Source organism: Misgurnus anguillicaudatus, chromosome 25 (genome assembly GCF_027580225.2).
Source record: "Misgurnus anguillicaudatus chromosome 25, ASM2758022v2, whole genome shotgun sequence".
NCBI lineage: Eukaryota > Metazoa > Chordata > Actinopteri > Cypriniformes > Cobitidae > Misgurnus > Misgurnus anguillicaudatus.
In genome coordinates, this window is record NC_073361.2 from 1,338,642 (window position 1) to 1,482,820 (window position 144,179).

Sequence of the window (144,179 nt, forward strand, 5' to 3'; positions counted from 1 at the left end):
TCTAGTACACTTTTTTGAAATACATTTAAAAGCTATTTAACATATTTTTAATACACTTTAAATAAGCACGTTGGGAATACAAATGTATTAAAAACATTAAATACTACTTTCTTTCACCTGGCATCTCATATGCTGTTTAGAAGTGAACATACCTCATCATAAAACAGAGTATTTTAGCTAAGATGATAGCCAATAATTAGAGAAAAAAACTTTCAACAAAGTAGAGGACATCTTTGATGTCACTTTCAGCCCTCTGCTGTACATCTACAAATTTTGCGTGTTTGATCAGTAGCTCTTCCAGTGGCAGCTTCTTAAGTGCATAATCCACAGCACTTGTCAGGAAACACAACACAGCTTCATGGAATGAATCCACCTGTTGTGGTGTGATGCAATCTGTTAAGTTTAGCCCTGGTTGTGAACCCAATGTTCAACTTTCTTCCTGTCACAGATACAGCATATCGGTATAAGGTAAAATGCTAAATATCACGTATCACAGTGTTTGATCATAATAATAGTCAAACACTAACCTGATAAATGGTTTTCCTTTTCTTTAAAGGCAATTTCACAAGGCTCCTCGTGGCACTGCAGAGCTGCTGGAACTATAAACTTGGAGCATAGCTTGCGTACAAATTATACCATCTATACAGACTTTACAAAAATAGTAGGTGAAACCTGTTTTAGAGGATCCTGCAGATATCAGCAAGAAACACAGAATGGAAATACAGCAAAATCCAATCCCACCTCATCATGTGACAAAAATATTGATGACTGCCCTCTCTGAAGTTGAAAGAAGTGAAAGTTGGTATGGTGGCTTGGAAGAACAGCAGGTACACTTCTGTCATGGGGTTGTTAGGGATGACAGATCACAGAAATCCCAGCGCAGAGGTTTTATTTCATGAAATATGTATAAGAGACAAACTCTCGATGGCTTCAGGAGGATGGAGAAAACACTAATGACAGTCAGTATGTATAAAAGAAAAACACTCTGTGTCCGTGTGTGAAAGGTGCGATAAAATAGAAAACTCTGGAGAGGCGGGCCACAGCGATATCCTCTCGGTAGATCTCTAATGTTGGAAACACAGCAGGGCTGTAGGACATCCACAAAACCGTAGACACTGAGGTGAAATCCTGGCGGGGGACAGAGAGAGAGATAAGAGTGGATGGTGCTTTAGCAGGTAGAGACACTGGACAGCGCTCTGATTTGGACAGCGCTCTGAGAGACCCTTTAACTGGTGACACGCCTTCTCGACTGTTGCCACTCCAGCCGAGCGAGAGTAGAGATACTAGAGAATCCAGCTGATGGTGGGCGATGACTGGTAATAACTCCTCGGGAAATAGTTCAATGAACAGGGGATCTGGATAACAAAGGCAGCAGAGAGCAGAGACTATGATTAGTAAATAACAAGACACGACAAGACAAGACTTGAACTAGACAACGCTAGAGCGGCATTAACATACAAAGACGAACTTGCACAGAACAAAGGAAACGAGGGGAATTTAAACCAAACCGGATTAGGCAATAATAAGGATCAGGTGTGGGACGCCGGTGAGAAGAGTCAGAGATAATGAGATCACCAGGTGGAAGACACGCACGCCTGGAGCTGTCAAAACAAAGACAAAGCAGCCAATAAGACCGAAATCATGACAGAGGTCAGTGAATGTCTGCAAAAGTCTCTTGAACCTGGCCTGATTTTCATCTTGAATCAAGCAATAAATAACACAAAACAAGAGGTTGTCATTAATGCAAGTATGTGACTAACCATCCATGTAGTTGCTGTATAATGAAATTGAAAATTGATGACCATACTAGCAGATTTGAAGTTGCTGGCCAGAGGTTCATACAGCCTCAGGATCCTGGTCACACAACGTTCAAGGCTTAGCCAACGGACTGAGATATGCAGGAGGACCTCGATTTACTCCGCTTCATGGAGCTCACAAAACTCTGTTTTAGCCATTAAATCCATATCATTTATTTTCTACAGCTCAGCATTTCAGTATTACACTTCATAGTATCAAACATGCATACCTGTCAGGTATCCATTACGATTTGTGCTACCCTTGAACCAGTAACCGATGACCACTACAATATCCTCCAAATCAAAACCGGACACCTGCAATGCATAAATCAATCATAACACATTCAGTCAATGCACATAATTAGGATACAAATAAAAAGTTACATATAAAGATAAATCAGTACTTAACTTACTTTAAAAAATTCCCAATCCTGTAGCTTTGGCTGGTTTATGTGCCACATGACAACCATGAATATAGGTGTTGGGATGCTTCTGGAGCACCCTAGAGGCAATGGACTTATGTGGTCCAACGTTCACAGCTGCATTGTCAATTGAGAGACCAATGCAGTTCTCCCAAGGGATGCCATTCTTCTCTATGGTGGAGTTAATTTTGGTGAAGATTCCACTTGCTGTCCCACATCTCGTCCCACTTGTTGTGCACATATTTAAAAACTGGTGGACAACTTTGCTGCCCATGAAGACACGGACAGTAAGTGGGTTCATCTTTTCCACTCCTATAATGACAAGTTAGAATCATACAGATGTTCATGTTGTTAGATGTTTAAAAATACACAAAGCACATGTTTTGCAGAGGAGAAAAATCTCAAATAGTTTGTGAAATATCAGTGTCAATCGACCCATCTGTAACAAGGGTATACGGGGCTTTTTTCATCTCCTTCACAAGCTCCTGTGTGAAATATGGTACAAGTGCTTCATTGGTAATGCAGGATGACTTATTCCTGGCACACCTGTACTTCTGCACTATCTTCGAATCTCCAAAACATTCTTTTAGGAGAGGCCCCAGGTGGTCCGCAAAGGCTAGGGGGACAATGTGAACTACCAACCCAGCTGTCATTTTGATCTCAGCCCTTCTTGTCTGTAAGAAATTAAAAATGATTAATCCTCCCAAAAGACCATAGTGTATTTCAAATAGACGCCTGCAACAATGTGGTACAGGTAAAAAACACATTCAGCAACTAAGATTTCAAATTAAGAAAACTGGACTGTAATACATTAAAATACAAACCACAAATTAGTCAAAGCTATCAGCCATGACTTTACTGTGATCTAGAATTATCAATACAGCAGACTGCACACCAGTAGTGCATGTTGAGGCTCCCTCTGGTAATAAAAGGCCATGAAGAGGTCCACTCATTTTTGAAAATGGATCTATATGTTGCTGCTCCAGCCAGCACGACACTTCTGGCCCTGCTGTTGGATTGGGGGGGGTCTCTTCTGTCTGTCCCTCTGTTTCTTCTTCCATCTGCCCTGTTGGTTGTCCTATCTGTGGCTCCTCTGCTTGTTTGTCAGTCTGTCCTGTCTCCTGCTCTCTCTGTCCTTTGTGTTGCTCCTGTATCTGCTGTCCTGTCATTTTATCAATCATTCTGGCTGGTCTGTCAGTGTGTTTGTCTGTCTTTTCTCACTTGGCTGATTCTTTAAATAAAATAAAGGTTTCGCTTTTGTCCTGGCAAAGGTCTCTTATGGGACATCTTTTGAAACCTTAAACAATTAAAATGGTCATGTCGGTTTAATAGACCTTTTGCGAGTCGACGTCACAGTTACATCACACGCGCATGTGGTGGCAGAAAAACAGTGGAAATGAATGAGTCACGAGTGAAACGAACAATATAACTCACTAGAAAATGTTTTGTTGTGCTGTTGAGTGTCAGAATAGGAATGCCAAAATAGATGACCTTAATTTTTATAGTATACCGTCGTCGCAGACACCATTTGAAGATAAATGTAGGTGTTTATAGTTGCAATAAAAGCCCTCAACTGGACAGACTGGAGTGATGAAATCATCTGGAAATCTTTTAATAATTTGAATAGAAAATAATTAGAAGTACTTCAGCGATTTAAACTGTAAAAAGAATTGATTTACCAATAAAGAACAATACATATACATTACATACATGCACACAATTAGTAGCCAAGACATTTAAACTTTTAATTTATTTAAAAAATAAACGTAACTTGGTGAAAACGTTATAAGAAACATTACACTTAGGAGAAATATAGGGGAAACAGACTTCTACAGAACACCGGATCCTTAAAAATCACAGTTTAATGCTAAAACACTTCACACAGCTATTGAGAAGCATTCACTTTCTGCCACCAGTTGGGCTCCGTCCACAAAAAACATCATCTCTGTTTGCAAACACGCAAAAGGTCTATAACTCTACTCTCAGTTACAAAAAGATACCTACTGCTATTGCACACATTTCTTGTATTATGTTAAATTTTTTGTAATACATCTTACCTGTTCGAAATGCTGTTTGGTCCTACATAAAAACTATTTAAGTGAGTCATTTACTGTGGCCTGTTAATAAAAAGATAAATGCCATGTGAGTAAATAAACAATGTTATGAGCTGATGTTTTAAGTGGGGATTTGGCAAAAACTGAACCCCGTCAAAAGGCCCAACATTCGCCCGAATCCTGGATTCAGTGCATCCCTAGCTAGTTTTAAAGACACACTATGCAGTTATTTTACCTTAATATAACAGCTTCAGAGTTATTTTGATGGTAAACAAAGTCATAGTAGGACGAATCATTCTCGTGTTGAAGCCCGGGGAGGACTCCGCTAGAAAAAAACAGTAATGCAAGCTTGAGAGGAGCGCCCCTGACAAATCTCGCGAGAATCACGACTTGCTTTACGGCAACGACGTCACACACGTTAGGCTTGTTCAACTTCGTACGGCGCTCCAAGAACCGACTGCCGGATGACGTCAAAGTACCACGAGAATGATTCGATATGGCACTTTGACGTCATCCGGCTGTCGGTTCTTGCAGCACCGCATGAAGTCAATCAAGCAACTGCACGCACGAATTTGAGACGTGATGCTAAACGATTTAAAAGTTAAGAAAGCACGTTCGGAAGAGAGTAGGAAAAGGAAAAGAGAATCTGACCGCTTTAGGAACCGGAGAAGAGTCCCACTCGGTCAGGCTTTTACTCGTTGACGTGAGCTTAAAGACAACACTAGATGCAACAGGGATGCTGATATGGCGATCTTGTTGATGGACTAGTAAGTAAATCTCTTATTTGTAAACTTGTTTGTGGTCTATGTTGTATGTTGTTGCGCTTGCTAGTAGTATGTCATGCGATTATCATGAAAACAGTTGCCAATATCTCACATAATAATCAGGACATAAATAAGCCTAGAGGTTGTAAAGAGGGTAAACATGCACAATTTTAGAGGTTGACCGATTTATCGGCCGGCCGATTAATTGGCCGATTTTTGGCATATTTAAAAAAAGCAGCTTTGGCCGATTTGCTGCAAAATTAGGCCGATTAATAGGCAGGCACATCTGCGGGCACGAGTGATGCGTGGGTCGGCGTTTTTCCAACCCGCGGGTCCCGCTTTTATGAAATATTTGGCCCGCCTCGCAACACTATCTATTTTTACAAACCGCCCCGCGCCCGCGACCACTAAAATAGACATACAAGGCATTTGTTATGTAAATAAAAAGAGGCTTTATTTCAGCCTAAAAGTGCTTGGAAACAAACAGCCATTTGATTACATCGCCCCGTAAACTGGCAACAACATACACGAATGAGCCATAGAAACCAGCATGGTCATATTAATATAGAGATAGGATAATGATAAACCAGGGGTGTCCAATACGTCGATCGCAAAGGCAATGCCGGTGGATCGCACATAAGTTAGCTGTGTATTCTCATGCTGCTCCATGCCTCCACAAGAAAATTGGCATTATGAGTAATTGTGAAACACTTAAGTCTTTTTGAGTTGCTGTGCCTTTCTTCTCATATGTGTTTTTATAAATCTTATGCCTGCCCGCTGCAGCTCAGTCGTGTAAACTTCCGAAATTTACAAGGATACAATCGCATTCTTGCCTTCATGCACGCGGGAGAGAGAGCGAGCGAACGAGAGGAGAGAGAGGCAGCGTTGTGCTGATATATGCTTCTGATACTATTGTAATTTTCTTTCTAGTTTGTTTCACTAAATCTCCGCTATTTTAAACAGTACTCGACATGTGCTCAAGGATTTTTTTTAACTCCTCAAGAAAATAGAGTAATGGTGACAGCCCTAAATCCAATGTAGATATATGCAGTATAGTCCACGCATTTAAAGTGTTTTTAGCATGTAGAACTTGTCGGCTTTATCATTTTAAAAGTAGATCACAACACCAAAAAAGCAGCATATTTGTATTAACTATTCATAAATTCCCTACCTTAATCTCTCCTGCAGATCGTCTTTCATCTTTAAATTCTCCGTTTGTTTTGTTGTTGTGGCTGGAAGCGGGAGCAACTTGGCGCTTCCGTGACATGACGCCAAAGGTTTGGGGATATCAAGTTACGTTGCGGAAGTTACGTTGCCACATAGGCCTACGTAATTTAAAGTGTCCATATTATGAAAAACTCACTTTTTCTGGGTTTTGGGGTTTTATTTTGTGTCTCTGATGCTCCCACACGCATACAAACTTGGAAAAAAATCCATCCATGCTGTTTTGAGTGAGATACACGTTTCTGAATGTCCTCTGCCTTGAGTCTCAGATTGCGCGAGTTCAAACTTAGCTCCGTTGTGACGTCACAAAACATTTCGTCACATTCAGTTTGAACTTTTAAAAACACAGTTTTAACGCGTGGTTATTGGAACCCGGAGTAATCTTATATACAGTGTGTTACGACGCAAATAGTCCTCAGATTGTAGGCGATAAGACCTTCATGCGAAATCTGATGTAAACAACAGACTATGTAGCTCCCACGGATTATACGCATTTGTGGACAAAAATGGTCATTGGATGTATTTTTTATTTGTATTGTATTTTATTGGACTTTCATGGATCATTCACCCATCTGAAACAGACTGGATTCGATTCGCAATCTTTGTATCAAACACAAAAGGTAAGAAGTCACGTTATATTTTGCATGTTGTCATCTTCTGTCACAAAATACTACATTTATGATGCTAGAGCTAAAAGTTTTTTGCCAAACTAACCGAGACCGGGCCTTACGCCCCGGCTTTTCTGATGAGGCTAAGTTAACCCCCGAGCCTCTAATAACTGTACGGTCCGGAGCTCCCGCTAGCTTCTAGCAATTAGCACGCGGTCCACAAGCAGTATACATCCCCCGCCGGGTCTTAATTTCTGTAATTTGCGAAAATAATGCGTTTGAAAATGTTTTATAACGGGAATATGTTAGCATTGTCCAGGGAAAACGAGTTTATTGTTGTGACTACTAACGTTACATCGCAATTGACTCTGGAATCATTGTGTGTCATGAGTTTCTTCTCCTGTAGTGTACTTATTAGTGAAACTTTTCTGCATGATTTGTCTGTTGGCAACATAAACCGTTAATAATAATAATATATAAAATAATAACACAGTATGGTCTGTACTCACTGAGCACGCGCAAGGACACATGACGTTAGTAGTGGGGCGTGATCAAAGGAGCAGCAGCTCATAAATATGTAATGACTAGCTTAAAACGGCACAATCTGAACTGCCCTGAAACAGAGGCTCCTAGAGATGGGTAACAATCTTTTCCTACATGCTATTTCGAGCAAACAACTTTTGAAACATGCTTTATGGAACTCATACACCTATATAACTTGTGGAAAAGCAGTCATAAGATGGGCACTTTAATCTTATCAAAGAACATAATAAAATGTAAAAATATATATTCCCAAATATTTAATATATATGCTACAGGGAATTAGACGCAACATATCTTTTTTAATTTTGTTTTTAATGACCCGCCCCAACAGGCCCTGCATTAAAGTTACAATTTCTTTACCCGCCCCGACCCGCGGGTTACCCGCGGAGCCCGCGGGTTAAGAGACAACCCGCGCATCACTAGCGGGCACCTAAGCGCTGTTGTAGAACTCGTGACGCTGCCTCTTGCTGCAAGCAGATCGCTCCCGTGTGTGTGCACTGCAGCCGTGCCTTGTTCACAAACAGCTTTAGTAAACGATGGCGGGATTGTGCGAATTAAGCAGCCAGTAAAACAGCGTGATGGGCTTATGTCTCGCGGTGCACTGTCCGTGCAAAATTAGGCTCATTTCATGTGATTAATGAGTGATGATGATTTTTGTTTGCGTGACAGAGAGAGCTGCACGCGCACGCTTTCTGTCTTTAAACTGTCTCCCTGCTTTTATTACTCAAAACAAAACTGATTCGATGGCGAAAGGTCAGAAGACCAAATCATATCCACCGAGGAAATGTTTTTCGTGTTGTTACAGTAACACTTTGTTTACAGTTTTGCGCTGCTCAGCCTGGATCAGAACACAACGCCTCCGATTCGTGAATTGACTCCTTTGAACGGATTCGTTTGAATGAACGGTTGAAACAACAGATCTGTCCCAACACTAAACTCACAAGACGTCACTGTCAACACAATCAGTCACTTATAGCGCCTCAGAAATGAGAATGTAAATGTGTTTAGAAAGATTTGCCCTAAATAACAGTCTCAACTAAAAAACGTAGACATTTACTATGTTAACTTTATGATGAATAAATAATTTATCAGGTCTACCAAATAAGGATTTTATCCTACAAAGCAATAAAAGCCATGGTAAAAAACTGATCAAAGATGATGACAGCAGAGTGTCAGGTAATATGTGACCCGTCACGGAAACCAGGGACACAAGTCGGCAGCACAAGTTTCGAGAAAATGAGAAACAAAGTTTTTTTTTCCAAAATTTGTGATTTTCGTTTTATTGCAGAATCTGTTAGTTGAGATCACGAAGAAGCCTCTCCATGTTTGAGATAGCAGGTTTTGTATATTTAAAAGCGTACATTTTGCGGTTAAAATAGGCTTGTTTTTCCGGAGTTTCTAGCGTGCAGCTGGGGGCATCATTGTCTGTGTATATTTACATACTGTATAAGCTTGTATTTTCGCCTCCGCCCCCAAAGGGAACAGCGTGACTACTAAATAAGGATAGTTCGCCCAAAAATGAAAATAATGTAATTAATGACTTACCCTTATGTCGTTCTAAACTCGGAAGACCTCCATTCATCTTCGGAACACAGTTTAAGATGTTTTATCGTTAGATTTAGTCCGAGAGCTTTTGTCCCAACCATTGAAAATCCATGTATGGTTTCCATGTTCAGAAAGGTAATAAAAACATCATCAAAGTAGTCCATGTGACATCAGTGGGTCAGTTAGATTGTGTTGAAGCATCGGAAATACAGTTTGGTCCAAAAATAGCAGAATCACGAGTTTATTTAGCATTGTCTTCTCTTCCGGCTCGAGCGTGAAGTCACGTGACTGTAGTGACGCGCGGCTGCCATGTTCCTCAGACATGTTTGCTAAGTTTTTTTTTTTCAAACTTATAGCGTGCATCTCCCCAGACTGTAAAGCTCTGGCGCACAAAACAAAAGAAAAATAAAAGAAGCTGGGGCGGAACAAATAACAGTCAGCCGCATCGTACGTCAGCCGCGTCACTGACTTTATGCGGCGCCGCAGTCGGATGACGTCAAAGTACCGCGAGAGCTCTTCAAGAAATCTTACGCACTAGTTTAATTTCGACTCGCTCTCGCGGTACTTTGACGTCATCTCTATGTCAGTTCTTGCAGCATGAGTCCAAACACAGAAGTTACACAGAGATCGTTGTAGTCTTTATATAATTGGCTACATGCTTTGTCTATCTTTGGTACACTTCCATGCCAGAGGCACTTCACAGGATAAAAATGACAAATTAAACAACTCAGCCAATGGAGAAGATAAACGTCTGAAGAAAGTTGGATAAAATTATCCTCAATGCCGTCAATACCAGGTCTATTGCTAGAAGATAGCTTGCTAATGGCCAACTGGACATCAGCTGATGTAACCTGTCTAAATGTGAAAGAGCCATCAACTCTGGGCAAATAGATGATAACTCTACCTGTGGTGTTTGGTGAAAATGCATAAGAGATTATTACTGGATCATTAACAATTTCATTATTAATTGTCATATTACTCGTAGTACTTTTAGATTTGCCAAGTTAGTCAGTCAACTTTTTCCAGAATTGTCTAGGATTACTGAAGTCATCAGCCAAACTATTTCTATAATAATTGGCTTTTGAATTTCTTGTTTGGGTGGTGCACTTAATTCTTAGCCATTTGTATTCCTCCCAATCACTAGTAAGTTTTGTATATTTGTATTTATTCCATGCCCTATCCCTCTGCTTAAACAAGTTGATAAGATCTCCATTTATCCAAGGTAATCAATAACTCGCATAAACTCTGTGGAATAAAGTCCATGCAGTTTTCACAACCGGAATAAGTCTATTCCAATTTAACCTTCTCACATCATTTATAAATAGATCACCATCAAATGATTTCCTATCAAAAATCCTAATAAATTTAGGGGAAAGATAAGGAGTTGAGATTTTCCAAATACAATATATGATAGAGTGGTCACTGAAACAATCTGAAAGAACACCTGATTTGAATATTCTGTTGGGGTATGTGACTTATATTCAGTCCAAAAGAGATTTACAACTTGGACTGATCCTTGTGGACTCTTTAATAGTTTGTGTAAAATTTGAACAATTGAACATATTACATTCTGTGAGAGCACAAGAAACCCAAAAGCACAAGTTCCAATGAGTCACCAAACTATGAAACAGAAGCCATGTTTCCATCCACACGTTTTTATTCGAATAAAGTGATATCGAATAAAAAATGCCTTATGGAAACAGTAAAATTCGATTGAATTTCATGAATATCGACTCAAAAGAAATACGTTCGATCTCATCGGATTTTATCTTCATCGATATATGGCTTATGCGATAAACGCTGATGGAAACGTTATTTGCTGAATAAATAATGATTTGCGGTTAAGTTTTTGGTCATTTTATGGTTGCAACCCACACACAAAACAAAGAAGAAAAAGTTTTAGGTCCGCTCTGGTAGCACACATGGCGTGTGTCAACAAAGTCAGATGTAAGTGGACAAACGACGAGACGAGATTCATTTTAAATTTAATTTACCAGAGAAAAAACGGCTATTTTAGAGCTGAAGATCCGCCTTTGCACGGTAAATGAGCGGTCAAGTTCAATGCTGCTGGATGCCCTATCAGTAAGTGCAGGACCACACTGAAGCCATTTACAGTGGATTTAATAATTTCCTCAACAAAAATGTAGCCTAATCTTGGTGAGTAAAGGTTTCTAATGTATAACTAAATATTACTAAGTCTTAAATACATAATTTAGACAGAGGATATAGACTAATGTTGGCATTAATGTAAAGAAAGTGCCGAAGCAAATCCCACGGAACCTTTATCTTAATTCCGTTATTCCAAAATAACCATCTTATTCAGAATGTATATCTTAATTTAATTAGTTAAGAAATAATTGTTTTTATTGGCATCTTGGCCTATTTATAATGTATTGAGAACAAGATGTTACGATGTTACAGAATACAGATGACTTTTTTTTTCAAATTTGATTAAATGTAAGTGGCAACTCCGGACTATCATTTTTACGTTAATGCCTCCGCTGTCGTCATTTACATGTATCTGCATCATCATAGCAAATGTTAACGTCATTTTCTTATTATTATAGCTTAATATGTCGCTATCAGCTCAGCTGGCACAATCCATTTTGTCTAGCAAAACTTTGTTCGCAAATGTTTGCTTTAATATTGTGCGATTCAGTGCGAAAATGAATGGAAACACCTTCAAATGTCTCAAATCAATGCAACATTAACAGCTCAGGTAAGATATTTTTTCGTTCTCATTTACGTTAAACATTGATCCGGACTATCATTTTTACGTTAATGCCTCCGTTGTCGTCATTTACATGCATCTGCATCATCATAGCAAATGTTACCGTCATTTTCTTATTATTATAGCTTGATATGTCGCTATGAGCTCAGCTGGCACAATCCATTTTGTCTAGCAAAACTTTGTTCGCAAATGTTTGCTTTAATATTGTGCGATTCAGTGCGAAAATGAATGGAAACACCTTCAAATGTCTTAAATCAATTCAATATACCAATTTGATCGCAAACCAGCATGTGACGTCATTACATACAGGTTTTTATTCGCTTTAAAGCCGTTAGATGGAAACACACTTTCACCAGCTTTATTCGCATAAGCTTTTTTACCGAACTTCAGATAATTCGATTGACAACTGGATGGAAACTTAGCTAGTGGCTAGGATATTCTTGATAGACTCAATCTTAGGAGATGTTGGTGGGCAATATATATTACCGATTATTCATTGTTTATTTGTATGAAGAATAATATTTACAAAGATGCCTTTAAAAAGATCAGGTTTTACTTTAGGAATAATTAACTGAGATTTCAAATTTGATGAAATGTAAGTGGCAACTCCACCTCCCTTGGTTCCTCTATCCAACCTATATAAGATGTAATTGTCCAATTTAACATTAGAGTCTGCTATATACAGTGATGGGAATAACGGTGTTATAAGTAATCGGCGTTAGTAACTGCGTTATAATGAGTCAGTAATGAGTAATCAAACAAATAACTGTTTCCCCCGTTACAACGCCGTTATCGTTACTGACATTAAAATGCTGCGCGTTACTAAAATTGATCACACTGTAGTGATTTTCACCCGCGTATACTCGCTCTCTCTTTTTCTCTTGTGTGTGTGTTGGGAGAAACATAACTGATGATGATTGGTGTGTGTGTGTGTGTGTGTGTGTGTGTGTGTGTGTGTGTGTGTTAGAGGGAGTGGGCGAACCACATAGCTGATGATGATTGGCTTAATTTCCATTGTTAGCCAACCAGAGGCAGAGTTCACAAACAGACACGCACACTCGCACAGTCCGAGCGTGCAGTGTAAAAAAATCTGAGTATCTTGGTCACTTTGTCGCTAGATTTAGCAACTTTCTATCACTTTAACGACTTTATAGGACAAATCTAGCTATCTTTTCTGGCGTGGTTGGAGACTTTTGTAGACTGACATGAAAAATACGCGTCATTTTCTCTTCTCAACGGTGCTGCTGCTGTGCCCCATCTCAAAGCACTGACATGCAGCCCGGTCATCGCGCATCAATCTGTAGCAAATTGCTCGGATTCAGATCGAGGCCATTTGGCATCTGGATCGTAACAGCCCTAAAATTGTGATAATTAGATAATTCTGTCTCCTTTTGTGACAATCGTCGAGATCTCTATCACCTATCAAGGTTGTAAAATGGGCGACAATTAAAACAAATGCAGTCGTAAAAGGAGGTTCAAAGGAATTCCACCAGAGAAACCTGAGAGCCGATCAAACAACAATCGCCAGAGACACAGCAGGGGACGCAGATTATAGGTCTCTGGTGAAACCACGTTTAAAAATCACAATGAGCTGTTTAAATGTATATATATTTTATATCCCTTTACTGCATGATCGTGTATGTGTGATGTAACTGTGTGTTAACACTTTAGTTAGATTTTGCTCACTGTAGCATGGTTCATATCTTAGGTATGAAATTATTATTCAACGTGATCTTAAACCCATGTCTTGTCTAGTATCAAATTAACCTACTCTTTATTTCCTAATCATTTCTATGTATCATATTACCATAAGCTGCATCAATGTCATTTAATATCGATTCGAAGAGTTATGGAAACAAACTTTTATCATTATGCAATTACGCAAATGTGATGTCTGAAAGAACAAAGGCTTGTTTCCCCACGCGATCGAACACTTTGCACATTGGTCATTCACCTAAAATGGGCTGGGCGCGTGAAAGGTCAAAACGGCCTATCGCCCAAGCCATCCTCGCTCAGTAGCTTAGTTCACTCAGGAGCGCTCAGTCGCTCGGTTACTCAGGTAACCCGTCAGCACAGTTTGGAAACTCGCTGAGACTCACCCAGAGTCCCTCGGATTCATCATCCTTTCTCTGAGCCCTGTCCTACTCTTCGGGACAGTCTTTCCTGGCTTTGCGCTAGAGTTCGGAAAACCACGCGGACCATTCCGCCCTACGAAACAACTTAACGGACTCCTTCATCTTACACGAACACACCTGGATTCTCTCTCTCTCCTTGCTCGCACCGCGCGCATCAGAAACTTCGCACCACATCACAAAGAGCCAAACGCAAGTATAAACTTGTTTTACTCGCTGATGTTCAAGCTTTACCCCTTATGAAAATTAAGGCGATCCTTAGAGATTTTCTTATAGTTAATAAACCAGTTTTGCATTTTCACAATTTAATTGTTTGTGTTCAATGCTCATGAAATTAAAGTCACTATTTCTGCCTTTTGATCCAGCTACACGCTGCGAGTAGCACTGTATATCAGTGAGAAAGTTAATTTTAAAGGCCATGAAATTAACATTTCTTAGACGTTAATATACGATTATGGATATATGTCTTCGGTGGACGAACATATTAATTAATTGTTATTATTAATTCTGCTACGCCAGGTAAAACCTGATAAACTTGTATAGTTAATTACAGTTAATTATACATAACATTCCCTTTTGAGCTAAAATCTAAGGTTCCCTTGGGAATCCCCGTAGTGTTTCGGTCAGAGGTTCATAGTGTTTCAAATAACGTTATTCCCCTCCTCCTGCTAAATTCGCTACAATCACTCAGAAAACACCGGCGACAGGGCGATGGCAAGTACAACAAGCTCAAAGGCAGTGGTCGCAAACACGAAGTATAAAGCACTACTTTTCCATTGTTGTGGTGAAAGGCAAGAATGTTTGTGTAATGTGCAGCTTATGCCCATGAAGAAAAAGTCTCTCCACGTCTATGGCGAGTAATTCTGATCTAATAAAGCACCTCACATCTTCACATGCTGCCACAAAATTTGTGATTTCTCTTTAGTATCCATTTTAGTCATTTAACATATTTAATTTTGTAAGGGGCATTCAAGTTATTTGAAATATTAGAATTTTTTTAAGTAACGCAGTAATTACTTTTCCTGGTAATTAATTAGTTTTATAATATTGTAAGGCAGTTACTAACAGTTACTGTTTGTGAGAAGTAGTTAGTAACTATAACTAATTACTTTTTTAAAGTAACGTTCCCAACACTGGCTATATTTTCATTTAACCAGGTTTCAGATAATGTTATGATATTGGGATTATTATGAACAAGCCATGCCCTTAGTTGATCTATTTTAGTAACTAAACTATGAATATTTAGGTGAAGATGTGTTTCGCATTCTGACACGGTTGGGTCCATAGCCCGTCTTTTCCAAAACTTTCTCAGGTAGGCTACTGCTGGTGCCTACCGATAGCTGGGCCGGTATGTGTTAGGGAGGATGGATGGGAGGAAAAGGCCAGGAGGGGCTGAAAAAGGCATTGGAGGAGGATGCTGCAGCTTACAGATTCATTTTTAAGAGGACAAACACAAGTGATAACAGGTAAAGAGAGATAGACCTATGATTAGTAGGGATGTCACCAGAACCGATACTTCGGTACCAAACCGATACCAGCATTTTTTTTAAACATGACGGTACTTGTTTACATGCGGTAACATAGGTATCAAGGTTGCACAATTCTTCCAGTACTGATGTATGTGTAGAAGAAGAGCGCCTATGAGCGCACGTGAAAACCTTTGTAAAATGGCAGCTCAGCTCTGCCTCGACTTGTGGAAAAAAGGTGCTAAGAGTCAAATTTGGAAGTTCTTCGCGTTCGAGGTGGATGAAAATTATCATATAATTGATCCGTTGAAGCAGATGTGTAAACGATGCAACCGTGCGTTTCAAACAAAGGGAGGAAATACCTCACATCTGGCAAAGCACCTTAAGGACAGACATCCCGACCTCTTTGAGAAATTCAAGGTGAGTGACAAACTGTAAATCTTCTAATTTTACCCTAAAACATAGGTCAGGCCCTATATTATGTTTGTTTGAGCCAGCTAACGTTGGCATTGTTGCACTTAAAACCAGCTATCGTTATGCTCCATGTAACGTTAATTTATGCATTAGCCAGTTATTTGTTAAGGACGCCAATGGATTGCAACATTATAAACTACCTACTAATGTCAGCTAAGTTAACGTTACCATGCTTCGTCATTCAGTCTGTGTCTTGTCAGCAAAATGTAGCCGAATGTCCCTGGATTAAATAACGATTGAAATGTTAAAGGTTAATAATATTTTCGTCCTGCCACAATGTGAATGAATTTATAACTAATGTTAATGCTTGCATTCAGACAAATTAAATTGCATTGCATTTAAAAGAGTGTGTGTGTGTGTGTGTTCCGTTTATTCAAGCAAATTAGCACCTGTAGCCTTTACTGATTTATTAGTCCTTGCCAGACAGTATGTTTGAAAACTAAAATATCTGTCTCTCGTTTTGCCAGTATCACCCAGAGCAAGATATACACCAGGAGAGTCTGGAGACAACAAGTCAGCAAAATTTAACACAACCAACACTAACAGAAGCTCTGCAGAGGCACAGAAAACATGACAAAAACTCACACAAAGCTAAGAAACTAAATAGGGCAGTTGGTGAATTCATATGCATGAATCAAGTTCCTGTCTACACTGTAGAAAAGCATGGATTTCAGCAAATGCTTCAACAGTTCAACCCCAGAGACCAGTTACCAAGCAGAAATTTCTTCATGTATACAGAGATCCCCAAACTATACACCGAAACCAGAGACCTCATTTTAGATCATCTCAAAGAGAAACCATTTTATGCCTGCACAACACATCATTCATGTGCATTACCATGCAGTACATAACCAAATCCTGGGAGATGCACTCCTGGTGCTTGGGCTGTAGTGACCTGAACACTGAGCACACAGGGAAGGAGTTTGAAGGAGGCCTTTGATGAAAAAATACAGGAAGAATGGAAATTTCCAAAATAGCAGGTATTACCACAGACAATGCATCAAATAACCAAAAGGCCTTCAAAGATGATTACACATGGATCCCATGTTTCGGTCAGAATTTACACCTCGCAGTAAATAAAGCAGTTAACATTGACAGGGTATCTTCAACATTTCCAAGGCTATGCGAAACAGTGGCTGCATTTTCTAGATCACCAAGGCTCTCACGTCAACTCAATAAAAAACAGTCCGACCTCTCACTCCCAGATCATAAACTCATACATGACTAACAGCAAGTCAATGGCTTTCCACAAGTGACCATTTAAAAGCGCTCTAAGCGAATTGACGCGTTTTAGACCATAAAACATTTTTTGTTACATACAGCAAACATCTCCTCACTATCTGTTTGCTGCCTGTCCGCTGATCAAACTGTAAAAAAAACGTGATCTCTGTAGACAGCCCCGGCTCTACAAACGGCAATATCAACATCGTGGCCAACCCTACCACAACAAAACATAACAAAGTGTTCCAGCCAATAAACGACACGAAGGATTTGGGGGTGGGGGTTGGGCGCGTTCATGAAAGCACGGACGGGAGAGGGAGGGGGAGGCGTTAGCTACGCTCCGTTTGTTTGAAAAAGTGACGTCGCACATTATTCGCTTAGAGAGCCTTTAAATGGAGAGTTTCTGGTATATAGCAAAATGCCAGAACTCTGTGCTGAAGAGGATCCACTCACCTGGTGAAAAACCAATGGGAGCACATTACCCCTGTTGTCAGAGTTTGCCAGAAGGTATCTCTGCATTGCGGCATCCAGCTGTGGTTCTGAGAGGGTATTTAGTACTTCAGGGAATATTGTCAGTCCACTGCGTTCAAGACTGACCCAAGATAACATTGATATGTTGGTGTTCATTTCCAGAAACCTTAAAGTGGTCAAGAAAAAGTTCAATAAGCCATAAAGTGTCATGCTATTTTTTGTTTGATTTTGGCATTATAGTGCTAAAGCTGTGACTTAAAGTTACATTTTTGTTGAAACTGAAAGGTGATCTTTTTTGTAATTATTTGTGATTTTGTAATTTATCAACTTTTTAATAGTTTCATTTTATTTATTATTTGATGGCCTACATGTCACTGTTTTCATTTCATTTTATTTTATTTTATTGTTGTTTAAGTTATTTATTCAACCCATTCTCACTCCCAGGGAGTCAAAAACTGAAGCATGTTCAAATGCCTTCAGCTTCAATACAAGGACGCAAACAGTGCCCCTAGGCGTCACTATATAGACGAAATGGGAACTCCATTGGTTTCAATTGCTCGCTTTATGCGTCTGTTCAAGACGCTTATGGAAATAAGCATGTTAGGCAACGTCATCTCAATTTGGCGAGATTAAATATTAAATAATTTTTTTTTCTGTAAAAACTTCACATATCTGGATACCCCTGATATCTCCACTCTAAAACGTTCATCAAAAATAATTGTATACTTATGTAACATATCATGTGTCCGCGGCTTTTTTTAATAAGACAATTGTGTACTGTGCCTGTTCTATTCTAGTAAACAGAATGCAAATATTATATTGCATACATTTATTTGTCTTAAAGTGTTGACCGATCAAAACTCAACGAACCTCTACACAAAATCAGACTATTTTACAGGGTAAGTTTATATAACTTCTTTATATGTAAACACGTATTTGTGGGTTGTTTTAAATTTTGAGAAAAAACGCTATACCAAAAACCAATTAGCAGATACTAATGGTAACGTTACCTGGTCTGCAGACCAAATCATGTCAAGATAAAGTGTTAGCATGTTAGTTAATAATTTATAGATTGGGGTATAGATAATTTGTAGTTTGAGCTTTGAACCAAACATGGCAGAATTTGAAGTAACTTAGTTAAGGCACATTGAACTAACATAAACAATTTCATTGACAATAACTAACAATAACAAACATAAAACAGTCTGTAAAACTATATTGTTTATTGTTAGTTCATGCAAACTAATGTAAATAAATACCATCTTACTGTGGTGTACCCAATCCTACCTGTACACCAGGAGATCTACTGTCCTGAGGACAATTTGAGGAGTCTTAAATTTGAGGAAATACAGGTTTTTTATTTTATTTTGGGTAAATTTATTTATATAGTCATACCAGCAAATGTACAGTCCATACATCTTATTGTGCATACAAAAAAAAACCCATCTCCCCCCTTAACAGTGATCCAAGTCTCCCAGACATATTAAATAACTTTTATGCAAGATTTGAAAAACCTACCTTGCCAGTCATTTTTTCAGACCCCATTTTAACACCACACTTCTGCATCCAGGAGGATGAGGTGAGAACTACATTTAAGAGGCTTAAGATCAGGAAAGCAGCAGGGCCAGATGGGATCAGTCCTGCTTTGCTTAGACATTGTCCAGCTCAATTGGTAGGGCCCTATAATATCCGTTTTATTTTTTCCCAAATTCCGTTTTATTTTTTCCCAAATTCCGTTTTCTCCGTTTTAATTTTTGCAAATTCCGTTTTATCCGTTTTAATTTTTGGCAATTATATTTTTTACCCTTTACTTTTATTTTAGTCATAAAGAGTGTGCCTTTTAATGTTAATGATTAAAATGTAAATGATTTGGGGGAAAAACTGGATAACAGAATTACTTAATGACTATAAAAGATGCATTTACACACGCACATACACACGCGCGCGCGCACACACACACAACTCAATTCAATGCATTGTTTTTTTTAGTGTTGTTGCAGGAGGCTACAACAAGGTGTCAACGCAGTGGTGCCTTCAGAAGTGCCTTAAACACATTAATCCAGCAGAACGCGATCCATATTTTATACACAATCGCTTGAAATGCATATAACTTTACAAACATACACAGGATAGTGATCTGACTTAGGACAGCATGAGCACGCAGCTCTTTGCACGTGCGAGCGAAAGAGAGACAGAGAACGGCGCCATGATGCAGATGATTATATTTTAAATGCGAGGGATAGTTAGTTTGCCTCAGCTCGCTTGAAATGCATAAAACTGAACAAATACATGAGGATTTGTGTTCGCACTTCGGACAGATGCATGAGCGCGTGCACATGAGAGAGGTACAGTGAGACAGACATGGATGAGAGAGTGCATGTATCTTTGCGCTCACCGTGAACAGAGTGTTGACTAAACTTCCAAACTAACAGTTCTCCGGTCACATAAAAGTCATGTGAGACCTGCTCGGAACTAAGTGCTTAGCGTCGAATTTCTTAATTTTTTCGCTGACGAAAGCAGAGTCGTGGAGAGCTGCTTCGCCATGGTTTCAGTGTTTTGGAGGAGGTCTGAAACGACGGGAGGGGGCGTGTCGCCCAGATTTACTTCCCGCGGTCTGCATTTCCCCCAGACATACGTTCGTCTCCCACACAAAAACATAATTTTATTCAAAATATGTAAAATTCCGCGAAATTCCGCGTTTATACTAGATTCCGTGTTAATTAGCCAATTCCGCGATTCCGTCCGCAATTCCGTGATCGCGGAAATTATAGGGCCCTAAATTGGCGCCTGTTTTTTCCACCATTTTTAACATCTCATTAAGCCAATGTACAGTACCACAATGCTTTAAACGTTCCATCATTATTCCTGTGCCAAAGTCCTCAAAGATCACCTGCCTCAATGACTTCAGACCAGTTGGCCTAACATCTGTGGTTATGAAAGCATTTGAACAGGTTATTCTGGCATACTTGAAATCCTGCACTTCCTTGAAGATGGACTCATATCAATTTGCCTACCAAGCCTACCAGTCCATTGAGGATGCAATCAGCATAGTACTCCACCATACCTTGCAACATCTGGAATCACCAAACACCTATACACGTATCCTGTTCATAGACTTTAGTTCTGCTTTTAACACTATTACCCCATTTAAACTCTTTACCACACTCCTGGATATGAACATTGACCCAGCCATATGGTACTAGATAAGAAGCTTCCTGTGGAATAGATCACAGAGGATGAAAGTTAATAACATAACCTCAGACCCTCTCACCCTCAGCACAGGAGCTCCTCAGGGCTGTGTTCTTTCCCCTTGGCTCTTTTCCCTTTATACATCAGATTTTAGATCCATGGACACTTCAGTGAAAATAATAAAGTATGCGGACGACAACCATTGTAGGCCTCATCTCAGACAATGATGAAACACAGTACCGCATGGTGGTGGACCAAGCTGTAAATTGGTGTTCGAACAATGAACTCCAGCTCAACACAGCCAAAACCCATGAACTCATTGTTTATTTTAGAAGTGGGCCATTTCCTAAAACACCAGTACAAATAAATGGCAATTCAATCACCATCACTGACTCTTTTAAATTCTTAGGAACACACATTAGCAATAACCTGAAGTGGACAACTAACACTAATCAAATCATTGCAAAGGCTCAACAACAGGGTGTCTGCTGGGTTTTAAAAAGTATTAAAAGGTGATAAATCAAAATTGTCAAAATTAAGGCCATTAAAAGTGTTAAATGTGGTCTCAGAGGTATTATTTTTTTCAAATTAGGTATTATTTTTTCAGACTATCAGGTGTCCTATTCTGATTAAAATTCTATCTGCGTTCGCGGTAGTTCGTTTAAATATGGGCTTTAGCATATCCGGGCACATAATCAAAGATCTTTCGTCTCTGGGATGTGATCAAAGCCTGGAGTGGAGCCAAATCACGTTCCTCTCTCCACTGTAAGCGTTCTGCAATCACTACGCACCGGATCCACTCCAGGTTTTCTGACTGTATCACGTTAAGCTGAGTTAAAACTTTATTTCAGCTAGCATGGTCAAACTTATAATGCAGGAAGGCTCCGATGTTTTGAAGATCAATAAAGCTGTAAAAGACCAATGGAGATTGACTTGGCTTTGCGAAATGATGAAGATTGGCAAGCCTTTCAGTTTGGGCTAAGAAAATAGCCAGGTAACTTGCGTGTCTTTGCACAGTATGACTAACATTAGGGGTCCTGTATTTTGGGGGTAAATGATTTCTCTCGTACGTGATCATCCGCGTCACGTTTTTTAATGCTATGCTGATCTAGCCAATGGCTGATACAACGGGTTTGTTAAACTCGTGGGTAAACTTCATGTGGCGCCACAAGAACCAAGAGGCAGATCACATCCAAATCCTGTGAAAGCGATTGACGAGGAATCATAAGAGGAGACTGCTTCCGAAATGCTCTCGCGGGACTTTGATGTCATCCACATCAAGTCAAGTCAAGTATGCTTTATTGTCAATTTTCCACATATACAGTACATACATGCAGAGAATCGAAATTGCGTTACTCTCAGACCCCGGTGTTTACAGATAACATTTAAATTAAAGCCTAAAAATCTAGAACAAATATAAATTGTAGAAACAACTATACAATAAGGGAATATAAAAAAAAAGAAGAAAACAAAGGCATATAATAAAATTAAAAATATAGTTAAATAAAGCAGTGCAAGGAAAATGACACATATAGTGCAAATCAGTGAAGTGAACAACTGTACAGGTAAAATAAATTAGTGCAAAACAGATCCGTTAAAAAATTGGATTAAAAGTGACAAAGGGCTCAGAGCAGTTATTTTATTTAACTGACTGATGAGGTAGTGGAATGACATCAGTTCCATGCTGAAATGAGGTAGTGAGCAGACCAATGCTGCACAAAGTGAACTAGTGCATGCCATCATATAATTTGTGTAGGGGAGGGGTTCATAGTTCGTAGTTCAGTGGTGCCTGGGGCAGAAGAGGGGAGGGGGTGGCAAGTACGGGAGGGAGTTCAGCTTCCTGACAGCCTGGTGTATGAAGCTGTCCTTCAGTCTGCTGGTCCTGGCCTGGAGACTCCGCAGTCTCCTCCCTGATGGTAGCAGACTGAAGAAGCTGTGTGATGGGTGAGTGGGATCACCTGTGATGCAGAGGGCTTTGCGGGTGAGACGTGTTTCATAAATGTCATGTAGGGAGGGGAGAGAGACACCAATGATCTTCTCAGCTGCTCTCACTATGCGTTGCAGAGTCTTTCGTCAGGATGCGTTGCAGGCGCCATACCACACAGTGATGCAGCTCGTCATGATGCTCTCGATGGTGCCTCTGTAGAAAGTGTACATGATGGGGGCCGGGCCTCTGGCTCTCCTCAGTTTGCGGAGGAAGTAGAGACGCTGTTGTGATTTCTTGGCCAGTGCTGTGGTGTTTTCAGTCCAGGAGAGGTCCTCTGTGATGTGCACACCCAGGAACTTGGTGCTGCTCACTCTCTCCACAGTCGCACCATTGATGGTCAGAGGAACGTGCTGAGTGTGTGCTCTCCTGAAGTCTACAACAATCTCCTTTGTCTTCTCCACGTTCAGAGAGAGATTGTTGTCACCGCACCACTTGGCCAGGCGACTCACCTCACTCCTGTAGTTTGTCTCATCTTTGTTGCTAATGAGACCCACCACAGTGGTGTCATCTGCAAACTTAATAAAGAGGTTGGAGTTGTGTGATGGTGTGCAGTCATGGGTCAGCAGAGTGAAGAGGAGGGGGCTCAGTACACATCCTTGGGGGGCCCCAGTGTTCAGTGTGATGGTGCTGGATGTGTTGCTGCCAACCCGTACTGCCTGAGGTCTTCCAGTCAGAAAGTCCAACAGCCAGTTGCACAGCGAAGTGTTGATCCCCAGCTGGATCAGTTTGTAAATTAGCTGTTGAGGGAACCGTCGGTTCTTGCAGTTGCATTTGCGTGTCGTCACAAAAACGTAACATTTGTACATATATTTAAGCACCGCAGTTTAAAAACAAGTGATTTTAAGCCATTCAAACACAAACAACAGTGGTAAATGCGTCTGCTGTTTCTGTGTCAGAGGAGCACGCAAGCCGTGCATTCGTTTCTCATTGAGCTTGTGTTCTGAGTCTTTTTGCCGCTTTATTGGCCTTAAATAACACATATGCCTCAAAAATCCTGTCTTGGCAAGTATCCTCATATAAACATGACCATTTAGGTCTTAGGAGAAAGTAAACAGCAGAAACATTGCACATAAAATAGCAAATCAGCGCTGCCTCTATTGTAACATAATATTTTGTTGATAAAGGTACAGTCATTCAACTTACAATTGTCTCTTTACAACAATGGTTACAGACATCCTGTGCGAATTGTACACTACTTTAACTCGAGTTGCTCATTCAGGGTTTATATTCATACATAACGTTACTGTATTGGAGCTGTGACTGTAAGCTGTTGTGTGAACAGAACAGACCCTGGATTATTCGTTTATATGTACTGTATAATATGATATGAAAAAATTGTATTTGTTCACATTAGTAAATGCATTATATAACATGAACAAACAATGAAAAATATAGAGTATATAAGCATTAATTAATTCTTGTTTATGTCACTACAGTAATTGATGGTAGTTCATGGTGCATTCACTAATGTTAAAAGTTTCAACTTTGATTAAAAAAATTATTAGTAAATGCTAAAATAAATAAATTATATGATATTGATATAAATGTGGTGATATTCATGTTTTCTTTTTATATAGTGAGTTATTTAGCGGTTTTGCCTTAATCTGAAATGCCCTGCAAACTACAGCTGCCTATATGCCACAGAAGACCTCAATATGGAATTTATGGCAAAAAAATCTCCCCTTAAAATGCTATTGGTCTCGCCTACATAAAGTGTTAGGTAAAGGAATATGACTTGGCCTGAAAAAACATTTCAGTCAGAAGAATTTTTTTCACTTTAATCCATGTCTATTATTTTTGGCATGCTATATATTTCAAAATCTGTGTAAATAATAGAAAGGTCGCTGATTAACAGTTGCAATTCAGTGTCGGGATGGTTTTAAAAAATGTTCTAAAGGTAGTAAAAAAGGTATTAAAAAGTAGTACATTTAACTTAAGGATTACTGTATATACCCTGAACAAAGACTTTACTTTCTCAGACAGCTTAAAAAATACCGGATCAGACATCAGCTCCTTGTTTTGTTCTATTCCGCAATCATTGAGTCCATCATTACATCATCAATAGCAGTATGGCATGGTATGGTAGTACAGACAGCCAAACAAAGAAAAAACTACAGTAGACTGTCAACAAGGCATCCAAGATCATAGGGAAACCGCTGCCTTCAGTCGATTCCCTCTATACATATCGGACTGTAAAGCGGGCAAAGAAAATCATCAATGACCCCTCACATCCAGCGAACCACCTTTTTCAGCTCCTTCCCTAAGGGAGGTGCTACAGGTCACTCTCTACCAAGACCAAACGCTTCACAAACAGCTTTTTCCCCATAGCCATCAGGACTCTGAACTAATCTCTTTAGTTTAGTTTTTCCTCTCATACAATATGCATGGTCATGTACCCACTGTATCTTGTATTGTTATATGTTGTGAAGGGTACTGTCTAATGTTGTTTGTAATGTATGATGATGTAGAGCTTAAACACACTGTACCGAAAACAAATTCCACCAGCATTGTCGTGTGGCTAAATAAACATAAATCTATCTAATCTATCTATTATTAAGTCTATTGCCCACTACACACTATTCACAAATTCATTGTCCAGTCGTTGTTTTGTTTACATTAGGGCTTTTCACACTGGAAAAAGTTAACCCTGGGTTATTCTAAACTCCGGGTTAACAAAATCCTGGGTTATCCGTTTCATATTTTACACGGTTCACACTTAACCTAGGTCAGGTGTCTCCAACCCTGCTACTAAACACATGTGAACTGTAATTATCAAGCAACCTTGAACACAGGGGCGTAGGCAGAAATTGTATTTTGGGCGGGCCGGGGCAAAAGTGAGTGGGCCAATAGTTTATCCTAGAATAAAATGACTTAAATAATAATTAAACCTAAGAGTAGAAAAAAGAATAGACAATCTGCAAAAACAGTGACATCTTTCCTTTGCAATTTTCGGCGAAGGCAATAATAAAACACTGTCTAAACATGTTCAACCAACACATAGCTCAATAAAGGCTGGACAAACCAGGCCAGGCAGTCTTATTTAGGCTAGTCAGTAGTGCAAAAACAGTTTACCTGAAATAAAGTAGGCTAAAAGTAACAGGAAATTGAAATAATGAAAACTCTCAGCAGAGCACGGTTTGAAATAAATAACAACACACTGCCTAATTTATATTAAATCAACCATATACAGTGCAATCCGCCTGGTGGAAATTAAGCTTTTGTGCCAAAAAATAGCAACTCGTTTAAATTAAACAATGTAACTTAACCTATAAGGCATACATCTATACACAACACACCACTTAGTTAAATCACTTCCCGAGCAAAAATTAAGGAAATTAGTTAAACAACAGGCTTACCTTTGTTGTTTTCTTTCTACAAAACAAGACGCAAACGCCTGGGTTTAATGTTGAAAACAGAAATGATCTCATTATACTCCAAAGAGTCACAGAGTTATTTTTCAAAAAACAAAAGGCACAGGTTTTTGAGACGAGTAGTACTCGTGGATTCAAATTGGGTTGTGCGTGGTTCATCAATTGCCGTTAGATCGGCGGGTCAACCTGTGTCAGTCTGACCGGGAGAGCGCCCTGGAACTGCCGCCAGGGAGCAAGCGGCAACCGGCACCACCGGCGCGCCTGACTAGCCGCCTTGTGGGTTGATGAGTATGAAGAACTGGGCTGGTAGGACTCGGCAGATGGAGGCAGTGGCGTATCGTCTTCCTCAACTCTTGCTTTTTAAAATAACACATTAAAGAAACTTTAGCCATTATTGTGGCAATTTTAATATTAGCTAAAAAAGCAGTTAGCAACGTTAGCTGGCTGGCTGCCAGAGCCCGTCGCTCCCCACAGAGTCTACCTGTCAGAACCCCTAGCAACCAATTACGTTCCGGAGGCTTACTACAACTTGCTTTAACAACTCCATTTTATTTAGAAAGCAAATTATACACACAACAATAAATCAGGATTATATTAATATATTTTCTTAAATACATTTGAATAATAAAAATAAACAAAAAATGTATTTTGATTAAACTTGCCTGGGCGGGCCAGGGAGTTATGTGGGCGGGCCAGTGCCGCCCTGGCCCATTACTGGCTACGCCCCTGCTTGAACACCTTGATGAGCTGCTTCAGCTGTGTTTCATTGGAGTCATAACATAACACCACTTCGTTTCACACTGCATGCGTTTGGCTCTGCAATGCAGGGTTAACCCCACAAAAGCAGGGCTAACTCTGCTTCCGAGCAGGTTTCATAACCCTGGGTTAATTTCAAGGATAACGCTGTTTCTAAATTACAAGTGTGAAAAGCTTAGGGTTAAAAGCGGGGTTTTAGAATGAAGATAACCCAGGGTTAAGCACAGTGTGAAAAGACCTATTGTGTTTGAAAAGTAAATTTAATTAAAAGTTGTACTAAATATGGTTTTGTCTTCTTTTCAGAGAATGACAAAACCAAAAGAAAAGCCTTGTCCTCACTGCCAATCGCAGAACAACGCCAGCTGCAAAACCTGCAAAAAATGTTTTGCTAATTTAAGCCTCAAAAAAAAATTTAAGGCAAAAGAAAAAAACATTGAAGAGAGCACATGGAGGTCCACCACCAAAAAACACCGTAATGGTGCTCGTGTGGTTGATTCTACCCGCATTGCTGTAAGTCTTGATTTGATAATGTAGTATTAGTATACTTATATAATATTAAATCATATTCTGTTTAGTGTATAGTGCATATCCAGTTATTTGTTTATTTATAATTCACAGGATAATATGAACATACAATTTATACTTGTTAATAAATAAATTGTAAACTGTTACTTCAAAATGTCCCCATGTGGTGTAAATCAAGTTTTTGTTGTTTATATGTCTTTGTGGTGTTTTTAATATGCTTTAAATTTGACAAACTATCAGAGACTTTTCAAATAACATTTTCAGTTTTCTTTAAAGTCTCATTCACACAGTTTGAAATCGCCTCGGTTTCCTACGTAACAAATGTAACCAACCACAATCACAGTTGAACGAGTGGATCAGTAGTTTGAGTCCTATATGTTATATAGGACTGGGCTATATATCAGATGAGATTGTAATGCGTATCTCATCAGTAAAGCCGGTTCCATGATTGGTAGTAAATCACCATTCATCTGCTTTCAGATGGAGCAGCATTTACTACACAGAGCCGTAGTTCACTGACAAGCTGGGCCATATCGCATGAATTATCGCAGGCGATACGTCCTCGATAATTAATGCGAAATTGCCCCGATTGTCAGAACTGGCTTTACTGATGAAACACGCATGAAAAACCATCCATATATATCGCCCAGTCCTAATCATAGTCCAGGCAAACATGCAGTTTTCGTATGCATTGTGTGAAACTGGACTTGCAGTAGCTAGCTGTTATGTGTCTGAAACTGCCAAATATAACATCTATTTACTTAACTATGATATTTATGCTATTATATTTCTGTGTCTGATCTACAGGTTAAGAAATTGGAGGTACTAGGCTACACAGTAAAAACAGAAGTGTTAATTTAGCTCCTAAAGAGTTGAATTTGACTCTGTTTCAGATAACATTTGGTCTCACTCGAAATCAGTGTAAAATGTACTCTTTGGTGAGTGTCAAGTTTTTAGAGTTAATTCTACTCAATATTGTGTAAAAAATGAAAATGAAATGTGTCAAAGTATTTAACACTGTAGTTTAATCACAATGTTAAGAGTAATATAATTACACAGTATAGAGTTAATTTATCTACAAATTTACTTAAAAAAAAATGACACTTTAAGTGTAATATTCACTTTCCATTTCTCTATAGTGTTTTTAAATATATATATATAAATAATAAGATCCAGTTTTAATGAATTATTAATAATGAATTGTTAATAGAACTATCAACTATACAAATAAAAACAAGCACAATAACACAAGATCACATAACTCACAATTGATTGTAAAGCATTTCAATGTCATTGAATTTACATTGCAAACATTGCCTTGTCTCTGACAGAAACATAAAACTCATAAAATGTTTACCAGAGGAAGCAATATGGCACGACAAGGAGAGTTGTGTCATTCCCTCCATATGACATTTGTATGTCAAAAGGCCTAGGGTAATGCAGGTTATCAACGTGAAAAAAAACAAAATCCTGCTTTGTTCTGATCACCTCATATGCATGGAAATGTTCTTGAAAAGTTACTGTACCTAAAGGCACTGTGAGTATCAACAGTTTTTCACACATTATCAGAACTGACTCAATCTGATAAAACACGGGCACCTCAGATTCAACTTTGCCACAGATAACCAACTTTGGGCGATAAATAAACCCATTATGTTTAGCCCAATTAACCTTCATAACCTGAATGCTACTGGGCACTTGCATTACCAAAGCAATTTCAGAACCTCCTTTTACCATATTTAAAGACACCATTTTTCCTGGACCAATGTCTAACCGACTAAAAGTTGTTGAACTTCGCCAACTATATGCCATATAATTCTGATGCTTTCTTGCCAGCGTTTTGGTAATATTTTTAAACGATTTTAGCTGTTTTTTGAAAAAATTATGCTTGCCTTCATACCTCATACACCAACTATGAAGAACAGGCCCAATTTTTTGGATGCAGCGGGGATAGTGGATAAGAAAATGGTGCTTTGGTAAAAGGTTTTTCTGAGGATACAACTTCTTAAACAGTGTGTGGTGATCCACAATTAAATGTTTTAAAAATACACATAAACCTTGAGATAACATGGGCGAGAATATAATGTTTATTATTTGAAGTAGTAAAAGAAGCAGGCCCCAGTGTTGGTCAGTAGAAGTAACCAAATCTCCAAAGATAAGAGGAACATTTCGAAGTAAGCACCAGGACTGAACTGCATTCAGTCCCAGATCATTAGATCCTTCACCTAAATTAACAGCTACAGGCCTGTTGTTTCTCTCCATGAAACCATAATCAAAACTTTGTATTCTTGAATTTATTTCTGCTGATGTAACATGTTTTTCCTTCAAATACAGAAATAATAACTTTAATTCATACTGGCCCACCCCTTCTAACACATCATGCATCACATCAACTGAGAAGTTCTCTGTTGTGTGAAAATACTCCAATGAATTTAATATGCATGACCTTTTCACACCAAAAACGTATGGAAGGCATGGATTACAAACCATTTCTTGACAGTGAGCAGTGTGTATATCTTTGGTGCGCAAAACTACTTTGGAAGAATCTTCAGAAAATTCTGTCTGAAAGTCCTCCTTTTCTGCTAAACAGAACCTACAACAGTACCTTGCACTGAAAGACTCCACCAGACCAAACAAACTATGTAAACCCAAATTATCACCCGTAACCTGCACTAAAGTGCCACGAACATAACCATTGTAAAATGGAATATCAATACCATCACTCTCTAATACTTTAATGTCTCGAACAATGGGAGCAAAAATTTAATTGGGGGCTACTATGGCGCCTGACTATGCCAATTTATATCTTGGCTTCTTGGAGGACAAATATGTTTTCAATAATAACCCTTTTTCTGATAATATTATCTTGTTTAAGAGGTACATTGATGATTGCTTTGTCATTTACAAAGGTTCTACAAGTGATTTTGAAACATTTGTTCTATACATGAATTGTTTAAGACCATCGATCAAATTCACTTATGAGGTTGGAACTACAAATGTTAGTTTTTTGGATACTTCCATATCAATTGTTGACAAACAAATAGTTTCCTCTCTTTATAGAAAAGACACAGCCAAGAATAGTCTTCTCCATGCTAACAGTGCTCATCCTACTCCTTTAAAACGTGGGTTACCCTATAGTCAATTTCTAAGACTTCATCGTATCTGCTCTAGGAGAGGATTTTGATGCTAAAGCCCAGAATTTATACGCTGATTTTAAATCACGTGGTTATCCCAATAAATGGCTTGATACTGCACTTGAGAAAGTTTGTAGTTTACAGGAACGGGAAGAAAGCAATTTGACTGTAAACAAAAGTAAGAAAAGCTATTCTTGTGTTTTTAAATCTACATTCAGTCCATTGAGTAATGATATCAGGAAGATTATTTATAGTCACTGGCACATTATTCAAAGTGATCCCCAGTTAATGAATCCATTTCATGATCTACCACTTTTTGTTTCTTCTAGGAGTTCTAGTCTGAGGGATAAGCTTGTTCATGCAGACACTCATGTCTCTTCTCCAACTACTCTAACTGATGCCCAGGGTAATTTTCCATGCTACAGATGTACTTCTTCCACGAAATATGTCAAATGCCAATCATTTATACATCCTCGTACACAAAAAAGATATAAGATCAAACAATTGATAACTTGCAAGAGTACATATGTGATTTATATCATTATTTGTCCATGTTCTCTGTTATATGTAGGCAAAACCACATGTGCTTTACGTACCAGAATGATTGAACATACCAGTGCAATTCGCAGATGTGATGATACATCTCCCATCTATCGTCATTTTAATCTTGCTAAACACTCTTTGTCTGATATGAAGTTCCTGGGCATCGAGAGGATTTTACCTCATAGAAGAGGTGGAGACAGAGACAAGAAACTGTTACAAAGGGAGGCCTTTTGGATTTTTGAACTTAAATCTTTATTTCCTGAGGGTATGAATGAAGAATTTGAACTTTCTTGTTTTCTGTGATTTATTTATTTTTTGCAACATTTTTTGTAACATTATTTCTGTATGGATGTTTATGTTAGATTTCTCTGTGTTCATTGATTGCCATTTGTCTTAATTGATAATTGTGATAATTGGACTCAGCTGATGGCCTCTAAGTGTCTGTCTTGTAAGAGGGTGCGTGTTTGTTGTACATTGAGCACTGAGGATAGCAAGCTGCTGAAACGTTTGCTCAGGTTTCGCTGTTTTTAAGTCACATTTTTGCACTATGCACTTTAATAAATAAATTTTGTACTTTCTAGACCTTTTGAGTCTTCCTGGATTCAGTGTGCGGTCAGCCATCTTTCTAACTCATTCTACATACCCTTTTTGGCTCTACGCACCTGAAGAGAAATATATAGTTAATTGCGAGCGCAACAATTTTTTCCTATAGCAAAAATTTCATTAAAACCATACCGTTTAACATCTTGAGTATGAAATAAGGCGCACAGGTGTATGTTAGCCAAGAGAGAATTCCATTTTGGAGAGAAGTTTCTTAAAGTAAAATAAACTCCACCCAATTTATGAATACCTCGCTTAGGACCCAGAGGGTTGGCGACCTCAAAGTCATCATAGAACATCTGGATCTGTATTGTCTGCTTCTCAGTTGAGAACAGGGGGTGACTTTTAAAAAAAGATCCATCACAAATATCTCTCAGTCTAGAGTCACTGGTAGCTGAGCTTTGCAACATTTCTGCAACATACTGACTTTTAAATATTGACTGCAGTGTAGATAAAATTGGAATATACATGAATTTATCTTGAACTACGACCTGATCATATGTTCCAGTCTTTTTATTTCGTCTTGTGTCAAATCTTGAACCAATCACACATTCAACTGGTTCTACCATTTCCCACTTGTCAGTCATAAATTTTGATCGCTTGTATTCCGAATTTAGAACTGTGAAAGGATTCTCTAACCCCTCAAAACACGCCTCAACTTTCTTGCACATTTCAGTTTCTCTTTCATTACTAAATACCTGCTTTATCACTGTCTCTTTAGCATGCTGATGGATATCTTGAACAATCTCTTCCATGGAAATCACTAAAGAATTTATTGAACTTTGACCAACACCTGCCGCCTTTAGATCAGAAATTACAGCTGAACAACTATTGACAATGTATGGCGAAGATAACTGTGACTCAGCCTCTAAATATTCAGGCGACTCTTCAACATGAGAAACATTACTTGTATTGATGGAACTTTGAGGATATGAAAGATCACATTCTACAGAATCAACTAAACTGCTTCCATGGCACTTATTAAGATGCTTTCTTAACCCAGAAAAACTACCAAAAGAACGTGAGCATCCTTCTTGACCACACTTCAGAAAAAGAGTCCTGCCTGTACACAGCCCATGAACGTGAGCATCCTTCTTGACCACACTTCAGAAAAAGAGTCCTGCCTGTACATAGCCCAAGAACGTGAGCATCCTTCTTGACCACACTTCAGAAAAAGAGTCCTGCCTGTACACAGCCCATGAATTACCTTAAAGTGCTTAACAAGGTTGTTTGAACTTCCCTGGTCACTTTTGCAAAGAAAACACTTCATAGTTTTATCTTAACTAACGCACCATTCTTGCCCGCAACTCGGCAACTCTAGGAGTCTCCTTTGTTTCCCCCATGTCGATGTTATAGATGGTTGTTTGCACAAAAGTGAAAAAGCTGCTCAGGGAAGAACTGTATGACGTACCAAAGACGTAATGGGCTTTAAAGAGTTCATCAAAAGCTCCAACTGAACCTGTTGCCTTGCATGGAAGTGCATGCTTGTCAACCACAATGAAGTAGGAGTGAATGGTGCTCTGTGTGGATCCCTGGGCGAGAAGGTAGGGCTGACTGCTTTGGGTGATGTTGTCTAGATGCTGCTGAACACTGGTTCCAACCTACAACAAAACACATTCAACAGAATTGTTTTGGTGACTAACTTCTGACAATAGATCAGATCACCTACAAACTCTGCACTAGATTGAGATGATGGAAGATATATTTTAAACAAGATCAGATCACCTACAAACTCTGCACTAGATTGAGATGATGGAAGATATATTTTAAACAACTTTTAAAGAATTAGTTCACTTTGAAAAATGTTTTTGCTGATAATTTACTCACCCCAGTGTCATCCAAGATTCATGTCGTAAATAATTTTTTTTTTAGGATAAAGTTCCAGGATTTTTCTCCATATAATTAACTTTCATGGTGACCAACGGTTTGAGGATTCAAAAGAAGGGTCAAAATGTTGTCTTAATGTAGCTTCAAAGACTCGACAATCCCCGCAGAGAAATAAGGGTCTTATATAGAAAAACTATCATCTTGAGATTCTACAACTGGGCTATTCAAATCTTATCCTGGAGGGCCGGAGCACTACAGAGTTTAGGTCCAACCCTAATCAAACTTACCCACCTGTGATTGTCTAGTGATCATGAGGACCTTGATTAGCTTGCTCATGTGTGTTTGATCAGGGTTGGAGCTAAACTCTGCAGTGCTCTGGCCCTCCAGGGTAAGATTTGAATAGCCCTGTTCTACAACATGTGCAATTGTGTGTGTGGTTTTTTTTAAATGACCAATCGTTTTGTTAGATAAGAACCTTATTTCTCTGCTGGGAGACTTATCGAGACTTTGAAGCTATATTGAGACAGACTTTAAACCCTCAAACCGTTGGTCACCATTGAAGTCCAGGAGAAAAATCCTGGAATGTTTTCCTCAAAAACAATAATTTATTTTCAACTGAAGAAAGAAAGACATGGATCTCTTGGATGACATTGGGGTTAGTAAATAATCAGCAAAAAAAATAAAAGTGAAATAACCCTTTAAGCATACCTTTTGAAATCTCATGAGCTGATCTACAGCTTGATACGCAGAAAGCTTTCCCGGCCTCTTTCTACCTTGTGCAGACGGTGGTAGCAGATGTAGCAGCAGCAAGATGGCAGACATGTCACTGTCCCAGCTTACAAATAAGTAAATAAAAACCTAGTTAACATAATGCCATAGCATAGCACTCGACTTGCACCATTAAGAAAATGTACACTACATACCTACATAACCCACAATAACAAGTAAAACAGATCCTTTCATACTATTCTCAACTTCAGCAGCTGACTCAGCATTGCGCATCAAATCCAACAGTTCTGTGGTGGGTACAAGTCCATGGCTTTCCTTTATTACTTTTGCTTTAAAAGTGGTTGGCCACTTCTCCAAGAATTTGTTGGCCGTGGCCTCACCAAATAGAAATCTGAAATCTTGTTCTATCTGCAATGTAATACAAAGAAGTGATGAGTGATACCTACTGTAACTACATTGGATATTTTGGTGATGCGGTGAATTAAGATGTCATACCAGTCCTGGTGTGTCCAGAAATCGTGGGAAGACCAATTCAATTCAATTTTATTTATATAGCGCTTTTCACAATTGGTGATTGTTTCAAAGCAGCTTTACATTAATAGAAGCAGTGGAAAGCACAGAGAAACGACAGATAGCACAACATAATACACGATAGCACAAGCAGCTAAATTTGCTGCGGCTATGAATCAACATTATAAGCGTGCGTATTGCTAATGTAACGTAAAGAAGAGGGTGCTAAGTTAAGCCCAAGAAGGCTGCCTCCCCGGGTTGAAAAACCCCCTAGGAGAAAAAAACCCCAGGCTCAGCCGGGGAAGTAAAAAAAAGTCCTAGGAGGGAAAAACCCTTGGGATATATATTTATATATACATTGAAACAATTAAGGAGATTAGGCGGAGGTTAAGCGGGTTCTGCCGGTGGTCGTTGGTCATGCATCAGCTGGGCATCACGTTGAAGGTCTGCCGGTGGGTCAGAGGTGTGCCGACTTTCACATTTACTGGAACTGGGTGTGTTTGTCTCATTGTCCTCGGAGACAAGGACGAGACATGAAGAAAGAAAAACAAAACCCAATTAGCTTAGGGGCCATTCATATGTTTACACATGTACATATACACAAACATATATATATATATATATATATATATATATATACACACACACATGTACATATACGTATTGAAGATACAACGTCATCCCAGTGACAGACTCTGCACAGTTTAGTTTAGGGAGAACGAGAAAAATGCACGGGACGGCGAATGTTTTTGGAAATGGATGCAGTAACACCCTTTTAAGGACTGAAGTCCCGCCCCCGACTAGTGGGCTTAACACCACAAATCTATACCCACCGAGCTTTATTGAAATCCGGACGAGCAAGGGAGTAAAGGGGAGACGGGGACGTGACTGCGCCAGCCATCTCCCTGATGCCTGTCTGCGCTTCACAGTACTCCCCTACTCGACTCAGAAACCTCAGGAGGGCCGAGCAAGTGATGACATAATGCCATACATAACTTTCAAATCACTCCTCTGCGCTTGGCAATTAATGGCCCGATTCTGAGTTTTATTGGTCTAGTTTTGAAGTTTTGGCCTTGTATTGTGGTTTGTATGTGCACAGAGTAGCGTTTCTTTTCCTTATATGTAGCCTTTTCTATTTTATACGTGACATTTGTTTTTGAAAGTTTATGCCCGGCTCATGGTTTGCTGCACATATGTAAACGAGTAAGGAGAGATTAAAACTTTTTCTTAAGAATATTAATAGCAATTCTGAGTTTTATTGGTCTAGTTTTGAAGTTTTGGCCTTGTATTGTGGTTTGTATGTGCACAGAGTAGCGTTTCTTTTCCTTATATGTAGCCTTTTCTATTTTATACGTGACATTTGTTTTTGAAAGTTTATGCCCGGCTCATGGTTTGCTGCACATATGTAAACGAGTAAGGAGAGATTAAAACTTTTTCTTAAGAATATTAATAGCATTTACCATGCTTTGAAGTGTTGACGAAAATGAGGATTTAGTTTATTTATTTATTAGGTTGTACAAGCTATCTATTGTGAGATGAGTGATCACCTACAAAGAAGACATCTGATGATTTGGCTTCATCGTTGACCATTGCTTGCCGATATATGAAGGTCATTTTCATCTTCTCACGGACAGTCTTTTCATCAGCAGAGTGTCTCAAAACAGCAATAGCTGCTTCCACATCCTCATCAAATGGCTCTCTGTCAACGTTGAAAGGCTGACGAACACGACCTGGCCCACCAACTTAAGACAAAATAAAATGTTAAAAACAAATTTCTGTAAAATTCACAGGTCACCAATATAATCACATGTCACTGATCAGTTAACATACTTTTAGGAGATTTGCTGACTGAGGCACCTCTTTCCTCTGCTGTTTTTCTTTGTATGGTCTTCAATCGCCATGCAAGGTATCCTGAACCACTCTCTGGATCGTAGTAATGTTCCTAATGATAAATAAATTATAAAGGAGTACTATTAACATTGAATATGTGCATAATGTTGCAATAACCCATTTACTTGCATATCCATGTTGTGAGTATGGGTCTTCTAGATAGGGAAACAAAGCTACTATCCCCTGTGCATACATCACTCTGACACTTTTGGGGGGGGATGTCCTAGCATAAGAATTCAAAGTTAACATCACACTCAAATGACATTGCACAACACAATTTACATAATTAATATTTGTAAAATAATAACTAGAGATCGACCGATACTCTTTTTTTTACCGATATGCTGATCCGATTTTTATTTACTGTTATACTTCTGTTTTTGACATAATTACTACAACACTACTGAACTGAACAAACCCTTATAAGAATAATAATCATCCCAATCAGTCCCTCTTTGCATACAAAGTCATAAATAGAGGGGCCTGAAAGAGTGAAGAATAATATTAATTTAATGAATAATGTAGAAACTATATCCCCAATACATGGACCATTCCAAACACCCCTATCATTTCGTCAGTAATGGGGTTGCCAGGTAACGGAGCGGGAGAGAGAACAGTATAGCGGAGTTGGCTTCATGTTGTACATAGTTTATAGAGTAAAACAGCTGGATTAAGTGCCTTTTTTGGGATATAATATCAGCAACCTGTAGCCTTAAGCAATCCAAATAGTTAGCAAAGAGATTTTACAAGTAATATCACTGACTGTAATACTACATTCAGGAAAGTAACAAACAAAACGGCTTATATATCATTGAATTTCTTAACTGGTAACGTTATTTGATGTCAGAATAATTCATATTTTGTTGTTATAGCTTATGAAATGGCTGTTGACAGCGCTGTTTATCTATGCATTTACTGTATCACGCATTAACTGTATTAAACTGTGACCGCTTGCGGAGGTAATAAATAATTAATTTGGTGCACAGGAACAATCCTTCCTTAAACCCTCATTTACAAAGACGTGAAACCCACCGAGCGGTCGGGGTGCCCACTAACATGCCCACACAAAAATCGCTGCAAAAGATGCATTCCAACAGGTTGTATCATAGTTTTTGCCAACTCCATTGACTTGTATTAGATGTGCTGTGAGGTACGGTATTACTCCACACCGGGAACCTTGTTTGTATTCTTGCAATTGGCAAAGGCGGATTATCGCCCCCAACTTTGCTGGAGTGTCTATTATTCAAGCTCTCAGCGGAAGAATATACGGGTGTGAGGCGTTTGGGAAAATAGGTCCACAAGTTAACAACGAACGCTAAAACACTTGTTGGAAAGCAACATTTGCAGCGATTTTTGTGTGAGCATATCAGTGAACACCCTTGACCACTCTGTGAGTTTCACGTCTTTGTAAACGAAAGTCTAATGTATTTTAGGAAGGACTGTTTCAGTGCACCTATACAGCCATTATAGAGGTGGGAGATGAAACCGCAAACACCTGAAAATTCTCGGGGCAGCCGCATATGTCGAAATTTCAGTCAAAATCGTTCTATTTCATCATAAACAAATCTGAAAACAGGGCTTTAAGTGTAAAATACCCAACTTGTCCTTTAATGCTTACCCATGTGTTTCTGTCATCTCAGCAGCAAGTATGTTTATCATCTGCCTTCTGGTGGCATCGGTCAGGGATTTGGTTTTACCATACTCTTGCTTAATGCGTTCACCACCAGGCTTTGTTGTTAAGATTTTTTCAATCAACTAAAGGTGAAATAAAATGTGCTTTCTGTTATTGTAAAACCATATGTAATAATTATGGAAAAACTGTTATCTTAAAGAACACTTCCATGGGGAAACAACATTCAGATTGGACTTAACAATTTAAGCAACTTGGACTTAACAGTTCCCACCACTTACCGCTTTTGCCTCATAGTTTATGTGGCATGGCCTTTTAGGCTGGCTTCCTTCAGTAGCGACGGCTTCTTCAACAGGGTCACACATTGTGAAATTCAAGATGATAGTGTCATCAGATGCACCTGAGCATGATGGTGACTGAGAGGCACCTGTTCATGAAATTGGTACAAAATATAAAACATATTACAAGAAAAAGTTACCAGTATTTTAAGACAATAAATATTCTTATTCCAGCCTTTAAACTATAACTAATTTGTGAATTGTCTGAATGAATACCAAGTCCTCCATTGCCCAGCATGATTCTCAGATTTCCAGGTGACTCCTGTACTATTTCTTCAAAAACCTCTGTGTCAACTTCTGTGTCTGACTGGTCATACACTTTAATGTCTGGCTGCCTGCTTTCTGGTATGCTGAATTTTAGACAAGCTGTTTAAAAAAAATGTATAAAAAACCATGCATTCCCTTCTCACAAGAATCAAGGTTCATATTTAAGTCTACCTCACCCTGCTGGAAAAAACAGCTAATACCAGCTTAAGCTGGTTTAAGCTGGTCCAAGCTGGTCATTAGCTGGTCCAAGCTGGTCATCAGCTGGTCCAAGCTGGACATTAGCTGGTCCAAGCTGGTCATTAGCTGGTCCACTAGCTCAGCCAAGCTGGTCCACCAGCTCGAACAGGTCCCCACCAGCTCAGCAAGCTGGTCCACCAGCTCGACCAGGTCCCCACCAGCTCAGCAAGCTGGTCCACCAGCTCGACCAGGTCCCCACCAGCTAAGCAAGCTGGTCCACCAGCTCGACCTGGCCTCACCAGCTCAGCAAGCTGGCCCACCAGCTCGACCTGGTCCCCACCAGCTTGACCAGGTCCCCGCCAGCACACCCAAGCTGGTCCATGTCCCCACCATATATAATATATGTATATATAGCCATAGGTCAAAACATAAAACATGCAGAATAAACAGGCAACTTTTAATATGTTACAATACAGTAAAATACAGTATAATAATATAGATAACACAAGCCTTCATGCTAGTTCATATTTAAGCAGAACGTTCTAAATGTTATACATGTGTAAGAACAGAATTACCTTTGTTTGTGTGCATCGTCACACTTTTTTATAATAAACAAACTCACAAGTTATACATCTATCAAAGCAAAATACCATATTACACCCTTTAATAGTTTTAAACATGTAAGATCAGAAAACAATATCATATTTGTGTAATACCCTTACACTCCTCTATAGTTAAAGAAACAGTATGTAAGAAATTTATATCAATTTTTCATAAAATGGCCCTGATATGTCACTAGACATTAAGAAATCATTTTCATTTCAAATACTTATATCACTGACAACAGTGGTATGGCCAGGATATTGTCATTTAAAAAGTGGAGTTGCAGCCGTCAACTGATGTTTATGTTGTCATTTTGTGTATTGGCCACCAGTTGTGTGATTGCAGTACCAGTTTTAGCCACACGTTTTGTGATTGCAATACCAGTTTTGGCCACAGTCCTACATACTGTTCCTTTAAGGATTGTCTTAAAACTGACATTTTCAATTAAATTAAATATCCCTTTCAATTATGTTTGGAAACATGCAGATGTAGCTTTCATTTGTGAAGTTTATGTGCAAGCATTTTTTTTTACTATTTCAGTTGGCAGAATTGCTTGTGTGTGACTGCAATCAGAGGAGCACACCAAAATGTGGGGAAGAAAAACCCTTGATCTCCCATTCTGCAAAAGGGGCACATCAACAGGACAGATTTCCTTTAACAACACTGCATTTCTCTGAATCATCAGTACACAAAGTTAAGATCTTGCTCACAATGCCAAATGTTCAATTTTTCAGGCACACCAGTGTCATTTGACCTGGCTGGTCGTAAGTAATCAATTGAGTGAATGACTTGAGAGTTGACAATGAGGCGGCTATAGATGTTACACTCTACACCAGTAGATACATTTGGAATAATTTGCCACAAAGCATTCTCCTCCTCAGGACTGAGTGAAGCAATTACAACAGATCCAAGTAAGCAAGTATCACCAACTGTATGAGAATACCTTAGTCTGTCCATTTCTGTCAAATCTCTGCAAAACTGGCTTGTGCTCTCACTGATTGTTTCTGTGCTGGCTAATATTGGAAGAGTTTTACTCATAGTAAACTTGTTAACAATTTGCAGTGGTGCTCCCTTTGCACTTTTAACAAGTTTTACAAGCTTCCCATTTCCATTTTCAAAGTTAAAGGCTGAGTGTGCCCACAGAGGTCCCCAATTTTTTACACTTACTGACAAATGATTTAGTAAGTGGACATTAAATGCCATAGCCTTTTCTCCGTACAACATCTGGAAGCGAAAAACAAACTCAAGTAGTAGTAGGTCGGCTGCATTGACATCCTCTGTAGAAATGCTGTCACCCAAAAGTATGTAAACAGCTTGTACTAGTAGCGAAAAATGGCAAAGATATTTTGATGGCAGAACATTTTTCAAGCAAGGTATTGCATAAAAAAGAAGCCAAGCTCTCCACTCAGCAGCTTTCCAATACTTTCTTTCACTGAGATCCCTTGGAAGTCTGGAAATATATTGAGGGGGCTTTATTTTAGACAACCGTGCAGTCACTACACGCTGATTGTCTGGGGAGCCAATGTAAAATTCACTGCCATATTCTTCCAGCCACATTTTTGACAGTTGTTTAGTCACACCAAGTAGAACACAATGCATATAATCTGGCACAAATCCAGAAACCACATCAAAATAAGGTAAATTGACTAAAGGTGATAGGCCTTTAACCCCTCGGACAGATTGTCCACCTCTAACAGCCTCCTCCATGTCATGGATCATTTCTGCTGCATTTCTGTCAGCATGTTGCTCTTCACTTACAGGGTATCTGATTGCTCCAGAAATGTATGCTCCTGGATGGTAACAAAACCCACAACCATGATACCCATTAAACTGGGTGGTGTTTTGCATCAGAGGTCTAGCAACAGAATCAACACAACAACACATCCCTACAATCCTACTTTTCATCCACGATTTTGCGACCTTGTTCCACCACATTACACCATCAGTGACCAGTTTCTTGGCTTGCTCAACAAATTTGTGTAGGAAAATATCCATCCTTGGCTCTCCTTTCCCGTGCCACAGACCAGCAAGTATCATGTGTTTTCTACGATCAACGGGGGGGATTTCGTTTATAGCCAGTTGTATTGGCCAAATTGATGTGCCTGAGGCTTTGTATAAGGGACTTCCATCAGAATTAAACACATATGAAAGGTTATCATTTCTTTCCAGAATCCCACCTGGGCGTGACAGCTCTCTGTACATGTCCCCATCGTAATTGTCTTTTAGTACATTCTCCGATGTTGCTCTTGTAAATCTGAAATTGAGTGAATCTTTAAATTTCTCATTTTCAAGTAGTGACTGAACCTGTGAGTCAACTGGTAAAGTTACAAAGTAACTTGGACTCTTTAGATGTTGGGTACGGTTTGATCTTTGACAGTTTGAACAAACAAAGTGTTTCCTCTGACTGTCTTTTTTGTGACTGCCTAGATAAGACTGACAGAATTAACAGAGGAAATGAAGCTCTGTTTTTTTACTGAAATGTTTGAATATCTTACTAAGCATATGATTACTGGCTGGTAGCACAGTGTTGGAGAAAACAAAGTTGATCAGATTCAACAGGTCAAGCAGTGCTGTAAATGCTAAATTGTGCTTTAGTATGAATGTTATGAGTAGCAGTAGGAGTTCAGCCTTTGTCAGTGTAAGAAATCTGCATATTGGAACATTTAGGTCTACATCAAATTTTGGACCAGTATCATCTGCACATGGCTGTCTTTCTTCATCTTCATCATCATGTTCTCCATAATCACTGTCTATCTCAGTTTCATCCACTTCACTACATACACCATCACTTTCTGTTTCACTGTCTCCCTCATGCCCTTCAATATCTTTTACACTATTTCCTTGGTCTAGTTCCATTCTTTCTACATTACTGTTTGTCTCACCTTCTTTTTCACTAAGTTCTTCAGTAACATTAACTAGGTTTCCTTACTGTACATCACCCATATAACATATGCCATTTGTCTCACTTTCTTCACAGTTTCTTACACTGCCATACAGCACGTTTCTTTCCTTTAGTTCAGGATGCTGATTGAAAAGGTCAGTATCTGAGGGCTCAAGTGTGTTGCTGGGACTCTCTGATGGCTCAGGTGCATTGTTGTGACTGTCTGATGGCTCAGGTGCATTGTTGTGACTGTCTGATGGCCCAGGTGCATTGTTGTGACTGTCTGATGGCTCAGGTGCATTGTTGTGACTGTCTGATGGCTCAGGTGCATTGTTGTGACTGTCTGATGGCCCAGGTGCATTGTTATGACTGTCTGATGGCCCAGGTGTGTTGCTGTGAGTGTAGGGATGATTTGATCTAAATCTGGTTGTCCTTGGCAAGAGGTAATTGGCATTTGGCTCCAGGTACCGTTTATAACTCTTCATTTTCTTCATTCTTCCTTTCTTCAAAACAAAAATTTATTCTCCATAATCACTGTCTATCTCAGTTTCATCCACTTCACTACATACACCATCACTTTCTGTTTCACTGTCTCCCTCATGCCCTTCAATATCTTTTACACTATTTCCTTGGTCTAGTTCCATTCTTTCTACATTCCTGTTTGTCTCACCTTCTTTTTCACTAAGTTCTTCAGTAACATTAACCAGGTTTCCTTCCTGTACATCACCCAGGTTTCCTACCTGTACATCACCCATATAACATATGCCATTTGTCTCACTTTCTTCACAGTTTCTTACACTGCCATATAGCACGTTTCTTTCCTCTAGTTCAGGATGTTGATTGAAAAGGTCAGTATCTGAGGGCTCAAGTGTGTTGCTGGGACTCTCTGATGGCTCAGGTGCATTGTTGTGACTGTCTGATGGCTCAGGTGCATTGTTGTGACTGTCTCATGGCCCAGGTGCATTGTTGTGACTGTCTGATGGCTCAGGTGCATTGTTGTGACTGTCTGATGGCTCAGGTGCATTGTTGTGACTGTCTGATGGCCCAGGTGCATTGTTGTGACTGTCTGATGGCTCAGGTGCATTGTTGTGACTGTCTGATGGCTCAGGTGCATTGTTGTGACTGTCTGATGGCCCAGGTGCATTGTTATGACTGTCTGATGGCCCAGGTGCATTGTTGTGACTGTCTGATGGCTCAGGTGCATTGTTGTGACTGTCTGATGGCTCAGGTGCATTGTTGTGACTGTCTGATGGCTCAGGTGCATTGTTGTGACTGTCTGATGGCTCAGGTGCATTGTTGTGACTGTCTGATGGCTCAGGTGCATTGTTGTGACTGTCTGATGGCTCAGGTGCATTGTTGTGACTGTCTGATGGCTCAGGTGCATTGTTGTGACTGTCTCATGGCCCAGGTGCATTGTTGTGACTGTCTGATGGCTCAGGTGCATTGTTGTGACTGTCTGATGGCCCAGGTGCATTGTTGTGACTGTCTGATGGCCCAGGTGCATTGTTGTGACTGTCTGATGGCCCAGGTGCATTGTTGTGACTGTCTGATGGCCCAGGTGCATTGTTGTGACTGTCTGATGGCTCAGGTGCATTGTTGTGACTGTCTGATGGCTCAGGTGCATTGTTGTGACTGTCTGATGGCTCAGGTGCATTGTTGTGACTGTCTGATGGCCCAGGTGCATTGTTGTGACTGTCTGATGGCTCAGGTGCATTGTTGTGACTGTCTGATGGCCCAGGTGCATTGTTGTGACTGTCTGATGGCCCAGGTGCATTGTTGTGACTGTCTGATGGCCCAGGTGCATTGTTGTGACTGTCTGATGGCTCAGGTGCATTGTTGTGACTGTCTGATGGCTCAGGTGCATTGTTGTGACTGTCTGATGGCTCAGGTGCATTGTTGTGACTGTCTGATGGCCCAGGTGCATTGTTGTGACTGTCTGATGGCTCAGGTGCATTGTTGTGACTGTCTGATGGCTCAGGTGCATTGTTGTGACTGTCTGATGGCTCAGGTGCATTGTTGTGACTGTCTGATGGCTCAGGTGCATTGTTGTGACTGTCTGATGGCAAATCCAGGTGCATTGTTGTGACTGTCTGATAGCCCCAGGTGCATTGTTGTGACTGTCTGATGGCCCAGGTGCATTGTTGTGACTGTCTGATGGCTCAGGTGCATTGTTGTGACTGTCTGATGGCTCAGGTGCATTGTTGTGACTGTCTGATGGCCCAGGTGTGTTGCTGTGAGTGTAGGGATGATTTGATCTGAATCTGGTTGTCCTTGGCAAGAGGTAATTGGCATTTGGCTCCAGGTACCGTTTATAACTCTTCATTTTCTTCATTCTTCCTTTCTTCAAAACAAAAACAATGTGAAATTGTTTTGGATCAATGAACACTGGCCTATACCCTGCAAGCAAGCCTTCAATGGCCATATGGCCATAGCCTTAGGGCCCCCAGCAGGTTTGGTCATTGGCAAAACGTTGGCCCCTTAGCGCTGGCCCTGCACGGGCAGCCCTCAGTTAGCCCACAGGAAGCCCTCACACAGCAAAATCTACAGAGTTAAATAAACACTGATGGATGTATATATTGTCCCAATCTTACAGAGTGTTAAGAAGTAACACCGAAGCAGAATTAAAAGCTCTGTTATCCTCTTTCTCGCCATCTCTGTTTCAGACCTAAATTGCATTTTACATCTTACTTGTAGAGTCATTTTCTTAACTTAAGTTTAGATGTTGGCTGTTTCATGCGAAATCACCATTATTGTGATCAGTGTTTGTTTTGGTTAAACTTGACTCTTGACTCCTACTGTTCAGTTTTTTAAAAAATGCTATTACTTTGTCTGTATAAGACATGTTTGTTATGACCAAGAAAAGACAACAATGCAATTCTTTGGTGATGGTTACTACATAAAGCCTAAACATCATCATCCAGAAAATGTATTTATAAATGGTATGCTTATCTAAAGTATCCTTTTCTGTTAGTAATGTGATACTATAAGATCCAGCACTCTCATGTCAGTTTGCCATTCTAAAGAATTTTGATACACTGGCACTTAAAAATTAAGCACTGTAAAATGTAGACACACAAACATCATGAATGTATGAATCGCAACAATGGTGACAATAAAATGAAGTCTTTATGCTGCAATGCATGCCGGGTATCAACAAATTACAAATCTCATCCAGGACTCCCAAAATGCACAACGGCATGAGTAATTAATGACAATTTTTACTATTTTCTTTGTCACCATTTTTGAGATTCATAATCTGATTCTTCATTATATTTTATTATTAACAAAAAAATATTTCAGATGAGCGAGCAAAAACTAAATTAATAAATCTTTTCTAAAAGTTTTATTTATGATGATTGATATTATGTACAAACCACCACAATCGAAAGTGTTGTACTATTGTCTTTTCTTTGCCATAACAAAATGTTTTAAACACAGAAAGTTATAGCAGTCAAAAAACGAAGTCGGTAAAAGTCAAGAGTCAAGTTCAACCAAAACAAACACTGATCACAATGATAGTGACTTTAAGTCAAACAGTCAACATCTAAACCTAAGTTAAGAAAATGAGTGTAAGTAAGATGTAAAATGCAATTTTAGGTTTCAGACAGAGCTTTTAATTCTGCTTCAGTGTTACTTTTTACACTTTGTAAGATTGGGACAATATATAGCCTACATCCAGCAGTGTTCATTTAACTCTGGGGATTTTGCTGTGTGATGGCTTCCTGTGCAGGGCAAGCGCTAAAGGGCCAATCAGCAAAACCTGTTGGAGGCCCTAAGGTTAGCCCATAAAGGGCCTCTCTCTCTCTCTCTCTGTTGAACGTTTACTCACCACTATTCTCCCTTTATGTTCTACTATGCGTTAATCATAGCCTGTGTGGACCTGTGTCCTGTGTAAAAAGAAAGTTTTAAAACACATATAAGAAAAAAATTATGTTTAGAAATATATTGGTGTAAAATGTGCAGAGACAGCTTTATCTTCATTTTTTACCATTCTCCCTTTGTAGAAGCTGCATGCTGCTTCCTCAAGGAAAAACTCTTCAGTCTTACGCTAGTAGACTAAAATGTTATATAAAATATTTAATTTATATACTATTAAAAGAAGCAAATAGGAAAATATAAGAGAAAGTTTTGGGATATTACATTTCGAAGGAACATTGTAACGTCTCGAATCCACACAGCATACAGATGTGATGCGCAGACGTGTAAGTATCGCGAGAGAGATTCAAAACCTGTTGTTTCCGGTTGGTCTCGCGATACTTTAATCACAACCCCTGTGCCGCACGCGCCTCAGCACAGGTGTTTAAATATAACGTTATTCATTTTAATAACAGAAATGTCGACAACAGCAGTATACATTTGATAAAGTGTTAGACAAGATATCGCGTAAAAGTCATTGAGGCCAGGTTAACGTTAATTGACATTAATATAAAGTTAGAAGTTAACGTTACTTAGCAACTGCAGTTTGTTATAAAGGTGCTAACATTATTTACTTAACTTAGACTATTTAACAACGTTTGAGACGGTCTGACGTTTACTCCAAAAACAATAGGAAATTATCGCAAAAAATGCATTTGTACTGGCTTTTAAGCAGGGTTTGACTAAATTACCCCCTCAGGTAAGTTAATGTAACGTTAATGTTCACATTTACTGTACTTACGACTTACAGTATATTACAAGGTAATGCAATTTTTATCAGGATGTTCCCTAGATTCGAACCCTTGACCATTTACCCTGCTAACACAATGCTCTCCCGCTGAGCATTCAGGAGCACGTCACCTCATACTAAAACATTGCTTCATGTGAAAACAATACATTAAATAAGTAAAAGGGCCACCTAATATACTGTAAAAAAGCCTGTTGTAATAGAAAAATACCTAAATCTTTCCTTGATAATCATCTTTTTTTAGACACTGAAGAAGAAATTGAAAACGTGTTGGCAAGGGGAAAAAGGGTTTGAGTGCCAAAGCTGCTGGATAAAGATCCACCGGAGAACCAATCATCAGAGAGAAAGGAAGCTTAAGATAAAGCTGTAGGTAAAATTAAAACATACTGCAGAATGAACTCTATTTATCTGACTTTGCTTATTATTTGCTTTTTTTCAGTCAGCCCAGAAGGCAAGCATTGAGGAAGGGAGACAGGCATTTTTGATGAATATTTTTAAGAAGAGACAAGCCTTGAAAAGGAACCAACCCATATATCCTACTCATTCGACACCAAAAAGACGAAAATGTAATGTGGATGATGAAATATCAAGTGAGAGTGATGATGAACTAATTCCACAGTCAAAATTTAAGGAACTTGAGATGAAATATCAAAAAGACGTGGGGCGCATGCGCAAGTGCTGACCCAGACGCTGGCGTGTTCGTGTCTGTATGTTTGTAGTTTTAAACTCTGTTTTTGATGTTGTTTTACTCATAAATTTAAAATACATAGCTCCAAAATGTTTAATCGATATGGATTTGGATCTGGAGCTTGAAATATGCTGCCGATAGTGCGTTTGCACCCGAAGCCGACACGGAGTTGGGAAGTCTGAGAAACAGCGAGCTGATTATCTACAGCCGGGAGGATTTATTGAGTCTTCGCTATAATGCGAGAGTCCCGCCGAAACCTCCTTGTAATATTCCTCATGAAATCATATATGCTCCACAAACAATCTGCAAGAGAAGGAAAAGGCGAAGGAGAGGTACCAGAGGGGGAATTAGAAATAGACTGAAACGACGCGGCAGCCGGTTTCCCCTGCCCACAATAACTCTAACGAATGCTCGATCACTTAAGAACAAAATGACTGAACTTGAGGCATTAATTAAATATAATCGAGACTATAAAAATATAAATCTGCTTTGCATCACTGAAACTTGGCTAACGGAGGAGAGTGATGATGTAAATCTTGAGGGATATACTCTAATCCGACTGGACCGTGATAGCCAGAAATCATCAAAAACCATTGGAGGAGGATTGTGTATGTTTGTCAACAACAGCTGGGCAACAAACATCACGGTACGTGGAACTTATTGCTCAACCCATTACGAACTTTTATCGGTGTTTTTCTGGCCCTTCTATCTGCCCCGAGAGTTTGGACAAATAACTGTTATTTTAGTTTATGTACCTGGGCCAAATTTTGCACTTGCAGCCGAGGGCATTGCTGACAGTTATAACATTGCACTACGTAACTCATCGGATGATCCGGTGTTCCTTTTGGGAGAGGTAGGGGAGGTTATCAAAGTGCTCCGTAGAATCAAGCCAAATAAGGCTACTGGTCCAGATGGCATTAGGGGTATTGTTCTAAAAGAGTGTGCAGTACAACTTGGGTATGTATGTACTAGGCTGTTTCAGATCTTTTTAGATGATGGCTTTGTGCCGGTAGCATGGAAAAATACTACCATTATTCCAGTACCCAAAACCACCTATGCAAAAGATCCTAAGGACTTTCGGCCAATTGCCCTCACATCAGTCCTGTGCAAGTGCATGGAGCGCATATTGAGCAAGGAACTCTTAGCACAAATTAATGGTTCTGTCGACCCATTACAATTTGCTTATAAGCCTAATCGGAGTACCACTGATGCCTCCCTGACCTTACTTCATAAAGCTCAGCATCATTTATATAAAACTGATGCTTGTGTCAGAATGTTTTTTATGGATTTTACATCAGCATTTAATACTGTACAGCCACAAATTTTAAAAGGAAGGTTACAAGATTTAGGTGTACATAGCTGGTTAATTTTATGGATTGAGAATTTTTTAAGCAATAGGCCCCAAAGAGTTTGTGTTAATGGAGTCTCATCTGACTGTATAGTCTTACATTCTGGGTTACCACAGGGATGTGTATTATCCCCTTTGCTCTTCTCTGTTTATACAAATGAGCTCCAGTGTAACAGGGATGATCTCGCTCTGATTAAATATGCAGATGATCTGGTTTTAATTTCTTGCCAAACAGACCGGAACTGTCCCACCTATTTTGAGTATATTGAAAGTCTTGTACAATGGTTTGACAACAGTCATCTACGGTTGAACATTGGAAAGACAAAGGAAATATGTTGTAAGTTACCATAAAAGGTGTAAAGATAGAGCAAGTCCAAAATTTTAAATATTTAGGCACAATCATCGATGACAAACTCTCGTTCCAGGATAATGTGGACTATGTACATAAGAAAACTAGACAACGTTTAAGTCTACTTAGAAAGTTGCGAAACCTCGACATTGAAAGGAACATTTTAATTACTGTATATAGATCAATGATTGAAAGCATTTTAACTTACAACATCGTCTCATGGTATGGAAATTTAACAATGAAACACAAGAATAAATTAACACGAGTAATTAATGAAGCAAATACGATTATCGGCCATAAACAGAGTACATTGCAAGAATTATTCGCAAACTTTCTGGAGAAAAGGGCGTTAGCGATTTACTCAGACCAGACTCATCCCTTGCACTACTGCTTTGAGGTCCTCCCTTCCGGGCGTAGGCTACGCGCACCATATGCCAAAAAGAACATTTTTAAAAGATAATTTATTCCATTGGCAGTGACTGTTTTAAACCAAACTTTTAACTTTTAACTAGGGCCATTATTGTGAATGTTGTATTAATTTAATTAGATCATGTATTGTGTGATTTATAATGTGTTTTTATTATTGTGGTATGTAATGTTATTATGGAATGTTTGTCGAAGCCAGTGTCAAAGATGAATTTCTGTCCAGTAAATCTGAACAGACAATAAAGTCAAATCAAATCAAATCAAATCAATACAAATCACTCTCCGGTAAATATCAAGATACTGTTGCTGAGGTGAAGGAACTGAGGAAATTAAACATTGAACTTCAGTCGTGCTTGGTTTCCAAAATTCGTTCTGGTAAATAGCAATATTATTATTTGTAGTAACTGTAGGCTAGCTGTAATAGCAGCGGAAGTTTAAAGGAAAACACCATTTTTCAATATTTTACTATGTTCTTACCTCAACTTGGACAAATTAATACATCCCTACCTTTTTTTAAATGCGTGCTCTTTTAGTCTTTGTATAGCGCCTTGTGAATGTGTTAGCATTTAGACTAGCCCCATTCATTCCTTAGGATCCAAACATGAATGAATTTAGAAACCACCAAACAATTCCATGTTTTCCCTATTTAAAGACTGTTACAGAAGTAGTTAAACGAGTAAGTATGGTGGCACAAATTAAAACATTGGTTTGGATCTTAAGGAATGAATGGGGCTTGGCTAAATCCTAACACATTCGCAAGGCACTGTACAAAGATTGGAAGTGTACGCATTGAATAATGATAGGTATGTATTAATTTGTGTAAGTTGAGGTAAGACCATAGTAAAATATTGAAAAACTGGTGTTTTCCTTTTAATGCAATTAATGCCAATAACTGTCTCATATATATACACGTTTCAGAAAACAACACTTCAGGCTCTCCGAAATCTCCAGTCTTCATCCAACCTGCTCCAATGACAACTGGTAAGATTTAGTTTGCACTGTAACTACAAGAATGCCAATAACAGTAGTTTGAAACTTCAGAAGACCATTTCTTTATTTTCTCGCTTTAAACTTTAATGCAGTAATAATTTTCCAGAAATGTTTGTAACAAAACCATATGTGGACCCCATCCACCTCCACGGTAGGAATAAAGAATACCATGGAAGCAAATGGAGTCTATGAATGGTTTGATTACAAACATTTCTCAAAGTATATTACTTTGTGTTCATCAGAACAAAGAAATTAATACAGGGTTGTAACAACATGAGAGTGAGTAAATGATGACAATTTTCATTTTACGGTGACCCATCCCTTTAAGTGGATTTAGTGAAAGTGATGAACATGTAACACGCAAAGAGAGCATTCGGTTAACATCATTATCTAATCTTTGACGGAGCTGCTGTTTAGCGGGTTTTGCATCTGCATTTAAAACCCAGACATTACTGTCAGAAACCATTATAAATATTTAATTGCATGATAATTTCTGTGAATGTTTTGATTGATTGTATTTATAAGAAAGGCATGTGCTACATTTAGAAATCTACCTGAATGTAAATAAAGAAAAATGTATACATCCCTTTTTATCAATACTCTTTGGCATGCAATGATACATTTTATGTTCCAGAACGTAATGCCTTCACAACCAGAAAACAACTTTGCCAATTAAATCTGTTAAGACTTTATTCTAGTTTATGATTTAATAATACATTATTATCATAACACAAAGAAAGGTCCTGTCCTTTTGATTACCATATGGAATAGGTGAATAGTCAGAATACTGTCTTTCTTGCATTTTCTGCTTTCAACAGGGTTTAGATGCTTTTTTAAATTCATATTTATTCATATACTTCCTAAATTGTTTTGTGTTTGAGGTATCATGAAACATTTGAGTAGTTCAGATGCAAAACCCTCTAAAGGCACATGTTTTCTTGTAAATTACTTATAAACCTTATAATATATATCCGTTTCGTATTGATTTTTTGGGTCACGATTTTAGAAAAAAAAGGGTCACCACCTAGAAATGGGGCTGTGGGGAAATTTGTGGGTGGATAGGATAAAAGATTAAAGGAACAGTATTTAGGATTGTGGCCAAAACTGATATTGCAATCACAAAACCTGTGGCTAAAACTGGTACTGCAATCACACAACTGGTGGCCAATACACAAAAGGACAACATAAACATCAGTTGAGGGCTGCAACTCCACTTTTTAAATGACAATATCCTGACCAGACCACTGTTGTGAGTGATATAAGTATTTTTAAATGAAAATGATTTCTTAATGTCTAGTAGGGCTGTGTATCGCCAACAAGCAGTGTTGCCAACTATTTTCAATGGAAAGTAGCTAAAGCTTGCTTGGAAAGTCGCTAAATATCGCTAGATTACGTCTGCGTCATTAGCATAATAGTGACATCATCACGTCATATTTGCATTCTTTCTAAATTGGCTTTTTCAAGTTTCTCTTTCTCTATGACCGGTCACAAATGTTATTTTAATACACACGAATAAATAAAAATGTTTTCTCATTCATTTTCTCATGAAACGAAATATGTTCATGTTTATATGACCAAATAGTCCAGTTTTAAAACATTTGAAGATAAACTGATAAATGATGGGAAACGTTGTTTAAATTGCAGGTAACGTATATAGCTAATTAACGTGTCAACTCTCTGTTCTGAATGTGCTGCTGCTCAGCTCATTCAAATACATTTATTTTTGTACAGTGATTTATTTTATTGAAAGACCATTTATTTACATCCCGCCATAAATGTAAGCCATCGCGGGATCGGGCAACTCCGGGTTCCTGCATACACGATTATGCCGTCTATGCTGAGAGATGGACATCTCCTGCCCTGACTGCAGCTGGGAGAGACTCTGCTTTGCTGCGCGAGGACTAGATCACCTCTGAATGCTTTGGGATGGGGGTGGAGCCCACGGAAGCAGCGGTAGCTGCTCGTTGAGAAGAGTGAATGATATGTGCTTTCAAGTCAAAAAGTCTCCAACAAAGCCAGAAAAGTCGCTAGATTTGTCGCTAGTCGCTTTTTGGAAAATAAGTAGTTAAAGGGGTCTGAAAAGTCGCCAAGTTGGCAACACTGCCAACAAGTTCCCGATACGATACATATCCCGATACAATGCGCATCACGATACAAGACTATTTTGAATTACTTTTTTTAGTAACATTATTATTATAATTATCTGTTTATTGTACATTGAATAAGCAGTGTTGTAACAGTTGTGTTTTTCCCATTCATTTATTAGCTTTTGGAGTAACTCATAGAAATACTTAAAATCTCAGAGTTAGTACTTAACTTATGTTTTTTTTAAGCAGTTTTACAAAGATAGTGCCTTAGGCATTATATTTGTCTCTCATTATTCTATATCTATGAATATATGTATAAACATGCAGTCAGCCTTAATACTATTTAATAGAAATCAGATTATTAATGTGACAGCTATAGTTTGAAGTAGCTCTGTATATCTTCTGTAGACATACATTTTTCACATGCAAATCTTTGTCGTGTTTCTTCTCAAATGCGTAAGTACTGTGTTATAAGAGCGTGGCTAATAAAGCCCTTTGCAGTAGTAGGCCTATAGGCTAAGATATCTGCGCTTTCATACTGAACTCATTGATTTTAAATACGTGCGCACGCGAGAGAGAGAGCGCGAGTACGCGGCTCACTATGAAGACACGTGCGCCAGCGAGACAGACACACAAAGTGAAAGTATAACCCGCTACCTTTAACTCTATGTACTCCGCGGGACACATGCGTCCTTTTCATATGGATCACGGATCAACAGCGATTCGTCACTTTACTATCAAAAGTGCATCAGAATCGATACGGAAGGTGCTGTATCGATGCGCGGATGGTCAGGCGTCCATGACGATGCGATGTATCGTCGTATCGATATTTTGAACACAGCACTAATGTCTAGTGACATATCAGGGCCATTTTATGATTAATTAATATACATTTCTTACAAACTGTTCCTTTAATGATCATTACTTTTTTGTGTTATGAATAAACCTTTTTTTTTTTCATTTAAAAGCAGCAAACATTCAGCATCTCCTTTAGCATCACTAAATCTATTTCATTCCATGCCTTAGGGAGCAGCACCTCCTTGGACACCATCAAAACCCCCCAAACATCTGGTAAGACTAAATGTAATTGTGTGGTCAGTAAATGGATTATAAAATCAATGATATTAATAGTTTTATTATATTGTTAACTTTAAAGATACATAAAAGACAGTGAACAGGCTTAATAGCAGTGCCTAATTGAGAAAAACCTCGGCACATACCAAGGGGCTACCTTACTCTATAACTATGGGCCAATCCCATTTCTCTGTCTTACCCCTTTCCCTTACCCCTACCCCTTAGTTTTGCACATTCACGTGAGAGTAAGGGCTATCCCAATTCTCGTTTTGATCAAGGGGTAGGGCTAAGGGCAAGTGGTAGATACCCCTTAAAACCAAGAATTTCCGCGAGCTTACTTGAAACCAAGGGGTACCCAGAATACACTGCGCAACCGGCAAAAATGGCGGCTAGAGCGTCCAGAGAGTCCCATAAATGTAAGTATTTTCGGCTTAATAATTAATTTAAAAATTACTAACGTCTTGTTTTGTGCTCTACACAGTCCTGTTCATATATATTTGAATTATGTTCTTAATTTAAATGTTTTAAAATTTCGCTAGTTTGCTACGCTAACGTTACGTTGCTGATTTGCACAACATTCCCGTATTTGCTGATTTGCACAACATTCCGGTATTTCTCTAACTAGCCATGAATGGACTGCGTGCTTGTCTACAGTTTTAACTAAATTCCATTAACGTTAGCAGCGAATTTCGTTTGATATCAGTGCATAACACTACTTGCTTTGGAGACATCGGTACGTGCTTTACGTATACCGTCCCGTATCACACAGGGACGCCAGAAGAAACTCGGCGGCTGATTCACTGATGACGTAACCGTAAATATTAAGCGGTGTCTCATTTCATAGGGGTATGTTTTCACCCCTAGCGCTTAACACTTGGTTTTGAGGGACAAGGGCTAGGGGTAAGACGAAGTGGTAGGGGAAGGGGAAGGGGTAAGACAGAGAAATGGGATTGGCCCTATACTTGTTTAAGTATAAATTTTATTCATATGTATTTATGCACTTTCCTGAATTGTGTTGTTTTTGAGGTATCATGATACATTTGTTATTTCATCTCATGCCTTAGGGAGCAGCACCTGTTTGGACACCATCAAAACCCCCCAAACACCTGGTAAGACGGTTTTAGTTATTTGGTCATTGAATGGATTATAAAAGCAATTATATTTTTATTATATTTTATGATAATATTTTATAAGTCTTTTTCTTTAAAGGTCCTGTTCTTCCTGTGAAGCTTTAATTGTGTTTACAGTGGGTTCATGTTTCACGTGTAAGAAAGGCGGTATTTTTCACACAATTTACTTATTTGTATAGCGCTGTTTTCACTGTCCTGAAAACGGGCTGATGTCTTCCTTGTTCTCTGAAGTCCCTCCTTCAGAAATACGTATAGAGTTGTGATTGTGTAGTTTGTTTGGTGTTGTGATTCGACGAGCATCTTAGCTGAGCCTGAACTTTGAGCTTTATCATTTTACAGGTATTATGCTCTTACAGCAACATTACACACTAAGTAGTTTGAAAAATGGGATCAGGAAAAACGGGAACTTTAAAGATACAAAAGACAGCGAAAAATCTTAAAGGATTACTACACTTTTCTCAAAAAAGTCCTGACAATTTACTCACCTCCATGTCATCCACAATGTTTGTGTTTCTTTGTTCAGTGGAGAAAAAATAGGTACTTGAGGAAAACATTGCAGGATTTAATAGACATTATTGGACTTCAACAGTTCAGTTGCAATGCAGTATAAAATTGCAGTTTCGGTGCAGCTTCAAAGGGCTCCAAATGATCCCAAATGAGGCAGAAGGGTCATATCTAGCAAAGCAATTTTCATTTTCGGCTAGAAAAATAAAAAATAAGCACTTTTAAACCACAACTTCGTGTGTTGCACCAGCTGTGTAATGCTCTAGTGCAGTGTTTCCCAATCCTGGTCATCTAGTACAGTGTTTCCCAATCCTGGTCCTCGGGCACCCCCTCCCAGAAAGCCCCAGACGCCTCCCCATTCAAAACACCTGAATCGACTCATCAGCCTCCTTCCAAAATGGTACACATATCTCCCTAACAAGCTGATGAGTTAAATCCGGTGTGTTAAATAAGGAGACATCTAAATCTTTCTGGGAGGGGGTGCCCGAGGACCAGGGTTGGGAAACACTGCTCTAGTACCCCCTTCCAGAAAGTTTTAGATGTCTCCTCATTTAAAACGCCTGAATTAACTAATCAGTCCCCTTCCAGAATGGATAACATGTCTCCCTAACAAGCTGTTGAGTAAAATCAGGTGTGTTATAAAGACAGCTATAACTTTCTGGAAGGGGGTATTGAAGGATCAGGATTGGGAAACACTGCTCTAGTGTGATCTGACGTAATGCGTAAGCACGCACATTGCGGATAATTTTCAACCAAAAACTGGCCCAAAGGCATTAAAGGCGCAAAAGAGGATGTTTCCGCCGAGTGAGAATCCAAAAACTGTTACTGAGTTGAGCGCATGCGTAAAAACAGCCCCCTCCTTCACAGCTCATTTCTAGGGAACGCCTTCCAAAACTCGTGCACTAGTGGAACACGAGTGTTTGTTTACCACCGGCATATGCTGTGTCACGTCAGTGGATTCATTATGTGAAATGATATGATAATAAACACATAAGACGTTACGTCTTACACCTCTCTGTTCCTTCATTGCTCTTCAGCGTTGAAATGTTTCTCCAATAACAACTCTGGTTACATTATGTTCTTCTGACAATGTTGTCCTCTTGTTAGCGACTTAAAAAAAGTCTTTCTTCTGCGTTCTCCTTCTTTTATTCTCTTCCATGGTGCAAATTCGAAGAGGAAAGCAGGAGCGACAATGAAAACAAACCGTAAGTAAAGACAGAGTTTCATGCAATATGCGCATGCATTGCCTGTGTAAAGTTACTTGAGCGTGCACGTCTCTTACAAGGATCGTAATGGCAGTGATTGACAAGCCAGAGGGCCAATCATTGATGCGATGACCGCATTGGCTGATGTTTTTAAGGCACTACCTTGTATACAGATGACGTATATTAATATTATTACTTTCAGTGCACCTAATAAATAGTCTTTTATTATCAGTTAGTAAAGACAGTTTCAAGTAATACTGCAAAAATGTATAAAGCAAACATCCTCTATTGCATCTTTAATTTGTATCATTCCACGTAAAACAATATTCGAATGGTCCTCTTATTCCACACTTGTAAACAGTGGGGTGGTAGTTTTGCATACGTCTTGCGTGACCTTTCGGCGTGCTTATGTATTACATAAGGTCACACTGGCGAGTCACAGGGATAGTGCAAGACCATAAGTTGTGGTTTAAAAGTACATATTTTTTATCTTACTGAAATCTACAATAATTTTGATAAATAGCACACTGATGCCTTGTTTGAGATGCCGTTCAGGTCCAATAAAGTCTATTAAATTGAGAAAAATTTTGGAATGTTTTTCTTAAAAATCTTAATTTCTTCTTGACTGAAGAAAGAAAGACTTCAACATTTTTGATTACATGAAGGTAAGTAAATTACCATTTTTTTTTTGTAATAACAGTGTCATATTGGGCCAAACAATCGGCACATACCCATGGGCTACCCAACTTTATAACTTTCCTTAGTTAAATATAAATGCTTTTTATTCATGCACTTTCTGCAGTATGTTGTGTTTGAGGTATCATGATACATTTGTTACTTCCTTCCATCCCTTAGGGAGCAGCACGTCTTTGGACACCATCAAAACCCCAGACATGCCTGGTAAGACTGGATTTAATTGTGTGATCAGTGAATGGATTTTGTATCTAGAGTATAAAAGAAAACAAAAAGGCTTCATAACAGTGCTAAATTGAAAAGCAACTCAGCACATATCCAGGGGCTACCTAAATTGTTTTGTGTTTTGTTTGAGGTGTCATGATACATTTGTTATTTCATTCCATGCTTTAGGGAGCAGCACCTGTTTGGACACCATCAAAACCCCCCAAACACCTGGTAAGACGGGTTTAGTTATTTGGTCATTGAATGGATTATAAAAGCAATTATATTTATATTTTTATTATATTTTATGATAATATTTTATAAGTCTTTTTCTTTAATCTTTCTTTTCATCTTACATGTCCTCATCTACAGTACCACATCTTACACACTCATCTACCACATCTTACATGTCCTCATCTAACACAGCTTACATGTCCTCCTCTACCACATCTTACATGTCCTCCTCAACCACATCTTACATGTCCTCAACTACCACATCAGCCCATCAATAATATGGCCATTAGAGATTGAAAAGCCCATCATGAATATGGCCATTTGAGATTGAAAAGCCGATCGTTTATATGGTCATTTTAGATTTAAAAAGAACATAATTAATATGGTCATTACTCATCAATATGGCCATTTGAGTATGAAAAGATTTTAAAACTGTAGTTGGAAAAGATCATGTGCATCTCAAACAGCTAGCTGTAGTCAAATGAACCAGATAAGTACTTTGTGGGAACTTCATCCACTTAAACTTTATTTTAGGAATTTTTTATACTTTATAAAGTGTGTTTATACTTTAGTTGCTTTCATTAGTTAACTAACAGAAATTTGAGAGTCGAGAACAATCATGTGGGTGAAACATGTTAGGTTTTCCCGTTTCAGCTCTGGATCAGCATGTATTGAACTTTATACTAGTATATCCAAACGTAATTTCATGCTTACCACACAACAGGAGATGTCTTCATCATCTTGCATTGACTCTGAATCGCTGGAGTCCAGAAAAAGATGAATGCTTTGGTCATCTGCTGTTTCGTCTGAAAAACAACAAGATACCGTTATGCATTAAAACGCGATATTCCTATTTAATTATAAATTACTATTACAATAACAACAAAGGTGAAAATCAGCCACAATTAACGAGGGGTCTCCAACCTTTTTGTTAGCAAGTGCTACCACAATGGATAAAACATGCTGGAGGGCTACTTTTTGATATAGTATATTCAAAACTTATTTTACTTGTTGATATGTTTTAGTACCGTTTAAAATATGTTAACATATATGTAAACCAAGCAGAGCTAATATATAAAAATATGTAATTATGCTCACCGTTGTCTGAACTGATATTCGCTGGGTGCATTTCTTCAATTTCTTCAATCACTTCCTTTTCTTGGTCCGCGGAGTGCATTTCACTTTCACCAATCTCTCTAACTCCAGTAAAGTTATCGTCCGGGTCTTTACACATTGACGGGTCATCACTCACAGCGGGTTCATGACTGGACAGCAGCAGGATCTGTACGTTATCTGGCGTAGCCCGTTTGGATTTTTTCTCCCAAACTCCATTTTTGAAAAAGCGCTTTCTGTGGTCAAAATACTGTGTGTGACACAGTTCAGTGTTGCAATGTTCACAGAAGCGGCGAGGTCGTTTCTTCAGTCTTGGGACTTCCATCTTTCAACTGACAGCACACCGTGTTGATATCACAACAGAGCTTCAGACACCCCGCGCCGCGCTTGTTTATATCATATACGCATGCGCGCACGTCTCGCGAGTTCTTCCTTATAACAATAACCTCGCATGTGATTGGAGGAGCCAGACGAGATTGTCGCCTTCGTCCAATCACGTGCGAGGTCACCGCCTATGACTCATACAGCGGTACAAGACGAGCATATAACAGATGTTTGGTGTTTGTTCTCAAACATTTTTCTACATTTCCTGTGTTATTGCTACTTTGCGCTTTCGTGAGATCTACAATGGCAGGACGGCGTCTAGCCTTCAGCTCTCCTTCCACTCCGCTGCATGGACGCGACCAACCCGTTTCATCCAGTCCGCTGACCGATGAGAAGAAACTGCTGAATGCTTTGAGTGGACTGTCTCGTCAGATTACTCTGCTTACTTCCAATGTGAATGAGCAGTTTGCCGCAGTAAACTCCAGGTTGCTGTCCATAGAGGATAGGTTGGCTGCTTTGGAGTTGAAAAACTGTAACGTTACTGTGGAAGAAAATAACTGCAAGAAGAAAAGACGGGTGCACAATCCCAAGATTGCGGTAAGAATAACTTTATGTATAAGCATATTTTTAAGTAGCCAAAGCTAAAAGTAACGTTAGCAGACCCAGTGTTTGTTTGATAACTTAGGTTTTTTTTTAATTGTAATTTTCAGGAGGCTGTACGGCGTCTTCATAATTCTGAGACAAACTGCAGGCGCTATGAACCAGAGCAAGGGTAACGTAACGTTATGACTTAAATAATGTTTTTATTCTTGTATAAGGAAATAGATACGTTGATAGATCCGAGCTTAAACCCGCACATTTTGTTTCCACAGACTAACGTCGCCTCACAACGAGGCCGTGACCTCCTATTTGCTTGGGGCTATTTCAGCAAGTCCCGATTTAACTTTACATGTCCTCATCTACCACATCTTACATGTCCTCATCTACCACATCTTACATGTCCTCATCTACCACATCTTACATGTCCTCATCTACCACATCTTACATGTCCTCATCTACCACATCTTACATGTCCTCCTCTACCACATCTTACATGTCCTCCTCTACCACATCTTACATGTCCTCCTCTACCACATCTTACATGTCCTCCTCTACCACATCTTACATGTCCTCATCTACCACATCTTACATGTCCTCATCTACCACATCTTACATGTCCTCCTCTACCACATCTTACATGTCCTCCTCTACCACATCTTACATGTCCTCCTCTACCACATCTTACATGTCCTCATCTACCACATCTTACACACTCATCTACCACATCTTACACACTCATCTACCACATCTTACATGTCCTCCTCTACCACATCTTACATGTCCTCATCTACCACATCTTACACACTCATCTACCACATTTTACATGTCCTCATCTACCACAGCTTACATGTCCTCCTCTACCACATCTTACATGTCCTCCTCAACCACATCTTACATGTCCTCATCTACCACATCTTACATGTCCTCATCTACCACATCTTACATGTCCTCATCTACCACATCTTACATGTCCACATCTTACATGTCCTCATCAACCACATCTTACATGTCCTCCTCTACCACATCTTACATGTCCTCCTCTACCACATCTTAAATGTCCTCATCTACCACATCTTACTCAACCACATCTTACATGTCCTCATCTACCACATCTTACATGTCCTCATCTACCACATCTTACATGTCCACATCTTACATGTCCTCATCAACCACATCTTACATGTCCTCCTCTACCACATCTTACATGTCCTCATCTACCACATCTTACATGTCCTCATCTACCACATCTTACATGTCCTCATCTACCACATCTTACATGTCCTCATCTACCACATCTTACATGTCCTCCTCTACCACATCTTACATGTCCTCCTCTACCACATCTTACATGTCCTCCTCTACCACATCTTACATGTCCTCCTCTACCACATCTTACATGTCCTCATCTACCACATCTTACATGTCCTCATCTACCACATCTTACATGTCCTCCTCTACCACATCTTACATGTCCTCCTCTACCACATCTTACATGTCCTCCTCTACCACATCTTACATGTCCTCATCTACCACATCTTACACACTCATCTACCACATCTTACACACTCATCTACCACATCTTACATGTCCTCCTCTACCACATCTTACATGTCCTCATCTACCACATCTTACACACTCATCTACCACATTTTACATGTCCTCATCTACCACAGCTTACATGTCCTCCTCTACCACATCTTACATGTCCTCCTCAACCACATCTTACATGTCCTCATCTACCACATCTTACATGTCCTCATCTACCACATCTTACATGTCCTCATCTACCACATCTTACATGTCCACATCTTACATGTCCTCATCAACCACATCTTACATGTCCTCCTCTACCACATCTTACATGTCCTCCTCTACCACATCTTAAATGTCCTCATCTACCACATCTTACTCAACCACATCTTACATGTCCTCATCTACCACATCTTACATGTCCTCATCTACCACATCTTACATGTCCACATCTTACATGTCCTCATCAACCACATCTTACATGTCCTCCTCTACCACATCTTACATGTCCTCCTCTACCACATCTTACATGTCCTCATCTACCACATCTTACATGTCCTCATCTACCACATCTTACATGTCCTCCTCTACCACATCTTACATGTCCTCCTCTACCACATCTTACATGTCCTCCTCTACCACATCTTACACCAGACCTGCAAACTCCTCAGAGAAAAAAAGGTGACAGTGTCACGCGCGGGGGGGGGGGGTTGTTCTTTTGGGGCGGTTACCCCAGCTCTATTTTTAGTGTGATTTTAATATGATTCTGGACGTGACTTAACAAAAATCACCATACTTTAATCAAAAATCAATGTTAAAACATCCTTGAAGCTTACGGAGAATGACACATTTAATATTTTACAAATGTTTTTATTTACAACTCACGGAACGCCTGGAAGGGTTGTGAAGCATGACACTGAAATAAAAAATAACAAGAGACAGACAGAAATAAAAAAAATATATATATATTTTGCCGATGTTGGTGCGACAGAGCCACTTTGTCCTCAGCCGGCATCTGTGCAAGGATGACGATGACGGGCCATTGTGAATGGCAGTGAGTGCTCCACCAAAGTGCCCAGAACCATTGCCTGAAAGTAAATTAAAATCATTAAAATGTAACCTTGCAAACTATCATACATAGGACTAATATGATAAAACAACGTGTCTCCATACTTTATGGCTGATATGCAGTGAATATCAACATACATTTCTGTTCAATAATTATAATAATAATAATAATAATGAATTTTATATGTAGGGCTCCTTACATTGAATAAACAATCTCAAAGTGCTAGTGTTCATAATGTAGATTCAACTTACAACACAATGTAAAGATTTCATTGACAGACTTTGATGCAAAATGTAGCCCTTTATTATACAGATATTTGCTGTTGGTGTAGTAGCCTACGACAACACACTCGCCAGATTGTTTTGTCTAAACAGCCCTGTTGTTAAAAATGACTGTTTACCAGGTATACAGCCACCAGGAATGAATGGGGCTAGGCTAAATCACATTCACAACGCGATGTACAAAGATTAAGTGCATGCATTTAAAAAAAGATAGGTATGTATTAATTAGTTTAAGTTGAGGTAAGAACATAGTAAAATATTGAAAAACGGTGGTTTTCCTTTAACATTACTCTCGCATCAGCTATTGTGTAAACATTTACCCACATCACGAATGGTGACTGCCTGGCCTGCGCAAGCGCGCACCACAGCCACCGTAATGAAGTTACTCAGGGTAACGTTAGCTCAGAATTCGAGTAACTTAGTAGCCGTATATCTCGGAACTCAGGGCAGAGCACCCGGGTAACGATAAGCATAGCTAACAATCGTCCTGCTAAGAGCTAACATTAGTCATTTTGCTCGAAGCATAGGCAAACTTTATGCAAGGTCTACGTTTGTGCATTACTCGGCGTAGACTCGCTCCTAAAAATACAATATAAGCGGTAGCTAACGCTAATTTAAATCAAGCAAACAAATAGTTGTTGTTTTTGGTCTTACCTTGAATAAGATGGTTCCTTCACGTTAAAAGTGTCCATCAGACTCGCGTGGTAGCCAGGTGTGTCTCTCATCCAAAGGACCGCGCTCGCGCGCTGTCTTCAAGATTCTGAAGGAAGTGCTAAGATTCCGATTGGCCCAGAGAAAAGCAAATGCCAAGATTCCGATTGGCCCAGAGAAGTGTCAATTATAAGAATTATCCAATAATGTTTGGCAATTCTAGCCCGCATGGCATTCAGATAAAGGGCAGCCTCCCGACCCCCCCCCACCACCACCTCAAAAAAAAAACTCTCCGGTTCTACGCGATTTACGTGAATGACCCAATTGACCAAGAAAACGGCGATTGTCGCCGAAAAGCGACAAGTTTGCAGGTCTGTTACACACTCATCTACCACATCTTACACACTCATCTACCACATCTTACATGTCCTCCTCTACCACATCTTACATGTCCTCATCTACCACATCTTACATGTCCTCATCTACCACATCTTACATGTCCTCATCTACCACATCTTACATGTCCTCATCTACCACATCTTACATGTCCTCATCTACCACATCTTACATGTCCTCATCTACCACATCTTACATGTCCTCATCTACCACATCTTACATGTCCTCATCTACCACATCTTACATGTCCTCATCTACCACATCTTACATGTCCTCATCTACCACATCTTACATGTCCTCATCTACCACATCTTATACATACTCATCTATATTATGTTCCCTTTACGTCGGTCACTACGACGTCACGTTGTGACCGACGAATTGGGAACTCGCTTAGAGAGACCAATCTGCTTTGAATACTACTAAAACGCCAATGAACTTGGCATTGAGATATTTGCATAATGCTGGCGCCGCCCTGCCAGGTGCGTATATAAGAAGCACGTGCAAATAGGGAAATCAGCTTTTTATCGCTTTGAAAGCCGGCAGTATCTGCTACTGAGAAGCTACTTTACTCTGTTGGGATCGATTGCTGAAGTTGGTTGGACTAGCAGTATCACAGCGGACGCTTCGCAGTATTCCACGGCTCTGCATCTTTTTTGTTTTGAGTTTAGTGTGTGCGTTGCCTTTCCCTGTGCGCATCATCAACTGAGCATCTGAGTGAATTTCCCTAAAAGAGTGATACGGAGAGCTTTGTGCCTTGTTAAAGGCAGCCACTCTCTCGTATATCCGGAGATCAGCGTCCTTTTCAGGATGGCTTTTCGTCCGTGCGATCTTGGGTGCGGAAAGTATATGGGTCCGAAGGACGGTCACGAGTGTTGTCTTTCGTGCTTGGGCATCGAGCACGCGGAGGCAGCGTTTGCTGGGGGTAAGTGTTCTCACTGCGAGAACATGTCCCTTGTGGATTTGCGGAGACGGTTGTCTTTCCATCGGGAAAAACGCAACCCGCGTCCGACGAGTTCCGAATGCCACCACGGAGCGGCCGTGAGGCTCTCGAAGGATGATCTCCGCATCACTGTGCTGAGCCGGTCGGGGGATTCGTCCTCCGGCTCTCAGCCTCCTCACCCACAGCTGGTTGATGTGCCGATGGAGACTTCAGCGTCGTGTTCCTCCCTCCGGTCGGGTCGTGACGCCGGAGTTCGATCAAGAGATGGTGGCTGTGCTCACGCGAGCAGCGGAGACCGTAGGGTTAGAGTGGGTTCACCCCCCTCAGCCCGAACCGTCACGCCTGGATGATTGGTTCTTTGGAGCTGCCCGGGTTTCACAACCCTCTCCGCCCGTGCCATTCTTCCCCGAGGTGCACGAGGAGCTGACTAGAACCTGGAAGTCACCGTTTTCTACCAGATTACAGCCGTTTCAGCCCTCCCCCCCTCACCTCCCTCACCGATGGAGCCGCTAAGGGTTATTCGGGGATCCCCCCCCGTGGAGCGTGCGGTCGCGATGCAGTTGTGTCCGGCCACCGCTCCCTCCTGGAAGGACCGCCCAACCCTCCCCTCCCGTGCTTGTAGACAGTCCTCCGGTTTAACTGGTGCTGCCCACCAGGCATGTGGAGAGGCGGCTTCAGCCCTGCACGCAATGGCGTTGCTGCAGGTTCATCAAGCTAAGGCCTTGAGGGATCTGCACGAGGGAGGACACGACTCGCCTGTTTTATCGGAGCTCCGGGCCGCTACGGATCTGGCTCTCCGCGCTACCAAGGTTACAGCGCAGGCGATTGGTCGTGCTATGTCCACGATGGTGGTCCAGAAACGCCACTTATGGCTATGTCTGGCGGACATGTCGGATGCGGAGAAGAACAAGTTCTTGGACGCTCCAGTGTCCCAGGCTGGCCTCTTCGGTGAGTCGGGGGAGTCCTTTGCCCAGCAGTTCTCCGCCGCCCAGAAGCAGACGGAGGCGATCGCTCAGATCATGCCCTGGCGCAAGCGACCTGCATCTCGCCCTCCAGTGCCGGCTGCCCCCGTCTGCTCCTCGCCGAGGGCGCCCTCCGGCGGCTGCCTCCGCCCCCCCCACTAGAACATCTTCCAGGCCACGGAGGGGGAACAGCCGTCGGCAGCCCGCCCCACCCGCTTCCCGTGGCAAACGGAAATCGAAGCGGCCCTGAGACGGGCGACCTGGATTCGGATGAGATCACTCAGCGGGAGACGGCGATGGCACCGCTCCTTCCACCGGTAGAGGGCCGGGTGGAAAATCTTTGGTTTCGTTTTGTTTCTGTTCCGCCGGCTTCTCAGCCGGCACCCACAAAACCACAAAAAGAGTGCATTCCTCTTCCTTCTCCAGGTCTCCAGAGGATCGAGAGAGATGTGAGCCTCTCCTCTATCGGCAGCGGGTATTCTGAGGAGTTCGAGCTCTCCACTACGGAGACCGGACCACCAGCAAACCCTTCGGAGTCTGCGTCCTCCGCTGAGGAGACCAGACGACCGTCTCCCTCAGCGGGCTCAGGTCAGTGTCACACACACACATACTGTAGATGCTTATGCTGTCACAGCAGACGCACCGGCAGTCCCACCTGTCTCGCTTCGCTGCCCCACCGCGGGTACACCGGTAGTGCCGTTAATTCCTCTTGTGCGGTCCCTGGGGGCTTGTCTATAGCTTCCCAGTCCGTCTCGTTGGGTTTTACGCACGATCCGCCTCGGTTACGAAATTCAATTCAACCGGCACACACCCAAATTCTCGGGCGTACGTTTCACCACGGTGAAAGCGTCCGATGCACATGTACTGTGTGCAGAGGTCGAAGTCCTATTGGCGAAGGACGCGATTGAGCCGGTCCCTCTTACTGAGATGAGATCGGGTTTTTCCAGCCCGTATTTCATAGAACCCAAGAAAAGCGGCGGGTTACGACCAATTTTGGATTTGCGTGTCCTGAACAAATCTCTTCAGAAGAGGTCTTTCAGGATGATTACACCGAAGCAAATATTCAGTTCAATACACCCCCAAGATTGGTTTACAGCAATAGACCTGAAAGACGCGTACTTTCATGTGTCCATTCTCCCTCGTCACAGACCGTTTCTCCGGTTTGCGTTCGAAGGTCGGGCATATCAGTACAACCGTTCGGGCTGTCTCTCTCTCCCCGTGTCTTCACAAAAGTAGTGGAGGCGGCGTTAAAGCCCCTCAGAGAGAGCGGTGTTCGCATTTTGGCTTACCTCGACGATTGGCTTATAGTAGCGCATTCTCGGCGGACGCTGTGCGAGCACAGAGATCTAACGCTTCGGCATCTCGCCCGTTTGGGTCTTCGGGTCAACTGGGAAAAGAGCAAACTCTGCGCCACGCAGAGGATCTCTTTTCTCGGTATGGAACTGGACTCGATCGATTTATCGGCGCGTTTGACAGAAGAGCGCGTCCAGTCAATTCTGACTTGCCTCGGTTCATTCCAAGGGAAGAATGCGGTCCCGTTGAAACGGCAGATCAGTTGGCCAGCATGATTTGGTTATTAGATTCCTGAGAGGCGCTCGTAGGCTAAACCCCTCGCGCCCTCCTTCTATTCCTCCCTGGGACTTGTCCATGGTGCTGAAAGCACTCCAAGGACCGCCATTCGAGCCTTTGCAGTCTGCGAGTCTGAAGCTTTTATCAATGAAAGCTCTGACCCTGCTAGCATTGGCCTCAGTGAAAAGAATTGGGGATTTACATGCATTCTCTGTTGACGATTCGTGCCTTCAGTTTGGTCCTGCTGTCTCGAGTGTAACATTGAGACCCAGACCAGGCTACGTGCCTAAAGTTCCCACCACTCCCTTCAGAGATCAGGTGGTGAGTTTGCAAGCGCTGCCCTTGGAGGACGCAGACCCAACCATGGCTTTGTTGTGCCCCGTACGCGCACTGCGATTCTACGTGGACCGCACGCAAAGCCTCAGGACCTCAGACCAGCTCTTTGTTTGTTATGGTGGCCAGCAGAAAGGGAAAGCTGTCACTAAGCAGATGATGTCTCATTGGGTAGTTGATACTATCGCCCTGGCATATAATCTTCAGGGTATTCCTTGCCCCTTTAATTTGAGAGCGCACTCTACACGGAGTGTTGCCTCATCTTGGGCTCTCGCTCGTGGTTCCTCGCTAACAGACATCTGTAGAGCTGCTGGTTGGGCGACACCTAATACGTTCATTAGATTTTACAGTGTTTGTATTGAGCCTGTATCCTCTCGTGTCCTTTCCTCTCCAGGGAGGGCACGGAGAGCAGACTCGCAAGTCGGCTTGCAGCCTCCGACTGAGGCTCCAAATTGGGTTTTTGAGTGTGGAAGGCCATCAGAGCAAAAATGTGTAATGGTTTGAATTGCTCTTCCTCCACTGCCTTGGCAGCCTTTGTTGCGGAGCTTTGGCTGTCAGCCTTTCACTAGCTGTATTCTTACGAACCTACGTGTTTGGCCAGGGCCCCACATTGTGTCCCATCGGGTTCCTTTGTGAGTATTAGTCCGTGGGGTTAATCCTACCAGCCCACGTTTCCCTTAGCAGAGCACTGCTTTGCTTACACAGCCACGGCTGTCCTTATTACTGTTTATTTAGTCCACCATCAGCCCTTAAGAGGGGCGGTGGCTTCCGCAGCGTTCCTATCCCGCTCTGGTAAGGCGCTTCCCAGTCGCTGGCTGTTCTGACCTCTCTGAAGTAGTTTGATTTATTTAACATTATTGTGTTTGCAACCCTGCCCTCTTTTGGTTAACCTGCAGCAGTACCTCTGGCTTAAGTTTCACTTTCAGTTAGTTGAGTGTGCCTCAGAGCAGAGTGCTGGTGTTGTTTTCTCTTGCTGCAATTTCTTCCTTTTACATTGTTGCCTTGGATATTATTTGTCCATAAGTACTGTATTTATCACTAAAAAAAAAGGTTAAGAGTAATTGTACTTGGCTAATATTTGGGTTTATTGGAGATTTCTTATGTCAAAAGGCTTAATTGATGGTTAGGCTAATTGTTAGCATGGCTATTAGTAATGACTCAGCATTTTACTCAGCATGACTCAGCATTTTTGTTGCTATAAGTTGTATTCATTATGTATCTGTATTGTTTTGATCACATTTCTGTTTGTATTTTGTCTTTTGATACAGTTTTACAGTACAATAAGAAAAGTAAAGTTTCTTCGTGGAACTCAAGAAAAGTTATGCCTTGTGTTTTTTTCTGGAGAACTTTATACTGTTAACTAATTGTCAAGCTTTGAAGAAGCAACTCATTGCAAGGACAGTATACTGGCACTACTGTGGGGTTAAAGGAACATCTAGTGCCCAGCCTTTCTGCCTTATTCTATTTCTCCATTCCCTTAAGGGGATTTGGAGGGCTTTTTTGCAGACACTGGAAGAGGTCAGCCCCTAGTGGCGTTTTGATAGGGATTCCCAATTCGTCGGTCACGACGTGACGTCGTAGTGACCGACTGAAAGGGAACGTCTCGGTTGCGGATGTAACCCTCGTTCCCTGAAGGAGGGAACGGAGACGTCACGTCCCGTCCCCACAGGTGCTGCCACCTGCTGTTAAGGCCGGTCACCTTTCCGGCTTTCTCAGCGAACAGAAGCTGATTTCCCTATTTGCACGTGCTCCTTATATACGCACCTGGCGGGGGGGCGCCAGCATTATGCAAATATCTCAATGCCAAGTTCATTGGCGTTTTAGTAGTATTCGAAGCAGATTGGTCTCTCTAAGCGAGTTCCCAATTCGTCGGTCACGACGTGACGTCTCCGTTCCCTCCTTCAGGGAACGAGGGTTACATCCGTAACCGAGACGTTTTCCCGTAAATAACAGAACTGTGTGTGCACAAAACAGAATTAAGCATTACTGTAAAGTGTTTTAAAGGACAAGTTCGGTATTTTACACTTAAAGCCCTGTTTTCAGATTATTTATGATGAAATAGAACGGTTTTGACTGAAATGTCGACATATGCGGCTGCCCCGAGAATTTTCTGGTGTCTGTGTTTCACCTCCCACCTTTACAATGGGTTTAATGGTGCACTGGAACAATCCTTCCTAAAATGCATTAAACTTTCGTTTACAAAGACGTGAAACTCACCGAGTGGTCAGGGGTGTTCACTGGTATGCTCACACAAAAATCGCTGCAAAATACGCATTCCAACTTGTGTTTCGAGTTTGCCAAAAGAAATGCACAAGTTTTCGAAACTACCCAAAGTATTCTAATGTTTTGGCCAAAGAATGATTAATTTGACAAATAAGTAAAGGCCATCTGGAATTTGGTTCAGAGAATGGCCTTTAGTGTTGTAGCAAATTAGGAAAAACTATAAGACTAAGAGCTACAAGAAGAGTTCACAGCACACAACATTTTAACAGCTTATTATTTTGTATGTTCCATTTACACTTTACTCCCCTTCCCACAGATTTCAAATCTGCAGCTGTGGCTTATCAAACCTCTGGAGAAATTTCAGAAAACCAAGAGGTAAGAAAATATAAGAAAAGCATATTATTATAATATTTACTCCACTACATTTCATTATTTCAAGTTTTTGGTTCATATTTAATATTTAAATACATTACACATCTAGTATTTTTTTTTTTAATTTTACTTAAGTACAAAGTACTTTTACTCAAGAAAAGTAAAAGTACACAATTTTTAGGTAATTAGGTATTAAATCAATTTTAATATGCAATGTAAAAGGAATACACGGTATGACTCTATTCTTTAAAATGTAGTGAACATTTTTAGTAAAGTAGATTTTTCCCAAGACAAACACTCTGATAAAGCAAAGATGCTTGGAAAATTTAACTGAAATATTTTAGTATACACCTGAATTAAACCTTATAAATGAGCATAATATTAAAAAATTTCTGAATTGCTAAAACAATTTTTTCTAAACCATCACTCATTTTCTCAAAAACCTTAAACACAAATCCAAATGGACAAACTAAATTCACAGAACCCCTGACTCTTTGTAAATTGTACAATTCCTTCAAAACCATTTCACCTGTACTCAAAAACAAACTAAGCTTTCAAATCATACACATATAAGTCTATAATATAAAACACAAGAGAGCATCCATAACTATGCTTAAAAAATTGAAAACACAACTTCTGCAAGTAACGCAATTACTGCAATAGTCAGTTTTCAATATTACTGTAAGCAGCACTTATTTTGAAAGATGTCAGCAATCCAATTGCCAATTTGGCCAATTGCATCGTCTCTGGTGTCCTGTTCCTCATCATACTCATTCATCTGACTCTCAGACAAATAAAAGTGCTGCTTACAGTAATATTGAACAGTTACTATTACTAGCAGTACTTAAAGTATTCACTAATTCACAGAACTTGTGATTACAGTAATATAGATTTTTTTACTGTATTTTTCAAGTGTGTTGTTCTATACAATAAACATGTATTTTTCTGTAAGCAGATGTCCTCAGTGTTTTGTTTTCCATTTTTTAAAGTAGTGTCTAATGAATGCTCTGTAGTGTTTTATGTTATAAACTCATGTGTTCATAATTTGAAAGCTTAGTTTGATTTCTAGTACAGGTGAAATTGTTTGATTCTGCTAGTAGAGTCAGGGGTTCTGTGAATTTAGTTTGACAATTGGAATTTGTGTTTAAGGTTTTGAGAAAGTGAGTGATGGTTTCAAAAAATGTGTTTTAGCAATTCAGAGAACCTGTATAAACTATGCTATGCATATGAAGTAATTGTTTTATAAAAGCAATAAGGCCCGCGAAGAAGTGGATTTCATAAACGGCTAATGGACCATTAGCTGTTAAAAAATGCATTGTAACCCAAAGCTTATTGGGGCTTATTGCTTACCCCATGATTTACTCACCCTCAGCCATACATGATATACATTATTATCTTTATTTATTTATTTACTTATATTTAATTAGAACCCAATCAGTCACCTTTCTTTTCTGTGTATAATCGTTTTTGTAAGAAAAATATCCATATTTAAAACTTTATAAATTGCAATAACTGGCTTTTGGTCACAGCAATTCTCTTGACTTCACGTTTGTCACTTTGTCACTACACATCGTACTACTCTGAAACTCTCTGGTAAAAGAGCATTGGCAGTTATTAGAATTTTTGTAATTGTGACAACTTTCCAGTTTATTAACGAGTCACAAAGTTGGACTTGTTAAATGTGAACTTGAAAGATCAAGAAAGAAAATAAAAGCGTTTTCTGTTTTCTTTGCTAAATGTTTAATTTGTAAAATGTTTCTTTATGTAGGTTGAAATTGGTGAAGGTCTGGTGATAAGCGTGGAAAAATTGAAAAAAATTCAATTAAACATGAAAGACAGCCTGTTTGTCAAGGAGTTGGCAGTCTGCATTTGGGGGTCGAGCACATTGGCCAACCGAAGCCTTGAGGGAAAAAGTTGCCCCACCACCAAATCCACTCCTAGGCCCCCTTTAACACCCCACAAATACAGAACACTTAAAAGTAAGTGATGTTTGAACTTTAAATGATTATGTTAAACTTTTGATTTGTAGAAACACACATACTCATTAAACCTTAAGGGGTGGTTTCCCGGACAGGGATTAGCTTAAACCAGGACTAGGCCTTAGTTTAATTAGGAAATATTCCTTGATTTAAAAAACATGCCTTACGACAAACATTACTTGTGTGCTTTTTGAGGCAAAACAAGGGGCACTGATGTATTTTAAGATTTGTCAGTGCAAGTTGTTTTCAGTTCGGACAGCTCTTACATTTATTTTAGTCTAGGACTAGTCTAATCCCTGTCCGGGAAACCGCCCCTAAATGTACTGCAAGTCACTTTGGATGAACGTGTGTCCAAATGCTTAAAATGTGAGTGCAAAACATATAAAAAGGTTTTGTGTATATCCATATCTTGTTCTAGGTTGCTTTCAAAAGTGGCTGGAGGGTAAAAATTTAGATGAGGAAGAACTGAAGAACAGAGTGGGAAAGCTGGGGCGATACGTCACTGAAAAATACAAGACATCAACAAAAGGAAAAAAAAGTTTAAAATAGTGAAGACTGCAACAATAAATAAGTTTAAAAATATCTGTTACTGTAATTTCTGTTAGCTTTACTATACGGCAAGTTGTAGACATTGAGGGCTCTATCTTACACCCGGCGCAATGCAGCGCAATGCGCGACGCAAGTGTCTTTCGCTAGTTTCCACCCTAATTTTCACGTTTAGCGCCGCGTTGTTTAAATAGCAAATGCATTTGCGTCCCCTTTTGCGCCCATGGGCGTTCTGGTCTGTAAACGAGGTGTGTTCAGGCGCATTGTTGACGCATTGCTATTTTGAGGCAACTAAACTAGACTACGCCATTGACCAACAAAAACCTGGTCTAAAGTCTAAAGTCAATGGCGCAATATGTTTTATGTTATTTAAAGAGCGCATTAGTAATATGCGCCTATAAACGGGAGGACAACGCGGATTTGCTTATCACAAAGTACATGAATGCGCAGCAGCACAAAAATGCTTTTAAATATGAAAGATTAAAGGATTGAATGTAAAAGATTATTATTGAGTCTCTTGGACATATTTATAAATGAGGACTGATTATGAGACGTTAGAAGGCGCAAAGAGCTGCTTCACCTGCAGCCTGGTAAGTAAATAAATGCTTTGCTTTAAACAAATGTTTTTAAATGTTTTTTTTTAATGCTACCTCACGGATGTATTGTATATGATGACTCTGTACCTGTGGATATGGTGAGATGAGAAACATTTTTAGGTAATGCTTAAAAAAACTCTTTGCTAAAAAAACGCTGTCCAAAGTGCTGAAACGCGAGGAGAGCCGTTTGTAAATTCTTTTTCTCCTGTTTGTTACAAATAAAGCATTTTTAGAGTACACACCTTTTCTTACTTACTTGTAAATTATTTTTTGATGATACTGGATAGCCATACATTTAAAGCCATTACAAGCCTGCTTTTTTACTTCCATGACTAAAAGAAAACGGGTTTTAAAGGTTTTAATAAAAAATGACAATTTCAATACAAGTGAAAAACAACATAATTATTTAACATTAATCTTAAACTGGGGATCTTCTTCCTCAGCGTATTTTTTCAGTTTACAAAGTCCGTCATCTAAATAGGGATTAGACATAGCGCCAGCGCAACTTGCTTTTAATGGGGATGAGAGCTGTGACTCTCATTGGTTTACTGCACGTTACGCCCAAAAAACTCCCATTACACTAGGACCTACCCTTTTCGACCATGCGCTCGACGCACAAACCATTTTTCCCGTCGTTAAATTAGCAAAAGTGGATTCGGACACGCCCATTTAGACGTTGCGCTTTGCGCTTTAGACAGTGCGCTTAGATCGTTAAAATAGGGCCTGAATGTTAGTATTAATATATCTATATCTCTTTTTCTTTTAAAAATGTATCTTACGTGTTACACACACACACAAACATACATACATACATACATACATACATACATACATACAGTACATATAACATACATGTGTAACACATACGATTCATGTTTAAAAGAAAAAAGATATAGACAATATTAATACTAACATTACAATGTTAGTTATGTTTAAATATATAATTTATCATTTCATTACCCTATACATCGTATAATTAATATATTAATTTATAAATAAATAAATTTTTCTTGCATGTGCATGCTTCATTGTTTTATCATATGGTTTACTACTGAAAATAACCAGCTTGCTACACCAGCTAAAACCAGGCTGGGAGACCAGCTAAAACCAGCTCACCAGCTTAAGCTGGTTTTAGCTGGTCTCCCAGCCTGGCTTTAGCTGGTGTAGCAAGCTGGTCAATCTGAAGGACCAGCTGAGCCACCAGCTACCAGCAAATGCTGGTTTTAGACCAGCTACCATGTTCCAGAACACAGCTTGAGCTGGTCAAGCTGGAGGACCAGCTGAGCCACCAGCTACCAGCAAATGCTGGTTTTAGACCAGCTACCATGTTCCAAAACACAGCTTGAGCTGGTCAAGCTGGTTTTTCCAGCAGGGCATGTATTCACTAAATGATGAAAGACAACTATCTGCAGCCGATTTTAAATGAATATAAAGCGCAACAGAAATGATGATTGACCTAACTTGATATCATAACATAAAGCTGTATTCTTTTGTCATTGCGTGATGTATAGGTTATAGCTAGTGTACCCACCTTCTTTCAAGAAAGCATCGAATGTCAGCTCAGACAGCTTGACGTATTTCTGCTCCTCCCCAAATTGAACACGCAACAGCATTTTGCCCCTGTTTACAAAGAAAACATAATCACAAGTTAGGGCTGGTTCAACTATCACTGCCATAAAGCAATATGTCGTAAAGCTTTGTGAGGCGAAATTTAAATTCAAATTTACGAACGCGCGATTTGGCTTTAACGGTCGCAGATGAGAACTGGGATCAAGATGGCTGTAAGGGCTGAACTTGGATCAGGTCCTCGCAATCATATGAATTTTAAAGATATGGATTACAGCGAATGAATAAAATGAACATCTTTTATGAATTTATGTTGTGTTTTGGTGCAATTATTGTTGCGTAGGAGAAGACGCGTTTTGTGTGTAATGGCAAACAAATTAAATATTAGAAAATAGCATGTCATTAATATAAACGTCCGCGATTTTAATATATATGAATAGGAACTTACGTACGTCTGTAAAGCTGTTAATACATAAATAATTAACGTATTAGTCCAGTCAAAACGTTGATATTATAGGTTTTAGTGTGTTTTAATTGTAAGTAAATGTGCGTGTGGTACAACCACACTTTACGTAAAAATACACACGTATTCTCATGAGATCACGTAGCATTTGCTAAAGTTGGCTATCTCATCAGCTATTTTAGTTCGAACTTAACCTTTTAAAATTGTTAAGCCATGTTAAACAAACACGTCATGCAATCACTGATCCAAGTTATCGTTTTATAAGACCAACATTAACTATCAGAAGTATGCTGATATACAAAACCTAGATTGACGTGGCCTGGGAAGCTAGAAAATACTTTAGCTAAGAATAGCTATTAACTGTATTAAATATTTTGATGTTATAGTGACCGAGTTAACGTTATTTTACGCATAAATCACTCTGACCAACTTCATTCGTGAAAATATTGCAACAAATAAAGAAACACAGATCGATACGGATTGCTATAACTTGTAATATGACCTCAACTAATATCAGCACACTTTTGAAATGATGTAAAGTTTATAAAATACCGTTTTCTTGTGGATTTACACAGGCTTTTACTTACCTAGCAATATCAGTGCGTTTGAGACAGCACAGAGCACTGCAAAGTGGCGGGTATTCATCACTGCTGTAGAGTTAAAATTGTCACTGCGTTTCTGCAGATTTTTACACTCGCTTTTTAGTCCACCGATAGAGCAACTTTACTCCCCCAAATGTTTAAAATACTCTATCTGGGTTAAAATAACTTTACTCTGAAATATTAACACCCCATTTTTTACTGTGTATAAGGTGATTTTGTTCTATTCAAGAGATTTAACGCCAAAGTGATTACTTCAGTGGGTCCCTGTGCTGAGGTGCCACTTCGAAACATAATTTGACAAAATGACTGGCCTCTTTGAATATTTAATTAAAAGTAAGTTTATCGTTTGCATAATTTCTATATTCTTTGATTTATTAAAAAAGACAAAAAATGTAAAACTCTTATCTGAACATTTCTAGATCTGAACATTTCTATTTTATCAAAGGCTTCAGATCCACACTGCTGCTGAATCTAATCCTGATGTCTGCCAGCCCCAGACTTCCTCTCCTCCTCATCCCCCTTCCTCTAGCCTTTCTACTCATACCTCCTCTTTCTACACAGTACCTTCTACACTCCCCCTTCTCCATCTTCCTCCAACATTTCTTCTCCTACATCTTCTTTCTACACCATTCCTGCTGCATCTTCGTTTGACCTTCCTCCTCCTACCCCGTCTTACATTAGCCTTCTTCCTCCTGCTGCTTCTTCCTGCACTCTTTTTCCTCCACCACCTTCTTTATGCACTCTTTCACTTACTTCCTCTTTCTGCACCCTTACTTCTCCGTCTTCTTCCAGCATTCCTCCTTGTACCTCCTCTTATATGGCACTTCTTTTTTCCGACACTTCTTCCTGCAGTTTTCCTCAACCACCAACTTCTGTATCCACTTTTTCTCCTACCTCTACTTTATACAGTCCTTCTCCTCCATCTTCATCCTCCACCCTTATTCCTCCTACATCATCTTTTATCCCTCTTCTCTCCCCTACATCTTCTCCCAACCTTCATCCTCTTTCATTTTCTTTTTCCAACCATCCTCCTCCTACTTCCACCTTCTGCACTCTTCCTTATACTTCTTCTTCTTCCAACATTCCTCCTTCTACCTCCTCTTACATCACCCTTCTTCCTCCTACCTCTTCCTCCTGCACTCTTCCTTCTTCACCACCTTTTGCCACTCCTCCTACCACATCTTTACCCATCTTTTCTTTTACCCTCTCCGGGCATACCTGCTACCTCCCCACTTTCTACTGTAACTACTAGAGATGAGCCGGATACTCGGCTGAAACGAGTATCCGGTACGGATAAAGCACTTCTGCCGAGTACGAGTATTATACGAGTAATACGAGTGAATATCTGTGCTCGGATTAAATGAAAATCATCATTGGGTAGCTGATTGTGTCAGCGTTCTGTGATAGGCTAGTAGTAACAGCGCCGCCCCTCCCCTACACAAATACAGATGTTTTGTGTTGCTGTGTGTCCCGCAGCTCCGCTCTGCTCATTCACACACAGAAAAGCTCTCTGTCTATCTCCCTCACTCACTCGGGTTCGCGGTTCTTTTCCGTTAACGTTTAGTGTTTCTTTAGCTTTTTACTTCGGGTTGTAACGTTCAAATACGTACTAACCAGCAGAGTTCTGGTAAACGTGGGTTCGTTCAGACGTGAATGCGACGCGCATCGCGTCTCTGTCTGTCGGAGATTTTTTTTCTTTTTTTAAACCTTCAGCTGGGAGCTTTCTCTAACCACTGTGTCCCGCTCTGCACACTCACACACAGAACAGCTTTCTGTCTCTCTCCCTCAGTCACTCGGGTTCACGGTTCTTTTCCATTAACGTGTAGGGTTTCTTCAGCTTTTTACTTCGGGTTGTAACGTTAATACGTACTAACCAGCAGAGTTCTGGTAAACGTGGGTTCGTTCAGACGTGAATGCAACTCGCATCGCGTCTCTGCCTGTCGGAGAATTTTTTTCTTTTTTAAACCTTCAGCTGTCTCTAACCAGTAACCAGACACTGAGTGTCTGGCACGTCTTTGTTGTATTTCATACAAAAATAAAGGTATTAAGCTATAATATAAATATTACAAATTAATTTAAGCTACACTCTCTCTCTCTCTCTCTCTCTCTCTCTCTCTCGTCAGTTTTTTCTCTGACACTTTTTTGCTGTATTTCATAAAAAATAAAGGTAGTAAGTTAAAGTTAGTGTTATAAATATTACAAATTAATTAAGCTACACACACTCTCCATCTCTTCCTCTCTCTGCCAGTCATCTAAGTTTTTTCGTTTTAACCATCAGCTGGCTTTAACCAGTTTTTTTTTACTTTACGCACTGAGTGTCTGACACTTTTTGCTGTATTTCATAAAATATAAAGGTAGTAGTGGTATAAATAATAAATAATATTACAAATTAAGCTACACACACAAACAAACACTCTCCCTCTTATGATCAGTGATACAGAAATATAACAATTTCTGATCAACCCATATATTAATTGCATGCTTAAAATAACATACCGGTTAAAGCCCCGCCCATTTCAAGACAAACCCCGTCTACTTCCGGGTTAAGCCACACCCACTCCGAGTACAGATACAGATAATTCATATGGTTTACAGATACAGATACAGATACAGATAATGCTGTACTCGCCCATCCCTAGTAACTACCACTACCACATTTACCACCAAAGATTCAGGTGATTTTTTTACTTTTGCTCATTTTACTAAAATCAATGCATTGCTGTTGTTTTGATCTAGATTTTGTTCTGATCATTTTTACTTAACATTTAATGTGTGAATTTACAGACAATTCTTGCACAAAAAATCCACATACAAAAGGCAAACAACGAAAATGGATGTATAAACAAACAGGTATTGACCGTTTTGATTTAAAATAAGAGCTAATTACAACACGTTTTTTTGGGATGCACATGTGTTGTCTGGATAGTCTCTGTTTGTTTAATGTTTGACAAGTGGCTAAACTTAACTCTGGAACAAATACCTCATCGAAAATAACAAACGTTTTGTTTTCCTAAAGAAGAGGAAAGATTGTGATCATGGATATGGGAATATTGTTATCATGCCAAATATTTACCTCTAGTGTGTTTAAATCCTTTTCAGTAAAGTTCTCAACTCCTAATGTGTTTTGAGTGTAGAAATGTTAAGTTTTATTTTCTGTTTTATGACAAGTACACCCCAGTCTCCAAACTTTTCCATACGACAAGATTTTAAGGAGGAGGACAACAAATGACGTAAGATTAAACTTATACAGTATTTTGTTAGTTGAATATTTATAAATATTAAAAATTATCAAAACGTTTTTTAATGAGGGCTACACTAGTAGCCCTCCTTTTTTCCATAAAATCTGACACAGTTTTATTGTGTGTGTGTGTGTGTGTGTGTGTGTGAGTGTGTGTGTGTGTGTGTGTGTGTGTGTGTGTGTGTGTGTGTGAAAGTGAGTGTATTTGCCAATGTATAGTAATACAAATCAATTAAGCATAGAAATAGCGTCCATAAAAGTGCGAGATTTGCGCAGTATATTTTCAGCTGTCTGTACTTAAAAAAAACAGCTCAAACATACCCTCAACTTGAATTATTTAACAAAAGAAAAATAGAAAAAGTGTCTGACTGACACTGAACCGAACTTAGAAATAACGATGGGCTGCGCGTTATTTCAGCACCGTGGACAGCTCACCGGGCGGCGGGCGTAGATTTCAGAAATCCACCCGTCGGTGTTTGAGTGCTGAGAATGCCCTAATAAGTTCATCTTTGTCCAGCGATTTTGTCACTTCGTGCTCAATGGAAATCTGAGTGAGAGCCGACAGCCGCTCCTGGAGCATTGTTGACCTCAGGTGTGTTTTTATTAGTTTCAAGCGAGAGAAACTCCTCTCTCCGCTCGCTACAGTCACCGGCACTGTTATCATGAGTCGGAGAGCAATGCTGAGGTTTGGAAACAGATCAACTAAATTGTTTCTGTAAATGTAGCTCAGAATCTGCAGGCCAGTGGTTTCTTTTGCTGGCACGGTAGTGACAGCAGCCGAGATCTCGCGCACAAGGTCCTCAGCGTCCACATCGCCAAGGGTTTTTTCTATATTTGCGCAGCTTTCTTTGAGGCTGTAACTTTCCACGGCCCTTTTCATTTCCTCTCTTCTATAAATGAAACCAAAGAGACCATGAAATGTCTCCATCAACTTGAAGCGCTCAATAATGCCTGTAATGGCAGAAATCACTAGTGGGAGGAAAACATCTCTCCTGAACATTTCCTCGGGTGTCACAGTTAAGGAAGGATCCAGATTTTGGGGCTCGTACGGAAACTGGCATTTGGGTTTTCGGCCTCGTGTAATGGGAAAGACCTTTGTCATCCCCATCTCTTCCGTGATGTCTCTAGCATCTTTCTGGGCGGATGAAAGGCCGTTCTCTCTTTATTCCTTTAGGAATTTAAAAACATATTCCACCTCAGACTGTAGCACATCAATCCCAACTTGTGGGCTCTGGAGCAGCTTGCTGACACGATTAATATAGAATGTTGTACCAGATGATGACAGTAAGCAGGAATTTCCAGCTCGTTATCTCCTGTTCAAGACCTCTGGCAGCAGACACAGTCTCACTGTCACCTGATAATAACAATGTTTTAAATTTTAATTTATGATGACGCTAATGCCATGCACGTGCGCTGCTGTCCATTGTACTGAAACAGCTCAATATAATCCTGGCACCGGGTCTGGTTTAAGTTTTTTAAATAGCTTACAAAATCCCAAATAAGTAAACTAACACACTAAAATCATAGACTCTATCACAAAGCAAAATAACACACACTCGACTCGTACATACCTTTTTTGCTGCATGATCGACCAGTGAGAGAAGAGCTTCGCCGACAGCAGGAAGCTTATAGCGCAGCACTTTCACACGTTCAACGCGGCATTCCCATCGCGTGTTGGATATGGCCTTTAGGGTCATCTGTGGTACGTTTGTCTTGAAAATCTCCCATCTCTGCGTGGAGGAGCTGAAAATGGTGTACAGACGTTGCAGCACCCCAAAGAAGCTCACAGACTCCACTGTTGACTTCGCAGCATCTACAATGAGGAGGTTTAGACTGTGGCTGGCGCATGGCATAAACAATGCTTTTTTGTTGATATGAAGCACCCTTTTCTGCACACCACTATTTTTCCCCCGCATGTTGCTACCGTTATCATACGCCTGTCCCCTGCATTTTTCCACATCCAGGCCTAACTTCTCCAAATGCTTCAAGAAGACATCTGTTAACTCTGCACCTGATGTGTCAATCACTGGTAGGAAACCGACAAAATGCTCTCCAACAGTAGCCCCGGCACCGATTTGGCACTTGACAAAGCGCAGTGTCACAGAGAGCTGCTCTATATGTGCAGCGTCCGGGGTGCAGTCCATTATCACAGAGTAGTACTGGGATTGTTTTACTCCTTGTATTATTGCTTCCACTGTCTTGTCTCCAATAAGAGTGATGATCAGCTCATTTTGTAGTTTTCCCCAGATAATGGTCAGCAATCTCTTTTGTCTCAGCTCGTCTGACATGCTCGCTCATCACAGGGTCAAACTCTGCAAGCAGCTCCACCACACCTAGAAAGTTTCCATTGTTTGTTTCATGTAGGTTGGAATTGCTGCCACGGAAAGCAAGGTTTCGTTCTGCAAGGTGACATATTATGGCAATTAACCTTTTAATGACGTCGTTCCACTGTCTTTTTTTCAACATTTGCATTTCTTGATATTTATTGTCAATGGTACTTTGCGTTTTTACGCGCTTCTCCAGCTCGTGCCAGCTGTCCATATTGGCACGGTGTGTATTAGATTTTTCATGATCCTGGAGTGTGAGAGTGAGTTGTTCCCACATTCTGAAACCTCTGTGAGTGAGACCACTTGTCCATTTGCCAAATAAGGTACAGCAGAAACAGAAGACTAAATCGGAAGATTTTGAATACACTAACCATGACCTGCGTATCTTTTCTCCATTTTTCATCTTCATGAAATATCTGTCCATGGTAAAACGGCGGTGTGATTGGCTTTGTGGAAAGTTAAACTCCTCTATCTGAACGGGACCGCTCCTAACAATATCAATTCGTTGGTCATCGGTAATATGCTCTGGCCAGCACCCCGGGTCTGTCTCTGTAAACGGGGCTTTCTCCCTGCCATCTCCCTCACCTGTCTCAGCGGTAGGAACTTCAACGTTGTGTTCTTGTTCTAGTAATGTTTGGTCAGCATTACTGCCAGCAGTTTGAGTTGAAGACGGAACATCTGTATTTTGGCTAGTATCCTGTGACAGGGTTTCGGCCGCTGCTGTCGCCGGTAAGGTTACAGATGCTGGTCAAAGAAAGAGGTCACTTTAGGTAGACTGACTAAAGCTTTTCTTTTGTTGTCCGATATCTTTCTTTTTTCAGCACCACTGGCATATGTACGTTTCATTTCCTCTTAATTTTTTTCCCTCAAAATTAAATTTTAACCGGCAAATATGCAAAGGTATAAACATAAACTACCAATTATACTTCAAATTGACGTTTAACTCTTTCCCCGCCATTGACGAGATATTTCGTCAATCAAGAGAAAACGCTTCCCCGCCAATGACGAGTATTTCCGTCTTTCCGCAATACCGCTATTATCCTTCTGCAACTTTTTAAACCCGGAAGTATTACCCTCTGGCATGCTGCTGCATGTCCGTGTCTGTTTAAAAGATCAAAATGTGGTGTTTTTGCAGAAACCTACCCATATTCAAAAGCTGATTACAAAAGAACTTCTCAAGGTAGGATGAAAGTTTTTTTTGTTTGAAAGCAGAGGTTCTGTTCTTTCATTTGGTATATTGTATGTTTATATATCTGAAGAAGAACATTTTCTGGAAGGCATTAAACTTTGGTGAAAATCATGAAAAACCCTGGCGCTGGCTGGCAACTTTTTTTAAAAATGCTGGTGGTGAAAGAGTTAATAAGCCATTCGCGGGGCCGTAAACGTCATCGCTTGGTAACCGAGAATTCGACCAATCAGAGACATCAGTGTTTTGCTTAGAATTGTGGGTAGTGTATAAAAAAAAATCTTGTTTTCATACTTTGTGGCTTTTAGGAGCAGAATCTTTCGTTTTACAACCTCTTAGCTCATGGTCAATCTACATGAAAATTAATATCCTACGGAGAAAATGATGAGATGTTGCCGGTCTGTGGGGCCCCCCCTGGAGGGCGGGGCTTGTTTCAATTGAAACATAGGTAAGGCCGCCTCTGCTTACCTGTTCCAGGAAAACTAAGACCTCACGAATGAATCAGAAATCTGTAAAACCTAAAAAAAAAATCCTTACGCCAACATTAAACTGAGAAGAAAGTTATACCTTTAAAAATCTAGCAACTAAAGCCTGTCCCAAATTAAGAAGCTTCCTCTTATTCCAGTACAGGGCCTGCATTGTAATCATGTCCCCACGGCCTGTAACAAATTATAGGAATTATGTACACATATGCACACACACATATACACACACACACAGTAAATATATATTGTATCAGTATGTGTATAAATAAGTCAGTATACATTAATCATACACATATTAAACGTACCTGATTTTGACATGTACTTGGTGGTAATAGCAAGCCTAGATAGAAAACTATTCACCTGCTTTAGGCACCACCGTACTTGACCTGAGGGTTTAAATCCAACAAAAAGCACTTAGAGGTTGTGTATTTCTTCTTAATTTTACATACTTGCAAACATGGTTATATACCTCACATTTCCAAGCGTGTGCTTTGGCATGCATTACAGACAGAAAAGGACGCATGTCCAGTAAAGGCTGTAGCTCAAGACAGTTATTAGACACCCTACGTAGATATGGAAAAAACTTGCAGGCCACATCCGAACAGAAGAATTTGATGGTCCCTTGAGACCTTTCAGCAAGTTTTTTCTGAAGAAAAAGAGGATAAGCAAAAATTTCTCCTCGAAACATATTTAGGGCCATAAGGAGTATCCCATGGCGACAGACAGCAATTTCCAAACCCTCCTCATTCAATTTGCTGCTTGATTTTTTGGAGGATTCTTTTGCTGCTGTCCATTGTGATGCTCCACACAATCCTCTCCCTGAAACCTACACCACAAAAATATTTTTTTTAAAAACAAGAGAAATAAAGACATTATTATTGCCACAGTAAATGTAAGACTAAATTAACATTAATGATTCATTAAGACAACTATAACTCTAATGTAATTTCTACTGCATGTGTTTATCTTTTTTAACAATATACTGAGAAATTATTATTATTATTATTATTTTTTAAGAAAAGCTGTAAGCAACCAAATACAGTAAAATCTGTCAACATGAGTAATAATACTTGCGTGATTATTAGGGATGAGCGAGTACAGCATTATCTGTATGTGTTAACCATATGAATTATCTGTATCTGTATTCGGAGTTGGTGTGGCCTAACCCGGAAGTAGGGGGGGGGGTTTGTCTGGAAATGGGCAGTGCTTTAACCGGTATGTTATTTTAAGTATGCAATTAATATATGGGTTGATCAGAAATTGTTATATTTATTGCGGATTAGAAAAATATTTACAGGACAGCATCAGGATTGAGCTTCAGATCAATGGTTTTGATCACGATAGAAAACGAACTATATTACAGAACAAGTTTTGCAAAAATCAAAACAATGCAGTGCTGCAGTATGCAATTATGAAGTAAAATGTAATGAACAACATTCTTTTTTTAACTTTTAATTTTTTAATGATCAGTGTTATTTTATTTTTATTTTATTTTTTTGGTTCTTTTTTTTCCACACCAGGTGAGTGTGTGTGTGTGTGTGTGAGAGTGCGTAAGAGGGAGAGCGAGAGAGATAGAGAGAGAGAGCGGGGGGAGTGTATTCTACGGATCAAATAGTCTGACGCTGTTTTTCAGATCTGCATTCAGCGTGTGTGTGTAGCTTAATTAATTTGTAATATTTATAACACTACCTTTAACTTACTACCTTTATTTTTTTATGAAATACAGCAAAAACGTGTCAGACACTCAGTGTCTGGTTACTGGTTAGAGACAACTGAAGGTTTAAAAAAAAAAAATTCTCCAACAGGCAGAGAGGCAATGCGAGTCGCATTCACGAGACAGAGAGCTGTTCTGTGTGTATGAGCAGAGCGGGACACAGCAACACAATACATCTGTATGTGTGTAGGGGAGGGGCGCTGTTACTACTAGCCTATCACAGAACGCTGACACAATCAGCTACCCAATGATGATTTTCATTTCATCCGAGCACAGATATTGACTCGTATTACCCGTATAATACTCGTACTCGGCAGAAGTGCTTTATCCGTATCGGATACTCGTTTCAGCCGAGTATCCGCTCATCTCGAGTGATTATTATTTTTGTGAATGTAGTCCACAAAGTCAGACACCTCCACATCACTCTGTATGAAAAGATTGCCAAATAATCCCCTTTTGTCTGTGCTATTGAGGAAAACATTCAAAGCTTATATTTATACCATTATATCATTCAACAGGAAACTCAAATTAATGAAGAAAAACAGAAAAGTACCTTGCCGTGTTTTTAAAACGGTAGTGTTTGCGATTACCATCCACAGAAATGGCAAGCATGTCTGGAGTGCATGCTGGACAAGTGAAAAAATCCTCCTGGCACATCTTTTCCACTTCATATCTTGCTGCAACCCATTCGTTGAAACTGCAGCTGAATACATTGGCTGATATTTTTCCACTCTTAAATATGTAAAAAAAGCTGTATTTTTTATTGAGAAAAACTTTTTAAAATCCAAGTTGGGACTGATAAATTTACATTAAATATCTTAAATTAAATCTACATAGACGTCGATTTATCCTACTGTCAGGAAAAAGTACTTTTTTATTTGACAATGATACACAAAAATGCAAACAAAATACTTACTCGACAAAAGAATATTTTTTTCCTCATCAAGCATTTTAACAAATGCTTGAAAAGATATCCCTGGTGATGCAATTTTCATCTCATGAAATGAGACGAGCACATCTGTGGTGAATAACACACTTGCAGGAATGTTGCCGGGCCAGTAGAGACTCCTCTGAAGTTCTGTCAAGGATGGCTCACGTGAATATCCACACACAGCACAGGACAAGTGAGGCATGCTAAGGTTATATCGACCTAAAGAAGGAAAAAGAAACTATAGATATTAAAAGGTTTAAAAAAACAATACATATTTGCAAAAAATGTAAAAAGCTTCCTTTCCATTCATAGTAATAAGGGTAATGGGCCTTCTTGAAGAAGGACTGCCCCGTCACTGCAACCACAATATAGGCTGGTATTTCTAAAAGTAAGCAGTCGAACTGTGCAACTAAAAAGTTCACATTATGTAGATAGATGAAAGATGGAGAGATAAGACATTTTTACCAAGCTGTTTAATAGAAATTTGACCAGCTGCCTGCATGAATCCCGTGGAAGGAGGTAAGGGGTTGTGTACACCAAAACTTTTAAACGCGGCTGTAAACGCTTGAACAACGCCGAATGCCAGCTGTTTTTCAGCTGAGTGCCAGCTTTCTTCAGCTAAGCGCTTTGGTAGCTCTGATACATCATCTGTGAGACGGTTGGTTGCTGTGATACTTGTCCCGCCCCTCCTCCACTGTGATTGGACGGCCGCGTGAGAACTGACATTGACGAGCGGAGCTTTTTACTCAAAGTTGAATATTTTTCAACTCTCGACGCTCATGAAAACATGCGCCGGCCGCGGGCGTAAAAGCATTGGTGTGCACGCCCCCTAAAGGCTGTAGAAAGCCTGAGACCAGGGAATCCCTATTATGTAGTACAAAGAAACTGCCATGCCTTTGCTCGTCACAGTCACCACAAAGAAAAGGGTAAGGAAGGCAGTCCCTACAGCATACAACAGCTGCATTAGACCGGCAATGTTGGCAGATTGAGGAACTTGCATCCTCTCCTCTCAAAAGGTTCTCCACAAGAAAAGCTCTAGCTTCTTTCCATCTCTCTTCCCTTATTGCAGATCTAATGGTCCAGTCATTGGATGCAGACCGAGGGACATTTTCTTGAATGGGAATAACATCAGCATCACCTTCCTGAGTGTCCAAAAGCCTCCTCAGCTCTTCAAAAATAGAGTTAAATACATGTAAATAATTTATTTAAAAAAAATATGTGAATGTAATCACAACATATAATTCTAATTCAGTATACCAGCTGTTTCAGAGACTTCTGCATGGCCAACACTCAAGTCATTTTCTGTCACAAGTGGACCAGTTAAAACTTTTGTGAGAGAAAAAAAATTAATTAATAAGGTACCTAAATCAGGGCTCACCAATCCTGGGCCCTGTCCCAAATGGCACACTCCGGACTTGTGGTCCTCCTCGGAGTCCACACTTTGATGACATCATAGAGTGCAGAGTTTAGGGACCATTGATGCGAGTCCAGAGGGCGCACCGAAGTCGTATTTTGGGACAGACTTGAGCGTCATGCCGGAAATAGTTTTTTGTTGTGGTTTCGGACAGGTGTTGCAATTCTGGTGGAAGAAATATGTTGCCTGTAGTTGTTTTTACCTTTGTGCTTGCAAAATGGCTATCCATGCAGCCATATCGCCGTCGTCTGCTCCAACGTCGCAGAAGAGAATGTTTTTTTTCATTTATTCAAATGCTGGTGGCATACACAGAGCAAGAGGTAGGCTAACATACGGAAATACAATAATTGGTTACATTAAATTTGTCAGAAGTCACGGGTGCATTAAGTTGTTTCTTTTTTGCTTTACAGGTCAGCTGACTGTTTCGATATACAGGGTTCAATCGGTCCATGCCGGTGCTCCAAATTTATTTTGATACCGAAAGAGATATGCGGCCAGACTTCCATCTAAACAGAAAATCAGTCAGCAGTCTTATTCAGATTCTCATGGACATGAATACGCATGACCATGGATGGGGAAAACACTTGGAAGTACTTATTTTTCTTTACTGGGCTTGCACACGCACTGCGGGGCAGACCTTTTCTATTCCCAAATCAACCATGTGCAGAGTTGTGCATAAAATCGCCAGGGAAATAAAGAATGCCGTGGCAGCAGGCTGGGTCATTTGTTATCCTCGTCCGGAACAACTTCATGCCATTGGCCTTGGATTTGCGCAACAGCACACGTTACGAACACATCAGGAAACTGTTTATCAACATCCACCTGTTCAGGTAAAGAAGGAGAATCTGTTACAATAGGTGGGGGTGGTACATCCCTCCATACACGACCTCCAGCCAAATTATTTCCCAAGATTACAGCAATGCCCTCCACTGGTAAAGAGGGTCACACACCTACTACAACTTGACCAGTAATCAATTCAGATTCAAGTACAATAGTGTCCAAAACTTGTAAACCAATTCCTTTTATCAGTACTTCATTCCCAGTACTGGAACTCTCTGAAAATGGTAATACAGTCTCCTAACGATTTTAACTGGAATTTTCTCATCACTCCCAACCAGAGGCACAGAACCATCAGTTATAAAAGGAGCATAACTCAACTTTTCATCACTACACAACACCAAATTTCCGTGAGCAGTATTTACATCAACCCCCTCAACTACTTTAGTGAACGCGGAAGCAGGAAGAGCAGGTTTTAGATCAGATTTAGAACTGTTCATTTTTGCCTCCAGGGCTGGACAATCTTTTTTCCAATGTCCCTTATTTAAGCAGCCCCAGTCCTTCCTGTGCAGCGGCCTACTGGAAATTTTGGCCGGTGGACACCACAAGCCTCTTAACATCTAAACCTACACCGACTACATTCATTTCCAAATGTTTGATGTTTTTGTTTTGATAAGTTTCTTTGTGTTTCTGGCAAGTTTCTTTTTGTTTTGATAAGTTTCTTTTTGTTAAATGTTACTTAGTAAATCAAATAGTCAATGTGATTGTTATGATCAGGGCATTGCTGAAAGAGAGCTGCAAGTTCATCAAGCTCCCCTGAATAAGTATGGTTGATTAACTAAGGTCATAATCTATGAGGTTAATGCGTGAGTGAAGACTATACATGGCATTGCATTTATTCTACTTTATCGTCAACTTATGATCTGATTCAACAGGTTGTGTTAGTAAACTGAGGTTAATACACAGATGAGGTTCATACATGGTTTTGTTTTTTGTTTGCATCAAACACAGTGAATAAAACAATGCATGGTGCTTATATTCAGGAAATTACTATATATTGGGCACTTAGAATGGTCCATTAGCCTCCTGTCTGTCATAAGAATTTTGCTTTGGCTAATATTCACATGTTTATTATCTAGGTCAGGTCTAACAAATAATCATCTTTGAGCTTACCTGCTGTAAGATGTAATGCAAGGCTGAATTTTAAACTTCTTCATTCACAGACAGTAAATCAAATCAAACGTGAGAAGTAATTTTAATAAAACTTGTTCAGGAAATCTAAATTCCATAATAAACCTTTAACTTACTTCAATAGAAGAGCGCAACACTAATATTTTTTGGCAAAAAAGTAATTTATTTAAAAGTAAATATGGATTAATCTTTTATTTTCCAAAGTTATAGACAAGACAAGTGAGTGATTTTCTATTCTTTTGTTTAACTTCAATGACTTCAATATGTATACTGTTTATTAGGCAGGCTTTAGACCGAATGCAATAAAATGTTTACATTCGTTAAGACATAATCAGTTGTTTACTATGATACTCATTAAGACAGCTACATTCATTCACAAATGTATTGTCCATTTAAGCCAAAAGGCGAACATGGGCTAATTTAAGCGTTGTGCCGCACACGATGCGTCGGATTCAGTGGCGGAGTGGCAATCGGGATAGTCGTGACTTTTCCCGGTGGGCCGGTAGTGTTTTAAGGCCGCGAAGGCGGGTCTGATAATAGCCGTGCTTTCAGTCTTTAGTCATGCACTCCGGCCACACTAAAAACTATTTATCATATATTTAATATGCTTCAGCGCTCAAAATGTATATGGCCGCACCGCTCTCTCTATCAAGCCCGTCTTTCCTGAAATTCTATCAGCCAATAAAAAAAAGAAAGAGGCTACACAATAGCCAATCAGAAAATAGCACTGTTGTATCTGGTGTAAGATTTAACGCAACAACCAATAAAAAGCATAGCCTCGCACACCCATAGAGGAATGGAGCTCCGAGCATCACTTTTGAGCAGCACAGAGTAGCCTAAGTCTGATCTCCTGTTTAAATGTTACAACAAATGCACAACTTTGACACAAACAATGACAACTTGACTGCTGTTAGAGAATGTTTCCCAGATAATCAGCACCAGTTTTTCACGAGTGTCTGTAACTTAGCCAACAGTTTACAGCCTGTTCACTGACAACACCTGCTCAGAACATGTAAGTTTCCTCGTTATATTTTCGTTATCACACGATGACTGACATTTTGTCACATAAAACAGTGGTTTTCAAACTGAGGGGCCGCGAGATGGTGCCAGGGGGGCCCCAGTTTTATGACATTTTATAAAATAAATTAATTTATCATGAATTTTGTGGAATTAAACCTAAAAAAAATAAGTATACTAACCAACAGCACTACTTTCTATAATTTAATATGTTTTGTTTAATTAAAATTGAGTTTTAGAACAGTTTTTTGCCATAAATTTTCTTTGGAGGGGCCGCGAAGGAATGTGCCGTACACAAGGGGGGCCGCACGCTGAAAAAGTTTGAGAACCACTGACATAAAACATCTCTCTCCAAACAGGCTTAATAATTTTATAAGCAACTGCTTTGCAACCATAGTAAGCTTAATCTTACCTAAAACTAGGGAACTGTTGTTGATTTAAAGATCTTTTAAATAATAATTATTACACTTATTGTAATTTTAGATTTCAGCATTTGCTTATTTACAGGGAACCATTTTCTTTTTTCTTTTTTTTTTGACCATGGAGGGCTGGTGGTCTATGAAATTTCCCGGTAGATTTTTGGGTCCCACTCCGCTCCTGGTCGGATTTACAAGTTTAAGGCTGTGAATCTAATCATTATACAGCTGTATAATAGTCAGCGTTTGATTACTTATATCTTTCTTGCACTTCCACTTTCTGAGGAATCGCGCAGCTGTCCTCCTTTGAGGTGCACCTCTGTCTGTGATTTGATTCTGGGAGTCCAATTTGACTTTTTCTTACTTAATGGGGCGCAGCGCAGACCTGTTGGCTTCTGACATCACACGACCGTGAGATCGATTTAAATGCATACTGAGTCATTTACTTTTGAATCGGACTCACGGTGCTAAGACGTCACATGCAGATCGGTATGCTCTGCGGCGCAAGCAGCTAAACAAGCGCTGAGCGTTGAGTTAAATAAGAGACAAAGACGAAGACATCAATGGTGGGTAGAGAAGAGAAGAATGTCTATTTGAGATTTCTTTCTTGAGCGTGAGATTGAGACTGAATGCGTGAGTCTCATGCCAGATGCGTGAGAGTTGGCAACCCTGGTTTCATACATATTACAATTTTGTGCAGGTTAGGGTCATGCTGCAGCCATGCAGCTGCACTTATGTTTAAAGTTGAACTGTGGGTCAGGTTAGGGAAGACGGAGAAGAGTTGTACTTCAGGGAAGAATATGTGGCTCAACCCATCCAAGAGAGAGGTGAAACCAGCCCGACTGAGTGAGATCAACTTCAGAAAGGCTAAGAGAGACAGACACCCAACTGCAGCCAGTCAGAGTAAAGTGTAGAAAGTTGGGCTGGGTTTCGATTCAAATTTCAAGAATCAATTCGATTCCGATTCTCAAGATCTTAAATCGATTATCATTGTTGATTTAGATTTTTGAAAAAAGCCCGAAATGGTGCCAGATAGGGGTGTGCGGAATGACCAAAAATCTATTACATGAGTCATTTTATTTCACGGTAACGGTATATTTCATGGTATACATGTTTTTCAGTTTATATTGTTTTTGGGTTATAAAAATGTGCAGTTATTTGCCACTCACTATAGCTTTTAACTGCTCATTACAGTTTCAAAATATGGACAATTTAAAGTAAATAATGTTAAAGTGAAAATGCCCAGAGGATAACAACAGATTAAGTCTTGATAGACAGAATTTTGTTTTTAATTGAGTTATTAATTTTATAGACTATTGAAGCTATAGTATGCATTGTATTTTGTATTTATACATACATTACATAAAAAATAGGCAGTATGTAAAATAAACAGGTATATTCATATATGCACAAACCTACAGACAGGATAAATACCTGTATATGAGAGACGGAGCTCTAGATATTATAAATATGACATGTGCTATGATGTGATGATCATGAAGTCTGTTTTAAGGTCTTGACGCTCTTTACTTTCTATTACACATTAACATTTGCGTCTCTTTCTCATCTTTCTGATCAAAGATGTTTGTATTATAAGTCAAACTACATCGCTCCAGCAGCGCACGTGTCACTGATATAAACGCGAGTTTTGTCTTAGCTTGCTTAAAGTTCAGAAAACTTTACAAATATTAGCATTATGTGTGAGAAGAACTCTTTATTTGGCGACGGGTTGGCGTGCGCCTCAAGAAACCTCTGCCCGTCAGAAACCGGCTGCATGAGCACAGAGGGAGGGAGAGAGAGTTTCGCTGGAGACCCGCGGTGGATTCACTGGCGCTTATTATAAAAATTACACAAATAACTTGTTCATTTGTTATGAGTGGATTATTTTACATATAGATCGCAGCTTTGAGCGTTTCTAGAGTTTTCAAAACAACCGCTTGCTTAACGTTACTGACTGCTATGTGCGTTGTTTTAATGTCCTTCCACCTCACGCATGCGTGAATTCAATGACACAGCAAGTTTAAGTTATTAATTATTAAATCGATCCTCTGAGTTACGGATCGATCTTTAGAAATTAACATGAAAATCGATTCAGAATCGGTTAGGGTTATTTATCTAACACTTTTTTTATTCTGTAAACAGAACTGACAGATGAAGACATAACAGAACTGAAACTACTGGCATCTAAAGCAGCTGTGCTCACTAGCATGGACTTTAGTGACACAGATTATCCATCAGAATCTGAGACAGAGACCAAAGACCTGCTAGAGCCACTTGTAGCTCTGTATGATGCCAATCTGAGATGCCTCTGCCAAAAGAAACTACAAGAAAAGAGTGAAGCTTGACCTCGAGTTTACGACTAAAAATCAGGCCCAATCTCAGGCCTGGCGCACAGACACAGAACTGAAAAGATAACCAGCACAACCCTACATCGTGCATGCACTGCAGTAACTGAGAAAGCTAAAACAAACCTTGTAAAACAGGTAATGCACTACAACAAACAAGAGCTATCCCATGTCCCAGCAGTACATTGGGGAATAGATATGGAGGACACTGCCAGAAAACAATACACAGAAATAATGAAAGCACAGCATCTCAGCTTTGCGGTCTTGTTGTGCAGCCAGACAAACCACATCTTGGGGCATCGCCAGATGGAATAGCGAACTGTACCAGGGAAAGCAACTGTAGAGATTAAGTGCCCATAAAAATAACGTGATGGTCTCACAGGGAGTAGTGACGACACACAGTTCTGCTTCCTAGACAAAGCTCTACAACTGAAGAAGAATCATGAAAACTACCATCAAGTTCAGCTCCAAATGTTTGTATGCAACATCCACTACTGCGACTTTGTGGTTTGGACGAGGCAAGATGTTAATATCAACCGCATCACCAGAGATAAAGAAATGCTGCAAGCAGTCCTGCCTAAAGCTGAAGTGTTGCCTGAGCTGTTAACGCGCAGCATGGATCCACTCATGCAACACCTACACTCTGCTCACAGTGTCAAAGGCCAGACTTTGGGAGGATGATTGACTGTGCAAGAACCATTTCCACTACACATGTGCCCAAGTAAAAAAAAAGGTTGTGGATTGGTGTTGTGAACATTGCAAAAAAAAAAAAACTCAGAATGAAATGTTAAAAAGCTAATTATTTAATACAGTTCTAGTATTTTACACTAAAACACTTAAATGTGCAATACATTTTGTTTGTTTGTTACAATAAACAATTACTGTTCATAAATAATTAATTAAAATTAACCTATCTTTTTGGGACTACACATTTACAAACGTTTGTTAATGCTCCACACACAATCATTATATAATCCAAGAGGTAAACCTGTGTGAGTGGAATAACAGTTGTCATAATTTTAAAAATTTTCCATCTACCCATTACTCTTTCAATGTGTATTCTCACATTAGACAAACGCCTTGATACATCCACTTCTTGAGCAGAGAGCTGCTTTCTACCTTTGGTAAAGTAAGGGATCTTAAGGGTGGCCCCACGAACAGCAAGCGCATCTCTGATGGTGAAACCACGATCTGCTAGTATCTCATCATTGTGCTCTAGGTCATAAAATCCAGACTCAGCTGAAATTTGTTTATCTGAAACACGCCCAACTCAACCTGCAGACAGAAAAGTAATAGCTCCTGCAGGTGACATGCCAACCAAATATTTAACAGTGTTGTGGCTTTTATAAGTTGAGTATGTCTGAGCTCTGGAGGTTAAATTAGTTGGTCTGTTGATCAAAATTTCTGTACAGTCAATAATGCACCTGCAATTTTTATATTTAGGTTTAAAACATTTTGGCATATTCTTTAATATTGTTTGCTTGCTTGGCCACTTGATGAGAGGCTTTAAAGTCACAGACATAACAGGGAGACAACTTCTCAAAATGTTAGAGATGACACATTCTTGGACATTAAATCTGAAAGCAATATCCTTGTTGCTAAGCCCTAATCTTAGTTTCATTAGGACAACTAATAGGTGATCCTCCAGGTTTATAGAGCCACGCACAACCTCTACACTGTCTTTAAGTTTGTGAACCACCCACTCAACAATGACACTGGTCAGACCTGTGAAAAATAGAACATGCACTGCATTGCTCTGCCTTTAATTCCTCATTCTCAGATTTCAGATTCTCGACTTCCAAACGCAGGTTGAAACACTCCGCAGAAAGTTGGCTGTACTTGTGTTTCAGATCATCATGGAGAACCTTTGGCACTGCTGAAATAGAGATTAGATTGTAATTGACTTTTAAAAGATGCACTGTCACTTGTTTTAGTTTATCTGTTCTATGTTATTTGATATTGTCAAACAGCTTGTGGTAAAAAGAATAATGTTCAACTTCATTCACAACTGCATTGCTTTACTGAACAATATGACCTGATTAATCCTAATAATGACTGCCCTACATTAGTTAAGATATTACACGTTCTTACCAGTGCAAGGATCAGCACCAGGCTCCATTCCACAGTCATCTGATGACAGGCAAGCTCCTAAGGATGCTGGTGCAAACTCGCCATTACCATCTTTGGACTGCTGTATGTCACCTTGTGGTCGGGGGATGGTTTCATTTTTTTTTCCCCTATTAAATCTGATATTTGGAGATGAGAGCAAACAATCAGACCAAAACAGTTTAGTTGCTTGGTAGTTTGTCTCTATGTAGTCTTAACAGATTATATATATATGAAGAGTTTCGTTGCAAAACGAGATAACCACTGTTTTTTTAATTGTTCAGAAATCTCGTTTTGAGGTTGTGCATTCCAATTGATTTCAATGCAACTGCAGTTGGTTTGTTTTGATTTAAACCTTCATAACTTAAAAAATACAGGTAAGTAGCACCATAAAACAAAATAATAACATGATAACACAATAATAAACATGTTTTGACAAAAATGTTAACAAATGTATTTATCTCGTTTTGCAACGAAACTCTTCATATATATATTCTCTGAATGTTGATGCATGCAATGTTGATGCAACCAAAGTTACCATATTTACCTCTGAAATTTTGCATCGGCTTTGTTTATTTCACACTGGGTTGAGTAGGAAAATACAGAGGGGACAAAGTCGGGACTATCGAAGTCCATGGACAGCTCTCCTGTACAAAAAGTATATTCTAGTGATTCACATTACGATGAAGTTTAAAGGTCATGTTCTTTCTGATACCATTTTTTAAACCCTAGTTAGTGTGTAATGTTGCTATAATAGCATAAATAATACCTGTAAAATGATAAAGATCAAAGTTCACTCCCAGGCGATATATTTTCTTCAATAAAATTCCTCTTTACAGCCCTCTATTTCCTGGTTTAATGACGTCAGTAAAACAGTTTGTTGACTAAACTCCGCCCACAGGAATATGTCAGTCACCAGCTTTGGCTCAAATGGCTCTGCTAAGCTAAGCTGCTATCGAATCACAGCACACTAAACAAACTACACAATCAGAACTCGATACGTATTTCTGAAGGAGGGACTTCACATAACAAGGAAGAAATCAGCCAGTTTTGAGGACAGTGAAAACAGCGCTATACAGATAAGTAAGTTGAGTGAAAAATACCACGTTTTTTTAAACGTGAAACATGAACACATGTTATTTTGCCCACTATAAACACAATCAAAGCTTCAAAATCACAGACAGAACGGGAGCTTTAACAGCGAACTTCAACTTGAGTTTGTTATAACGTATTAGCCAAGTAATAAAGTTACTACCCAAACTTACGAGACGAACTAGCCGTCAAGCTAACTACTAGCAAGACACTAGCCGCTGCAATCAGCTCACTCTAGCCATATACAAATGAGCTCAGACTTGTGTGCCTATACACTATCCCTCTGATATTAAAACTGAATCTGCAAGAAAAATATTCAAGCAGAAACCACTAAAAGAAAACCCAGAAACACTGTTCTCAGATCTGTTTAAAACAGGAGAAGTCTGCAATCTGATTTTCTTTCCCTGCTGAAAAAACCAGCATCAAACCAGCATGGACCAGCATGGGAATTATGCTGGTCTATGCTGGTTTAGCTGGTGGTCACAGCATACCAGCACCAAAACACAACATATGCTGGTATGACCAACATGGGATGCTGGTGCTAATGCTGGTTTAGCTGGTACTAATGCAGGGTTTGTTGCTGGTTTAGCTGGTGCTAATGCTGGTGCTGATGCTGGTTTGATGCTGGTTTAGCTGGTGTTCACTAGCAAACCAGCACCAAAACACAACATATGCTGGTCTTGCTGGTATGCTGTTTTTTTCAGCAGGGTTACTGATCATCCCGCTGCCTGCCACAAAGCCATTATTAAATATTACCCTTCTGTGAAGAAAGAGGGCTTCTGTAACGGCTGGAAAGTTAAAATCAGAGATCCACATGATCCTGACAGTACAGAGATAACTGTAAACATCTACAAAAACGGTACAGTCATGGTACAGGGAAATTTAAAATTATTCCAGACTGACTACAGCTCCATATGTGAAATAATGAAAAAAAATGAAAGTCTTAACATCTGAGCAAAATTCACAGAGCATCATCACCACAGATATCAGGTCAATCACCATAGAAACTGAGAGTCCTGACCAGAATCTGCTTAGATCGTTACCAATACTCCAAGAGCATTTCACAAGACTGGAAATAGAGATGGTAGAGCTCAAAGAAACTTTACTGAAACAAGAACAACCAATACATTCATACACATGTAAACATCAGCAGCAGAACACAGAACAAATAACACAGAGACTGTCATCACTCACACAACAAATGAGAAATCTAAAGACAGAAAATGAGAACTATAAGAGTAATGTGAACACACTAAGACTTCAACTACAGGACAGAGAAGAGTCCATGCTAGAGATGAGACAGCTGATCAAAGATTTACAGCAGGAGAAAGAGCAACAAGACAACGAGATTCAGGCACTGAAAGAACAGCTGATCGAGCTGCTCAAAGCCAGAGAAGAAACAAAGCAGATAAAACTCATGGAAATAACTCAACCCATCTCCAACCCCAGAGACAACATCTACCATTCACCAGCTCAACGAGGCCTGACACAGACAACAGGCTCTACAATCTGACCAAACACAACAGATCTCATCTGACAGGAGCACAACGCAAACCAGCACTCAAATAGTTCTACTTATTGATTCCAATGGGTAATTCATTGACATCAATAAACTTTTCCCAAAACATAAAGCTGTTAACCCCCAGGGGTCCAAAAACGCGGGGACGCGTTTTGACGTGTTTTCTCCTTATCATAGCAGAATCAACTTAAAATACTCCATCTTTAATAATTACGTGTTTGACATCATTTGAAACTCTGAAGGGTCCTCTTTAATTAGTGTACATTCACAATAACAAGAGATCTTTGTGTTTTTGTCAAATAAAAAAAATAAACAGGGTGCACATTCAGACATTTCTATCTCCACCAGCTGTCTCTCAAATCACGTTACAAAAATCAGTTGAAACTCCGCGAATACTCGTCACACAAACATGAAACACATATCCAAAGAAAGCCTGAAATGTCTACTTTTAAACAAGCTAATTATAATCAAAAACAAATATTTCCTGTTTATATAATCTGCATTGAAGTAAAGAGAGTACCATTTTTCCTGGCTGAGCTCATTATCTCTAATTCGGTCACGCCCTCAGGCTGTTGACATGGTAATGAAGAGACGAGCAGTTACAACAATAATAAACAAAGCGTAAAGTTTTATCAGATTTAAAGACTTTACCGCATGTTTGGATTATAAACTTTATACACACACGTGAGGAATATCTTCATTTATGTCTGGACATTGAGGAAGAGAAGCGTTTCCTAAGAACTTTCCTAAGTTTAATGTTACCTAAGAAGAAGAACAATGAAAGACGCAATGGAGAAGGATATATTCCTGAAGAAACTGTAAGTAATTTGTCTTCATTTATATTTGCTATCATGTAATATGTTATGGCTTGTGCAGTTCAGCCTACATAAGCAACCTCAGCAGACGGCACGCTTCGGATTTAAAAACTTTCGCATTGTTTACAAACGAGGGCGCGTGATTTCACGTAATGGCGGATTTCATTGATACAGGTACATGCTGTACAGACAGTGTTAGACATAGTTATTCACTTTCGTATCCTTCATGGCAGCTTTGAGTAATGCTGCACTGCTGTATTTTTTAAGTGTGTGCTGTAATATGATTCCTTGTTTACATGCTTATTTACAAACGAGTAAGCGTGATCACGTAATGGCGGATTTCATTTTTACATGCTGTACAGTGTTCGATGCAGTTATTCACTTTCGTATCCTTCATGGCAACTTTGAGTAATGCTGCACTGGGGGATCTGCTTTAATATGATATTGTTTACATGCAACGCATTCCATACATTGCGCTTTACACGCGACACCGTTTTATTATGAACTCCGCGTTGTTTACACGGAGACGCGAGCTCGCGCACATCCATTTGCGATGTGTTTTTAAAGTTCATACTCGCTTACAGAAACGCATTTAAAACAGAAGCTAGACGATAAGGGGATGGGCATCTGAAAACAGTCATCTGAAAACAGCTTTTTATATAACTAATCATTGCAGATGTTTATCTGAGATACTAATTTAGTTTATGATAGTTTATCTGAATGTAGTGCTATCATTTACCCATCAGTTATGTATGTAAGGGTATTTCTGTGGACAATTTGTGCTGACAGCTGTTCATAACTCTCTTACAGGTCTGCATCCCTCTCATCAGTACAAAACTATGAAGTGGAAAAACATATTCACACTCTTTGGACATAAAGTTATATGGTAACATGAGCCACATGAAGTTTACAGCTCTGTTGTTTATCAGTTTCTTATACAAGTTAAGTTTTTTAAATAGGGTTCGTTTCCAAATAAACTGATAATGTCCTACTGACCTTCATTTTGATTATATTGTTAACTTCTTAATAAACCTCAAACAAACATGTACATTTGTCCTCACATTCTTTACTGTAGTTCCCTCCTGCCTCATTATGCAGCTCATTATGCAAGACTTTGTTTGCTAGCTGTCAATCAATCCTTCTCGCATACGGCCACTCTAAACAAAAAGTGTCTTACAATTTCTAAATCAATATATTGGTTTAGGTGAATTAGTAGGCAGGATGATTTTCACATCATTTTAAAGAAAAAAACTCTAGACTACTAGATTCTGTTTAGGAAAGTCTTGTTAAAACATGTTTAGTATGGGTTTTGTGAACTTATATCAGTGACTTAAAATTTTAGCTTTTTAAAAAAACACGCATAAACCTTTTTCTCTCAAAAATACAAACATGTAAATACATGTAGCGCATATAATATTTTAGCCCAGTTTGTGCTGAACACAGTGGTATGAGCAGAGGCGGACAGAGTACACAGCTTCAGTACTTGAGTAAAAGTACAGCTACCCCTTGCTAAATTTTACTCAAGTAAAAGTAAAAGTACTGCTGTCAGATGTCTACTTAAGTAAAAGTAAAAAGTACTTGTTTTTAAAAGTACTTGAGTATCAAGAGTACAAGAGTAAATTTTCTAAATGTTGCATTACTACTGCCACAGTGCACATTGAACCACATGAGATGATTGACAGCTGTACAGCAAATGATAGAGCTCTGAGGTCAAATCTGAAGCAAATCAGGAAGAGGAGACACAAATCGCTCTGTTCACTGTTTGAGCTCTTCAGATTGCATAAATCAGTGGAAAATTAATAGAAATGTTATTCTTTAAGACTAAATATTTTACTAACATGTGATAATTAATCGTTATTTCCCCAAATATGCTCACCATTGTACTAATAGCCCCGGCGGATTCTGTATATTTTATCTATTTGAACACAAATAAACCGGAGAAGAAGAGAATAAATGTTTTACGAATGATGATTTCTATTCAAAATAACGAGCGTTACAGATTCATTATTTTGGACTCCTGGCATAAATTAAGAAATTAATGTCACTGCAAACCAGTTTAATCATAAACAGTGGTCAAATGTCGAAGCTGGAGTCTTAAACCTGTCTTGTGATGCTGAGTTTGTCCAGATCAAGTAAGAGTGTGATGTTTCGAAGAGTAATTCATTTTGAACAACAATAATCCGGGCTCACCAGTGATTCTGGCCGCTGAAGTTTTGTTTTGGTAAACACAGCAAACACTTGAAAAGAAAACGATCATTAACTTGTTCAGAAAATTTAAATAGTCTGGCGAGGTGGGGCCACGGGTTGACACATTCCCAGAATGGACCTGCTGCGTCTTCATCTATTGTTTCGTGAGTGGTTTCATCTCTTATCTAAATCTGACCATGGTGACTTTGGCGGAAAGCTGAAGGTGATTGCTGATAGGCTGTCCCAATCAGTTGCGCCTGCACAATCCAATCACGTTTAAGAGAGGGAAACAACAAATTGAGGGTTTCTGATATTTTTATTTTTTCCTTTTTTTAAGAAAAAGTAACTTGTACTTACGGTTATGGATAGAAATGTAGTGGAGTAAAGAGTAAAATATTTGCTTCTCAAATGTACTTGAGTAAAGTCATGAGTACTCCAAAAAAATTATACTTGAGTAAAGTACAGATCCCTCAAAATTGTACTTAAGTACTGTACTCAAGTAAATGTACTCCGTTACTGTCCGGCTCTGGGTATGAGACACTTGCCATTATTATGTTTTAAAGCAACTGAAAAAAGACCAAATGTAAGAGCATGTCAGAACCTCTGACAGTGTCCCAAAATGGTCGGACCCCAGAGGGTTAAACTCTGGTGTCCCAGCACAGACAAAACCCTGGAGCTCCTGACGGTATCCCAGCTGGGCCACCCCAGCCATATTATAATCCATACAGGCACAAATGACCTAAGGAGCAAACAGGACAGACTATCAGACTCTTTCAGAGCGATTGTTGAAAAAGCACGACACACGTTCCCCAACTCTAAAATCATCCTGTCTACACTACTTCAGAGGAAAGATTTCCATCCCAACACCATCAATAAAGTAAATGCCAACATCTCCAGACATTGTACCCTCCTGCCTGATGTTCAGTTGGCCCACCACTCAGACCTGGACACTGACTGTCTATATGATCATGTTCATTTACATAAACATCTGATACACATCCAGGCAAAAAAACTCAAAGATGTTGCTCTACACCGGACCAGCCAAACAAATCCTCCCAGACGGGAAAGAAGCAGCCCCAACACTTCCAAGACACCCTTCACGGAACAACATCCAACCCAAAAACTCATCCAGAGCTTTAACACCCAGGCAGGAGCCACAGAGACAAAAACTGTTTTACAAAAACCCCACAGCTCCTTCACAGCAGCGGAACCTCCTCCACAACAGAACCCACCTCAGCCGGCTAAAATGACCTACGCCCAGGCTGCCAGTGGAGGAATAAACCAAACTAATGTGGAGCTTCACAACATACAAAACATGCTGAGTATTATCTGCTCTCACATACGAACACAAACTAACTATAAGAACTAAAAAAAAAAGTTTAATGTTCTAAGTAGTTATACATTGTCAATTGTCAAGTTTTTGTATTCATATTTGAATTTCTATATTTAAAATTATTATAATTTTTTTTAAACTTTCTCTTCACTCAAAATGGCAAACAAAACCTATAAATCATCTTAACAGTTTTGTGATGAAATCGCTTAGTATTTCAACATGAAATATTCAAGGTATTTAGTCCTCAATCTTTGGCCTGAAGAGTAGAAACTCTGATTTCGTGAAAGAATTAGAATTATAATACTTGGATGTCATCATCTTACAGGAAACCTGGTGTAGAGAACATGAGTCCACTGGTTGTACCTCAGGTTACAGAGAGATTATATATTACCATCAGTCAAACTCACATCAGTCACACAAGGGAGAGATTCAGGGGGAATGATAATCTGGATTGTCCATAGAATTAGTCAAAAAAGAACAATGCCACCTATGGTTGAAAATAAAAAATGGCATCATAACATCTCAGCCTGTCTTTCTGGGTGCCATATATATACCTCCCTCTGAGTCTCCATATTTCCAAGAAGAAACATTCCAAAATTTAAAGCAAGAAACCAGCCATTTCCAGGCCCAAGGAAATGTGTTACTTCTGGGTGATTTAAATTCCAGAACCGGCGTAGAATTAGATTTCATAGATTCACACGGCACCTGACTCATTACGGGCAATAATGCATGTTTTCGTTCTCACCCCCCAGAACAAACTGTGATCAAATAATAAACTCAGATGTTAAGCAGCTACTACAAAATTGTCAATGGACGACTAAGAGGGGACTAATTTGGTCGGTACACTTACAGCTCATCTCTTTGTAGTAGCACAGTGGATTTTGCAATCACTGATCTAGATCTTTCCTCTTTAAGAGGATTCACAGTGAAACCTTTAAACAAGGGCTGCAGCTATCGATTCTTTTTGTAATCAATTAATCTAGCACTGAATCGATCGATTAATCGAGTAATCGGATAAAAATTTTGTGTGTGTTTTTAAACAACCAAAACAAAAAATGCATAACGAAAATTACTTGGCTGTAAAATGTTCAAGCATTTGGCTTTTATTTCTAAAAAAACCCCAGATGTATTTGGCTCCAAAAATAAGCCTATTTATTTCAATTTTTACCCATTTAGTGTTTATAACCCTTACGAAAATTAAACATGGTTTTACTACAGTTAAAGCCAAAAAACCATAGTTACTGTAGTAAAACCATTGTAACCACAAAATAACCATGGTTATGACAACCATGGTTTTCAAAACCATGGTAAAACCATGGTTAGTGTAGTAAAACCATGGTTTTGCTGATAGTAATCAATACACCAAAAAACCATGGTTGCTACACTTTTACCACAATAAAACCATTGTTAATTTTCGTAAGGGAAGTGCCAGTGCCAACAATTAAACACTTTAATTTATTAATATGCACAACAGGTTTCATGCTGTAATCTAGCCCTGACATCAAAGTAAATATCTGGTTTATGTACATTTCTACACCTGCAGCATTTACCATTAGGCTACTAACATATATCATTTCTGGGGTGAGCCTATTTGCTATGGTAACAACCTGTGTGTGTGCGCGCACGTGCACCTGTGTTTGTGTGTGTGTGTGCACGCGTTCTGTCCGTGAGGAAGAGTGACACCCCAGTCAGACGTTCAGTTGCTTCATTGCATTTTGGTATGGCAGAAATACATACATTCATTTTCAACAGAACGCTGAATTTGGTTTGCATCACTTGCATTGCGGTGCATTTTAGGTTAAGAATCCGTTCGAAAAATCACATCACGTCCCGCTGTATACAGTGAATGCATGCAGCTGAAATTATTGTTGCGTGGCTACATAAAAGTTTAAGCATATGTGATGCATTGCGCGATCAGTCTGACTCACGTGAGAGAGAATAACTTCCTTATGCTAAACTCCAATAAGACAGAGATTATTATTATTGAACAAAATATCATGTCAGATTACAAGTTGCCCATATATGATTGCACTGTGGTGCCGTTTTTTGGTACACACACCTGTAAAGTGCATGTGTATGTGTGAAGGGGTTCTTTTTTAAGCTGTACTCTCCTGCAATTGAACGTGAATATGTTTACTACTTAAAAACATCAAAGCTAAACATCAGATCTAGTCAAACCGCATAACGACATCGCTACAAATACAGTATGGGATTAAAATCAGCGGAAGCTACGTTACCTTGTTTCATCGACGCTTGGTGAAACAGCAGTGGATGTTTTCGGTTCAGATGCTGAATGTAATGATAATGTAAGGATCCCAAACTTTAGAAATTCTCTCCCTGCCGTTTATGGACATATTCGCTCCGCCATCGCGCCAACTAAATTCAAAATGTACCACGCGCTATGATGTGCTTCCTGAACATTGAACAACGATCCGTGTGAATCAGATCTCGGCGCGTGTAGTGCGCATCATAGGAATTTAACGAGGCTTCGAGGCAGAATTTTTGCCTCAAGGAATTTTTTGAATCGAGTAAATCGAGTAACTCGATGAATCGTTTCAACCCTACTTTAAACTCTTCTCTGATCACAGTCAATTCACAATCTATATCAAAAATTCTGAAACAACCACAAACACTACCAGGTCACAATACCAAATGAACAAAATAATAACTTTTAAATGGACTGAAATCAGTATCACAAATTACACCAATGTCATTGAGTGTACAGAAATACAATCTCTTTTAAGGGCGCTTTATAGTCGTGCGTAGGTCCTACGGCGTAGCTACGGCGTAGGCTATCCGTAGCCTGTGCGTAGCTCTGCGTAGCCTGACGCGCACCTCACAAAATTTCTAACAGCGCGTCGGCTCTACGCGGACCGTAAGCGCTGTGATTGGTCCACCAGAACCCCTCCCGTCAGGTAAAAAAACTGCGTCATAGGTATTTCCGTTTGAGACGGTGAAAACAAAGATGAGCCAAGTTGAGGAGTGATTTAACTCAAACTGAAACATAAGTCGCTGTTTATTTACTTCCATCATTGCTGGTCTTCTCAAATTATACACAACAAGTTGCTTTTTCTTCTTCGTTTGTGGGTTTACTTGCTTAGCTTCTTCTTCTGTGACGACTTCTGCTGCTACTGTGGTTACACGCGTGATTACTGCCAACCAGCGGTTTCGCGTGTGTTTGCACGTCGACGCGGACGGCGACGCACAAGTATCAATGAAAACCGACGCGGAACCTACGCCGTCGCTGCTACGCCGTAGGACCTACGCACGACTATAAATCGCCCTTTACATTCATTCCAAACACATCAATACCCTAAAAACAAATTAGGCATCACTCAGGAAGTTAAAGATCTAAATTACATTTTCTACAAAGTAGCACGAAGTCTCTGAGAAAAAACATTAGAAACTTATTAAATCAAAAACACCGTCAACCACAGAATCAAGACCTCCGCTGGCCATCCAAGATGGAAAGATATGGAAAAATCATTTCGAAAAATTATATAGCTCAATCGAAATTCAAAACAACAATCAAAGTGAAATAATAAAAAAAATTAGAAAATCTGGAAATAACAATTAAAGCAAATCAAAACCCTTTAGATTTCCCAATAACGATGAAAGAATTGGAAGACAAATTTATACAGCTAGAGCCCAAGAAAGCCTGTGATATTGACGCCATCCTGAATGAGAAGTTAAAATACACAGAGCAAAACTTCAAACTATCAATCCTGAAACTATTTAATGATGTTTTGTGTGTTGGGTATTTCCCTGAGATCTGGAACCAAGGTCTCATCAGCCCCATTTACAAAAACGAAGACAAACAGGACCCCAACAACTACAGAGGAATCTGTGTCAACAGTAAACTGGGGAAGGTTCTCTGCAGCATTTTAAACACAAGAATTTTAGACTTCCTTATGAAGCACAATGCCTTGAGTAAATGTCAAATTGGTTTCCTTCCAAAATGTAGAACATCTGACCACATCTTTACACTTCAGGCACTAATTGATAAATATGTACATCAAAACAAAAGACACATTTTTGCTTGTTTCATAGACTTCAAGAAAGCATTTGATTCAATTTGGCATGAAGGACTATACCTAAAACTACTCGATAGTAGTATAGGGTGGAAACTCTACGATTTAATCGAATCTATGTACACAGCCAGTCAATGTGCTATTAAAATTGAAAACAACAGAACAGAATTTGTCCTGCAGAAGCGTGGAGTGAAACAGGGATGCAGTTTAAGTCCAACCCCCTTTAATATTTATATTAATTAATTGGCTAATATATTAGAGCAATCTCCCATTCAAGGTCTCTCTGTACGACACAGAAATAAAGTGTCTCCTCTATGCCGATGATCTGGTTCTTCTGTCACCCACTAAAGAAGGGCTGCAGGAGAGCCTGGATCTGCTGGAGGATTACTGTCAGTCCTGGGCCCTGACAGTGGACCCCAGAAAAACTAAAGTTAAAACGTTCCAAAAACGTTCCAGATCTCATGGTCCAACACACACACATTCACACTATCACAAAGAACCATTCAGACCACAAAAACATACAATTATCTTGGACTAAAGATCACTTCAACAGGTAACTTTACATCGGCTGTGAATGAACTCAAAGAGAAAGCGCTAAGGGCCTTCTACATCATAAAGACATCAATTAAATTGACATTCCAATACAAATTTGGCTCAAAATTTTTAAATCAATAATTGAGCCAGTTGCACTATACGGCAGTGAGGTGTGGGGTCCATTCTTTAAATTAGATTTTGCAAATTGGGATAAACATCCAACTGAAACTCTACATTTAGAATTTTGTAAAAGAATACTTAAAGTGCAAAGAAAAACGCCAAACTAATGGATGCAGGGCTGAATTAGGCCAATACCCTCTTCTTTTTAAACATCCAGACAAGATCTATTAAATTCTGGAAACACCTACAGACAAGCGACCCCACCACATATCATTTCAAATCCCTAAAAGAGCAAGAACAGAGCTCACATGAAAGTCCCATCTTGTCAGCTGATCATGAGACTGACTGATCTCACACATACAGAGATCAACCAGAATCATGACAAACACACACACTCGCAAACATTCGGACTAACCAAATTATAAACACTGAAAAAGACAAATACATCATCTACTGGAAAAACACCACAAACTGGAATGTTATTCAGCATTAAACCGAGAGTACACCATGGCAAAATATCTAAGCATTGTGACTGATGTGAAACTGAGAAAAGCATTAACAACGTACAGACTCAGTGATCACAGTTTGGCTATTGAGACAGGCCGGAGGAGACTGATGTGGATCACTCGTGAGGATAGACTCTGTTCTCACTGCACAATGAAAGTGGTAGAAACAGAACTACACTTCCTCACTGAATGCCCACAATATGAAATAATCAGGAATAAATATTTTACCAAAATTAACCACATATTTCCACAATTTAATAACTGTACAATTGAAAAACTTAGCATTATTCTCGGCGAAAAAGCAGAATTTACATTAATATCTGCTAAGGGACAACCACAACAACAACCAGAAAACCTAAATTTATTTAACCCAACCCTCCATTACACATGTTAAATGTTCAGTTTCAATTATTGTAATGTTAATATATGTTGTAAATTTGATAGTGTCGTTTTTCTGTGTCATAACAATAATTATTATTCTTGATTGACCTCATGTTCTCATTATTTACTTGTTTATCTTTACTTATTTGTTTAAATGTTAAATTCTAATGCTTTGGCAATAGAAAAAAATTTACTTTGTCATGCCAATAAAGCTGTTTGAATTGAATTATAGAAATGTAGAGAGAGAGAGAGACTGAGTGAGATATAGAGATGTAGAGACAGAGACTGAGTGAGATATAGAGATGTTGAGACACATCATATATATATATATATATATATATATAGAGAGAGAGAGAGAGAGAGAGAGAGAGAGAGATGTTGAGATGTTAAACACGTCAAACAAACCAAAAACGGAAAAATATTTGCATGCTATCATTTGATTCTATTTGGCACAACGGATTATACTACAAACTTTTACAAAGTGGTGTAGGGGGTAAGGTTTATGATATTAAAAAATCAATGTATTCAAATAACAAATGTGCAATACGAATTGGCAACAAACATACACAATTTTTTACCCAGAAAAGAGGAGTACGGCAGGGCTGTAGCCTAAGTCCAACGCTGTTCAACACTTACATTAATGAACTAGCGGTGCAGTTGGACCAGTTTACAGGCCCTGGACTTACTCTACAAGACAAGAACATTAAGCTTTTGTTGTATGCAGATGACCTGGTGCTGCTGTCACCCACTGCACAGGGACTACAGCAGCACCTGGACCTGCTGGAGGACTATTGTCAGAACTGGGCCCTGGCAGTAAACCTCAAAAAGACCAATGTTATGGTCTTCCAGAAAAAGCCCAGATGTCAGGAACACACATACCAGTTCAATCTAGGCAGCACCACTCTAGACCACACGATGCACTACACTTACCTTGGTCTTATCATTACTGCATCGGGGAGTTTCAGTATGGCAGTGAATGCTCTCAAAGATAAAGCCCGAAGAGCTATATGCCATCAAGAAAAAATTCCAAAATATTGAAATACCAATTCCAATTTGGTGTAAAATCTTTGATAGTGTGATTCAGCCCATTGCGCTGTATGGAAGTGAGGTTTGGGGTCCACTCAGTGATCAGAGCTACACAAGATGGGACAAACATCCAACAGAAGCCCTACACACAGAATTCTGCAAACTCATCCTAAAATTACAAAGAAGGACACCCAATAATGCATGATTCCTCAAATTCTGGATGCATCTAAAATCAAGTCCCACAGAATCGCTACATTTTAAAGCGTTACAAAGCCAAGAACTGAACCCTGAAAAAAGTCCCCTCAGTCAGCTGGTTCGGAAACTTACTAACCTGACAAGCTTTACTAACACCAACCAGTCTCAGACCAGCACTGCTTCTCATCCAAACATTAAAATAAATCAAATTATTAAACAATCTAAAAATACTTATCTGGAACACTGGGATCAAGAAACTAAAACACAAAGTAAATTACAATTTCATCAAACTTTAAAATCAAATTATGAATTAGAAGAATATCTCCAAAGTGTCAAAGACACAAAGCAGAGACGGATCCTGACCAAGTACAGGCTCAGTGAGCACAGCCTAGCCATTGAGACGGGCAGACACAGAAAGAGCTGGTTACCCAGAGAGCAAAGGGTGTGTGTTCATTGTAGGACAGGAGAGATCGAGACAGAGATGCACTTCCTCCTTCACTGCCACAGATACAAAACTATAAGAGATCTCTACTTAAATAAATTCAGTAACTCAATAAAGAACTTTACCACCAAGACTAAAGTACAACAAATTAATATAATATTAGGAGAGGGACAAACAGCAGCACTGGCTGCTAGATACGTGTGGATGTGCCACAGCCTAAGGGACAGCTGGTAAATGTGTGTGTGTATAATGTGTGTAACCCTCAGTATGTGCGTGTGTATATATTAAAACATTGTGATGTCAAATGTTCACACATGTTCCAATGTGTTATGCTGTTAATTTAAAATGATGTTGATTTGATCATATTTTCTTCTTATTATATATATATTTTTATTGTTATTTTTATTTGTTATTGTTTTATATACATATATACATGCTTTGGCAATATTGTATAATTTGCAGTCATGCCAATAAAGCAAATTTGAATTGAATTGAATTGAGACAGACTGAGTGAGATATAGAGATGTAGAGACAGAGACTGAGTGAGATATAGAGATGTAGAGACAGAGACTGAGTGAGATATAGAGACAGAGACTGAGTGAGATATAGAGATGTTGAGACAGACACTAAGTGAGATATGGAGATGTAGAGACAGACACTGAGTGAAATTATGAGATGTAGAGACAGAGACTGAGTGAGATATAGAGATGTAGAGACAGAGACTGACGCCTGTTTTACACATACACCGTGCAGTACGTTGCTAACCGCTGCTGTAGATGTAGAGACAGAGACTGAGTGAGATATAGAGACAGACATTTAGTGAGATATAGAGATGTAGAGACAGAGACTGAGAGATATAGAGATGTAGAGACAGAGACTGAGAGAGATATAGAGACAGACACTGAGTGAGATATAGAGAGACAGACACTAAGTGAGATATAGAGATGTAGAGACAGAGACTGAGTGAGATATAAAGATGTAGAGACAGAGACTGAGTGAGATATAGAGACAGAGACTGAGTGAGATATAGAGATGTAGAGACAGAGACTGAGTGAGATATAGAGATGTAGAGACAGAGACTGAGTGAGATATAAAGATGTAGAGACAGAGACTGAGTGAGATATAGAGACAGAGACTGAGTGAGATATAGAGATGTAGAGACAGAGACTGAGTGAGATATAAAGATGTAGAGACAGAGACTGAGTGAGATATAGAGACAGAGACTGAGTGAGATATAGAGATGTAGAGACAGAGACTGAGTGAGATATAAAGATATAGAGACAGAGACTGAGTGAGATATAAAGATGTAGAGACAGAGACTGAGTGAGATATAGAGACAGAGACTGAGTGAGATATAAAGATGTAGAGACAGAGACTGAGTGAGATATAGAGACAGAGACTGAGTGAGATATAGAGATGTAGAGACAAAGACTGAGTGAGATATAGAGATGTAGAGACAGACACTGAGTGAGATATAGAGATGTAGAGACAGAGACTGAGTGAGATATAAAGATGTAGTGACAGAGACTGAGTGAGATATAGAGATGTAGAGACAGAGACTGAGTGAGATATAGAGACAGACATTTAGTGAGATATAGAGATGCAGAGACTGAGAGATATAGAGATGTAGAGACAGAGACTGAGAGAGATATAGAGACAGACACTAAGTGAGATATAGAGATGTAGAGACAGACATTTAGTGAGATATAGAGATGTAGAGACAGAGACTGAGTGAGATATAAAGATGTAGAGACAGAGACTGAGTGAGATATAGAGATGTAGAGAAAGACACTGAGTGAGATATAGAGATGTAGAGAAAGACACTGAGTGAGATATAGAGATGTAGAAAAAGAGACTTGGTGAGAGATTCCGTTGAGGCAGCAGCAACAAAATGAGCTCCAGTGCCCGGTTGCATGAAAGTCCTTAAGCTAAGAAATCCCTTAAATATAAGGTTAAGGGTGACCTTAATAAAAATGGGTTGCAAGAAAAACCCTTAAGTGAACCTTAAGGCTGTCAATAAGTATTTACCCTTAAATGCTAAAGTATTACCTTAAGTTCTCCTATGCGTTGCAACAAAGTCCTTAAGTCCAATTTTCCCTTAAAAACTTAAGGGACGGGTCCCTTAACGTCACACGCGATGGCTGATTGTATGGTTATTTAAGAAAATGAAGTACCAACGCGCATTTCTAACGATCGAAATAATCCCTAGAGAAAAGTGATGCGTATAGCGGTTTGATCGTCCGTCAATCTAAAGTGTTTCCAGTTTGAATTACTTTAAGGTTTTATACACGCAGCACTTTACAGTCTGTTATTTGCGATGTTTCATTGTACACAAATCCGCCGTCTGTTGAGCTGCGTGCGTTGATTTGTTACCGCTGTGAGATTTTGTAACTACAGCAACCACGTCTCCGCTGCCGTGTTTTGGCAGAGACTGCCGTAAAATACTTAGTATAAACACTTAGGTAAGGGTGACAGTTAAGACCTTTGTTGCAACGCTCTTAAATAAATCCCTTACCTCAGGGAATTTTTCTCCCTCAGGGAAACCCTCACTTAAGGAGTTTCATGCAACCGGGCACTGATTTTTTTCACTTTTTATGTTGTTTAAGGATAAGACAGACATTCAGTTTTTATAAATTTTGAGACAACAAAACTTGCTTCAAATTAATAATACACGAAATAAGACTTTTAAACAGATTTTCATATAATTAAGAGAAACTACGACAAAACTGGCAGAGAGCAGCTACAAAAGGCCTAAAAACTCTCACAGAACCAGAAGGAAGGAGAAATCTGAAAGTGAGTACAGATCTAAAGATCAAGACTTCATTTTGGAGAGGATTTTGTGCCTTTTTGGACAAATTAATATATAGCTTAAAGGCTAAACTCCAGTGGATTTATGCATATTCAAAAAACAACACCTAACTGCCAGCAACAGTCACATTATTTGAAGAATGCCAGAATCCATCCCCAACAAATGATCCCCAGCTACAAATGAGACCTTAAAGAAAAAGCATAAGGAGAAACTCCTGAAGGACAACACAGAAACACTGTTCTCAGACCTGTATAAGAGCGGAGAGGTCAGCAACATCATCTTTTATACAGAAGAGCCAGAAGCCTGGCACTCAGCCATTAGACATCAATAGCCGCTTTTGCACTATCGGGCCTGTGCGAGCCAGGGCTTCAAACGGGCCTCACGGAGCCAATAGCCTCAGACCTCCAGCCGTGTAGCCAAATTCACGACGCGTTTGCATTGTCAAGCCAATAGCGCCGCAGCGCTTCAAAAAACCCCGCCTTTAATACGCCTACCTGGATGTAACATCACACAACTCCGCCTGTTTTACTGTGAGGAAGTCACTTCAATCTGACAGGAGACGGGAGTGAGATCGCATCATCATACAACAAACATAAAGAACATAACTGAGGCGGCTGTTTGCATGGTGAAAGCCAAGATGAGAAGCTAGAGATGTTTGCTCCATCCGCGATGTTACTTTTGAAGTTTATGTTGGCTGCACACGAGCGATCTCACGACGAGACAATATCAGATCAATAAGCAATTGTAAACTTTATGAAGTAGGATAATTACAAATAAAGCGTTCATCTACCTAATGTGCCATTATACACAATATTTTAAAGAATATAGTTTTACATTTACGTGTGTCTAAATATGTAACGTTAAGTTTGTAATTATAGTTCTATGGCGATGTAAACATACTTACACATTATAAGAGGTGTGATATCTTTAATCATGAAAACGTTAGCATCACATGCAACACAAGGTAACTGTCTAATAGCTATTTAAATAATGTGTCAATCAATAAATACTTTTGTCTATAAAGAACTGCCTCGAATAGCTGAATAGGAGTGAAAATCACTTTACTTGCATCTCAAAAATCAAAACGTTTGAGAAATCATTAGAAAATGTACTCGTTAAGAATCAACTCTGAATATACACATGTATTTAAAAAGCTATGTTACAGTGGTTAGGTTAATTATGGTTATATTTACCATTTTGTTGCATCTTACCATTTCTGTGTATCAGATGTGATCCTTATTAAGCTATCATTTTCAATAAACTGACAAGCAGCCGTAGTAATAATAATAGCGCGGTACTTTATTTACATATGAAGTTTATATCAGTGTACAAACAGTGTATTTAAAGACATCTCCTCCGGACGAATTTTAACATCCATGGCTCCTGTTGTCTCATCATCATCATCTTCGTTTCATCTCCTGCTCTTGCATCTGTTGCTGTGTCATCTCTCATATACAAAATAAAAACTCCTGGATGACAAACTGAAAGCTTTACGTTGGCATTTTTTTCTGTAAAATGGACACAAAAGAATAAAGCAGCACATGTGATGTTTTGTATAAAGGGTTTGTAAATACACATACAGTATACCGACATATAAAGTTTGCTACATTCATATAAGAGTTAAATTAATCTCCAAAATACCAGAAAGCATGGCTATGACTAATATAATAAAACCATGGTTACTTTTTCTAAGGGCTGACTAAAATAAAATCAACAGAGATGACAATATAACACAAAAAACACAATAAACACCCATGTAAGACACTTATGCAATGGTTATTTGTATTGTATTTTAAGTGTTTTGTATGCAAACGTGTTTTTGTAAGCATAACTCACCGACTGTAGATACCATCGTGACTCGAGTGATCGCTTCTTTAATACATGGACGATGAAATGATGATCCAACACACATCTTTAATTTCTCAGCACTGTTGCACTTTAAACACTTTGTTCTGTGCCCGAAACTTTATAAACTTCTCCCGAACCGGTAGCGGTGTGCGCCGGATCCTTAGCGTGGCTAGTTCGGCGTTGTAACGTGTCTTTGTTTTTTACATATGCAGATCATTTTCTTCAGTCCGAAGTACAAACATAGCAGGCATCTTCCGTTAAACAGTAAATTACTAGTGATCCCGATTATTTTTAAAGTTTTAAATCTGCAGACAGATGGATGATGCGCATCTTGCAAGAGACTCAGGTAATCTCCGCCTTTGACATTTATCCCTTCCCTAGCCCCGAGAAGCCCGCTCTGGCCCAAGGAATTCGGCGGGCCAGAAAAGCCGGGCCTTAAGCCCCAACGAAGCACCAGTGAAGCACGATCATGCCCCAGAAGTGACAATGCAAACGCCACAGGCCTCGGCAGGCACTGGCACGCCCGCTTGAAGCCCGATAGTGCAAACACGACTATTATCCCTCAGTCATCAGAAAGGGCATCAGTAATGGATGGAAACTAGAAATTAAAGATGATGATGATTCTGATTCAGTCTTCATAACATCCAACCTATATAAAAACGGGACAGTCATGATTCAGGGGAATCTGAAACTATTAAAAAGAAAATTCACTCAGATAAAAAAGATGCTCAACAGAACAAGATCAACTCTATAACACTAAAGCAGACTGCAGACACCTCCACCTGTCAAGCTACTAATGAACAGTCTAAGGATGACGATGAGGAGATCTCCATCCTGCACAACATCATCAGGGACATAAAGGAACGGTTCAGAGAGATGGAGCTGGAGCAGCTGAAAGAGGAGGTACATGGAGGAATACAGCCAACCAAACAAACAGAGAACCAAAATGATTATAGGAAAGAAATAACCATGTAAAAAGAGGAACTTTGGAACTGAAAAACCAAAGAGAAGAATACAACAAACAACTTTGTACAATGAGACACGAGATAGAAGAGCTGAGAGAGGTCAGAAAGAGCGACAAAAATCATCTTCCAGTTATGAAGAGTGACCCTCTCCTCCAACCTCTGACACAAACATCAGCAGCAGCCCTCATCCATCCAGCAACAACAATCAATCACAACCTCAGATTGTACTTCTGATGGACTCAAAAGGAAAATTTCTTAACGAAAAGATCCCAAATCAAAATGTAAGAAAAATAGGGTGTCCGAACACAGAGAAGGCACTGGAGGTCCTATGTGAGGAACAATTGGGTTCCCCGAGTCACATCATTATTCACACTGGAACCAATGACCTGAGAGCTCAGCAAGAGCGAGTCGCTACAGCTCTTATAAATGTGACGGAGAAAGCATCCATACATTTACCCACATCCAAAATCATTCTCTCGACCCTGCTGCTGCGTACTGATTTCCACCCAGACACCATCAGGAGCATTAACATAAGGGTGTCTAGACACTGTACCCTAAAGCCCAATGTACACCTGGCTCAACACCCGACTCTGAATCTGAGCAGCCTCTATGACCACGTCCATCTCCACAGGCGAGCAGTACCCATCTTTGCAAAGAGCCTGAAGGACACGACACTGAACCGCAGCTCCAGCACAACGCAGCCGCCTCGTCCACACCACGTAAAACCACCTCAGCGTCCCCTTCACTGTCTGAACACTGATTGGACAAACCCCAGGACGGACTCTGCAACACTCCATGATCAACATCAGATGGCAAGACCGACAGTCCCCTCTCAAATGCAGGGACCGAACAGTCAGACGTATGCTGAAGCAGTCAGATCTAAGACTCACTCCAGGACCAGTACAGGTAAAACTCAATCTTCATCCAGTGAGCTCAGAGATGGAGATGCTTACTCTTACTTACTTGCTCTCATATAATGGGTCAGTGAATGGACTGATGTTATTATTAGGGCCGGGACTCGATTAAAAAAATTAATCTAATTAATTAGAGGCTTTGTAATTAATTAATCTAAATTAATCGCATTAATCTCATATAAATATTTGACCTGAGAACATTAAGAAGTATTTTTACATGGATTTTTATGAATAATGACTGAATACATAAGCTTAACAAAATATTGTTTATTTTTGTTCAACCAAGTCGTTGTACCCGGAGTCGGGCTAATGTCCACGCTAGCTGCTGTATGTTTTGCATTGAGATTATACTTGAGGCTCGATGTGCTGCGGTGATATGTGAATTCCTTGTTGCATATCTTACACACAACCATGCTCTTGTCGACGCTTACCAGTGATGCGCGGGTCAATGTATAAACAACCCGCCCGCAACTCGGACCGCAAAGAAAAAAAAATATATATTATACCCGACCCGCTTCCTGGCCCGCATTTCTTAAAGTAGTTTGTTTAATATTGCAGGGTTCGGGACTTCTCAGGTTTTGACTGTCTGTGTTCTGGTACCTATGTGCGCGGATGCCCCACCTCGCGTATAAAAACAACAAAACATAATATACTATATAGCCTATATTAAAATTAAAATATATAAAAATGTGCATAATATATTTTTTAAGTTGCACATCGTTTATAGGTTTCTTAAGTGGGATTCGGATGTGAAAAGCGCTGCATAATGTACGCGCCTTTAGTGTTACCATTGAAACTTAACTAAATTAAAAAAAAAATTAGAGGTGATATATAGCTTTAGCCTACATAAATGCTTATTGCTTTAATGTTGCGAGTTCCTCTTCAGCTTTTCTTCCTGTTATGTTTATAATAGTTCATTGTTCAGAGTTCATATTGATGATCTTATAGTCAATTTAAAAATGTTCTTACAAACTGACTCTATTCGTTTAACTTTTTTCCTTTACCCGCCGTCGCTGTTCTCTGTGCGTGTCCTCCGTCAAAGTAGCCTATTAAAATTAATATGAAGTTGATTTTTAAAAGTCTTAAGCACACCGCGAATCAAACGTGCTGCTACAGTATGCTCTAAATGCGCGTGTAAATTTAACTTCTGGGCCCTGCCAGGCTGATTTTTTGAAAAGTAAGTGATATAGGCTACTCACTGCATGTTTTGGCATTCGGTAGCATATGCATCAATGAGATGCACGGTGTTGCTTTTAATGTTCTTTTTAATTTATATTCACAAAACCTAACAACAAAACATTGTTTATAATTACGAGACAAATTATTTGAAACGAAATTCTTTTTTGAAGTAGCAAACAAAACTTAAATTACCTGATAACCTGCGCGAGGGCGTGGATGTACTGAAGAGCTATTTATTTACATAATTTAAATTACTGTTAGTTTAAATGTACTTACATTAAACAACTATACATCATTAAAAAGTGTTTTGATTTAAGATTTAGTTTTTGACCTTTATTTTAATCTGAGAATCCTAGTAACAGTAATTTCTTAATTTTTGTCAGGCGTTATGAAAATGAAAAACGGTACATACCTTTAATTTGAAATATAACCCTCAGCCGCACTCATTGATAAAAATACTCCTCCGTGATCGTCATGAAAGCACTCGATAAAAGAACATCTATCGGGGCTTTTAATTCAAAGTATGCATATTTGGAGAAATATTACTTCAATTTTATATGTTTACTTCAAATTTCTGCAGTGGGGGTAATATTTCACCCATTTTTATTCCAAACATGGCGATATGAGCAAGCTGGAGTCTGCAGTCATTCACACTCAGTTTGTTTCATTCATACGTGAAGCCGGAGGGCGCTAAAGTCTGAAAGTCTCATATGAAACTTTCTGAGAAAGAATAAGACGTCAGAGCTCAGCAGCAGCTGTCAGTCAGTCAGACGTGAACTTGAACAGTGACCTGCAACGAGCGATCGCTGTTTTTATAATAACATGCAAATAAAGATGTTTTGATGTTTTAAAACCATGGAGACAATAAACACGATTAAGATTATATATGGTTTGTCTGTATTTTTAACGCTATGTCTGTTATTTTCATAACAGTACTGTATATTGTAATGCTATGCTAAGCTAACAGCATAAATAACATAAAATTGTTTATTTTCGGTCTTATTTTATGATCCAAAGCCACATCAGATCACGCATGATTGTTTAAGCACTCGACTTTTGATGTTATAATGTGAGTTTTATTATAAATGCTTTTATTTGTAGTGTTTTGATGGTATGCTAAGCTAACGTACTAGCTGTTCTGTAAACATCTGCTGTCTGGAGATATGAGATATGTGTTTTTAGGAATAATTTTGACTGGTAAAGCTTCTTTAAGGTAAGTTTCTTTTTGTAAGAAAGGACTTTAATAAAAAGAAAGTGAATTGAGACAAAAGGAGGAAATAAAACACTAAATAGAAATTATGAGCAATTATTAATAATAATAATAAAATAAACATTTATACAGCCATATCCCGGATTAAAAGTTGTTAATGACTCATCCGGATGCTTATTTAATGAGTCTGTTTAAAACACGGAGCAATAGGACAATAAACTGAAAGGATGTTGTGAGATATAAATAAACAAACATTAGCTTAGCATTTTTGCTGTTTTCTCTAAATAAATTTACATGACATGGGTCTAAAAAACATTTCATAAAATACAGAGTTTTAGAGGTATCATCTTCAGATTTAAAACAGAACATGGTCAGACCTGTGGCTTTAACTGCAGAGCATTTCTAGATTGCTCCAAGGCCAATTTCATTTAGATTTTCATAACAATATTTCATACATGTTTGGTGGAGTTTATAAAAAAGTATAATTTAAGCTCTCTATAACAACTTTTTTCATTATGACAGTAACTGGCTCCATTGAATGTTTTTTTTTTTTTTGGTAATTGTTCTGCTTTTGGCATTTCCAATTAGGGGCCAGGATGTAGGAGCCAGATACCTTATTTTAATTTAATATTTTAATTTATTCAAAAAGTGTTATGTTTTGGATTTATGGAGTTGTCTTGTGTTTGTTTATCGTCTGGACTAATCTGTGTAATCTATGAATTAACTTGCTCCTCCTCTTTGATGCGTCACTAAGGCGCGTAAGTGTAAATGTTAATGGCCAGGCCAGCTGGTGTGTTGGTGAGACGCAGGTTAGAGGGTGGAGGGTAAAAGTTTCTTAAATGGCATGCTTACACTACGTGAATTTGGTCCTTTCAGATATATAGAATTGTAATTTCGATGGAAAAGGAAACCGGAGACAATAAATCATTTCATTATCATTAGAATTGCATCTCTGAGCGTGCTTTATGGAAAGGATGCACATATTAGGATACTCCACTCACTCTCAAGGGGCTAAAACAAATAACCTAAAAGATTAGCCATTACAAATGTTAGCCTCTTAATAAACTTCCAAGTGTCTGCTTTCAAATGAGACCAAACTTATGCTTTTAGTGCAAAGACTTCATAAACTGTATCTATTTTAGTTTGGCTATGACAGTTTTTGTGGGGGGGTTCGGAAAATGGAATGAGGGCTAACAGGTAAATTAAACTCGTAATAAACTAATTAAATTGAAACAAAACATCATTACAACAATATTTAAACCCAACAATACTCAAACATTAACATATAACAGACATTAGGATACATGTTAAAATAATCTGTAGTTTGTTGGTAGATGTTTATTGGGCAAAACCTCCGTTGCAAACCTCCATTTACCAGAATAAATCATTTTTACTTTGAAATTGATGCGTTGTCACGTTAAAATCAGCTGTTCGTTTAGGTTCCGTCTACTTTTATTTACACTGCATCACAACCCCGGAGTTCTCGAACTAAAACAGGGTCTGCAGCATTTACGAATGACTCTATTAATAAGTGCGATTAAAATGCGTTAAAATGTTTTCCTTTAAAATCTCTTGTTGGAATATTCAAGGTCTGAAGTCCTTCATTTTTGGAGTAAAAAGTAATCACCCAGACTTCAAAAATAAAAATTCAGAATTCTGATATTATAATTTTACAAGAAACATGGAATGTAAAAGATGTAAACTCTGGCTGTCCAGTCGGTTTTAGGGAATTAATTTTACCATCAACTAAATTAAAAGCAGTTTCTCAGGGCAGAGATTCAGGAGGAATGATCATATGGTACAAAGCTAAACTTTGCATCCATAGAAACAATCAAAACTGGAGAATTTAATGTTTGGTTAAAAATCCCAAATGATGTTGTCTCCACAGACCAACCCATATTTTTATGTGCTACTCCCAGATAGCACACGTACGTCGCGGAGACGTCTGCTAAATATCGCTTCATCTTCTGTAGATCGGCCGCGAACATTGAAAAGTAAGACGTCTGCAATATCTCTGCAAGACGTCTTGGCGATGTCTTGAAACATTCGAAATTTTTACGAGCTGCATACATCTTCTGGAGATCTTGAATCCGAGCAAACGCAGACGAATCAGCTGACCGAAATGCTCAACTCATTTCATTGTTTACACTCATTTCTTGTTTAATTGTATTGAACACAAACAAAAAGATTGAAAAAAAAAAACCCCTCAGCTGCATATAATTAGCCAGTTTTTTTAAGAGTTTTGCATTTAATTTGCATTCATAAAATATAATTATTATATACCCTACCTCATATCACGTGTAATATAACATGAAATCATACCCTTATTTGCGTTTAGTCCAGTTTCACTTGCAGTTTCTTTTGCAGTTCTGACGAGACGCCTGCATATAAATTGCGTTCATGTTTTAAGTGCAGAATAAGACACATAAAGGTACTCAAAGTACCTTGTACACAGAAATAATCTTACTGGCAACATTTTAACAAATACACTGTAACCAATAATGGACAGCAGTCTCTGCACCGTTCTTTAACATATATCTATATAGATGAAGAAACCTTATACAATGTTAAAACACATTATACATGTATTCATTTGACCAGGTATTTCCAGCATCACAGAATGAATTGTTTCGACAAGTTTGTTTACCAAATTCAATTTATGAAACCTATGTGCTGAATGTTCATTACATCCAGAACTTAAAGCTATGACATTTACTACCTGCTCATTTAATCACTGCACAAGACCCAGAGCTGATCATGACACTTTACATTTTAGACTTTGCATGTTCTACATAAAGAAGTAATTCTTTAAAAATGAATGAATTTATAATAACCCTAAAAATGAAAGCATTAAAAACACTGTGATGTAGTAAGTGCTGAAAGTACCATGTGACACTATGAATATAATCACAAATAATGGAGACTGTTACACAAGACTTAGATGCAACTTTAATTACAATACAACATTCGGTACACCAGGGGATTTTAAATTGTGTGTCAGGAGGACCTACTTGTCCGTCACACAGTAGGTTAAGGTGTACACCTACACCGTAATGATGCAACAACAGTTTGGCCAAATTAATAATTAACAATGACAATGGTTTTGAAAGAATATACCATAAAATATTTGGTATTGCAAATAAACTTATATTTACTTTACATTATGAAATATTATGAAAATAAAATGACTCCACTGAAAGAGAACAAATGTGTTTTACCCCATTAAAAAATGTATATTTAAAAATATTTTAGTGGGTCTAGAATAGATTACAGTTGTCTAATAGGTTTTGAAATGAGAAGTTTGGAAACCCCAGCTTTACACAATACTAGTCTCAATTAAAGTTAAAGGAATAGTCTACCCTTTTGCCATATTAAACTATGTTATTACCTCAACTTAGACGAATTGATGCATATCTATTGTGCACTGTGCGGCGCGTCGTGAGTGTGTTGGCGTTTGGCCTAGCTAGCCCCGTTCATTCCTATGGTGCCAAACAGGGAAGCCACCAAACACTTTCGTGTTTTCCCTATTTTAAGACTGTTACATGAGGAGTTATACCAGTAAGTATGGTGCCACAAAATAAAACTTTTTTGGTACCATAGGAATGAATGGGGCCAGGCCAAATGCCAACACACCCACAACGCGCCGCACGGTGCACGCATTGAAAAAAGATAGGTATGTATTAATTCATCTAGGTTGAGGCAACAACATAGTTCAATATGGCAAAAGGGTAGACCATTCCCCCAATATTAAGTTGTAATATAACTGAAATAAATACCATTTGCAATTGACAGACATTAAATTGAACTGATGGCAGATGAGGTATGGGGATGATGCTGGGCCAGAGTTGAATCTGTGCATCTTAGTAGATCAGGGTGGTTCATCCTTAAGTGCTGCATTAAAAAGAGAAAGGATCTAAAAAGAAAAGAAATTAAATATTTCTCCCAAATCAACATTGGACTATCAACACCAAATTAATAATGCAATTACATGCAAACAAACCTGTCAACCGTCAATATATAACAGATACTACACACCTGTGTCCAATACATCAAGATTCTCCCAACATTTTAGGGCTAGCTTATTACCACAGTTCTGGCTATTCTTCATATTCTGTGTGGTGGTTAGTTTGCAACAGTGACAAAAATGAACTTTTCATTAACATTACCATTTGTTCACTTAAGCTGACTTCCAAGAGCACAGTTATCTAACACAGTCTACTGTAAGTGTTTTTTAACATTAAATATAGATTAATTTTTTTGAGAGAGATACAAAGGACAAATGTCTCTGCTTGCTGCCTTCATCCGTGTGACCAATCAATGGTTGTGTTAAAAACATGATAATCAGGTGCTAACAATTAGGTGAAATATTGTGCAGTGTTACAGACAACTCTGATTTCTGATGTTATGTCATTAAATATCCTACCTCCGACCTCAATGCATTCCAGTCAATCACGTATCACATTTGCGTGTTTACCACATAATGAGACGCCAGGAGAAGTTTGTGCTCTTGTGCCAATTATGGCAGAAAACGGTTACTGGATAATTTAACATTCATGTTCATCTATATTACGTGCTGTTTAAAGTTTGTTTGCGGTTCATGTAAGGCTGTGAAAGGCTAGCCACCACCTTGTCTGCAATGTCAAATGACGCATCTCGTTGAGGTCGGTGTTGATCGATCTGGTCCAAGTTGAGAGGTCGGATACTCCACTTTGTTTCCTGTTCCTGACTTCTTACGGGTTTAAGGTCAATAATATCCAACATCCAAGTTGTCTCGAACACAGCATTAGTTCATAGACTCCAGTTCAGTTCTATCTGTAACAAAAGAACACAATGAGACCATCATCACATCAGACAAAGTATTTCATTTATATAAATTGCACCCAAAGAAAAACCAAAATATTAAAAACATGACAGATCAAAATCTTCATTTAAACCCAAAGGGGACTAGCCTGGTAATACCATTCTCTGCTACTTTGCTTGAGCGGAAGTACAAAGTCTGATGTAGTCAGGCTAAAAGGGGACATGGTCTTTAAATAAAACACCCAAAATGCCCCTTTTTTTAAGAGTTTTTAATATCTCCACCACAGTAAGAATTCTTTCTTTCTCAATACTTAAACATTAAAGGTCACGTTTTTCCTGATCCCATTTTTCTAACTTTAGTTAGTGTGTAATGTTGCTGTAATAGCATAAATAATACCTCTAAATGATAAAGCTCAAAGTTCACTGCCAGCCAGGCGATGTATTTTCTTTAACAGAATCCCCCTTCCAATACAGCGAACGGCCGGTTTGTACTACAGCCCTCTACTTCCCGGTTGAATGACGTCAAAGCAAGTGTGTTTGACTAAACTCCGTCCTGGCTAAGATAAGCTGCTATTGAATCACAACACACTAAACAAGCTACACAATCAGAACTCGTTACGTATTTCTGAAGGAGGGACTTCATAGGACAAAGAATACATCAGTCCGTTTTTAGGACAGTGAAAGGACTATATAGATATGTAGATTGTGTGAAAAATACCGCATGTGAAACATGTACACATGTTATATTGCGCACTGTAAACACAATCAAATCTTCAAAAAACACAGGAAAAACGGGACCTTTAAAGTTGTTCAGTATTATGGTTGTAATCAAGAAAATGACAATGCAATTTTATTTAAAGATCATATCCCCTTTGGGTTTAAATGCAGATTTTAATCTTTCATGCCATGAAGGCAATAACGCCGAAACATCTGCCCTTGTATTGTTTGATTAAGAAAACAGGTCTAAGCACCTAAAGCTGGGAGAGCATGGTGAGGGTGTTGATTGAACTAGATCTATTGACCCCTAGATAAAATAATTAATAAAAATAAATGTTCTTTTCTTATCTGCCCTGTCCTATTTTGTACTGCAAAATAAACAAAAGCAAGTGACCATAGTATAAAGAGGATAAACTATGGGTAATAAGGTATTTAGCAAGGCTTACATTTAAACATTTTTGTTTTATCTCATAGACTATGTTTACACTGTCAGTTTAAATCTGATTTTTGTGTATATCCAATTTGAATGACTGACTGTACACACTGTGTATGACAACTCTTCGTGTTTGATTTGTGTGACCTGAGGCGCATTATCTTTTATCCAAAATAGCTGCATTGGTTTTTAGCAATGACGATGCGTTGATGTGTTTGAAATAAATGTGCTTGAGTTCATGCAGCAACAACCAGTTTTCATAAATGAAAAATAAAATATTGTCTTTTTATCCAATTCATCCGAGAAATCATTTGGTAATTAAAATAATGTACCCTAAAAAACCTTTCATTAGTAAGACCGCATTCATTACTTTACTAAATATGGGAAGAGACTCACAGGTGGAGGTAGAAGTTTGGTCTGCACTTTCCATAGCTGGTGCACAGGGATTGTGGTAGGCTAGTGACACAATTGAAGAAGACTAGTTAAAAATCTGCTTTACAACAGAGGTTGAATTAAACTTTTTCATTTTGACAGATAAGGCTGTAACAAATCTGTCATAATCAATTAGGACTAAAATTAGGGATGCACGATATATCGGCCGACATATCGTTATCGGCCGATAACTGCTTATTTTTATTATATTATCGGTTATCGGTCTGATAGCAAAATTAGGCAGATAAATGAAAGCCGATAAATTATGGATTATTTTGGTTTGTTGAACCACTTCACTTGCTCATTGCTGGCCATGTGGAGTTTTGATTGGTGCTTTCTGTGACATAGCACGAAGATGACACATGTTGCGGGCTTAAGAAGAGTATGCTAGTCTAGCGCAAAGACAAGATGTCCGCAGTCTGGGAGTTTTTAATTGTGAAATTAATAGGAATATTTATCGGCCTATATATATATCGGTTATCGGCCCCTAACTATAAAGAGTTATCGGTTATCGGTATCGGCCAAAATTTCCATATCGGTGCATCCCTAACTAAAATATCAACAAAACACTTAGAAAATGAACAAAACCAACTATCTGAATCTGTCTGAACTCTAACATTGAGGTCTGGATAGACAAAGTGAGTGTTTATCTGTGTAAAAGTCAGACCAACATTGAAGACTGATGCAGTTGTCATTAAGGCTGATTTTGTCAGACCTACCCCAATGCCTCTACACAAGTAGGCTATGCGGCACTTTTCATTTACACGTTTGCGTTGTTGTTCGCATCGATGTGCATTTACACGTGCAGAACGCTAGTAGCCAATGTCCATAGGCATTTACCAATGTAAAATACAACATCAAGGCAAAAGCTGAAAAAAAATAAAAAGTGGCAGAAAAAACCCTTGTTGGGGGCCAATCACACCAAATGCGTTTTAAAGACGTGGAAACACAAGGTGCACCTTTATTTGGTCACTTTATAAAAAACAGTGCAGTGCAGCGCAGCTTTTTATATTGTTAGGCAACCACCGAGGCAGCTGTCCTGTCAATCAAATATCTAAGCGTGAGCGCTCTTTTGCTCTTAACTGTCATATAAGCAGAAACTTTAAAAAGAGGACTCTTGCACTGACTTTGATCGAAGGTGAGAGGTGCATAAACACACAGGAGACAGTAAGTAACTGAAGTATGTTTGTTAATAACTGTAAACATCGGTCCTACAACGGAAGGCCTGCCTCTCCCCATATTCAATTGGACAATGGAAAGACACAAATGACGTCGGGTGCTTTTCTGCCCTTAGCGCTCCTTCAAAAACGCATGTTGCAGTAGGGGGCAAAAATGCAAGGCGTTCAGTGCCATTAACGACGCACATAACGCTCAATGCTGCAGTTAAAAAAGATTTACCTCAAAGTAAAGACAACTGGATCTGAAGCGTAATGATGGTCTTCAGAAGGCCTCTCATGGTGGTCTTGATTCAGAGGTTTGAGAAGACTACCAAGCACCAGAGCCAGCTAACAGGTGGACCAAACATCAAGCCAGAATTCTGCATGAGTCAGGTAAGCAGAATAAAAGACGCTGTAAATAAACAACAATAAAAGATGGTCATTAATGACTTAATGCTTTTATATTCATGTTAATGCTTTGAAAATTATCTTATTTCTTTCAGAATTTATGTCTTTTGATATTATGGCCTAATGCAACAAATGGAAAAAAGCATACTTTATGACAACCTTAGCAGCAGAACACCATGACTTTCTCCTGGGTAGACGAGAAAAAAAGTTTGGTATCAACACCCATCTAACAATTAAGGTAAAAGATAAAGTTTTATGATCCCTGCATTCAGGTTAGAGTATGGGGTAAGTTGACCGTTCTATGGGTGTTTCTCAAATGCAAGGTTGCATCCTATGGAGGCTGCGTCCATCTTAGACCTGTCCTTCTGAGATTTCGAGGTTAGAATCCACCTCAAAAGCCAGAATGAGATGGTTTAGTTTGATGTCCAAGGCAATGTCATAATGGTTTCCGCCCCAGTGGTCATGGCATGAAAACTTTAAAGAGAGAAGTTGAAAATTAGCAATGCATCACCAAAAAAAAAAAAATCCAATACTGTAGTACAGTGAATAAAAGTCATGTATCAACAGTCTTTACAACATGGACAGTTAAACCTTTTGTAATTTAATTAAAACAACAAAAGAGAAAACAAACAAGCAGATTGAGATGTCCTTCAACGATGCTTGATGACGTGGCAGCCGAGACATGCAGCATTCTAGGACGCAGCCTTATTAAAAATAAAAAAAAATGGACGCAGCCTTATTTATTTTTATTTTATATATGTATAATGTACCCCCTGACTGAACTTGTATTTCTTATTATTTAAAAAAATATATTAAAAATATTTTTAAAAGAACGCAGCTGTGCGTTTGAGAAACGACCGGAAACGACTTATATGTCGCGAGGCCATCACGTGACCACAATATTTACCAGAAGACCGTTATTTGCTCGAGTTCCCTCAACTTTTTTGTCGCAAATAACATTATTAATAACCTGTAAATAATAAAATTTGTACACATTACGTTCCTTTTCACGTTGTAATAGTATGTTTTTGGTTTAATAGTCGGCTTTAAGTTAGTTTTTCTGTCAGTTTGATCGTCAAAATCTTGGTAAGTAACTTATAGCTTGTCATTCCTGGTTTTAATTGTTAGAAATACGAATTTAAGAACAGATATAACTGAAACAATTAATAAATACAATTATTCAACCACTCCAATAGAACAACGTTAACGGTTTTGAGTGGTTTTTAGGAAAAGGTCTGACTGAAATGAACGTAATCCGTATAAGGGCCACTTTAACGTAACGTTACAGGGCGGGAAAGGTTTGAGGCATTTAATAACTCTATTAAACTGGCTGGTTTATCCACACCAGTGCGTAACATGTAAAGTTAACGTTACAACGTGGCTTCGGGACTTTGCAGCGACCTGAATAGCATTGCATTGATAAACGTTAATAAGCTTTTAATAGCGTATAAAACATTAATATAAGACGATGATTCTGTAGATCGACTAACTTACATCCATGCATTACATATTAACTTACCTTGACACTGAAACTGCCGTCAGCACTGTTGCTTCACCCGTTGGAACATCCTACTAGTTTAGGGAGTTAAAAATCGAGTTGGAAAAGAACAAAAAATCGTTCTACACGAGACCCAGAAGCTGCAAAAACCGATTGAGGTTACACTCTATTGAATGATCAAAACGTTGAGTGCAGGGAGCCCACACATCTCTCAGATGTGTTTGACTTCATGCTGATCTACTCGCAAACCGATCGTGACATCAAGTACCGCGAGTTCAACCCTTTTCCGGGGCTTTCCCAAACTCTCGCGGTACTTGATGTCATACCACGTGCTGTCTGCGCATCTCGGTGTTAAGTCAAACACACCTGAATGTATTTGTTGGCTGCACTCCCTTGCGCTCAGTGATGTAGGTGTAACGAAATAAATGTATTAAATTGATATTATATAAATAAATATTGTTATAAAAAATCTTTATAAAATGATTAGCTGTCATTAATAAATTAATATTTGATTTGAAACATCAGTATACGTAAACTTCCCTCAAGTTATGAAATGCCTAAATAAGATCAAAATGGTGAAAATACAACAATGTATATTTGACCAATTTAGCATTTATTAACTTTTGCCTTTTTAAATTGACTTCAGAAAGTTATCTACAGCCACACATCCACTGTATACCAAGTTATGATGATCAATTATGAGAATGCAAAATGATTTATAGATCAGTAAACAATCAACAAAAAGGTAATGTCTTAATTAATATATTTCTGCTTTTGTTACTTATTCATGTATTTGAATTACATCATTCAAAATCAAATGTTAATAATTATAGGGTTTCAACTTGTTGCAGCTTTACAAAAAATTTAGAATTTGTAGGAGCATGGACAACTGAGTAACAAAGTCATATTATGCAGATGGGTGCTCATGGTGGCCTCCAAATAAATACATGGACAGGCTGCTAAAGAGGGTCAGGATGATGGAGATGCAAGAGCCAAAGACAGCACGGACCAAACACCAGGCCAGAATTCTGCATGAGTCAGGTAAGCAGAATCAGTTACACTGTATAAAATCATTAATTAATAGACAGTACAATTAATAACACATTATTTTTCATAGCTGTAAAAAACAAAAGAATGAAACAGTACCTGCATTTTAGTTTCCAGCCTTTTTCACAAAGTTGCCGACAACTGGAAGAATGTCCCAAATTGCTGAAAAAAGAAATTCAGTAAGTCCTTATTAAAGAGACAGTTTAAAAGGTAAAACGGCTTCATTTAACTTCAAAAATACCCCTAAATCCTTAAAGAACACGCCCACATTTTGGGAATTTAGCTTATTCACCATATCCCCCAGAGTTAGATAAGTCCATACATACCTTTCTCATCCCTGTGCGTGCTGTAACTCTGTCTGATGCAGCCCCCGCTAGCTTAGCTTAGCACAAAGACTGGAAGTGAATGGCTCCATCTAGCATACGGCTTCCAAACATGACAAAATAACGCAAACATTTTCCTATTATGTGTTGTGATTTGTATAGTCAAATTCACTACCAGTCTTTTGTTCTAAGCTAAGCTAGCGGGGGCTGCGTCAGACAGAGTTACAGCATGCACGGATATGAGAATGGTATGTATGGACTTATCTAACTATGGGGGATACTGTGAATAAGCTAAATTCCCAAAATGTGGGCATGTTCCTTTAAAAATCAGCACCCCTAGTTAATTTGGATGCTAAAACCTAAGGCAGGTTCAAGCCTAGGATTTAGTGTGTTTATTTGTTAATGTAAAAAATGCAGCTAACCAATCCCAGCTCCAGTGGGCAGGTTAAAGAGTATTTTTTATATGAGACAGAAAACAGAAACACATTTTTAATGGCATTTAAAGACAACATACCACTTCATAAAACTACATTTTCTGTTTAATCCATAGATTGAGTAATTTTCACTCTAGAGACCCTGGGGTGACCACCAAGGACGAATGAAAAGTAAGTGACCTACAAAACAAAAAACATTAATATTTTACGACTGTTTCAAGATAAGTACTCTGCATATCTATAGCAATATGCAGATTATTGAGTAAGAATTTCTCTCAGACAATATAGACTCAGATGGCTTCATGGTTGACCATATTTGAAGTTTAACAATTTCTATCATGTTAAAGTTCTCACACAAAAATTGCTAGTCTAAGAATTCTACAAGAAACCTTGTTCCCCACAAAGGCTTGATGGGTTGTGCAACTTACCTGCTTCCCTTTACAGCTCCAGTGAGTGTCTCTAAGGTAGATCCTAATGCAGATGGATGGAATGTTGATCCGCCTAACATGCAAGGTAAAAGAGCATTTAATAGCATAGTGGATAAACAAATAGCTTTTTTTCATTTTCACAGCATTTTCAAAAACAACATAACACTTGCTATTACATTGTTATATATTACATGACAATGTCTAACTTTGATCCATACAAAACAGATTTTCTGTACCGAGAACTTTGGATGACCATCAAGACAGTAAGTTTTCAAAAATCTGACCTCAATTTTAGTAACCATTTAAGGATTGTTTTTCTTTTAGTTGATTTAAATAATACCCTAAAGTCCTCCGTTCATCTTCGGAAACACTGTTTAAGATGTTTTGGATGTGGTCCGGGAGCTTGCTGGCCCTCCATTAGGGATGTATGTGCGATATACTGTTCATGTCCAGTTAGGTGATAGAAACATCATCAAAGTAGTTCATGTGACATCAGTGGGTCAGTTAGAATTTGTTGAAGCATCAAAAATACATTTGGGTCCAAAAGTAGTGACTTGATTCGGCGTTGTCTTCTCTTTCGGGTCTGTTGTGAACCGTGTGCATGACACTGCTGCCGTACAACGCTGCTGGCGTGTTATCTGGTGCACCCAAGCTTTTTTTCGTTTACAGTCTGAGGGAGACCCTGTAAACAAAATCTTCGCAAACAATCTTCGCAAACAAAATCTTCGCAAACATTTCTGAGGATAACACGTCAGCAGCGCAATTGTGCACGCGCATTCGCAACAGACCCGGAAGAGAAGACAATGCTGAATAAATAGTTATTTTTGGACCAAAATGTATTAATGATGCTTCAACAAATTCTAACTGACCCACTGATGTCACATGAACTACTTTGATGATGTTTTAATAAACTTTCTGGAAATTAGACAGTATACAGCACATACATTTTTTGGAGGGTCAGAAAGCTCTCGGACTAAATCTAAAACATCTTACACTGTGTTCCGAAGATGAACGGAGGTCTTACAAGTTTGGAACAACATGAGGGTGAGTCATTAATTACATTATTTTCATTTTTGAGTGAACTATCCCTTTAAATGGAAAACACCACCGCTTTCCAAAATGTTACTATGTTTTTACCTTAGACGAATTTATACATACCCATCTTTTTTCAATGCGTGCACTTAATCTTTGTACAGCGTGTTGTGAATGTGTTAGCATTTAGCCTAGCCCCATTCATTCCTTAGGATCCAAACAGGGATGAATTTAGAAGCCACCCAACCCTTTCTATTTTCCCTATTTAAAGACTCTTAGGTTGTTTTCACATATGTTGGTGCGCACCGTGGTGCGGCCTCGGAGCGCACCAAAATACATTGTATCATTTTTTAGTTAGTGCGGTCCGTGTTCACATATACATATTTTTTACTTTACTTGAAATGCCGCACCGTACACCATGTGACAACGGTCAGCGCTGTCATTGGTCTCTGACAGCTCTTACCGTCTCATGACCACCCCCACGTTTCCACGACAACCAGCCTGACAGAGAGAGCGCAGCTATCAAGATGTGGAGATAAACGATGCACGTCTTTGTGAAGTTTCTTTGCTTTAACGCGAAATTGCGTAGCTGTTCTATTAAAACCTTTCTCACGGAGCCGTTTGCTAAAAAGCCTGTAATGTCACTATTTGTGTGTGGAGGACAGCTATGCATTTATAAAATCATCAGCTCAAACGTAAAGGAGACAGCGAATCTCTCTGCAACGGACCAGATTGGCTTGTTTGTTGTTAACCCACAATATAACACCCGGCTCACGTCACAACGGAAGCCCAGTGGCTCAAACAAGTGGAGAACTTCCTGTATTTGGTTCGGTCCGAGGTCCGGCAGTGTTCACACCACAGGTGGGTCGCCCCAGAGTTCGGCAACAGCCGCTCCGAGACCACCTGTTTAGAGCGGTCTCGGAGCGGCCGTTTAGTGCGCACCCGAGTGCGGCTGTTGTGTTCACACTGACCCAAACGCACCGTACTCGGAGCGACACGTCATTTGGGCCGACCTAAACAGTGTATATGTGAAAACACCCTTACATAAGTAGTTACACGAGTAAGTATGGTGGCACAAAATAAAACGTGGCAATTTTTTAAGCGGTTAAAAATGAGAACTATATTGTATGGCAAAAGAGCACTAAGTTTGCAGCACTTCAACCTCGGCGCGCAGTGGCATCATCGCTCCTGATTACTCCACCTCTCACTCAAACTCAAAGGGGGGGGAGTGGTCAGGAGTGATGATGTTACTGCGCTCTGAGGAATGAATGGGGCTAGGCTAAATGCTAACACATTCACGACGCGCTGTACAAATATTAAGTGCATGCATTGATAAAAGATAGGGATGTATTAATTTATCTAAGTTGAGGTAAGAACATAGTAAAATATTGAAAAACTGTGGTGTTTTCCTTTAAAAGCAGCACCCCTATTTATTTTGGGTGCTAAAAATATTTGCCACAGACAGTTTAAGGCCTTATGCTGCATTCACACCGCCAACAACCTAGTCACTGTGTGTCAGCCATTTCTTTTAATGAGTTTATCAGAAGGCGTTCCCAATTCTGGTTGTCCTAGTAAAAACTACAAACAAATGAGTAACAATCCTCTCAGTAAATGACAAAAGAGTGATGACACGAACTTCACTGCTTCACTCTCATTGGTAGTTGCTCCCAAAAGTCCTTCATCAAGTTGAACTTTCCTCAACGTTGTGGCATAGCTGGACATGCCCACTTCCTGTTGTCGATGGTCACAGTTGCTCATGTTGCTGAATGGGGCAAAGCTTCCATTGGAATGAACGAGATTGTGTTGCTAGTCGCTGGCGGTGTACAAGCAGCATACGTGTGTGTCTTTAAAAATATATCAAATGCAAATTACCTGATCTAACATTCCCAGCTACAGAGGGCATCCTTTATTCAGTCCCTAATGCAGATGGTTGGAGTGTTGATCCACCTAACATGAGGGATAAAAGAGCGTTTGTTAGCATAATGAGAAAGAAAACAGAAACACATTATTAGTGGCATTTAAAGACATAACTTAACACTTGTTAATACTACATTTTCTGTTCAATCCATAGATCACTCGTTTTGAGTCCTGAGACCCTGGGGTGACCACCGTGAACAAATACAGAGTAAGTTACCTAAAAAAAACATTAATAATATTTATTTATAAAAAGTTCTTATAAAAAAGCATCATCATTTACTCAGATGAAGTGTTACCTTACCAACATGTTCAAGGAAGGTGCAGGTCTGATGATCCATCCAACATTAAAAAAAACCAGTAAATTTATACTTAGTTACATCTGTTGTAAAACAGACAAATGCAGTTATAAGAATTTTACCTAAACTACACACCTATTTGATTCTTAAGTTTAAATAAATCAAAATAATGCATTTAATAGTAAAAGCATTTTAAAAGCTACACTCCTAATTCATTTATCTTTGCTATTGCAGCTGCAAAAAGGCAGTCTTGACGGTTCTAGGATGAATGCAAATAAAGACTGACCACCTGACTTCAGCGGTCCAGTCTCTTGTGGGAAGCAGCTGTTTGTTACCCCAAATACGGATGAAGAGTGACGAAGAGGATGATGACTTTTTTTCCTCAAACATCATCTGAAGATCTTGACAGGCTGGAGACAAAATGAACAGACTGAGGGTTTATACAAAGAATCTTACTCAGCCAATATTAAAGATAAGATATTTTTACAAAATGTTCTTTTCATTGTTTAGGATGATTTTATGTAGAAAACAATACATCACAAAAAAGACTTTAGCTGGGTTTTCACAGGCAGTGCCTTACACACACACTAACCACAATTATAAACGCAACACTAACACAGATTTAGACAGATTTGTGAATAATATTTGAGAGAAATAGGCCTTTTGGGGACATAGAAAATATTTAAGTTCAGCTCATGAAATGAAAAATGGGGGCAAAAATTTTTTTTAACAAGTGCAATACAAATATCAACCATAATACTGATCGTTTTAAAAAAAAGTAAGTCACTATATCTTTCTAGAATCTTACACAAGACTCAGTTACATGAACGATCAAAATAAATTAACGTCAGACAGGTGGGCGAAATATCAATATTAAAGCATGAATAACTGTTATCAACCCAATTTCAATGTATTATTTAAATGATCCCACACAAAACAGTTTATTATTTAAATGCATTATTACTACATACCTTAAGCATGTGTTCCACGCCTTTCTTCTTCTTGGCGTTGCGAGGTCAAGCGGATGTTGTTATGTAGAATCACGACCTTGACGTAAAGACGCACATCCGTAATTTATTTAACAATGATAACACTTTCGGGAAATTTTATCTTCTAGATCCTAATTAAAGCTATAAAGAAAGAGCAGCCTATCACGATTATTTCCTGGTAAGTTTTTGAAATGTTTTATTTTAGAATGGAGATTAATAAAGCAGACGCGGAAAGGTTTTGATTATTTTAAATATGTTTATATGTTGTTGTTTTCGCATACTGTCATGTAAAAAATATATTTAAAGATAAATGAATGAAAGATTTCATTGTTTAATTTGAATAAATGTGTTTTATAAAATCAACAACTGCCTGTTTTAAGATCAATTGAAAATGATGTTTTAATTACTTAATATCGATGACACAGCTTGCATGTGTAGATGTGTGTAGAAATAATTTGCTGTAGTTTAGGGCAGTTCAATTTGTTAATGAGGGATCTTGTAATCTTACAAACATCTGGGAAAGAGCGGCTTACCGTCTTTCTAAGCTCTTCTAAAGATCTGGGAAAGAGCGGCTCCGCATCTTTTAAAGCTCTTATAAAGATCTGGGAAAGAGCGGCTCCGCATCTTTTAAAGCTCTTCTTAAGATCTGTGAAAGAGCGGCTCCGCATCTTTTAAAGCTCTTCTAAAGATCTGTGAAAGAGCGGCTTGCCGTTCTAACATCTTGTAAAGATCTGGGAAACGGCGGCTCGCCATCGTTCTAAATCACATACATCTTGTAAAGATCTGCTGGGTGTCTTGCAAACAGCTGGGTCGGACGTCTCGGCGACGCCTTCCAGATGAGCAAACGCCCTAAATAATACGTCTTCCAGACGAAAAACAAGACATCGCGCAGACATCTCCGCGACGTACGTGTGCTATCTGGGCTCATTACCCCCAGCTGAATCTCACTATTACAATCAAGAAACATTTGATGAGATCTGTCATTTCCAAACAAAAGGACATGTTTTAATATATTTTGATTTAAATGCCAGAACTGGAAACAAGGCAGACGAGATAAACACACAGGGTGATAAATATATCACAAACACATTGCATCCCTCCGCCTGAGAAACAACTATGACAAAATCACAAACAAACGGGGGAAAGGCCTTCTGGACCTGAGTAAATCACTGGGCCTGTATAGTCAATGGCCACACACGACTCTTTTGGCTCTTATACTTTTAACGGGGCAACAGCACTGTTGATTATTTTATTACAGATATTGATCCTGTACATATCAGAGCTTTTACAGTCAATCCTCAGACACCTCTGTCAGATCACTGTAATATAACTTTATACTTAAAACAATCTCAAACCAATAAAACATAAACAACCCTCTCAGTTAAAGACTACAACAACCCTAAAGTGGACTGAAAGCGGCAAAGAACAATATCAAAGTGCAGTAGAAAGCCATAACATCAAACTACTGTTGGACAAATTTGTAACAAACCCATATCCACATAATGAAGCAGGAGTAAATCTGGCACTAAATGATATTAACAACATATTTCACCAATTAGCATCCATGTGTAATTTGGAAAAAAAAATCACCAAAAAGGAAACCAAAAAACTGCAATGAAAAATGGTTTGACAGCTCATGCAAAAGAATTAGAAAGACAGTATGAACTATATCGAATAAAAAACACAGAGATCCTGACAATCAAGATCTCCGGCATCAAAACTATGATGCTCTGAAAGAATACAAACAAGCTCTAAGAGAAAAGAAGGAGAAATACACAAATTATTTATTTAATGAGATGGAGGAGTCAATAAATAACAGTAACTTCTGGAATAAGTGGAACAATCACTATAGATCTCAACCAACAGAACTGGCAATTCAAAATGGAGATCTATGGACGACACACTTTAAAGATTTATACAAAACAACAAGAAATAACCCCTGCTCGAAATGAATTAAAAGCCAGATTAGATATCTTAAAACATACAATAAAAGAAAATCAAAACCCTCTTGATTTCACAGATAAAATAACTTTGATACACAAGTCAACAAAAATGGAAAACTTCTACTCGAGCTCTGCCGAAGTCTTGGCATATCCATTATCAATGGCAGAGTAAGAGGAGATTCTCTAGGAAGACACACATACAGTTCATTTCATGGTTGCTCAACAGTTGACTACATGATCACAGATTTAGATTTGTTCTCTTTCAAAGCATTCACAGTCAAACCACTAACACCCCTCTCAGATCAGAGCCAACTGACTCTATATCTCAAAAGGAAAGAAAACACAAACATACATCCACAACCCAGTAAGCTGTATAACATTAGAAAGAATTATAGATGGTCTCGAAACAGCACTGAAAAATACCTTACCGCAAATGACCAACCCCAAGTGCAATTACTTTTAGATAACTTTAAGACAACTTGCAAATCAAAAGCACAGACAACCAGACAGTGCAGATTTGCGTCTCCAATATTGTGAGGAACAAAAATATAAAAATACACTCAGAAAAAAGAAAGAATGTTACATCCAAAATCAGCTTGAAACTATTGAAGAATCAATTCATTTCAAACAATTTCTGGGACAACTGGAATCTCCTGAATAAAAAGAACCATGAACAAATAACTATACAAAATGGAGACACCTGGAAAAATCACTTTGAACAACTTTATAGCAAAATAAACATGAATACAGAACAGAGATATATGAAAAATTAAACCATATGGAAAAAATAATTGGCAAATATCAAAATCCACTAGACTACCCAATCACTGAAAAAGAGCTAAATGATAAAATACAGAATCTGACAACAAAAAAGGCAAGTGGACTAGATGGCATCCTTAATGAAATGCTTAAAAATATAAAATCACAAATTCAAACTGGCCATACTAAAACTATTTAACTTGATTTAAGGTGTTGGATATTTTCCTGATATATGGAATAGGGGACTTATATCTCATATTCAAAAGTGGTGACAAATCAGACCCAAATAATTACAGAGGTATATGTGTGAGTAGCAATCTGGGGAAATTGTTCTGTAGTATCATCAATACAAGACTCATACATTTCCTTAAAGAACACAATGTGCTAAGCAAAAGCCAGATTGGTTTTTTGCCAAATCATAGAACATCAGATCATATCTTCACCCTACATACCCTGATTGATAAATACATTAACCAAAATAAAACCAAAATATTTGCTTGCTTTGTAGACTTCCAAAAAGCCTTTGATTCAATTTGGCATGAAGGCTGTCTGTCTAAACTTCTAGAATCAGGTATCGGGGGTAATGTATACAACATTATAAAAACAATGTACTCAAACAATTAATGTGCAATTAAAATTGGAAATAAACAAACAAGACAGGGATGTCCACTATCACCCACCCTCTTCAATATTTACATTAATGAATTGGCAAAACCCCTAGAACAAAGCTCAGCACCTGGTCTCACACTACATGATTCAACCATCAAGTTTCTGCTGTTTGCTGATGATCTGGTCTTGCTATCTCCAACTCAAGATGGTCTACAGCAAAGCCTAGACATTTTGCATAAACTCTGTCACACCTGGGCCCTAAATATTAACACTAAGAAAACTAAAACTTTAACATTCCAGAAAAGACCAGGAAGTCAGAGGAAGACACAAAGAAATGTCACCCTTGGTGCCACCATAATTGATCACGTTACGAGCTACACATACCTTGGGTTGAAAATAAGTGCAACTGGAAACCTAAAATTGGCCATGAATGAATTGAAAGAGAAAGCAAGAAGGGCCTTTTACGCCATCAAAAAATCTATCCAAATTGAAATACCAATTAGAATCTGGCTCAAAATATTCCAATCAGTCATAGAACCAGGGTTCTAAATTAAGTTTTTTGACCACCAGCCAATGTGGCTGGTAACTTTCTAAAGTTACCGGCCAAACAGCATTTCCACTAGCCAAATTGTTTCCGGTGAAAATAAGAGAAATTATGAATGCCACTGAATGCAACAATGATTAACTTTTTCTTTCGCGTGCATATGCCACAATCCTGACAAAACATGACAACATTTTTGTTATCAAATACAAGCTTTCTTAGTTTCTCTGTCGATAGACATAAAGCTTTACTGGGGCACAGGCCCCCCATTTTTTGCTGACTTTTTTTTTAAAGCCTGTTGTGTGCAAGAAGTGTGCAACACTTCTATACAATGTCCTTTGCTTAACAGTGCAACAGGTACTGCGAAAGATAAATATGTATTTTAAAATATTTAAGTATAATCTTCATCATACCTAACATTATTAACATGTTTAGAGGCATAAATGGCATAAAATGTTTGGAAATAATGACAGCAGAGAAAGAGTTTCTACATCATCCAATGATAGCAATGATTAATAACTTGTTTGTACAAGAATATTTTAAGAAACCAGTCATTTTATGACTGCTATACTAAATAATCTCAGTCACAGTTACTGCTACCTGTTTATGTAGTGTCCTAGAGTTAAATATTAGTAAACTAAATATTAATTTCATATCTGAAAATACAGAACAGTATAACACATACATCTGTGGATTTTCTCAGCAACAATGCAATCCTATAGACTTCACAAAAGGTTTTCCTGAGATTTTTCCTCTAATGTTTGCGACCTGACTGGTTAAGGATGTAGTTTGTCTATCCCCCCTCAAACTCATCACCTCTACTTTCTGCTTCCCTTCATCTGTTTTGCACAAAACATTTCTGATGTCCATCTACAGGAGCCAATAATGATCGAGTCACAATAAGATTACCATTATTATTTAGAAACTTACTTCTCGTCATGTTTTCTTAATTACTTACTCGCGTGGCGTCACCTATTGAATGCAGTTGAGCGCAAAGACACGCGTGGACGTGTCAGTGCGACTGCTTCATCGCTTTTACAAGCGTAAATTGGGTAACTGCATTGTATATAGATCTGTTTTTGCCGCTATTATCTTTGTTAAGGAATACACTAGTTAACTGCTAAAATTTAAATTTGAGATTTACACCTGGGCACAAAAGATTTACACTGGGGCAAGTGCCCCAGTAAAAGGGGTGTGGTGACACCCCTGTCTTTTAAGTCTATCCTCCCTGCTCTGCCTGTTCGTTCTCCTTCTTCCTTGTGGTTTCTAGTGGACCCGCTCAGTTCGTTTCCATGGTTTCTCGGGCTGGTTTCGCTGCAAATAAAACATCATCACGTAGAATTACGGCACAGTGTTCATGGGAAATGTAGGAAGTACTGCCAGAGGGATAAATGTCCCAGAGCTTTATGTATCATGCATGCAATGCCTCATGCATCACCGGCAAAACTGGCTAGTAAGTTTTTATTAACACCCGCCAAAATGAATTTTAACCCGCATTTGGCGGGTTGGCGGGTATTTATTTAGAACCCTGCATAGAACCTATTGCACATTATGGCAGTGAAGTGTGGGGTCCTCTCCTGAACCATGAATTTAACAAATGGGACAAAAGCCCGATCGAAGCTTTACATGCTGAGTTCTGTAAGAGTATCCTCAGAGTACAGAGAAACACACCAAATAACGCATGCAGAGCAGAATTGGGCCAATGTCCTCTGCTAATGTGCATTCAGAAACGAACCATTAAATTTTGGAAACATCTTAAAATGAATGACCCCAACTCTTATCATTTTAAAGCCCTTAAAAACCATGAAATGAACATTGACTAAAGTTCACTACTTCAGATGATCCTAAATCTACAAAAACAAACTAACACCACTGACACATACATCAACAAAATTCGGCCCAACCAAATTATAAAAGTACAAAAAGAAAATTACCTGACTTACTGGACTGAATCAACAGGAATACAATGAATGTTATTTGACCCTAAATAGAAATTATACAACAGCAGAATATCCAAGCACAATGAAAGACTCTAAATTAAGAAGAACAATGACAAGATACAGACTGAGCAATCACACTCTGACTATAGAAAAAGGAAGACATCGACAAAACTGGTTACCCAAAGAGAGCCGCATCTGCCCATACTGCAACAGAGGAGATATAGAGACAGAAAAACACTTCCTACTCATCTGTCCTAATTATGAGGAAATCAGAAAGAAATTCTACACAAAATTTGAAAGAATGTGCACTGACTTCACAAAATTAAACAACAATACACAACTTCAATATTTATTAGGAGAAAAACTAAATTGTATTTTACTAACAGCACAAAACATTAATGCCTGCCATAAAAAAAGGGAGGAGTCGACCATTCAGTAATGCGCTTACATATATACACATACTCTTGCACAACACATAGTTCATAGATTTCTATAATGCATTTATATATATATATATATATATATATATATATATATATATATATATATATATATATATATATATATATATTCTTATGTATATCATTTGATTTCATATGTTCTATATTCACTGTTAATGCTTTGGCAATAATACATTGTAACACTTGTAATGCCAATATGTTAGGACTCTGCCATAATCTTGTTTGGTAATTATATCTAGTTTTGTATGGCAGGGTCCTGACAGTACAATGTTTTGTGTGGGAGAACGTGGTTTTAGTGTTGTCATATTTGACCACGTTTTTCCCGTGTCTTGTGACTTTATCCCCGCTCCCTTGCATTTTCCAGTCTTTGTTTTTATGTCTTGTTTAGTCTAGTGTTCTGTTTTCAGGTGTGTATATATATTTATATATATTTACATACATAAATATATTTATGTGTTTTGTCTCGTTAGTGCTGTGGTTGTCTTGTTTTTGTGTTTTGTTCACATGTGCTTCCCTCACAGGTGTTCCTGCTCTGTGTGATTTCCTCATTGTGTCATTCCTCACCTGTAGCTTGTTTTCCCCTCATCTGTTCAGTATATATTCCCTGTGTTTTCAGTGTCTCGTTGCAAGTTCGTCTTTGTATGTCCGTGCCCGCTAGCTTTGTCTAGTTCCTGTCCTGTCTAGCTTGAAAGTTTCCTGATTTGTATCTGTACTCTCTGGTACATTTGTCCCTTAGATTCCCCGCCCCGTTGTCACGCTATTGTGGATAAGTTTCCAGTCTTCGCCCTCCATCTCTGCTGGTTTACTCCATATCACTGCAGTCTGGTTTCCCGATTTATGTGGCACAGTCGAGTATTGTGCTCTCTACATCTGTGGTACTCTGAGCGCTGCCCATCGGCTTGTGCTGACCAGTAGCGTGCGCTGTCCAGCGCTTTGTCAGCTGAAGACTCCGTCAGCCTAACTCTTTCTCTCTGTGCCCCGCCAGGAATCTCTCTCCGTGCCCGCCAGGATTTCGTCAGTGTTAACATTTCTGTGGATGTCCTACAGCCCGGCTGTGTTTCCCACATTGTGAGCTACCCAGAGGAGATCGTTGTGGTCTGCCTCGCTAGTGTTTTCTCTCCATCTCTCCATCGCTCACACGGACACAGAGAGTTTTCTATTATACATTTTATTGACTGTCATTAACGTTTTCTCCATCCTCCTGAAGCCATTGTGTGTTTGTCTCCTCTACATTTGTAATAAAATCTCTGCGTTGGGATCTCTGAGTTCTGTCATTCCTAACACAATAAAGCACATTAAATTGAAATTGAAAAAAAAATTGTAGAGACAGAGAGAAAGACACTGAGTGTAATGTAGAGATGTAGAGACAGACTGAGTGAGATATAGAGACAGAGTGAGATATAGAGATGTAGAGACAGAGACTGAGAGAGAAATAGAGAGTTCCGTTGAGCAGCAGCAAAAAGACGAGCTCCTGATTTTTTTACTTTTAATGTTGTTTTGAAATAAGACAAGCATTCAGTTTTATCAGATTCAAGACAGAAAGACTTTCTACAACTAAATACCTGCAAAAAGAGATTAAATGAATCAGGAAAAACCAGCAGAAGACAAATGGCAGAAAAGAGCCTAAAAGTTCATTCAGCTGCCACAGAGAGAAAAAAAGAAGAACCTGAGTGACCCCAGACATACTGCACAAGGTCTGCAATCAACTACCTTTATTTTTGGGGAAAGATTTTGACCAGAAATTGCTATTTTGAACAAATTAAGCTACAATATAAGGGCTTACTTCAGTGAATATCTGCCTTTTCATAGAACAACAACAAACTGTCAGTAACTGTCAGAAGATTTGAAAAATGACAGATTCAATCCCCATCACATACCCATCTAAAGCTAGCAATGAGATCTTAAAGAAAAGATATAAAGAAAAGCTCCTCAAGGACAGACCCGAGACACTGTACTCTGACTTATACAAAAATGGAGAGGTCAGTAACCCCATATTTTACACAGAAGAGCCAGAAGCTTGGCATTCAGCAGTAAGACAGCATTACATTACTGTCATGAGAAAGGGCATCAGTAACGGGTGGAAACTGCAGATCAAAGAAAATGATCATTCAGATTCGGTCATCATAACAGTTAATCTGTACAAAAATTGGACTGTGATCATTCAGGGGATCTGAAACAGTTTGGAAAAGATTTTCTCCAAATTAAAGAAAAGGCCCAGCTGAACAAAACAAACCACAATACAATGAAACAAAAAGAAGACACGACCACCTGTCAAAACACCAATGAGCAGTCAACAGATGACAGTGAGATCTCCCTTTTACACAGCACCATCAACGATATGAAAGAAAAAATTAGAGAGATGGAGATGGAACTAATACAACTGAGAGAGGAGCTACACGAAGTAACAAAACAGACTGATCAAACAGAGAAAGAAGAAGATTACAGGAAAGAAATAGCGATGTTAAAAGAAGAACTTAAGGAACTGAAAATGCAGAGAGAGGAGGACAACAAACAACTATCTGTAATAAGAGAAGAGATGAGAGAACTGATAGAGGACAGACAGTCCTACAGAAAACAATTGTCAGGTCAAAAAGAGAAGCAGCTGACACAAAAAGAAGAAGAACAACAACAACATACTCAAGACCTGACTCCTTCATCAGCTCCAATAACTATCAACCACAGCAGCCCTCCTCCATGTGACTCCAACAGTCAAACACAGCCTAAAATCATACTTCTGATAGACTCCAATGGGAAGTTTATTAATGAAAAGAAACTGTTCCCAAAAAGAAATATGTTAAAAAAAATATGGTGCCCAAACACACAGAAGGCTTTGGAGCTCTTATGTGAAGAACAGCTGGGTTCCCCCAGTCATATTATCATCCATACCGGCACCAACGACCTGAGAGCCCTGCAAGAGAGAGTAGCTACAGCTCTTATACACGTCACAGAGAAAGCATCCTCCAACTTCCCTAACTCCAGGATTATCCTGTCCACCCTGCTACAGCGCTCAGATTTCCACCAAGACACCATCAGGCATATTAATGCAAGAGTGTCCAGAGACTGTGCCCTAAAGTCCAATGTATACTTGGCACAGCACCCCACGCTGAATCTCAACAGTCTCTACGACCATGTCCATCTCCACAGAAAGGCTGTCCCCATCTTTGCCAAAACCCTGAAGGACATCACACTAAACCGCAGCCCTAGAGCACCTGAGCGACCTCATGGACACCCCATAAAACCACTACAGCGTCATCCTTTAACTCACCGCCCCCTCCACCGATTCAACTCTGACCAGAGAAACCTCACGACAGTGTCTCCCCTCCAAAGACATCACACGACCAGGCCTGCAGCCCCCCGCCTTCTCATTTTCATGAACATAAGCAGGAGCAGCACCCGGGCAACCATAGCTATGCTGAAGTAGCCAGCAAATCACCGATTCACTCCAGCACCAGCACAGCTGACAACCAATTGAACCCATCTCCATCCACAGACCTCAGAAACATCCAATACATGCTGAATCAGCTGTGCTTCCACCTAATGGGTTAGTGTGTGTGTGTGTGTGTGTGTGTGTGTGTGTGTGTGTGTGTGTGTGTGTGTGTGTGTGTGTGTGTGTGTGTGTGTGAAAGAGTATGTGTGTATAA

General features: G+C 39.1%; 3 protein-coding genes and 2 long non-coding RNA genes across 7 annotated transcripts; 3 read left to right on the forward strand and 2 right to left on the reverse strand.

Moving 5' to 3' along the window:
• Positions 1-36,143: 36,143 nt before the first annotated feature.
• On the reverse strand, positions 36,144-76,121 carry LOC129425983 (uncharacterized). Its single transcript, XM_073863605.1, has 7 exons — positions 75,022-76,121; positions 38,697-38,846; positions 38,424-38,569; positions 38,131-38,267; positions 36,642-36,735; positions 36,453-36,564; positions 36,144-36,364 (listed from the first exon to the last, which is right to left on the reverse strand). The coding sequence occupies exons 1-7, from the start codon at positions 75,164-75,166 to the stop codon at positions 36,144-36,146; spliced, it is 1,005 nt and encodes a 334-aa protein (XP_073719706.1). The 5' UTR covers positions 75,167-76,121.
• LOC141362141 (uncharacterized) lies at positions 48,190-74,203 on the forward strand. Its single transcript, XM_073863968.1, has 9 exons — positions 48,190-48,682; positions 50,801-50,863; positions 53,986-54,030; positions 55,098-55,142; positions 57,728-57,772; positions 57,959-58,003; positions 70,314-70,372; positions 72,138-72,348; positions 72,767-74,203. The coding sequence occupies exons 1-9, from the start codon at positions 48,190-48,192 to the stop codon at positions 72,895-72,897; spliced, it is 1,137 nt and encodes a 378-aa protein (XP_073720069.1). The 3' UTR covers positions 72,898-74,203.
• LOC141362015 (uncharacterized) lies at positions 59,720-62,255 on the forward strand. Its single transcript, XM_073863580.1, has 6 exons — positions 59,720-60,037; positions 60,151-60,212; positions 60,313-60,439; positions 61,157-61,574; positions 61,764-62,197; positions 62,244-62,255. Exons 1-6 carry the CDS (start codon positions 59,744-59,746, stop codon positions 62,253-62,255), a joined length of 1,347 nt encoding a protein of 448 aa, XP_073719681.1. The 5' UTR covers positions 59,720-59,743.
• A 17,823-nt stretch (positions 76,122-93,944) lies between the features above and the next one.
• On the reverse strand, positions 93,945-95,393 carry LOC141362154 (uncharacterized). The gene is made up of 2 exons (XR_012368149.1): positions 95,254-95,393; positions 93,945-95,038 (listed from the first exon to the last, which is right to left on the reverse strand). It is a non-coding gene; the product is annotated as an uncharacterized lncRNA (long non-coding RNA).
• A 31,029-nt stretch (positions 95,394-126,422) lies between these two features.
• Positions 126,423-134,273, forward strand: LOC129441738 (uncharacterized). 3 transcript variants are annotated; one of them, XR_012367985.1, is made up of 9 exons: positions 126,794-127,407; positions 128,466-128,564; positions 128,735-128,860; positions 128,977-129,045; positions 129,740-129,794; positions 130,068-130,136; positions 130,277-130,314; positions 133,155-133,208; positions 133,531-134,273. It is a non-coding gene; the product is annotated as an uncharacterized lncRNA (long non-coding RNA). The 3 variants fall into 3 exon arrangements; XR_012367987.1 differs by lacking the exon at positions 126,794-127,407 and adding an exon at positions 126,423-126,559 and having other exon boundaries at positions 128,466-128,860; XR_012367986.1 differs by having other exon boundaries at positions 128,466-128,860; positions 128,937-129,045.
• Positions 134,274-144,179: the final 9,906 nt, after the last annotated feature.

Coding starts and splice junctions, on each gene's coding strand:
- LOC141362141 (XM_073863968.1), top strand. CDS start 48,190: ATGACTGAACTTGAGGCATTAATTAAATATAATCGAGACTATAAAAAT. Junction 55,143..57,727: donor CAAAACCCCCCAAACACCTG/GTAAGACGGTTT, acceptor TCCATCCCTTAG/GGAGCAGCACGTCTTTGGAC. Junction 58,004..70,313: donor CAAAACCCCCCAAACACCTG/GTAAGACGGGTT, acceptor CCCTTCCCACAG/ATTTCAAATCTGCAGCTGTG.
- LOC141362015 (XM_073863580.1), top strand. CDS start 59,744: ATGGCAGGACGGCGTCTAGCCTTCAGCTCTCCTTCCACTCCGCTGCAT. Junction 60,038..60,150: donor TGCACAATCCCAAGATTGCG/GTAAGAATAACT, acceptor TGTAATTTTCAG/GAGGCTGTACGGCGTCTTCA. Junction 60,213..60,312: donor CGCTATGAACCAGAGCAAGG/GTAACGTAACGT, acceptor TTGTTTCCACAG/ACTAACGTCGCCTCACAACG.
- LOC129425983 (XM_073863605.1), bottom strand. CDS start 75,166: ATGGCAGTGATAGTTGAACCAGCCCTAACTTGTGATTATGTTTTCTTT. Junction 38,570..38,696: donor GCTGGGCAATGGAGGACTTG/GTATTCATTCAG, acceptor TTTCATGAACAG/GTGCCTCTCAGTCACCATCA. Junction 36,565..36,641: donor CATACTCACAACATGGATAT/GCAAGTAAATGG, acceptor ATTTATCATTAG/GAACATTACTACGATCCAGA.